At 45.7% G+C, this 126303-nt stretch overlaps 2 protein-coding genes across 4 annotated transcripts; both read left to right on the top strand.

Annotated features, from left to right (window-relative positions):
• The first annotated feature begins 4753 nt into the window (after positions 1-4753).
• LOC120053621 (probable phospholipid-transporting ATPase VA) lies at positions 4754-64411 on the top strand. Its single transcript, XM_039000763.1, has 10 exons — positions 4754-4854; positions 9891-10017; positions 28333-28517; positions 35837-36182; positions 41185-41261; positions 44791-44916; positions 47649-47849; positions 58336-58440; positions 59980-60167; positions 63331-64411. The coding sequence occupies exons 2-10, from the start codon at positions 9894-9896 to the stop codon at positions 64409-64411; spliced, it is 2433 nt and encodes an 810-aa protein (XP_038856691.1). The 5' UTR covers positions 4754-4854; positions 9891-9893.
• Positions 64412-77611: 13200 nt separating this feature from the next.
• Positions 77612-115026, top strand: LOC120053596 (ubiquitin-protein ligase E3A-like). 3 transcript variants are annotated; one of them, XM_039000734.1, is made up of 15 exons: positions 77612-77721; positions 84571-84611; positions 85740-86041; positions 90691-91358; positions 91630-91707; positions 94694-94753; positions 99997-100098; positions 101805-102131; positions 104468-104612; positions 106691-106896; positions 107824-107988; positions 110395-110550; positions 113190-113263; positions 113475-113618; positions 113934-115026. In XM_039000734.1, coding segments are annotated over exons 2-15 (2550 nt in total). In that variant the 5' UTR covers positions 77612-77721; positions 84571-84609; the 3' UTR covers positions 114055-115026. The 3 variants fall into 3 exon arrangements, with proteins under 3 accessions (XP_038856662.1, XP_038856661.1, XP_038856663.1); XM_039000733.1 differs by having other exon boundaries at positions 77612-77850; positions 113934-114054; XM_039000735.1 differs by lacking the exons at positions 113190-113263; positions 113934-115026 and having other exon boundaries at positions 113475-113614.
• The last annotated feature ends 11277 nt before the right edge of the window (positions 115027-126303 follow it).

Here is a 126303-nt window from a genome sequence, read left to right as displayed (position 1 = left end):
CGAGCAAACACGTGCAGGAACAATAGGGTAGTGGAGACGAGAGCCTCATTCTGATGAATATGTTGAATCCTCACTGCAGGAAAAATAGGGTAGTGGAGACGAGAGCCTCATTCTGATGAATATGTTGAATCCTCACTGCAGGAACAATAGGGTAGTGGAGACGAGAGCTCACTTCTGATGAATATGTTGAATCCTCACTGCAGGAACAATAGGGTAGTGGAGACGAGAGCCTCATTCTGATGAATATGTTGAATCCTCACTGCAGGAACAATAGGGTAGTGAGACGAGAGCCTCATTCTGATGAATTGTTGAATCCTCACTGCAGGAACAATAGGGTAGTGGAGACGAGAGCCTCATTCTGATGAAGATTGTTGAATCCTCACTGCAGGAACAATAGGGTAGTGGAGACGAGAGCCTCATTCTGATGAAATGTTGAATCCTCACTGCAGGAACAATAGGGTAGTGGAGACGAGAGCCCATTCTGATGAATATGTGAATCCTCACTGCAGGAACAATAGGGTAGTGGAGACGAGAGCCTCATTCTGATGAATATGTTGAATCCTCACTGCAGGAACAATAGGGTAGTGGAGACGAGAGCCTCATTCTGATGAATATGTTGAATCCTCACTGCAGGAACAATAGGGTAGTGGAGACGAGAGCCTCATTCTGATGAAATGTTGAATCCTCACTGCAGGAACAATAGGGTAGTGGAGACGAGAGCCTCATTCGATGAAATGTTGAATCCTCACTGCAGGAACAATAGGGTAGTGGAGACGAGAGCCTCATTCTGATGAATATGTTGAATCCTCACTGCAGGAACAATAGGGTAGTGGAGACGAGAGCCTCATTCTGATGAATATGTTGAATCCTCACTGCAGGAACAATAGGGTAGTGGAGACGAGAGCCTCATTCTGATGAATATGTTGAATCCTCACTGCAGGAACAATAGGGTAGTGGAGACGAGAGCCTCATTCTGATGAATATGTTGAATCCTCACTGCAGGAAAAATAGGGTGTGGAGACAGAGAGCCCATCTGATGAATATGTTGAATCCTCACTGCAGGAACAATAGGGTAGTGGAGACGAGAGCCTCATTCTGATGAATATGTGAATCCTCACTGCAGGAACAATAGGGTAGTGGAGACGAGAGCCTCATTCTGATGAATATGTTGAATCTCACTGCAGGAACAATAGGGTAGTGAGACGAGAGCCTCATTCTGGAATATGTTGAATCCTCACTGAGGAACAATAGGGTAGTGGAGACGAGAGCCTCATTTGATGAATATGTTGAATCCTCACTGCAGGAACAATAGGTAGTGGAGACGAGAGCCTCATTCTGTGAATATGTTGAATCCTCACTGCAGGAACAATAGGGTAGTGGAGACGAGAGCCTCATTCTGATGAATATGTTGAATCCTCACTGCAGGAACAATAGGGTAGTGGAGACGAGAGCCTCATTTGATGAATATGTTGAATCCTCACTGCAGGAACAATAGGGTAGTGAGACGAGAGCCTCATTCTGATGAAATGTTGAATCCACTGCAGGAACAATTGGGTAGTGGAGACGAGACCTCATTCTGATGAAATGTTGAATCCTCACTGCAGGAACAATAGGGTAGTGGAGACGAGAGCCTCATTCTGATGAAGATGTTGAATCCTCACTGCAGGAACAATAGGGTAGTGGAGACGAGAGCCTCATTCTGATGAAATGTTGAATCCTCACTGCAGGAACAATAGGGTAGTGAGACGAGAGCCTCATTCTGATGAATATGTTGAATCCTCACTGCAGGAACAATAGGGTAGTGGAGACGAGAGCCTCATTCTGATGAAATGTTGAATCCTCACTGCAGGAACAATAGGGGAGTGGAGACGAGAGCTCATTCTGATGAATATGTTGAATCCTCAATGCAGGAACAATAGGGTAGTGGGACGAGAGCCTCATTCTGATGAATATGTTGAATCTCACTGCAGGAACAATAGGGTAGTGGAGACGAGAGCCTCATTCTGATGAATATGTTGAATCCTCCTGCAGGAACAATAGGGTAGTGGAGACGAGAGCCTCATTCTGATGAATATGGTGAATCCTCACTGCAGGAACAAAGGGGTAGTGGAGACGAGAGCCTCATTCTGATGAATATGTGTGAATCCTCACTGCAGGAACAATAGGGTAGTGGAGCGAAGAGCCTCATTCTGATGAAATGTTGAATCCTCACTGCAGGAACAATAGGGTAGTGGAGACGAGAGCCTCATTCTGATGAATATGTTGGAATCCTCACTGAAGCAGGAACAATAGGGTAGTGGAGACGAGAGAGCCTCATTCTGATGAAGATGTTGAATCCTCACTGCAGGAACAATAGGGTAGTGGAGACGAGAGAGCCTCATTCTGATGAATATGTTGAATCCTCACTGCAGGAACAATAGGGTAGTGGAGACGAGAGCCTCATTCTGATGAAGATGTTGAATCCTCACTGCAGGAACAATAGGGTAGTGGAGACGAGAGCCTCATTCTGATGAAGATGTTGAATCCTCACTGCAGGAACAATAGGGTAGTGGAGACGAGAGAGCCTCATTCTGATGAATATGTTGAATCCTCACTGCAGGAACAATAGGGTAGTGGAGACGAGAGAGCCTCATTCTGATGAATATGTTGAATCCTCACTGCAGGAACAATAGGGTAGTGGAGACGAGAGCCTCATTCTGATGAATATGTTGAATCCTCACTGCAGGAACAATAGGGTAGTGGAGACGAGAGCCTCATTCTGATGAATATGTTGAATCCTCACTGCAGGAACAATAGGGTAGTGGAGACGAGAGCCTCATTCTGATGAAGATGTTGAATCCTCACTGCAGGAACAATAGGGTAGTGGAGACGAGAGCCTCATTCTGATGAATATGTTGAATCCTCACTGCAGGAACAATAGGGTAGTGGAGACGAGAGCCTCATTCTGATGAATATGTTGAATCCTCACTGCAGGAACAATAGGGTAGTGGAGACGAGAGCCTCATTCTGATGAATATGTTGAATCCTCACTGCAGGAACAATAGGGTAGTGGAGACGAGAGCCTCATTCTGATGAATATGTTGAATCCTCACTGCAGGAACAATAGGGTAGTGGAGACGAGAGCCTCATTCTGATGAATATGTTGAATCCTCACTGCAGGAACAATAGGGTAGTGGAGACGAGAGCCTCATTCTGATGAATATGTTGAATCCTCACTGCAGGAACAATAGGGTAGTGGAGACGAGAGCCTCATTCTGATGAATATGTTGAATCCTCACTGCAGGAACAATAGGGTAGTGGAGACGAGAGCCTCATTCTGATGAATATGTTGAATCCTCACTGCAGGAACAATAGGGTAGTGGAGACGAGAGCCTCATTCTGATGAATATGTTGAATCCTCACTGCAGGAACAATAGGGTAGTGGAGACGAGAGCCTCATTCTGATGAATATGTTGAATCCTCACTGCAGGAACAATAGGGTAGTGGAGACGAGAGCCTCATTCTGATGAATATGTTGAATCCTCACTGCAGGAACAATAGGGTAGTGGAGACGAGAGCCTCATTCTGATGAATATGTTGAATCCTCACTGCAGGAACAATAGGGTAGTGGAGACGAGAGCCTCATTCTGATGAATATGTTGAATCCTCACTGCAGGAACAATAGGGTAGTGGAGACGAGAGAGCCTCATTCTGATGAATATGTTGAATCCTCACTGCAGGAACAATAGGGTAGTGGAGACGAGAGCCTCATTCTGATGAAGATGTTGAATCCTCACTGCAGGAACAATAGGGTAGTGGAGACGAGAGCCTCATTCTGATGAATATGTTGAATCCTCACTGCAGGAACAATAGGGTAGTGGAGACGAGAGCCTCATTCTGATGAATATGTTGAATCCTCACTGCAGGAACAATAGGGTAGTGGAGACGAGAGCCTCATTCTGATGAATATGTTGAATCCTCACTGCAGGAACAATAGGGTAGTGGAGACGAGAGCCTCATTCTGATGAATATGTTGAATCCTCACTGCAGGAACAATAGGGTAGTGGAGACGAGAGCCTCATTCTGATGAATATGTTGAATCCTCACTGCAGGAACAATAGGGTAGTGGAGACGAGAGCCTCATTCTGATGAATATGTTGAATCCTCACTGCAGGAACAATAGGGTAGTGGAGACGAGAGCCTCATTCTGATGAATATGTTGAATCCTCACTGCAGGAACAATAGGGTAGTGGAGACGAGAGCCTCATTCTGATGAATATGTTGAATCCTCACTGCAGGAACAATAGGGTAGTGGAGACGAGAGCCTCATTCTGATGAATATGTTGAATCCTCACTGCAGGAACAATAGGGTAGTGGAGACGAGAGCCTCATTCTGATGAATATGTTGAATCCTCACTGCAGGAACAATAGGGTAGTGGAGACGAGAGAGCCTCATTCTTGTCCAAAATATTATAAACGAAAACAGATTGCATGTTATAAAAGCTAATGTCATACTTGTATTGTATTATTTAAAGATATTGATGGCAATTAATTCCTTGCAGTAACACTGTAAATATTCCTGCCAGATACATGAATGTTTTGGCGTCACCTTTGACCTTTTTAAACGTGTTGGCTGGAGTTTTACTGTTCTCTATTGCCAGGGAAGGAGAGTTGTCACCGGTCGAGTGGGACTCTGGCAAATAGTATATATTCTTGTTGATGTTGATGCAAACTTCCATTTTGGTTAATTAATTAATCTTTGACTTTTCAGATGATTCCAAAGGGAAACGCCAAAGAAAGATCCTGTACAAGACCCAGAATTACCTGAACCTCTACGCTGCTGATGGTCTCCGGACTCTCTGCATCGCAAAAAAGGTACCGCAGCTTCAGCAATACAACAATACATCTTCAACACTAATAGGACTTTTATTTTGAAACTATTTCCATCATTAAGCTCATTCACATGAGAAATCAGGCCTGGGCCAAAAGCAAGGAAAACTGACTCTGTAGTGGACTGGAAAACTTTCAGACAATTGAGAAACAGATGTACTATTTGGTCTCTGGCATCATAACGAAGAAGATGAATGGGATACGTGATGCTTTTAATCATTTTATCTCGGCTTTTCACTTGACAGAAACTTTGGTTTTAATGTACTCCACCTAACCTGATGATTATACCTGGTACTATCCCCAGGTCCATGTACTCCCCCTAACCTGATGATTATACCTGGTACTATCCCCAGGGTCTGGAAGGAGGCCCATGTACTCTCCCTAACCTGATGATTATACCTGGTACTATCCCCAGGTCCATGTACTCCCCCTAACCTGATGATTATACCTGGTACTATCCCCAGGGTCTGGAAGGAGGCCCATGTACTCTCCCTAACCTGATGATTATACCTGGTACTATCCCCAGGGTCTGGAAGGAGGCCCATGTACTCCCCCTAACCTGATGATTATACCTGGTACTATCCCCAGGGTCTGGAAGGAGGTCCATGTACTCCCCCTAACCTGATGATTATACCTGGTACTATCCCCAGGTCCATGTACTCCCCCTAACCTGATGATTATACCTGGTACTATCCCCAGGGTCTGGAAGGAGGCCCATGTACTCTCCCTAACCTGATGATTATACCTGGTACTATCCCCAGGGTCTGGAAGGAGGCCCATGTACTCCCCCTAACCTGGTGATTATACCTGGTACTATCCCCAGGGTCTGGAAGGAGGCCCATGTACTCCCCCTAACCTGGTGATTATACCTGGTACTATCCCCAGGGTCTGGAAGGAGGCCCATGTACTCCCCCTAACCTGATGATTATATCTGGTACTATCCCCAGGCCCATGTACTCCCCCTAACCTGATGATTATACCTGGTACTATCCCCAGGTCCATGTACTCCCCCTAACCTGATGATTATATCTGGTACTATCCCCAGGCCCATGTACTCCCCCTAACCTGATGATTATACCTGGTACTATCCCCAGGCCCATGTACTCCCCCTAACCTGATGATTATACCTGGTACTATCCCCAGGGTCTGGAAGGAGGCCCATGTACTCCCCCTAACCTGATGATTATACCTGGTACTATCCCCAGGCCCATGTACTCCCCCTAACCTGGTTATTATACCTGGTACTATCCCCAGGGTCTGGAAGGAGGTCCATGTACTCCCCCTAACCTGATGATTATACCTGGTCTATCCCCAGGCCCATGTACTCCCCCTAACCTGATGATTATACCTGGTACTATCCCCAGGCCCATGTACTCCCCCTAACCTGATGATTATACCTGGTACTATCCCCAGGGTCTGGAAGGAGGCCCATGTACTCCCCCTAACCTGATGATTATACCTGGTACTATCCCCAGGCCCATGTACTCCCCCTAACCTGATGATTATACCTGGTACTATCCCCAGGGTCTGGAAGGAGGCCCATGTACTCCCCCTAACCTGATGATTATACCTGGTACTATCCCCAGGCCCATGTACTCCCCCTAACCTGATGATTATACCTGGTACTATCCCCAGGGTCTGGAAGGAGGCCCATGTACTCCCCCTAACCTGATGATTATACCTGGTACTATCCCCAGGGTCTGGAAGGAGGCCCATGTACTCCCCCTAACCTGATGATTATACCTGGTACTATCCCCAGGGTCTGGAAGGAGGCCCATGTACTCCCCCTTGTGACCTAAATAATATTTCCCTATTTCTCTACTTTCTTGCCTAGCTAAAATATTAGAATCCTTGATTCATTCTCAGCTAAGATCTTATCTTTTGAAATTTATTCTAAATGTTCACTACTGTTCAAAAGTTTGGGGTCACTTAGAAATGTCCTTGTTTTTGAAAGAAAAGCACATTTTTGTCCATTAACATAACATCAAATTGATCAGAAATATAGTGGAGACATTAATGTTGTAAATGACTATTGTAGCTGGAAATAAATACATTTTATTCATGGAATATCTACATAGGCGTACAGAGGCCCATTATCAGCAACCATCACTCCTGTGTTCCAATGACACGTTGTGTTAGCTTAATAGGCTAATTGATCATTAGAAAACCATTTTGCAATAAAACTGGCCTTCTTTAGACTAGTTGAGTATCTGGAGCATCAGCATTTGTGGGTTCGATTGCAGGCTCAAAATGGCAAGAAACAGAGCTTTCTTCTGAAACTCGTCAGTCTCTTCTTGTTCTCAGAATTGAAGGCTATTCCATGCGAGAAATTGCCAAGAAACTGAAGATTTCGTACAACGCTGTGTACTACTCCCTTCACAGAATAGTGCAAATTGTCTCTAACCAGAATAGAAAGAGTGGGAGGCCCCGGTGCACAACTGAGCAAGAGGACAAGTACATTAGAGTGTCTAGTTTGAGAAACAGACGCCTCAATCCTCAACTGGCAGCTACATTTAATAGTACCTGCAAAACACCAGTCTCAACGTCAACAGCGAAGACTCCGGGACTCCGGGATGCTGGCCTTCTAGGCAGAGTTGCAAAGAAAAAGCCATATCTCTGACTGGCCAGTAAAAAGAAAAGATTAAGATGGGCAAAAGAACACAGACACTGGACAGAGGAAGATTGCAAAAAAAAATGATGGACAGACGAATCTAAGTTTGAGGTGTTCGGATCACAAAGAAGAATATTCGTGAGACGCAGAAAAAATGAAAAAATGCTGGAGGAGTGCTTGACGCCATCCGTCAAGCATGGTGGAGGCAATGTGATGGTCTGGGGGTGCTTTGGTGGTGGGAAAGTGGGAGATTTGTACAGGATCAAAGGGATCTTGAAGAAGGAAGGCTTTCACTCCATTTTGCCATGGACTGCGCTTAATTGGCGCTTAATTGGAGCCAATTTCCTCCTACAACAGGACAATGACCCAAAGCACAGCTCCAAACTATGCAAGAACTATTTATGGACCCTATTGAGTTGTTGTGGGAGCAGCTTGACCGTATGGTACTGTTGTGTCTTTGCTATCGTTAAATTGAAGACTTATAGTTTTTATCATAGATTCCTGTAATTAGGGATTACGCGATCACTTGAGTAATAACGTAATTAATTAACTATGAATTCGAGGGCACCAGGGAAAGTTATTAGATTACAAAGTTATAATTTCCCAATATAACCTTTCAGATATTTTCATATCTAATCAATAGTCTTCTAATTAATGATTTATTTACTCTACCTCACGTTAGTCTCATTCCAAACGTCGTAAATTGTTGATTATCTGCACGAACCCAGTCTTCACTATGAGTCATCCATACATCAATTGTCTTAAATCATTTATTTATTACTAACTAATTAATTCACAGAAATGCATAAACAAACAAACAAACTTAAAATAATTACATGAAATGATGGGAGAAATATGCCCTAGTGGGCTGAACCGGCATTGCTTGTTAGACAAAGGGGAAATGGCGTTCGACTAAGAATTCACTACAGAGTCCATAATTATAACAATTGACATGCTAATCCTTACACATGAACGCTCACTCATTCTGGAACAATTGCAATCAATATATATATATATAGTTACGCTCGGTGTGTGGTCTTGATCGTTGGAGAGAAGTTCGTTTTGTTGGAGCTCCTTCTGTCGTAGTTATTGTGGATTGTTCAGAGTGACATTCGTTGTAGAATGGATGTTTCGGCGGTTGTCTTTCTTCGCGTTCAATGATACCGAATTCCTAGCTGCAGACTAGTAGTCAATATCAAAACTTGTTCTTATTAGTATAAGAGTTTTAACCACGTGGTATGGTTAAAGATTCAGCAGTTATACTCAACCTTCGTTCTCCCCATTGAGGATAAACATGGTCTAAATGGTAATTTCTTAGAGTTGGCTTTTATTCAGATAGCAGAGAGGGGCGGTCCCATGGTCTCTGACCCAACTGGCTCAGGGCGGTCCTTGGATTTAGTTCAAATACAACAGGGAGTTGTATTTTCCTTCATTAAACAGTTCAAAATCATATTACACAATTATACAAACAGTATCATACTCACTCATTCATTTTATACAACAAACAGATGTAAACCTCATATCTGAGGTTATTATATAAACAGTGGTATGGTATGTAGTCCCACATGAGTTTCCCATGTGGTGACAAATGGACATGTTAATAGCTGGGATCTTCACCGATCTTTTCTACCTTTGCAGGAATATGAAATATGTTCGTACCTCAAGTTCTGTGAGGTGGAAGAGAATTCCTTTGTCCTGAAAGTTTACCCTCTGTCTATAATACTGTTGGCCATGAGGAGATTCTCAGGAATTTACGACATCTCTCTGTGATCACCGCATGGGTTGTGGTAGGAAAGGGAGAGGCAGGGAGAGGGGGATGGGGTTTGCACTACCCAAGCAGGCGACGTCATGACAGTACGTAAGAAGTGCCCATCAATCCAATTTGCGGGAGGTGCTTCAGGAAGCATGGGGTGAAATCTCTTCAGATTACCTCAACAAATTGACAACTAAGGTCTGTAAAGGCTGTAATTTCTGCAAATGGAGGATTCTTTGACGAAAGCAAAGTTTAAAGGACACAATTATTTCAATTAAAAATCATTATTTATATCCTTGTCAACGTCTTGACTATATTTCCTATTCATTTTGCAGCTCATTTCGTGTCTGTTTTCATGGAAAACAAGGACATTTCTAAGTGACCCCTCTAGGTCAGACAGCTGATCTGAGGACTTCATTACTGATTAATGTGTGTTTTTCTTTGACCGTGTTTTTCTTTCCGCTTGCATTTGGTTTTTATATTTTAATGTGTGTATTTTCTGTCATTTATGTAATTCAGGGCTCATCTGTAAAATAGACCTTGGTCTCAGTATGACTCCCTGATAAAATAAAATAAAAATAATCTGACTAGCTTTTTTGTGTCTCTGTCTGTCTGTGTCGCTGTCTGTCTGTGTCGCTGTCTGTCTGTCTGTGGCAGGTTATGACTAAGGAGGAGTATGCTGTCTGGTTGCGACATCATCTGGAGGCAGAGACGGCCATACAGGGAAGAGAAGAGCTGCTGTTTCAGTCTGCTCTGAGGCTGGAGATCAACCTGCATCTATTAGGTAAAGTTGTTACCCTTAACACTGGGACCGCTGGGCCTCAAAGGACCCCACACCCTTAACACTGGGACCGCTGGGCCTCAAAGGACCCCCCACCCTTAACACTAGGACCGCTGGGCCTCAAAGGACCCTTAACACTAGGACCGCTGGGCCTCAAAGGACCCTTAACACTAGGACCGCTGGGCCTCAAAGGACCCTTAACACTAGGACCGCTGGGCCTCAAAGGACCCTTAACTCTAGGACCGCTGGGCCTCAAAGGACCCCACACCCTTAACACTAGGACCGCTGGGCCTCAAAGGACCCCACACCCTTAACACTAGGACCGCTGGGCCTCAAAGGACCCCACACCCTTAACTCTGGGACCGCTGGGCCTCAAAGGACCCCCCACCCTTAACACTAGGACCGCTGGGCCTCAAAGGACCCCCCACCCTTAACACTAGGACCGCTGGGCCTCAAAGGACCCCCCACCCTTAACACTAGGACCGCTGGGCCTCAAAGGACCCCCCACCCTTAACACTAGGACCGCTGGGCCTCAAAGGACCCTTAACACTAGGACCGCTGGGCCTCAAAGGACCCTTAACACTAGGACCGCTGGGCCTCAAAGGACCTCCCACCCTTAACACTAGGACCGCTGGGCCTCAAAGGACCCCACACCCTTAACACTAGGACCGCTGGGCCTCAAAGGACCCTTAACACTAGGACCGCTGGGCCTCAAAGGACCCCCCACCCTTAACACTAGGACCGCTGGGCCTCAAAGGACCCCCCACCCTTAACACTAGGACCGCTGGGCCTCAAAGGACCCCCCACCCTTAACACTAGGACCGCTGGGCCTCAAAGGACCCCACACCCTTAACACTAGGACCGCTGGGCCTCAAAGGACCCCCCACCCTTAACACTAGGACCGCTGGGCCTCAAAGGACCCCCCACCCTTAACACTAGGACCGCTGGGCCTCAAAGGACCCTTAACACTAGGACCGCTGGGCCTCAAAGGACCCTTAACACTAGGACCGCTGGGCCTCAAAGGACCTCCCACCCTTAACACTAGGACCGCTGGGCCTCAAAGGACCCCACACCCTTAACACTAGGACCGCTGGGCCTCAAAGGACCCTTAACACTAGGACCGCTGGGCCTCAAAGGACCCCCCACCCTTAACACTAGGACCGCTGGGCCTCAAAGGACCCCCCACCCTTAACTCTAGGACCGCTGGGCCTCAAAGGACCTCCCACCCTTAACACTAGGACCGCTGGGCCTCAAAGGACCCCCCCACCCTTAACACTAGGACCGCTGGGCCTCAAAGGACCCTTAACACTAGGACCGCTGGGCCTCAAAGGACCCTTAACACTAGGACCGCTGGGCCTCAAAGGACCCCCCACCCTTAACACTAGGACCGCTGGGCCTCAAAGGACCTCCCACCCTTAACACTAGGACCGCTGGGCCTCAAAGGACCTCCCACCCTTAACACTAGGACCGCTGGGCCTCAAAGGACCTCCCACCCTTAACACTAGGACCGCTGGGCCTCAAAGGATCTCCCACCCTTAACACTAGGACCGCTGGGCCTCAAAGGACCCCCCACCCTTAACACTAGGACCGCTGGGCCTCAAAGGACCCCACATCCTTAACACTAGGACCGCTGGGCCTCAAAGGACCCCCCACCCTTAACTCTAGGACCGCTGGGCCTCAAAGGACCCCCCACCCTTAACTCTAGGACCGCTGGGCCTCAAAGGACCCCCCACCCTTAACACTAGGACCGCTGGGCCTCAAAGGACCTCCCACCCTTAACACTAGGACCGCTGGGCCTCAAAGGATCTCCCACCCTTAACACTAGGACCGCTGGGCCTCAAAGGACCCCCCACCCTTAACACTAGGACCGCTGGGCCTCAAAGGACCCCACATCCTTAACACTAGGACCGCTGGGCCTCAAAGGACCCCCCACCCTTAACTCTAGGACCGCTGGGCCTCAAAGGACCCCCCACCCTTAACTCTAGGACCGCTGGGCCTCAAAGGACCCCCCACCCTTAACACTAGGACCGCTGGGCCTCAAAGGACCCCCCACCCTTAACACTAGGACCGCTGGGCCTCAAAGGACCCTTAACACTAGGACCGCTGGGCCTCAAAGGACCCCCCACCCTTAACACTAGGACCGCTGGGCCTCAAAGGACCCCCCACCCTGGGACCGCTGGGCCTCAAAGGACCTCCCACCCTTAACTCTAGGACCGCTGGGCCTCAAAGGACCCCCCACCCTTAACACTAGGACCGCTGGGCCTCAAAGGACCCCCCACCCTTAACTCTAGGACCGCTGGGCCTCAAAGGACCCCACATCCTTAACACTAGAACCGCTGGGCCTCAAAGGACCCCACATCCTTAACACTAGAACCGCTGGGCCTCAAAGGACCCTTAACACTAGAACCGCTGGGCCTCAAAGGACCCTTAACACTAGGACCGCTGGGCCTCAAAGGACCCCCCACCCTTAACACTAGGACCGCTGGGCCTCAAAGGACCCCCCACCCTTAACACTAGGACCGCTGGGCCTCAAAGGACCCCCCACCCTTAACACTAGGACCGCTGGGCCTCAAAGGACCCCCCACCCTTAACACTAGGACCGCTGGGCCTCAAAGGACCCCCCACCCTTAACACTAGGACCGCTGGGCCTCAAAGGATCCCCCACCCTTAACACTAGGACCGCTGGGCCTCAAAGGACCCCCCACCCTTAACACTAGGACCGCTGGGCCTCAAAGGACCCCCCACCCTTAACACTAGGACCGCTGGGCCTCAAAGGACCCCCCACCCTTAACACTAGGACCGCTGGGCCTCAAAGGACCCCCCCACCTGGGACCGCTGGGCCTCAAAGGACCTCCCACCCTTAACACTAGGACCGCTGGGCCTCAAAGGATCCCCCCTTCAAGCTAACTAGCAGTCATTTTGACTGCAATATTCTAACAGTGCAATTAATACATTTCATATATGCTATTGCTAAAATAATAATTTGGTTGTTTTCATGAAGGGTTTATTTATTTTATTTAACCTTTATTTAACTAGGTAATTCAGTTAAGAACAAATTATTATTTACAATGAAGGCCTGCCCTGGCCAAACCCTACCCTGGCCAAACCCTAACCTACCCTAACCTACCCTGGCAAAACCCTATCCTGCCCTGGCCAAACCCTACCCTGGCCAAACCCTAACCTACCCTGGCCAAACCCTAACCTTACCTACCCTGGCCAAACCCTAACCCTAACCTACCCTGGCCAAACCCTACCCTGGCCAAACCCTAACCTACCCTAACCTACCCTGGCCAAACCCTATCCTACCCTGGCCAAACCCTACCCTGGCCAAACCCTACCCTGGCAAAATCCTACCCTGGCCAAATCCTACTCCGGCCAAACCCTAACCTACCCCGGCCAAAGTCCTCCTGTACATAAAGAGAGACCTAAGACAACAACATAGCATGGCAGGGCCCAGGTCTGTACAGGGCCCAGGTCTGGCAGAATCTGTACAGGGCCCAGGTCTGGCAGAATCTGTACAGGGCCCAGGTCTGGCAGAATCTGAAGAAAAATTATAATTTACAGAGAATTAATCTGGATGGCACTGTACGAAAGTAGTATACTGGCGTATTGCAGTTTTTCTCAAGCAGTTTTTTGTATAACGGTGCATTTCTACATATTCTAGGCCCTCCTTAGTTGGGGACAAAAGCACCAGATCATCAGCAAACAGTAGACATTTGACAAGTAGGGTGAGGCCGGGTGCTGCAGACTGTTCTAATGCCCTCGCCAATTCGTTGATATATATGTTGAAGAGGGTCGGGCTTAACCTGCATCCCTGTCTCACCCCCCGGCCCTGTGGAAAGAAAGGTGTGTTTTTTGCCAATTTTAACCACACGCTTGTTTGTGTACATCATTTTATAGTGTTGTATGTTTTTCCCCAACACCACTTTCCATCAGTTTATACAGCAGGCCCTCATCCCAAATTGGGTCGAAAGATATTTTGAACTCAACAAAGCATGAGAAGTCTTTGCCTTTGTTTTGGTTTGTTTGTCAATTAGGGTGTGCAGGGTGAATACACATGGTCTGTCGTACGGTAATTTGGTAAAAAGCCTATTTGACATTTGCTCAGTACATTGTTTACACTGAGGAAATGTACAAGTCTGCTGTTAATGATAATGCAGAGGATTTTGTAGATGTACCTACCATAGGAGTCTCCTCGAAGCCTAGCGTTGACTATGTATTGACCCAGTGTGCGACAGAGCTGCAGGAGTTGTGACTCTTTTTCATTGGTTGTTTTGCCATAGTTGTGTTTAGGGGGGCATATTTGGGAGGAAACACTGTCACCTTCAGGTAGGTGTTTGTCCCATTGTGTGCTGAGGATGTCAGGTTCTTGAGTGTCATAAACTGTCACTCAGAACCCCATCAATACACCTTCATTTTTTCCCCATATATATTTATTATTTTTTATACAAACATACACATTTCGTCAACAATTCACAAATCAATTCATCTTTGTTTTCAAATAGTCCATCATGAACATATCGAAAAACAAAACCCAACAACTCAATGAGTTTTAAGGAGTTTTTCCTAGCCACTGTGCTTCTACACCTACATTGCTTGCTGTTTGGGGTTTTAGGCTGGGTTTCTGTACAGCACTTTGAGTTATCAGCTGATTTAAGAAGGGCTTCATAAATACATTTGATTTGATTTGAATGAGTCAGCCTTTGGTCCATTAAACATCACTACTGAATATTCAGTCTTTCCTCTCACACCTGCACAGGGTCTGAGGCACTGTGTCCGAAGCTTCTGTCACACTCCCAGTAACTTCGGTCACATCCCCACTTGTTCTCGGTTCTGTTTCCTGTGTGTCCAGTGGCAGTATGACGTCTCGTGTTTTCTCAAAAGGTTTTGTCTATTGTGCCGATACACAGCTCCATCTTCTGCTCTGACTGTATATGACTGAGATGCAACCTCCTCTGATACAGTAGTCTTTCATCCCATGAATCCAGACCCTGCCACCTCCTCCGATACAGTAGCCTTTCATCCCATGAATCCAGACCCTGCAACCTCCTCCGATACAGTAGCCTTTCATCCCATGAATCCAGACCCTGCAACCTCCTCCGATGCAGTAGCCTTTCATCCCATGAATCCAGACTCTGCAACCTCCTCCGATACAGTAGTCTTTCATCCCATGAATCCAGACCCTTCAACCTCCTCCGATACAGTAGCCTTTCATCCCATGAATCCAGACCCTGCAACCTCCTCCGATACAGTAGCCTTTCTGTCCCGTGAATCCGGACCGCGAATTCGAACCACATCCTGAGCTGCCAACGGTAACAACACTCTAGCAGTTTTGTCATAGTAGAGTTTTTGTCTTGCCTTCAGCTGTAGGGCCCTGTCCTTCACAACTAATGGGCAGTCAGTCAGGCAGAAACTAGACAACCTGGAACCCAACTTTCGTCCCATTTAAGATTTCTGCAGGTGACCGGACACATTCCGAGGGTGCTGCTCTGTAAGACAATAAAGCCACGTATGGATCAGTCCCACTGTGTACTGCCTTTTTTAAGTCTCTCTTCACGATTTAAACACCCTTTTCAGCCTTTCCATTACTTTTAGGATATAGCAGACTAGAGGATATATGTCTGAACTCGTAATGCTCTGCAAACATCTTAAACTGCAAGCAAACTGAGGTGCATTATCAGAAACCACCACTAGGGGAATCCCATGCCGAGTAAAAAATGATTTCAAGTGTAAAATGACAGTCTTTGCTGTTGTACTGGACAAGAGTGCAATTTCAGGGTAAGTCGATAGTCAACAAACAGTCCTTACCATTGCAGTGAAACAAGTCGCCTCCAACCTTCTCCCAGGCTGTGGTGGGTACCTCTCCCATACCCATGGGCTCCTTGGGGATGTCTATAATGAAATGACTCCAACCTTCTCCCAGGCTGTGGTGGGTACCTCTCCCTTACCCATGGGCTCCTTGGGGATGTCTATAATGAAATGACTCCAACCTTCTCCCAGGCTGTGGTGGGTACCTCTCCCATAACCATGGGCTCCTTGGGGATGTCTATAATGAAATGTGAGACCTGTCACAATTTCCCACCCATTTGCTCAATGTCAGAATTTATATTTGGCCAATAAAGGGACTCTCTGGCCCTTCGCTTACATTTCTCAGCTCCCAGATGTCCTTCATGTACTCTCTGTAGCATCTCCTGATGCATTGAAGTAGGTATCACCATTGACCACTGACAGCTCTGCGCTTATTGGGGAAGTACTGCTTACAAGAGCCTCTGCTTACACGAGCCTTTTTGCCAGCCATTTTCCAGATTATGGATCACCTTGCAAGGATTGGGATCTGTTGTGGTCTCTTCAGCTATTCTCCGTAGTTGCTGATCAGAAACAGGAAGTAACTCCATGACCATATCCACATGCAGAGCAACCTCCTCCTCCAGAGACTCCATGACCATATCCACATGCAGAGCAACCTCCTCCTCCAGAGACTCCATGACCATATCCACATGCAGAGCAACCTCCTCCTCCAGAGACTCCATGACCATATCCACATGCAGAGCAACCTCCTCCTCCAGAGACTCCATGACCATATCCACATGCAGAGCAACCTCCTCCTCCAGAGACTCCATGACCATATCCACATGCAGAGCAACCTCCTCCTCCAGAGACTCCATGACCATATCCACATGCAGAGCAACCTCCTCCTCCAGAGACTCCATGACCATATCCACATGCAGAGCAACCTCCTCCTCCAGAGACTCCATGACCATATCCACATGCAGAGCAACCTCCTCCTCCAGAGACTCCATGACCATATCCACATGCAGAGCAACCTCCTCCTCCAGAGACTCCATGACCATATCCACATGCAGAGCAACCTCCTCCTCCAGAGACTCCTGCCTGAGGCTGATTTGAGCCACCACCGATGGAGCCCTTGAGAGGGCATCTGCTACCACTAAAGTTGACCGAGGCACATTGGTTAGAACAAAATCATAGTGTTGCGACCTCATCATCATCCTTTGAAGACGAGGAGGCATTTCATTAAGATGTATTTAAATAGTTATTGGAATAAGGGGTTTATGGTCTATTTCTAGAATCATTTTTGGTAAGCCATAAATGTAACAGTGAAACTTCTCACAAACAACGACCAACCCTAGGCGCTCCTTTTCTGTTTGAGCATAATGCTTCTCAGCATCAGTCAAATAACGGGTTCGTAAGCCACAGGCTTCCACGTCCCTTGATGCTCCGGAAGCAGCACTGCTCCTATGCCATCTTTGGAGGCGTCCGTGGACACCTTAGTACGCATGTCAGGTTGGAAAAAAGTTAGCCCTGGTTCTTCAGCCAAAATGTTCTTTACCATTGTTCCACTCTTTTTCATGTTCTCTGTTCCACGAGAACTCTGTCTTGTCCTGAAGGAGTGTCCTTAAGTTCACTGTTTTAGCTGACAGGTTTGACACAAACTTCCCCAAATAATTAACCAATACCCAAAACACACTGAATGTCTTTCCTGTGTGTGAGATTATCTCCCTCACTGCTTTGACCTTGGCATGATCAGGCTGCACATCCGCCCAGGACATCCCCAAGAAATATGATTTCCTTCACACAAAACGGACATTTACCCCGATTTTTTTTTTTGCCTCAAACCAGGCCTCTGAACCCTGTGTAGTCTTTTCCAACCGCTCATTGTGTTCCTGAATAGTGGACCCCCAGACCACAAAATCATCCACACATACACTCAAACTCCTTCTAACCCCTCAATGACCCTTTCCATGGCCTTGTGAAAGAGCTCAGGGGCAGAACTTAAGCCAAAAGGTGACTCCTCTTAAATTAATATCTCCCAAAGGGGGTATTGACTGTACAAAGCTTGGTGCTGGCTGCATCCAACCTCATCTGCCAGAATCCATTTGAAGCGTTCACCTTGGAGAAATAATATGCGCCAGCCATTTCACACACACACTATTGTCCTTCCTCTTAGGAATCTGAAAATGCTCAGTTGTAATATATTTATTAAGGTCCTTGGGGTCCATACAGACTCTCAGATCTCTGTTCCTTTTCCCGAACAAACACACAGCATGGAATTGACCCAGTCTGTTGGTTCCTCTGTTTTCACGAGCACATCGAGTTTCACCGTTCTTCCCAACTCCTTCTTTAGATCCTTCCCGTAGTGGCACCGGAACTCTGCGTGGTTCACGAATCACTGGCTTGGCTATTCTCTGTGACGGTAACACGAGTGAATGAGAAGCAACGCTCCAAATCCTGTCAACACATCAGAATATCTTTTGAGCAAATCTCCTCACCATTGTGATTTACTTTTTCACCTGTTGAAACATTGTGCAGCCAGTCTAAGTCATTAATGGTGTACACTCGCTTAACCAGTCCCAACAACTCACATGCTGTATCCCCCAAAAGAGAATAATGCCCCTCTGGTACAATCACAAACCAAAGTGTGTGGCTTCTTATTTTCCCTCTTTACAGTCAGCCGACACAAACCTTTAGTCTCAATTGCGTGGTCGTTGTACGCTTTGAGAGCCACACAGCCTTTTGCATGATGACTGGTCTGTGCTTTAACTCGTGAAAATCCCTCATATTCATTAGGTTGGCTTTAGCGCCTGTATCCAGCTTTAAGGTCAAAATGGTACCATTGACCACGAGTGGTACAACCCAGTGGTCACTAGCTACAGTATGGACCTGTGATGGTTCTTGCCCTGTCCTCCATGGATTCCACAGTGCCCACAAACAACTCACTTTGTTCATTCTTCTCCATTTCAACGGTGTGAACATTTTGTCTCCCATACTTGTCCTTTGCAAAAACACATTTTTCCAAAATGACCCCCCCCCCCCCCCCTGCACTTGAAGTAAAATGTCCCAAAGGCAGGACTCTTCCTGGTCTGGTGCCTGTTGCCACACCTGTTACAATCATATTGCTTGTGAATCCTTTGCTCATAGCGCCCCCTTGTGTCCGTATCTACAAAATCCACTGCTGCGTTTTCCACCTCCATAGCAGTGTTTGCTGGTGTGGCGCTAAAGGTTTTAATAATATCCCATATTGTGCCGGCTCATTATGTTTTACTGCGGGGTCCATATGTAACTCACTTAAATGCAGCAATCTTTCTCTAACTCTGGAGTTATTTATACCAAACACAATCTTTCTCTAACTCTGGAGTTATTTATACCAAACACAATCTTTCTCTAACTCTGGAGATATTTATACCAAACACAATCTTTCTCTAACTCTGGAGATATTTATACCAAACACAATCTTTCTCTAACTCTGGAGTTATTTATACCAAACACAATCTTTCTCTAACTCTGGAGTTATTTATACCAAACACAATCTTTCTCTAACTCTGGAGATATTTATACCAAACACAATCTTTCTCTAACTCTGGAGATATTTATACCAAACACAATCTTTCTCTAACTCTGGAGATTAATTTACTTATACCAAACACAATCTTTCTCTAACTCTGGAGATATTTATACCAAACACAATCTTTCTCTAACTCTGGAGATATTTATACCAAACACAATCTTTCTCTAACTCTGGAGATATTTATACCAAACACAATCTTTCTCTAACTCTGGAGATATTTATACCAAACACAATCTTTCTCTAACTCTGGAGATATTTATACCAAACACAATCTTTCTCTAACTCTGGAGATATTTATACCAAACACAATCTTTCTCTAACTCTGGAGTTATTTATACCAAACACAATCTTTCTCTAACTCTGGAGATATTTATACCAAACACAATCTTTCTCTAACTCTGGAGATATTTATACCAAACACAATCTTTCTCTAACTCTGGAGATATTTATACCAAACACAATCTTTCTCTAACTCTGGAGATATTTATACCAAACACAATCTTTCTCTAACTCTGGAGTTATTTATACCAAACACAATCTTTCTCTAACTCTGGAGATATTTATACCAAACACAATCTTTCTCTAACTCTGGAGATATTTATACCAAACACAATCTTTCTCTAACTCTGGAGATATTTATACCAAACACAATCTTTCTCTAACTCTGGAGTTATATATACCAAACACAATCTTTCTCTAACTCTGGAGATATTTATACCAAACACAATCTTTCTCTAACTCTGGAGATATTTATACCAAACACAATCTTTCTCTAACTCTGGAGATATTTATACCAAACACAATCTTTCTCTAACTCTGGAGTTATATATACCAAACACAATCTTTCTCTAACTCTGGAGTTATTTATACCAAACACAATCTTTCTCTAACTCTGGAGATATTTATACCAAACACAATCTTTCTCTAACTCTGGAGTTATTTATACCAAACACAATCTTTCTCTAACTCTGGAGATATTTATACCAAACACAATCTTTCTCTAACTCTGGAGATATTTATACCAAACACAATCTTTCTCTAACTCTGGAGTTATTTATACCAAACACAATCTTTCTCTAACTCTGGAGATATTTATACCAAACACAATCTTTCTCTAACTCTGGAGTTATTTATACCAAACACAATCTGACCTCGAAGCGTAGATGAGGTCTACGAAATGACACGTCTGTGCTTTTAATTTCAAATCAGTAAGAAAGACGTCAAACGTTCATATGTCTCGTTCTTCTAAGGTGAACGATATGCATCAAACTGATCCAGTACCTCCGTGAACTCTTCTTTGTCCTCCTCTGTAAACGTGAAGGTATTGAATATATCGATTGCTTTGTTCCCGCTATAGTAAGAAAAATAGCAACTTTACGTTCATCCGTCTCCTTTGTAACTCAGACATATACAGCAACAAAAAAACGCTGCTGAAATGTTTTCTAATTCGTGTCCACATTCCCATCCAGGCTCAAAGCCTCTGGTGGCTTGATAACATCCAGGCTCAAAGCCTCTGGTGGCTTGATAACATCCAGGCTCAAAGCCTCTGGTGGCTTCATAACATCCAGGCTCAAAGCCTCTGGTGGCTTGATAACATCCAGGCTCAAAGCCTCTGGTGGCTTGATAACATCCAGGCTCAAAGCCTCTGGTGGCTTGATAACATCCAGGCTCAAAGCCTCTGGTGGCTTGATAACATCCAGGCTCAAAGCCTCTGGTGGCTTGATAACATCCAGGCTCAAAGCCTCTGGTGGCTTGATAACATCATCCAGGCTCAAAGCCTCTGGTGGCTTGATAACAACATCCAGGCTCAAAGCCTCTGGTGTCTTGATAACATCATCCAGGCTCAAAGCCTCTGGTGGCTTGATAACATCCAGGCTCAAAGCCTCTGGTGGCTTGATAACATCCAGGCTCAAAGCCTCTGGTGGCTTGATAACATCCAGGCTCAAAGCCTCTGGTGGCTTGATAACATCCAGGCTCAAAGCCTCTGGTGGCTTGATAACATCCAGGCTCAAAGCCTCTGGTGGCTCGATAACATCCAGGCTCAAAGCCTCTGGTGGCTCGATAACATCCAGGCTCAAAGCCTCTGGTGGCTTGATAACATCCAGGCTCAAAGCCTCTGGTAGCTTGATAACATCATCCAGGCTCAAAGCCTCTGGTGGCTTGATAACATCCAGGCTCAAAGCCTCTGGTGGCTTGATAACATCCAGGCTCAAAGCCTCTGGTGGCTTGATAACATCATCCAGGCTCAAAGCCTCTGGTGGCTTGATAACATCATCCAGGCTCAAAGCCTCTGGTGGCTTGATAACATCCAGGCTCAAAGCCTCTGGTGGCTTGATAACATCCAGGCTCAAAGCCTCTGGTAGCTTGATAACATCATCCAGGCTCAAAGCCTCTGGTAGCTTGATAACATCATCCAGGCTCAAAGCCTCTGGTGGCTTGATAACATCCAGGCTCAAAGCCTCTGGTGGCTTGATAACATCCAGGCTCAAAGCCTCTGGTGGCTTGATAACATCCAGGCTCAAAGCCTCTGGTGGCTTGATAACATCCAGGCTCAAAGCCTCTGGTGGCTTGATAACATCATCCAGGCTCAAAGCCTCTGGTGGCTTGATAACATCCAGGCTCAAAGCCTCTGGTGGCTTGATAACATCCAGGCTCAAAGCCTCTGGTGGCTTGATAACATCCAGGCTCAAAGCCTCTGGTGGCTCGATAACATCCAGGCTCAAAGCCTCTGGTGGCTTGATAACATCCAGGCTCAAAGCCTCTGGTGGCTTGATAACATCCAGGCTCAAAGCCTCTGGTGGCTTGATAACATCCATGGCACATCAACTCCAACATTCACAGTAAAAACAGGATTTCCACTCCTGGTACCATGTATTACATTGTTAGTTACAGCGAGCAAGGACAACCATCGATCATAGTTAACGAGTTGTAATGTTGTTCCGCCATTGCCACACACATACCACAGGTGTGGTAAACCATCACTCAGAACCCCATCAATACGGTCTGGGTGTCCGTTCTGTTGCTCCTCTGTGAGTGGCTGCGGTTTAGGGGGACGTCCTACATGGTTCCTGTCAAAAGTTGGGACTGCTGCCTTGTAGAGGTGGATGTTCAAGTCTAAAGTCTAGGTCCAAGAGGCTTCTAAACAGCTTCTACCCCCAAGCCATAAGACTCCTGAACAGCTTCTACCCCCAAGCCATAAGACTCCTGAACAGCTTCTACCCCCAAGCCATAAGACTCCTGAACAGCTTCTACCCCCAAGCCATAAGACTCCTAAACAGCTTCTACCTCCAAGCCATAAGACTCCTAAGCAGCTTCTACCCCAAAGCCATAAGACTCCTGAACAGCTTCTACCCCCAAGCCATAAGACTCCTAAACAGCTTCTACCCCCAAGCCATAAGACTCCTGAACAGCTTCTACCCCAAAGCCATAAGACTCCTGAACAGCTTCTACCCCCAAGCCATAAGACTCCTAAACAGCTTCTACCCCCAAGCCATAAGACTCCTGAACAGCTTCTACCCCCCAAGCCATAAGACTCCTGAACAGCTTCTACCCCCCAAGCCATAAGACTCCTGAACAGCTTCTACCCCCCCAAGCCATAAGACTCCTGAACAGCTTCTACCCCCAAGCCATAAGACTCCTGAACAGCTTCTACCCCCCCAAGCCATAAGACTCCTGAACAGCTTCTACCCCCAAGCCATAAGACTCCTGAACAGCTTCTACCCCCAAGCCATAAGACTCCTAAACAGCTTCTACCCCCAAGCCATAAGACTCCTGAACAGCTTCTACCCCCAAGCCATAAGACTCCTGAACAGCTTCTACCCCCCCAAGCCATAAGACTCCTGAACAGCTTCTACCCCCCCAAGCCATAAGACTCCTGAACAGCTTCTACCCCCAAGCCATAAGACTCCTGAACAGCCTCTACCCCCAAACCATTAGACTCCTGAACAGCTTCTACCCCCAAGCCATAAGACTCCTAAACAGCTTCTACCCCCAAGCCATAAGACTCCTGAACAGCTTCTACCCCCAAGCCATAAGACTGCTGAACAGCTTCTACCCCCAAGCCATAAGACTCCTGAACAGCCTCTACCCCCAAGCCATAAGACTCCTGAACAGAAAATCAAAGGGCTACCCAGACTATTTGCATTGTCCCCTCCTGTAAGTAAGCATTTCACTGTATTGTCACAAATAACATTTGTATTCGATTTTTTGATTTGATCGTATCAAGAACAAGAAGCCAGGAGCTGAAATGACCTACGATGCCCCACATGGCAGCTTCTTGTCATTGTTGTTAGCTATCTGACCATTCAGAATCACAACGCACACCTTCCAGGCCGCATCACTCTGTTGCTGTCAGCCAACGTTTTAATGCTTTCATTAGGCCACTGCTCCGACTCAGGAGGTCTACGTTTTAATGCTTTCATTAGGCCACTGCTCCACTCAGGAGGCCTCAGGTCTACGTTTTAATGCTTTCATTAGGCCACTGCTCCACTCAGGAGGTCTACGTTTTAATGCTTTCATTAGGCCACTGCTCCACTCGGGAGGCCTCAGGTCTACGTTTTAATGCTTTCATTAGGCCACTGCTCCACTCAGGAGGTCTACGTTTTAATGCTTTCATTAGGCCACTGCTCCACTCAGGAGGCCTCAGGTCTACGTTTTAATGCTTTTATTAGGCCACTGCTCCACTCAGGAGGTCTACGTTTTAATGCTTTTATTAGGCCACTGCTCCACTCAGGAGGCCTCAGGTCTACGTTTTAATGCTTTCATTAGGCCACTGCTCCACTCAGGAGGTCTACGTTTTAATGCTTTCATTAGGCCACTGCTCCACTCAGGAGGTCTACGTTTTAATGCTTTCATTAGGCCACTGCTCCACTCGGGAGGCCTCAGGTCTACGTTTTAATGCTTTCATTAGGCCACTGCTCCACTCAGGAGGTCTACGTTTTAATGCTTTCATTAGGCCACTGCTCCACTCAGGAGGTCTACGTTTTAATGCTTTCATTAGGCCACTGCTCCACTCAGGAGGCCTCAGGCCTACGTTTTAATGCTTTCATTAGGCCACTGCTCCACTCAGGAGGCCTCAGGTCTACGTTTTAATGCTTTCATTAGGCCACTGCTCCACTCAGGAGGTCTACGTTTTAATGCTTTTATTAGGCCACTGCTCCACTCAGGTCTACGTTTTAATGCTTTCATTAGGCCACTGCTCCACTCAGGAGGTCTACGTTTTAATGCTTTCATTAGGCCACTGCTCCACTCAGGAGGCCTCAGGTCTACGTTTTAATGCTTTTATTAGGCCACTGCTCCACTCAGGAGGTCTACGTTTTAATGCTTTTATTAGGCCACTGCTCCACTCAGGAGGCCTCAGGTCTACGTTTTAATGCTTTTATTAGGCCACTGCTCCACTCAGGAGGTCTACGTTTTAATGCTTTCATTAGGCCACTGCTCCACTCAGGAGGTCTACGTTTTAATGCTTTCATTAGGCCACTGCTCCACTCAGGAGGTCTACGTTTTAATGCTTTTATTAGGCCACTGCTCCACTCAGGAGGCCTCAGGTCTACGTTTTAATGCTTTTATTAGGCCACTGCTCCACTCAGGAGGTCTCAGGTCTATGTTTTAATGCTTTCATTAGGCCACTGCTCCACTCAGGAGGTCTACGTTTTAATGCTTTCATTAGGCCACTGCTCCACTCAGGAGGCCTCAGGTCTACGTTTTAATGCTTTTATTAGGCCACTGCTCCACTCAGGAGGTCTACGTTTTAATGCTTTCATTAGGCCACTGCTCCACTCAGGAGGTCTACGTTTTAATGCTTTCATTAGGCCACTGCTCCACTCAGGAGGTCTACGTTTTAATGCTTTTATTAGGCCACTGCTCCACTCAGGAGGCCTCAGGTCTACGTTTTAATGCTTTTATTAGGCCACTGCTCCACTCAGGAGGTCTCAGGTCTATGTTTTAATGCTTTCATTAGGCCACTGCTCCACTCAGGAGGTCTACGTTTTAATGCTTTCATTAGGCCACTGCTCCACTCAGGAGGTCTCAGGTCTACGTTTTAATGCTTTCATTAGGCCACTGCTCCACTCAGGAGGTCTACGTTTTAATGCTTTCATTAGGCCACTGCTCCACTCAGGAGGTCTACGTTTTAATGCTTTTATTAGGCCACTGCTCCACTCAGGAGGCCTCAGGTCTACGTTTTAATGCTTTCATTAGGCCACTGCTCCACTCAGGAGGTCTCAGGTCTACGTTTTAATGCTTTCATTAGGCCACTGCTCCACTCAGGAGGTCTACGTTTTAATGCTTTCATTAGGCCACTGCTACACTCAGGAGGCCTCAGGCTTACGTTTTAATTCTTTCATTAGCCTACCATTATTATACTCCAGTGCATCAAACTCCTCTATTCCCCCAAAATAACATTGTTGTCTTGCAATACAGTTCATCAACCACTAGAAGTTGTGCGTACGCATGATTTGAGATTTGTGTGAAAATACGCACTATCCCGTCAAATTCAAAATGGGAGGTTCTTACTAGTACTGCATACCTTCAACACTGATGTCCATACTAGTACTGCATACCTTCAACACTGATGTCCATACTAGTACTGCATACCTTCAACACTGATGTCCATACTAGTACTGCATACCTTCAACACTGATGTCCATACTAGTACTGCATACCTTCAACACTGATGTCCATACTAGTACTGCATACCTTCAACACTGATGTCCATACTAGTACTGCATACCTTCAACACTGATGTCCATACTAGTACTGCATACCTTCAACACTGATGTCCATACTAGTACTGCATACCTTCAACACTGATGTCCATACTAGTACTGCATACCTTCAACACTGATGTCCATACTAGTACTGCATACCTTCAACACTGATGTCCATACTAGTACTGCATACCTTCAACACTGATGTCCATACTAGTACTGCATACCTTCAACACTGATGTCCATACTAGTACTGCATACCTTCAACACTGATGTCCATACTAGTACTGCATACCTTCAACACTGATGTCCATACTAGTACTGCATACCTTCAACACTGATGTCCATACTAGTACTGCATACCATCAACACTGATGTCCATACTAGTACTGCATACCATCAACACTGATGTCCATACTAGTACTGCATACCATCAACACTGATGTCCATACTAGTACTGCATACCATCAACACTGATGTCCATACTAGTACTGCGTACCATCAACACTGATGTCCATACTAGTACTGCGTACCATCAACACTGATGTCCATACTAGTACTGCATACCTTCAACACTGATGTCCATACTAGTACTGCATACCTTCAACCCTGATGTCCATACTAGTACTGCATATCTTCAACACTGATGTCCATACTAGTACTGCATACCTTCAACCCTGATGTCCATACTAGTACTGCATACCTTCAACACTGATGTCCATACTAGTACTGCATACCTTCAACACTGATGTCCATACTAGTACTGCATACCTTCAACACTGATGTCCATACTAGTACTGCATACCTTCAACACTGATGTCCATACTAGTACTGCATACCTTCAACACTGATGTCCATACTAGTACTGCATACCTTCAACACTGATGTCCATACTAGTACTGCATACCTTCAACACTGATGTCCATACTAGTACTGCATACCTTCAACACTGATGTCCATACTAGTACTGCATACCTTCAACACTGATGTCCATACTAGTACTGCATACCATCAACACCGATGTCCATACTAGTACTGCATACCTTCAACACCGATGTCCATACTAGTACTGCATACCTTCAACACCGATGTCCATACTAGTACTGCATACCTTCAACATCGATGTCCATACTAGTACTGCATACCTTCAACACCGATGTCCATACTAGTACTGCATACCTTCAACACCGATGTCCATACTAGTACTGCATACCTTCAACACCGATGTCCATACTAGTACTGCATACCTTCAACACCGATGTCCATACTAGTACTGCATACCTTCAACACTGATGTCCATACTAGTACTGCATACCTTCAACACTGATGTCCATACTAGTACTGCATACCTTCAACACCGATGTCCATACTAGTACTGCATACCTTCAACACCGATGTCCATACTAGTACTGCATACCTTCAACACTGATGTCCATACTAGTACTGCATACCTTCAACACTGATGTCCATACTAGTACTGCATACCTTCAACACTGATGTCCATACTAGTACTGCATACCTTCAACACTGATGTCCATACTAGTACTGCATACCTTCAACACTGATGTCCATACTAGTACTGCATACCATCAACACTGATGTCCATACTAGTACTGCATACCATCAACACTGATGTCCATACTAGTACTGCATACCATCAACACTGATGTCCATACTAGTACTGCATACCATCAACACTGATGTCCATACTAGTACTGCATACCATCAACACTGATGTCCATACTAGTACTGCGTACCTTCAACACTGATGTCCATACTAGTACTGCGTACCATCAACACTGATGTCCATACTAGTACTGCGTACCATCAACACTGATGTCCATACTAGTACTGCATACCTTCAACCCTGATGTCCATACTAGTACTGCATATCTTCAACCCTGATGTCCATACTAGTACTGCATACCTTCAACCCTGATGTCCATACTAGTACTGCATACCTTCAACACTGATGTCCATACTAGTACTGCATACCTTCAACACTGATGTCCATACTAGTACTGCATACCTTCAACACTGATGTCCATACTAGTACTGCATACCTTCAACACTGATGTCCATACTAGTACTGCATACCTTCAACACTGATGTCCATACTAGTACTGCATACCTTCAACACTGATGTCCATACTAGTACTGCATACCTTCAACACTGATGTCCACTGAAGACCTCTAGAAAGGTTCTGGTTTAATGCAACAGCTGTTGATGTTTGTATGGTTTTCTAGGAGCAACGGGTATAGAGGACCGTCTACAAGATGGTGTCCCAGAGACCATTGCGTCGCTGCGGAAGGCAGGGCTCCAGATCTGGGTTCTGACAGGGGACAAACAGGAGACAGCCATCAACATCGCCTATGCTTGCAAGCTGCTGGAACCTGACGACGAGATCATCACACTCAACGCTGACTCTCAGGTGAGATCACCACACTCAACGCTGACTCTCAGGTGAGATCATCACACTCAACGCTGACTCTCAGGTGAGATCATCACACTCAACGCTGACTCTCAGGTGAGATCATCACACTCAACGCTGACTCTCAGGTGAGATCATCACACTCAACGCTGACTCTCAGGTGAGATCACCACACTCAACGCTGACTCTCAGGTGAGATCATCACACTCAACGCTGACTCTCAGGTGAGATCATCACACTCAACGCTGACTCTCAGGTGAGATCATCACACTCAACGCTGACTCTCAGGTGAGATCATCACACTCAACGCTGACTCTCAGGTGAGATCATCACACTCAACGCCAGCGGTGGAACAAGTATCCAATTGTCATACTTGAGTAAAAGTAAAGATACCTTAATAGAAAATGAGTTAAGTGACAGTCACCCAGTCAAATTCCATTTGAGTAAAAGTCTAAAAGTATTTGGTTTTAAATATACTTAAGTATCAAAAGTAAAAATTCTAATAATAAAAAATTCCTCATATTAAGCAAACCAGACGGCACAATGTTCTTGTTTTTTAATTGACGGATAGCCAGGGGCACCCTCCAACACTCAGACATTATTACAGATAGCCAGGGGCACCCTCCAACACTCAGACATTATTACAGATAGCCAGGGGCACCCTCCAACACTCAGACATTATTACAGATAGCCAGGGGCACACTCCAACACTCAGACATCATTACAGATAGCCAGGGGAACACTCCAACACTCAGACATCATTACAGATAGCCAGGGGAACACTCCAACACTCAGACATCATTACAGATAGCCAGGGGAACACTCCAACACTCAGACATCATTTACAGATAGCCAGGGGCACCCTCCACCACTCAGACATCATTACAGATAGCCAGGGGAACACTCCAACACTCAGACATTTACAGATAGCCAGGGGAACACTCCAACACTCAGACATCATTACAGATAGCCAGGGGAACACTCCAACACTCAGACATCATTACAGATAGCCAGGGGCTCACTCCAACACTCAGACATAATTTACAGATAGCCAGGGGCTCACTCCAACACTCAGACATAATTTACAGATAGCCAGGGGCACACTCCAACACTCAGACATAATTTACAGATAGCCAGGGGCTCACTCCAACACTCAGACATCATTACAGATAGCCAGGGGCTCACTCCAACACTCAGACATCATTACAGATAGCCAGGGGAACACTCCAACACTCAGACATAATTACAGATAGCCAGGGCGTACTCCAACACTCAGACATCATTTACAGATAGCCAGGGGCTCACTCCAACACTCAGACATCATTTACAGATAGCCAGGGGCACCCTCCAACACTCAGACATCATTACAGATAGCCAGGGTGTACTCCAACACTCAGACATCATTACAGATAGCCAGGGGAACACTCCAACACTCAGACATTATTACAGATAGCCAGGGGAACACTCCAACACTCAGACATCATTACAGATAGCCAGGGGCACACTCCAACACTCAGACATCATTACAGATAGCCAGGGGTACACTCCAACACTCAGACCTCATTACAGATAGCCAGGGGAACACTCCAACACTCAGACCTCATTACAGATAGCCAGGGGAACACTCCAACACTCAGACATTATTTACAGATAGCCAGGGGAACACTCCAACACTCAGACATCATTTACAGATAGCCAGGGGCACCCTCCAACACTCAGACATCATTACAGATAGCCAGGGGAACACTCCAACACTCAGACATAATTACAGATAGCCAGGGCGTACTCCAACACTCAGACATCATTTACAGATAGCCAGGGGCTCACTCCAACACTCAGACATCATTTACAGATAGCCAGGGGCACCCTCCAACACTCAGACATCATTACAGATAGCCAGGGTGTACTCCAACACTCAGACATCATTACAGATAGCCAGGGGAACACTCCAACACTCAGACATCATTACAGATAGCCAGGGGAACACTCCAACACTCAGACATCATTACAGATAGCCAGGGGCACACTCCAACACTCAGACATCATTACAGATAGCCAGGGGTACACTCCAACACTCAGACCTCATTACAGATAGCCAGGGGAACACTCCAACACTCAGACCTCATTACAGATAGCCAGGGGAACACTCCAACACTCAGACATTATTTACAGATAGCCAGGGGAACACTCCAACACTCAGACATAATTTACAGATAGCCAGGGGCACCCTCCAACACTCAGACATCATTACAGATAGCCAGGGGAACACTCCAACACTCAGACATAATTACAGATAGCCAGGGCGTACTCCAACACTCAGACATCATTTACAGATAGCCAGGGGCTCACTCCAACACTCAGACATCATTTACAGATAGCCAGGGGCACCCTCCAACACTCAGACATCATTACAGATAGCCAGGGCGTACTCCAACACTCAGACATCATTACAGATAGCCAGGGGAACACTCCAACACTCAGACATCATTACAGATAGCCAGGGGCTCACTCCAACACTCAGACATCATTACAGATAGCCAGGGGAACACTCCAACACTCAGACATCATTACAGATAGCCAGGGGCTCACTCCAACACTCAGACATCATTACAGATAGCCAGGGGAACACTCCAACACTCAGACATCATTACAGATAGCCAGGGGAACACTCCAACACTCAGACATAATTTACAGATAGCCAGGGGCACCCTCCAACACTCAGACATCATTACAGATAGCCAGGGGCACCCTCCAACACTCAGACATCATTACAGATAGCCAGGGGCGTACTCCAACACTCAGACATCATTACAGATAGCCAGGGGCTCACTCCAACACTCAGACATCATTACAGATAGCCAGGGGAACACTCCAACACTCCAACACTCAGACATCATTACAGATAGCCAGGGGCTCACTCCAACACTTAGACATCATTTACAAATGCGTGCGTGTGTGTTTAGTGAGTCCTCCAGATCAGAGGCAGTAGGGATGACCAGGGATGTTCTTTGTTTAGTGAGTCCGCCAGATCAGAGGCAGTAGGGATGACCAGGGATGTTCTCTGTTTAGTGAGTCCGCCAGATCAGAGGCAGTAGGGATGACCAGGGATGTTCTCTGTTTAGTGAGTCCTCCAGATCAGAGGCAGTAGGGATGACCAGGGATGTTCTCTGTTTAGTGAGTCCTCCAGATCAGAGGCAGTAGGGATGACCAGGGATGTTCTCTGTTTAGTGAGTCCTCCAGATCAGAGACAGTAGGGATGACCAGGGATGTTCTCTGTTTAGTGAGTCCTCCAGATCAGAGACAGTAGGGATGACCAGGGATGTTCTCTGTTTAGTGAGTCCTCCAGATCAGATGCAGTAGGAACGACCAGGGATGTTCTCTTGATAAGTGCGTGAATTGGACCATTTTCCTGTCAAACGAGTACTTTTGGGTGTCATGGAAAATGTTAGGAGTAGAAAGTACCTTATTTCCTTTAGGAATGTAGGGAAGTAAAAGTTGTCAAAAATATTAATAGTCCTAGTACAGATACCCCCCAAAAAACTAGTTAAGCAGTACTTTAAAGTATTTCTACTTAAGTACTTTATACCACTGCTCAATGCTGACTCTCAGGTGAGATGACACACACACACACACACACACACACCTCAACACTGACTCTCAGGTAACTGACCAGACCACGGTTGTGTCCAAAATGGCACCCTATTCACTATATAGTACACTACACTCTCTGTGTCACTCTCTCTTTCTCGCTCTCTCTCTCTGTGTCTCTGTCTCACTCTGTCTCTCTCTGCACCCGGAGGCGATTGCAAATCAAATCGGCAAATGAAATTGTATTTGTCACATGCTTCTTAAACAACAGCTGTAGACCTAACAGTGAAATGCTTACTTACGGGCCCTTCCCAACAATGCAGAGAGAAATAATAACAAACACAAGAGTCAATGCAGAGATAGCCCAGGTAGCTTTTTGGTTGACTATTTAGCAGTCTTATAGCTTGGGGGGTCAATGCAGATAGCCCAGGTAGCTTTTTGGTTGACTATTTAGCAGTCTTATAGCTTGGGGGGTCAATGCAGATAGCCCAGGTAGCTTTTTGGTTGACTATTTAGCAGTCTTATAGCTTGGGGGGGTCAATGCAGATAGCCCAGGTAGCTTTTTGGTTGACTATTTAGCAGTCTTATAGCTTGGGGGGTCAATGCAGATAGCCCAGGTAGCTTTTTGGTTGACTATTTAGCAGTCTTATAGCTTGGGGGGGTCAATGCAGATAGCCCAGGTAGCTTTTTGGTTGACTATTTAGCAGTCTTATAGCTTGGGGGGTCAAAGGTGCATCAGTACTGCTTGCCATGCGGTCTGACTTGGTTGGCAGTTCAAGCTGGCTGGAGTCTGACAATGTTTAGGGCCTTCCTCTGACACCGCCTGGTATAGAGGTCTTGGATGGCAGGGAGCTTGGTACCCAGTGATGTACTGGGCCATACGCACTACGCTCTGTCGTGCCTTGAGGTCGAATGCCAAGCAATTGTAATACCAAGCTGTGATGCAGCCAGTCAATATGCTCTCGATGGTGCAGCTGTAGAAAGTTTTGTGGATCTGGGGACCCATGACAAATCTTTTCAGTCTCTTGAGTGGGAAGAGGTGTTGTCGTGCCCTCTTCACGACTGTGTTGGTGTGTTTGGACCATGATAGTTTGTTGGTGATGTGGACACAGAGGAACTAGAAGCACTCCACCTGCTCCACTACAGCCCCGTCGATGTGGATGGCAGCCTGCTCGGCCTTCCGTTTCCTGTAGTCCACGATCAGCTCCTCTGTCTTACTGACGTTGAGGGAGAGGTTGTTGTCCTGGCACCACACTGCCTGGTCACTGACCAAATGTTTACGTATGACGTTTTTTGTAATTTAGCAGACGCTCTTATCCAGAGCAACTTACAGTAGTGAGAGCATATTTTAGTCAAACATGATATTTTATTTGGGCTTCTTGCGGTCAATTTGCAGGCTATAAATGATTTGTTATGATGTTCTGGCCCCCTCGCCATCAGCTCAAGAAAAAAATCGTCCCGTGGCTGAATGTCGTTCATGATGTAGTGAATCTGTTATAAGTGATGTAGTGAATCTGTTATAAGTGATGTAGTGAATCTGTTATTCGTGATGTAGTGAATCTGTTATTCACGATGTAGTGAATCTGTTATTCGTGATGTAGTGAATCTGTTATTCGTGATGTAGTGAATCTGTTATTCGTGATGTAGTGAATCTGTTATTCGCGATGTAGTGAATCTGTTATTCGCGATGTAGTGAATCTGTTATTCGTGATGTAGTGAATCTGTTATTCGTGATGTAGTGAATCTGTTATTCGCGATGTAGTGAATCTGTTATTCGCGATGTAGTGAATCTGTTATTCGCGATGTAGTGAATCTGTTATTCGCGATGTAGTGAATCTGTTATTCGCGATGTAGTGAATCTGTTATTCGCGATGTAGTGAATCTGTTATTCGCGATGTTGTGAATCTGTTATTCGCGATGTAGTGAATCTGTTATTCGCGATGTAGTGAATCTGTTATTCGCGATGTAGTGAATCTGTTATTCGCGATGTAGTGAATCTGTTATTCGCGATGTAGTGAATCTGTTATTCGCGATGTAGTGAATCTGTTATTCGCGATGTTGTGAATCTGTTATTCGCGATGTAGTGAATCTGTTATTCGTGATGTAGTGAATCTGTTATTCGTGATGTAGTGAATCTGTTATTCGTGATGTAGTGAATCTGTTATTCGCGATGTAGTGAATCTGTTATTCGCGATGTAGTGAATCTGTTATTCGCGATGTAGTGAATCTGTTATTCGCGATGTAGTGAATCTGTTATTCGTGATGTAGTGAATCTGTTATTCGTGATGTAGTGAATCTGTTATTCGTGATGTTTATTAGTAGCAGTAAGGCCATATACACATTTTCATCAAAGAGTTGTTATATCTTATATCTATACTTCAAGAGGTCTTAATATTCAAAATCAAATAGCAAAATGATCCTTGGTATGACCTTCTTAAAACAATTCCATATAGCTTAGTAGAACCCCATAGAACCACATGCAGCCGGTGACTGATGTGGTAAACTCCTCCATGTTATCTGATGAATCCTGGAGCATATTCCAGTCTGTGCCAGTGAAACTGTCCTGTAGCTTAGCCTCCCGCTTCATTGGACCACTTACAGTACGTATTGAGCACCGAACTGATAATTGAGTTGGAGGTGTGCGTGGCCACGCAGTCGTGGGTGAACAGGGAGTACAGGAGGGGGCTGAGAACGCACCCTTGTGGGGCCCCAGTGTTGAGGATCAGCGGAGTGGAGATGTTGTTTCCTACATTCACCACCTGAGGCCGGCCCGTCAAGAAGTCTAGGACCCAATTGCACAGGGCGGTTGTTGAGACCCAGGGCCTCCAGCTTAATGATGAGCTTGGAGGGTACTATGGTGTTGAATGCTGAGCTGTAGTCAATGAACATGCTGTACCCACATGCTTCAAGATGGCCACCATTGTTCCTGTACCCAAGAAGGCAAAGATAACTGAACTAAATGACTATCGCCCCCCCGTAGCACTCACTTCTGTCAACATGAAAGTGCTTACAGAGAGGTGCTTATAGGGTGCTGTCCTTGTTAGCGGGCAGTGTATTATCCTCAAAGCAGGCAAAGAAGGTGTTTAGTTTGTCTAGTAGTGGTTTCTTTGCAGCAATTTGACCATGAAGGCCTGAATCGGGTAGAGGCAGTTTATTTACTCGCCAACGTAGTGTCTTCAGGATGCTCATTTCCCCTCTCTTGCGTTGTCACTTCCTCTTTCGGTTCCCTGGTATTTGGGACTGTTTCGGGGTTGGCAGAATGTCCTGCTTACTTCCGGTAAAGTAGACATTTACATCCAAATTGAGGTTAGTGATCGCTGTTCTCATGTCCAGAAGTTGTTTTCATGGATAGGAGACATTATGTACGAAAACAATTTTGAGATCAGTCTAAAATATACTGCATTGATCAGGAGCCTGTATAACGGCTTGTATCCACTGCAGCGCCATCTAACTGGAGGAGAGGTTCTACTACTGCTATGTCTGTCTCTCTCCCTCTGTCTGTCTCTCTGACCCTATGCCTGTCTCTCTCTCTCCCTCTGTCTGTCTCTCTGACCCTATGCCTGTCTCTCTCTCCCTCTCTGCCTGTCTCTCTCTCCCTCTCTGCCTCTCTCTCTCTCTCTCTCTCTGCCTCTCTGTGCCTCTCTGCCTGTCTCTCTCTCTCTCTCTCTCTGTCTGTCTCTCTCTGACCCTATGCCTGTCTCTCTCTCCCTCTCTGCCTGTCTCTGCAACAGGAGGCGATGGCAGTCCTTCTAGAAGAGAGTCTACACTACATCCAGGCTAAGTTCCTGTCCTCGGATCCTTCCAGATCCTTTCAGAAAGACTACGCTCCCGCCTACTCCTTCCCCCCTCCTCCTCCCTCCTCCTCCTCCCAGACCCAGTCCTTCCTGGTGCACCGGCTGGGTCTGGTGATTGACGGGCGGACGCTGGCCTACGCGCTGGACAGCAGCCTAGATGAGAAGTTCCTGGCGTTGGCGAGGAGCTGTCGGTCAGTCCTCTGCTGTCGCTCCACACCGCTGCAGAAGAGTATGGTGGTTAAACTGGTCCGGAACAAACTGAAGGTCATGACGCTGGCCATAGGTATGTACCAGTCTAGCTCCTCAACGCTGGCCATAGGTATGTACCAGTCTAGCTCCTCAACGCTGGCCATAGGTATGAGCCAGTCTAGTTCCTCAACGCTGGCCATAGGTATGTACCAGTCTAGCTCCTCAACGCTGGCCATAGGTATGAGCCAGTCTAGTTCCTCAACGCTGGCCATAGGTATGTACCAGTCTAGCTCCTCAACGCTGGCCATAGGTATGTACCAGTCTAGCTCCTCAACGCTGGCCATAGGTATGTCCCAGTCTAGTTCCTCAACGCTGGCCATAGGTATGAGCCAGTCTAGTTCCTCAACGCTGGCCATAGTTATGTCCCAGTCTAGTTCCTCAACGCTGGCCATAGGTATGTACCAGTCAAGTTCCTCAACGCTGGCCATAGGTATGAGCCAGTCTAGTTCCTCAACGCTGGCCATAGGTATGTACCAGTCTAGCTCCTCAACGCTGGCCATAGGTATGTACCAGTCTAGCTCCTCAACGCTGGCCATAGGTATGAGCCAGTCTAGTTCCTCAACGCTGGCCATAGTTATGTCCCAGTCTAGTTCCTCAACGCTGGCCATAGGTATGTACCAGTCAAGTTCCTCAACGCTGGCCATAGGTATGAGCCAGTCTAGTTCCTCAACGCTGGCCATAGGTATGTACCAGTCAAGTTCCTCAACGCTGGCCATAGGTATGAGCCAGTCTAGTTCCTCAACGCTGGCCATAGGTATGTACCAGTCTAGCTCCTCAACGCAGGCCATAGGTATGTCCCAGTCTAGCTCCTCAACGCTGGCCATAGGTATGTACCAGTCTAGCTCCTCAACGCTGGCCATAGGTATGAGCCAGTCTAGCTCCTCAACGCTGGCCATAGGTATGTCCCAGTCTAGCTCCTCAACGCTGGCCATAGGTATGTACCAGTCTAGTTCCTCAACGCTGGCCATAGGTATGTACCAGTCTAGCTCCTCAACGCTGGCCATAGGTATGAGCCAGTCTAGTTCCTCAACGCTGGCCATAGTTATGTCCCAGTCTAGTTCCTCAACGCTGGCCATAGGTATGTACCAGTCAAGTTCCTCAACGCTGGCCATAGGTATGAGCCAGTCTAGTTCCTCAACGCTGGCCATAGGTATGTACCAGTCAAGTTCCTCAACGCTGGCCATAGGTATGTCCCAGTCTAGTTCCTCAACGCTGGCCATAGGTATGTCCCAGTCTAGTTCCTCAACGCTGGCCATAGGTATGTACCAGTCTAGTTCCTCAACGCTGGCCATAGGTATGTCCCAGTCTAGTTCCTCAACGCTGGCCATAGGTATGTCCCAGTCTAGTTCCTCAACGCTGGCCATAGGTATGTACCAGTCTAGCTCCTCAACGCTGGCCATAGGTATGTCCCAGTCTAGTTCCTCAACGCTGGCCATAGGTATGTCCCAGTCTAGTTCCTCAACGCTGGCCATAGGTATGTACCAGTCTAGCTCCTCAACGCTGGCCATAGGTATGTCCCAGTCTAGTTCCTCAACGCTGGCCATAGGTATGTCCCAGTCTAGTTCCTCAACGCTGGCCATAGGTATGTCCCAGTCTAGTTCCTCAACGCTGGCCATAGGTATGTCCCAGTCTAGTTCCTCAACGCTGGCCATAGGTATGAGCCAGTCTAGTTCCTCAACGCTGGCCATAGGTATGTCCCAGTCTAGTTCCTCAACGCTGGCCATAGGTATGTCCCAGTCTAGTTCCTCAACGCTGGCCATAGGTATGTCCCAGTCTAGTTCCTCAACGCTGGCCATAGGTATGTCCCAGTCTAGTTCCTCAACGCTGGCCATAGGTATGTCCCAGTCTAGTTCCTTAACGCTGGCCATAGGTATGTACCAGTCAAGTTCCTTAACGCTGGCCATAGGTATGTACCAGTCTAGCTCCTCAACGCTGGCCATAGGTATGTACCAGTCTAGTTCCTTAACGCTGGCCATAGGTATGTACCAGTCAAGTTCCTTAACGCTGGCCATAGGTATGTACCAGTCTAGCTCCTCAACGCTGGCCATAGGTATGTACCAGTCTAGCTCCTCAACGCTGGCCATAGGTATGAGCCAGTCTAGTTCCTCAACGCTGGCCATAGGTATGTGCCAGTCTAGCTCCTCAATGCTGGCCATAGGTATGTACCAGTCTAGCTCCTCAACGCTGGCCATAGGTATGTACCAGTCTAGCTCCTCAACGCTGGCCATAGGTATGTACCAGTCTAGCTCCTCAACGCTGGCCATAGGTATGTACCAGTCTAGCTCCTCAACGCTGGCCATAGGTATGTACCAGTCTAGCTCCTCAACGCTGGCAATAGGTATGTACCAGTCTAGCTCCTCAACGCTGGCCATAGGTATGTACCAGTCTAGCTCCTCAATGCTGGCCATAGGTATGTACCAGTCTAGCTCCTCAATGCTGGCCATAGGTATGTACCAGTCTAGCTCCTCAATGCTGGCCATAAGTATGTACCAGTCTAGTTCCTCAACGCTGGCCATAGGTATGTGCCAGTCTAGGTCCTCAACGCTGGCCATAGGTATGTGCCAGTCTAGGTCCTCAACGCTGGCCATAGGTATGAGCCAGTCTAGTTCCTCAACGCTGGCCATAGGTATGTGCCAGTCTAGCTCCTCAATGCTGGCCATAGGTATGTACCAGTCTAGCTCCTCAATGCTGGCCATAGGTATGTACCAGTCTAGTTCCTCAACGCTGGCCATAGGTATGTGCCAGTCTAGCTCCTCAATGCTGGCCATAGGTATGTGCCAGTCTAGTTCCTCAACTATTTTTTTATTTTTTTTTATTGAATGTTTAACGGTTACAGTGACACCTAATCATTCAAGGGTTTTTCTTTATTTTTACTATTTTCTACCTTGTAGAATAATAGTGAAGACATCAAAACTATGAAATAACACATATGGAATCATGTAGTAACCAAAAAAGTGTTAAACAAATCAACATATATTTCATATTTGAGATTCTTCAAATAGCGACCCTTTGCCTTGATGACAGCTTTGCACACTCTTGGCATTCTCTCATCAATGCATTTCCAACAGTCTTGAAGGAGTTCCCACATATGCTGAGCACTTGTTGGCTTCTTTTCCTTCACTCTGTGATCCAACTCATCCCAAACCATCTCAACTGGGTTGAGGTCGGGTGATTGTGGAGGGCAGGTCATCTGATCAGCACTACATCACTCTCCTTCTTGGTCAAATAGCCATTACACAGCCTGGAGGTGTGTTGGGTCATTGTCCTGTTGAAAACAAATGATGGGATGGCGTATCGCTGCTTCCTCTATGAAGCTGTAGTGTATTAGAGCTGACCGTGGAAACTGACTTACTGAGGTCTTCCCCTGTTTACTGACTGTTGTTACTGCTGCTGGTGGTCTTCCCCTGTTTACTGACTGTTGTTACTGGTGCTGCTGGTCTTCCCCTGTTTACTGACTGTTGTTGCTGGTGCTGGTGGTCTTCCCCTGTTTACTGACTGTTGTTGCTGCTGCTGGTGGTCTTCCCCTGTTTACTGACTGTTGTTACTGGTGCTGGTGGTCTTCCCCTGTTTACTGACTGTTGTTGCTGCTGCTGGTGGTCTTCCCCTGTTTACTGACTGTTGTTACTGGTGCTGGTGGTCTTCCCCTGTTTACTGACTGTTGTTACTGGTGCTGGTGGTCTTCCCCTGTTTACTGACTGTTGTTACTGGTGCTGGTGGTCTTCCCCTGTTTACTGACTGTTGTTGCTGGTGCTGGTGGTCTTCCCCTGTTTACTGACTGTTGTTACTGGTGCTGGTGGTATTAGTGGTGCTGGTGCTGGTGGTATTAGTGGTGGTGGTGCTGGTGGTATTAGTGCTGGTGGTGCTGGTGGTATTAGTGCTGGTGGTGCTGGTGGTATTAGTGGTGGTGGTGCTGGTGGTATTAGTGGTGGTGGTGCTGGTGGTATTAGTGGTGGTGGTGCTGGTGGTATTAGTGGTGGTGGTGCTGGTGGTATTAGTGGTGGTGGTGCTGGTGGTATTAGTGGTGGTGGTGCTGGTGGTATTAGTGGTGGTGCTGGTGCTGGTGGTATTAGTGGTGGTGGTGCTGGTGGTATTAGTGGTGGTGGTGCTGGTGGTATTAGTGGTGGTGCTGGTGCTGGTGGTATTAGTGGTGGTGGTGCTGGTGGTATTAGTGGTGGTGGTGCTGGTGGTATTAGTGGTGGTGGTGCTGGTGGTATTAGTGGTGGTGGTGGTATTAGTGGTGCTGGTGGTATTAGTGGTGCTGGTGGTATTAGTGGTGCTGGTGGTATTAGTGGTGCTGGTGGTATTAGTGGTGGTGGTGGTATTAGTGGTGGTGGTGGTATTAGTGGTGGTGGTGCTGGTGGTATTAGTGGTGGTGGTGCTGGTGGTATTAGTGGTGGTGGTGCTGGTGGTATTAGTGGTGGTGGTGCTGGTGGTATTAGTGGTGGTGGTGCTGGTGGTATTAGTGGTGGTGGTGCTGGTGGTATTAGTGGTGGTGGTGCTGGTGGTATTAGTGGTGGTGGTGCTGGTGGTATTAGTGGTGGTGGTGGTATTGGTGCTGGTGGTGCTGGTGGTATTGGTGCTGGTGGTATTGGTGCTGGTGGTATTGGTGCTGGTGGTATTGGTGCTGGTGGTATTGGTGCTGGTGGTATTGGTGCTGGTGGTATTAGTGGTGGTGGTGCTGGTGGTATTAGTGGTGGTGGTATTAGTGGTGGTGGTGCTGGTGGTATTAGTGGTGCTGGTGGTATTAGTGGTGGTGGTGGTATTAGTGGTGCTGGTGCTGGTGGTGCACTTGGGAAGCTCAGTTGTTTTTCTGTCATTGCTGTTTTAGCATTAAGGTGGAGTACAGAGGACAAAGGGTTTTGAGCTACTAGCACCTCTTACTGAATGTCTCTCTCCCTCCCTCATCTCCCCCCTCCTCTCTCCCCCTCCTCCCTCTCCCCCCTCCTCCCCCTCCCCCCCTCCCTCTCCCCATCCCTCTCCCTCTCCCCCCCTCCCCCTCACTCCCTCTCCCCCCCCCTCTATCTCATTAATCTCAGGTGATGGGGCTAATGATGTCAGCATGATTCAGGTGGCTGATGTGGGCGTCGGCATCTCAGGACAGGAGGGCATGCAGGTAAGGAGCAACATGAGCCGGGCCGTGATGCGGGGAGAGGATGGAGGGGGGATGGAGAGGGGGAGGTGGAGACAGAAGGGAGAGACTGATAGACAGTGAGAGCACGAGGAGTGGTAAAAGAGGGGGAGAGAAGGGAGGAGGAGAGATGGAGGAGATCCACAGAGGAAGAGAGGACAGAGGAGGAGAACCACAGAGGAGGAGAACCACAGAGGAAGAGAACCACAGAGGAGGAGAACCACAGAGGAGGAGAGGAGTGGATAAGGAGAGAGGACGGAGGAGGATATCCACAGAGGAGGATATAAAGGAATGAGGGACTGGATGAGGAAAGACAGGAGGAAGGGAGGGAACATGGTGGAACGGTTTTGACTTGAGGTTATTGTTTGTTAGGGGTGACAGGTAGGTTGTGACTACCAGAGAAAATATGGATTTCTCCTTTTGGTTTGAGAGGGAATGAGTGCAGTCTGGTCCATCAAGTCTACACCAATATAAAGGAATCATGTAAAAGTCAGTATGGATACACACTTTTCATAAACCCTTAAAACATTGGAAATAACTTCAAAACAAATGTGTTCTTTAGCGTGGGTTGTATTAGCACCATAAATGATCACAAACACATAATAATATAACAAATAATGAGCTCTGGTTCCTCCAGAAATGTCCTGTACCTCGGGCCTAAAAGATTCCGGCCCGGTAATGGAGTTCAGGGAACTCAAGTGACCTTAGTCACGCAACGTTTGTCCGTTCATACAAGTGTAGCGTAAACCCAGTCTCAAATCGTACAATCTAAATATCAAACTGTTTTACCACACAACCATAAAGAGTATCACATCTCAATACGTCTTCAACTACTACTGACCTCATAAATCATCACGGTATACATCACACTCAAGACAAATTAAATATCGTAGTCAGTCAGACAATCCGCCAACAGAGGAGAAAAGGCCATGAAGAACCAGCAGAGACCAACCGAGAGGTGTAATCCGAAGGAAGCAATGAGTGGATCCGATCCTGGTTAAACTTGAGACGAGGCTACAAAGTACACTTTTTTAAATACAACAAAACAAACGGAGTGAAGAGGAACGGAGGGTTGAACACTTCCTCTCTCGCACAACCACCATCACAAACCCCACTTTTGCACAGCTGATGCTATTTAATTGGGAATTAAAGGGGAAGCGTCCCATTGGAAGGAGAAGCACTATTTAATTGGGAATTAAAGGGGTAGCGTCCCATTGGAAGGAGAAGCACTATTTAATAGGGAATTAAAGGGGTAGCGTCCCATTGGAAGGAGAAGCACTATTTAATAGGGAATTAAAGGGGTAGCGTCCCATTGGAAGGAGAGGCACTATTTAATAGGGAATTAAAGGGGAAGCGTTCCATTGGAAGGAGAAGCACTATTTAATAGGGAATTAAAGGGGAAGCGTCCCATTGGAAGGAGAAGCACTATTTAATAGGGAATTAAAGGGGAAGCGTCCCATTGGAAGGAGAGGCACTATTTAATAGGGAATTAAAGGGGAAGCGTCCCATTGGAAGGAGAAGCACTATTTAATAGGGAATTAAAGGGGTAGCGTCCCATTGGAAGGAGAAGCACTATTTAATAGGGAATTAAAGGGGTAGCGTCCCATTGGAAGGAGAAGCACTATTTAATAGGGAATTAAAGGGGAAGCGTCCCATTGGAAGGAGAAGCACTATTTAATAGGGAATTAAAGGGGAAGCGTCCCATTGGAAGGAGAAGCACTATTTAATAGGGAATTAAAGGGGAAGCGTCCCATTGGAAGGAGAAGCACTATTTAATAGGGAATTAAAGGGGAAGCGTCCCATTGGAAGGAGAAGCACTATTTAATAGGGAATTAAAGGGGAAGCGTCCCATTGGAAGGAGAAGCACTATTTAATAGGGAATTAAAGGGGAAGCGTTCCATTGGAAGGAGAAGCACTATTTAATAGGGAATTAAAGGGGAAGCGTCCCATTGGAAGGAGAAGCACTATTTAATAGGGAATTAAAGGGGAAGCGTCCCATTGGAAGGAGAAGCACTATTTAATAGGGAATTAAAGGGGAAGCGTCCCATTGGAAGGAGAGGCACTATTTAATAGGGAATTAAAGGGGAAGCGTCCCATTGGAAGGAGAAGCACTATTTAATAGGGAATTAAAGGGGTAGCGTCCCATTGGAAGGAGAAGCACTATTTAATAGGGAATTAAAGGGGTAGCGTCCCATTGGAAGGAGAGGCACTATTTAATAGGGAATTAAAGGGGAAGCGTCCCATTGGAAGGAGAAGCACTATTTAATAGGGAATTAAAGGGGTAGCGTCCCATTGGAAGGAGAAGCACTATTTAATAGGGAATTAAAGGGGAAGCGTCCCATTGGAAGGAGAAGCACTATTTAATAGGGAATTAAAGGGGTAGCGTCCCATTGGAAGGAGAAGCACTATTTAATAGGGAATTAAAGGGGTAGCGTCCCATTGGAAGGAGAAGCACTATTTAATAGGGAATTAAAGGGGTAGCGTCCCATTGGAAGGAGAAGCACTATTTAATAGGGAATTAAAGGGGTAGCGTCCCATTGGAAGGAGAAGCACTATTTAATAGGGAATTAAAGGGGAAGCGTCCCATTGGAAGGAGAAGCACTGAGACGGTTCAGACATATTCAGGCCCGTCACAATGGATAGAAGGTAATGGAGACAGAAAAGGTGGTTTCTGTAGGAACAGAATAATAATTCTCTCTACTATTATTCTGACATTTCACATTTGTAAAATAACGTGGTGATCCTAACTGACCTAAGACAGAGAATTTTTACTAGTATTAAATGTCAGGAATTGTGAAAAACTGAGTTTAAATGTATTTGGCGATGGTGTGTGTAAACTTCCGACTTCAACTGTATGGGAGGTTATCAAAATTGGATTTGTTTTCGAATTCTTTGGGGGGGGGGGGGGTCTGTGTAATCTGAGGGAAATATGTGTCTCTAATATGGTCATACATTTGGCAGGAGGTTGAAACTAGATCCTAAAATCAGCAATGTGTTCGCCACCCCCAAAAAGCAGTGGTTCAAAGCTCGCGACCCCCCCACACACTAAAACATCCCAAAACAGCAGTTATCTATGGATATGTCCTTACATCCACATCTGTCGGCTCTGTCTCTCTCTCTCTCTCTCTCTCTCTCTCTCTCTCTCTCTCTCTCTCTCTCTGAGTATTGTGTGTCTCTCTCTCTCTCTCTCTCTCTCTCTCTCTCTCTCTCTCTCTCTCTCTCTCTCTCTCTGAGTATTGTCTCTCTCTCTCTCTCTCTGAGTATTGTGTGTGTGTCTCTCTCTCTCTCTGAGTATCGTCTCTCTCTCTCTCTCTCTCTCTCTCTGAGTATCGTCTCTCTCTCTCTCTCTCTCTCTCTCTGAGTATCGTGTCTCTCTCTCTCTCTCTCTCTCTCTGAGTATTGTGTGTGTGTCTCTCTCTCTCTCTCTCTGAGTATTGTGTGTCTCTCTCTCTCTCTGAGTATTGTGTGTCTCTCTCTCTCTCTCTCTCTCTGAGTATTGTGTCTCTCTCTACAGGCTGTGATGGCTAGCGACTTTGCCCTACCGCGGTTCCGGAACCTTCAGAAGCTCCTGCTGGTTCATGGTCACTGGTGTTACTCCAGACTGGCCAACATGATACTCTACTTCTTCTACAAGAATGCTGTGAGTCTCTCACACACACACACACCAACAGCTAAAAGTAATGGTTGGCCTTGCGATCGTCTGCTGGGGGTCAAACAGTGGGGATTCAACATGTAGAACAGTCAGGAAATGAACAGAAAATGACTGCTGATGTTTGGTGGTCAAAGAAATGTATCACAATTCCAGTGAGTCAGAAGTTTACATACACAAAGTTGACTGTGTCTTTAAACAGCTTGGAAAATTCCAGAAAAAGATGTCATGGCTTTAGAAGCTTCTGATATGCTAATTGACATCATTTGAGTCAATTGGAGGTGTACCTGTGGATGTATTTCAAGGCCTACCTTCAAACTCAGTGCCTCTTTGCTTGACATCATGGGAAAATCAAAAGAAATCAGCCAAGACCTCAGAAAAGAAATTGTAGACCTCCAAAAGTCTGGTTCATCCTTGGGAGCAATTTCCAAACACCTGAAGGTACCACGTTTATCTGTACAAACAATAGTACGCAAGTATAAACACCATGGGACCACGCAGCCGTCATGCAGCTCAGGAAGGAGACGCATTCTGTCTCCTAGAGATGAACGTACTTTGGTGCGTGTGGGCAGAACTGAAAAAGCGTGTGCGAGCAAGGAGGCCTACAAACATGACTCAGTTACACCAGTTCTGTCAGGAAGAATGGCCAAAATTCACCCAATTTATTGTGGGAAGCTTGTGGAAGGCTACCCAAAACGTTTGACCCAAGTTAAACAATTTAAAGTCAATGCTACCAAATACTAATTGAGTGTATGTAAACTTCTAACCCACTGGGAATGTGATGAAAGAAATAAAAATGACATTTCACATTCTTAAAATAAAGTGGTGATCCTAACTGACCTAAGAAAGGGAATCATTACTAGAATTAAATGTCAGGAATTGTGAAAAACTGAGTTTAAATCTATTTGGCGAAGGTGTATGTAAACTTCTGACTTCAACTGTATGTGTATTTTTGGCCCTGTTTTTAACAACCTACACTAAATCAACTTGGCTTGGTATGGCGATCAGGTATTGAATGTTCAACTGTACATAGTTATACAGGTTCACATACAGAACAGATCCTCGTCATAAAGAACATTGAATAAACAGACATCGAAACAGCCAACATCATCAGGCTTGATAAATGAGCTGCAGTTCTGGAATTTTCTCTAAAGATACACATATTTCTACACATGTGCAGGATCCGCTGGGCTCTTCCCCCTCTCTGAGTCCAGGATCCGCTGGGCTCTTCCCCCTCTCTGAGTCCAGGATCCGCTGGGCTCTTCCCCCTCTCTGAGTCCAGGATCCGCTGGGCTCTTCCCCCTCTCTGAGTCCAGGATCCGCTGGGCTCTTCCCCCTCTCTGAGTCCAGGATCCGCTGGGCTCTTCCCCCTCTCTGAGTCCAGGATCCGCTGGGCTCTTCCCCCTCTCTGAGTCCAGGATCCGCTGGGCTCTTCCCCCTCTCTGAGTCCAGGATCCGCTAGTATATCAACAAGCAAGATACAGACAGCCAGTCAGTAGCGATTTAATGGGCAAACATTGGCTTATTGGGAGGCAGTTGTTTTTTCAGCAAACCTGGCTATGGCAGCGGTGATGACATCGCCCTGTTAGTTTTGCTCCAATGTGTAGACTGCGTCTTGCTTGTACTACAGCAATATCCGTTAAAACAGCCTTCATACAGTGTGTATATATATATTTTTTTATTTTTTTGGGGGGGGGGGGATTTTGGTTTAAATCTCCCAAGTTTTTATTTGATTTCAGCTGTTCATCATGTTGATCAAACTGGTTTCAGGTTCAGAAGAGAAGTAAATAAAAAATAATAATTAATAATTATTATTTAATAATAATAACGTTCAGAAATATAAGGCAGACGTATACAGTACCAGTCAACCGTTTGGACACACCTACTCATTCCAGGGTTTTTCTTTATTTTTACTATTTTCTACATTGTAGAATAATAGTGAAGACATCAACACTATGAAATAACACATATGGAATCATGTAGTAACCAAAAAAGTGTTAAACAAATCTAAATATAGTTTATATTTGAAATTCTTCAAATAGCCACCCTTTTTGCCTTGATGACAGCTTTGCACACGCTTGGCATTCTCTCAACCAGCTTCATGGGGTAGTCACCTGGAATGCATTTCAATTAACAGGTGTGCCTTGTTAAATTGTGGAATTTCTTTCCTCCTTAATGGGTTTGAGCCAATCAGTTGTGTTGTGGCCCTATACAGCTCGTTGAGAGCCAGCATTTGTTTTTCGTTTCCTTGCATACAGAATATTACAAAACGGTTCATTCTGGTCTTTGTTTTTCTCTGATATTTTGTTGTATTATTATTTTGAGTGTCAGCCCGATACAGGTACAGGAATGTATGAAATATGAATATATCTGAATGTTGTACCTGTAACACGCTTCTGTAAAATGACAAACTAAATCAAAAGTTGGTCACACAAAAAAAAGGCTCAAATTAGAAATATACTTCTGAATTTGTGACTGGGCCGAGACTGCAGTGGTACCATGAAAGAGCTGTACATTTATTTCTAGCCCACAGACTGAACAGCTGTAGAACCAATGTCAGTCGACTCATCTCCCTGCCTCTCTCCTTCCCTCTCTCTCTCCTTCCCTCTATTCCTCTCCTTCTCTAACCCCTCTCCCTCCCTACCTCTCTCCCTCCCTACCTCTCTCCCTCCCTACCTCTCTCCCTCCCTCTCTCTCTCCATCTCCCTCTCTGTCCTCCCCAGATGTTCGTAGCTCTGATCTTCTGGTACCAGTTCTACTGTGGTTTCTCTGGGTCAGCCATGATAGACCAGTGGTATCTGATCTTCTTCAACCTCATGTTCTCTGCCTTCCCTCAACTCATCACCGGAACCCTGGATAAAGATGTGTCCTCAGAGACCCTCCAAGAACTGCCTCAGCTCTACATGAACGGACAGAACTCAGAGGTGTTAATGACGAGTGATAGATGATATCAACAACTATTGGATATGGTGTTAATGACTAGTGATAGAGGATATGGTGTTAATGACTAGTGATAGAGGATATGGTGTTAATGACTAGTGATAGAGGATATGGTGTTAATGACTAGTGATAGATGATAGGGTGTTAATGACTAGTGACAGAGGATATGGTGTTAATGACTAGTGATAGAGGATATGGTGTTAATGACTAGTGATAGAGGATATGGTGTTAATGACTAGTGATAGAGGATATGGTGTTAATGACTAGTGACAGAGGATATGGTGTTAATGACTAGTGACAGAGGATATGGTGTTAATGACTAGTGATAGATGATATGGTGTTAATGACTAGTGATAGATGATATGGTGTTAATGACTAGTGATAGAGGATATGGTGTTAATGACTAGTGATAGAGGATATGGTGTTAATGACGAGTGACAGGTGATATGGTGTTAATGACTAGTGACAGAGGATATGGTGTTAATGACTAGTGATAGAGGATATGGTGTTAATGACTAGTGATAGAGGATATGGTGTTAATGACTAGTGATAGAGGATATGGTGTTAACGACTAGTGATAGAGGATATGGTGTTAATGACTAGTGATCGAGGATATGGTGTTAATGACTAGTGATAGATGATATGGTGTTAATGACCAGTGATAGATGATATGGTGTTAATGACTAGTGATAGAGGATATGGTGTTAATGACTAGTGATAGAGGATATGGTGTTAATGACTAGTGACAGAGGATATGGTGTTAATGACTAGTGATAGAGGATATGGTGTTAATGACTAGTGATAGAGGATATGGTGTTAATGACTAGTGATAGAGGATATGGGGTTAATGACTAGTGATCGAGGATATGGTGTTAATGACTAGTGATAGAGGATATGGTGTTAATGCCCAGTGATAGATGATATGGTGTTAATGACTAGTGATAGAGGATATGGTGTTAATGACTAGTGATAGAGGATATGGTGTTAATGACTAGTGATAGAGGATATGGTGTTAATGACTAGTGATAGATGATATGGTGTTAATGACCAGTGATAGATGATATGGTGTTAATGACTAGTGATAGAGGATATGGTGTTAATGACTAGTGATAGAGGATATGGTGTTAATGACTAGTGACAGAGGATATGGTGTTAATGACTAGTGATAGAGGATATGGTGTTAATGACTAGTGATAGAGGATATGGTGTTAATGACTAGTGATAGAGGATATGGGGTTAATGACTAGTGATCGAGGATATGGTGTTAATGACTAGTGATAGAGGATATGGTGTTAATGCCCAGTGATAGATGATATGGTGTTAATGACTAGTGATAGAGGATATGGTGTTAATGACTAGTGATAGAGGATATGGTGTTAATGACTAGTGATAGAGGATATGGTGTTAATGACTAGTGACAGAGGATATGGTGTTAATGACTAGTGACAGAGGATATGGTGTTAATGACTAGTGACAGATGATATGGTGTTAATGACTAGTGATAGAGGATATGGTGTTAATGACTAGTGATAGAGGATATGGTGTTAATGACTAGTGATAGAGGATATGGTGTTAATGACTAGTGATAGAGGATATGGTGTTAATGACTAGTGATAGAGGATATGGTGTTAATGACTAGTGACAGAGGATATGGTGTTAATGACTAGTGACAGAGGATATGGTGTTAATGACTAGTGATAGAGGATATGGTGTTAATGACTAGTGATAGAGGATATGGTGTTAATGACTAGTGACAGAGGATATGGTGTTAATGACTAGTGACAGAGGATATGGTTTTAATGACTAGTGACAGAGGATATGGTGTTAATGACTAGTGATAGAGGATATGGTGTTAATGACCAGTGATAGAGGATATGGTGTTAATGACTAGTGATAGAGGATATGGTGTTAATGACCAGTGACAGAGGATATGGTGTTAATGACCAGTGACAGAGGATATGGTGTTAATGACTAGTGATAGAGGATATGGTGTTAATGACTAGTGACAGAGGATATGGTGTTAATGACTAGTGATAGAGGATATGGTGTTAATGACTAGTGATAGAGGATATGGTGTTAATGACTAGTGACAGAGGATATGGTGTTAATGACTAGTGACAGAGGATATGGTGTTAATGACTAGTGATAGAGGATATGGTGTTAATGACCAGTGACAGAGGATATGGTGTTAATGACCAGTGATAGATGATATGGTGTTAATGACCAGTGATAGATGATATGGTGTTAATGACTAGTGATAGAGGATATGGTGTTAATGACTAGTGATAGAGGATATGGTGTTAATGACTAGTGACAGAGGATATGGTGTTAATGACTAGTGACAGAGGATATGGTGTTAATGACCAGTGATAGAGGATATGGTGTTAATGACTAGTGATAGAGGATATGGTGTTAATGACTAGTGACAGAGGATATGGTGTTAATGACTAGTGATAGAGGATATGGTGTTAATGACTAGTGATAGAGGATATGGTGTTAATGACTAGTGACAGATGATATGGTGTTAATGACTAGTGATAGAGGATATGGTGTTAATGACTAGTGATAGAGGATATGGTGTTAATGACTAGTGATAGAGGATATGGTGTTAATGACTAGTGATAGAGGATATGGTGTTAATGACTAGTGATAGAGGATATGGTGTTAATGACTAGTGATAGAGGATATGGTGTTAATGACTAGTGATAGAGGATATGGTGTTAATGACTAGTGATAGAGGATATGGTGTTAATGACTAGTGATAGAGGATATGGTGTTAATGACTAGTGATAGAGGATATGGTGTTAATGACTACTGATAGAGGATATGGTGTTAATGACTAGTGACAGATTAGAACTACGTCAGCTCTACATGAACGGACAGAACTCAGAGGTTCCGAACAGCCGTGTTAATGTGTAAAGTAAATAGATAATAATAATAATTATCTAATAATAGATAATGTCAATATATTTGTTTATAACTAGTGACTAGATAACATGGATATATAATTAAGATATTTTATGATATTGTTATTATCTTGTCTGGTATCTATTAACATATGTTAACTTATGGACGAGTCTATGATAGAACTCATAGAGCTGACTGTGGTCCGTCAGGGACACCATTACCCAGCTGGCTGTGGTCCAATAGGGACACCATTACCCAGCTGGCTGTGGTCCAACAGGGACACCATTACCCAGCTGCCTGTGGTCCGTCAGGGACACCATTACCCAGCTGGCTGTGGTCCGTCAGGGACACCATTACCCAGCTGGCTGTGGTCCAACAGGGACACCATACCCAGCTGCCTGTGGTCAAACAGGGACACCATTACCCAGCTGGCTGTGGTCCAACAGGGACACCATTACCCAGCTGGCTGTGGTCCAACAGGGACACCATTACCCAGCTGGCTGTGGTCCGTCAGGGACACCATTACCCAGCTGGCTGTGGTCCAACAGGGACACCATTACCCAGCTGGCTGTGGTCCAACAGGGACACCATTACCCAGCTGGCTGTGGTCCAACAGGGACACCATTACCCAGCTGCCTGTGGTCCAACAGGGACACCATTACCCAGCTGGCTGTGGTCCAACAGGGACACCATTACCCAGCTGGCTGTGGTCCAACAGGGACACCATTACCCAGCTGGCTGTGGTCCAACAGGGACACCATTACCCAGCTGCCTGTGGTCCAACAGGGACACCATTACCCAGCTGCCTGTGGTCCAACAGGGACACCATTACCCAGCTGGCTGTGGTCCAACAGGGACACCATTACCCAGCTGGCTGTGGTCCAACAGGGACACCATTACCCAGCTGGCTGTGGTCCAACAGGGACACCATTACCCAGCTGGCTGTGGTCCAACAGGGACACCATTACCCAGCTGGCTGTGGTCCAACAGGGACACCATTACCCAGCTGGCTGTGGTCCAACAGGGACACCATTACCCAGCTGGCTGTGGTCCAACAGGGACACCATTACCCAGCTGCCTGTGGTCCAACAGGGACACCATTACCCAGCTGGCTGTGGTCCAACAGGGACACCATTACCCAGCTGCCTGTGGTCCAACAGGGACACCATTACCCAGCTGCCTGTGGTCCAACAGGGACACCATTACCCAGCTGGCTGTGGTCCAACAGGGACACCATTACCCAGCTGGCTGTGGTCCAACAGGGACACCATTACCCAGCTGGCTGTGGTCCAACAGGGACACCATTACCCAGCTGGCTGTGGTCCAACAGGGACACCATTACCCAGCTGGCTGTGGTCCAACAGGGACACCATTACCCAGCTGCCTGTGGTCCAACAGGGACACCATTACCCAGCTGCCTGTGGTCCAACAGGGACACCATTACCCAGCTGCCTGTGGTCCAACAGGGACACCATTACCCCGCTGGCTGGGGTCCAACAGGGACACCATTACCCAGCTGGCTGGGGTCCAACAGGGACACCATTACCCAGCTGGCTGTGGTCCAACAGGGACACCATTACCCAGCTGGCTGTGGTCCAACAGGGACACCATTACCCAGCTGCCTGTGGTCCAACAGGGACACCATTACCCAGCTGCCTGTGGTCCAACAGGGACACCATTACCCAGCTGCCTGTGGTCCAACAGGGACACCATTACCCAGCTGCCTGTGGTCCAACAGGGACACCATTACCCAGCTGCCTGTGGTCCAACAGGGACACCATTACCCAGCTGGCTGTGGTCCAACAGGGACACCATTACCCAGCTGGCTGTGGTCCAACAGGGACACCATTACCCAGCTGGCTGTGGTCCAACAGGGACACCATTACCCAGCTGCCTGTGGTCCAACAGGGACACCATTACCCAGCTGCCTGTGGTCCAACAGGGACACCATTACCCAGCTGCCTGTGGTCCAACAGGGACACCATTACCCAGCTGGCTGTGGTCCAACAGGGACACCATTACCCAGCTGGCTGTGGTCCAACAGGGACTCCATTACCCATAATGCTCATGTGTTTGTGTTTCAGGAATACAAGCCATATATGTTCTGGATGACCATGATAGATGCCTTCTACCAAAGCCTGGTCTGCTTCTTTATACCCTACTTTGTGAGTTGGGATTGGTTACTTTATACCTTACTGTGTGAGTTAGGATTGGTTTCTTTATACCCTACTGTGTGAGTTAGGATTGGTTTCTTTATACCCTACTGTGTGAGTTAGGATTGGTTACTTTATACCCTACTGTGTGAGTTAGGATTGGTTACTTTATACCTTACTGTGTGAGTTAGGATTGGTTACTTTATACCCTACTGTGTGAGTTAGGATTGGTTTCTTTATACCTTACTGTGTGAGTTAGGATTGGTTTCTTTATACCCTACTGTGTGAGTTAGGATTGGTTACTTTATACCTTACTGTGTGTTAGGATTGGTTACTTTATACCTTACTGTGTGAGTTAGGATTGGTTTCTTTATACCTTACTGTGTGAGTTAGGATTGGTTTCTTTATACCCTACTGTGTGAGTTAGGATTGGTTACTTTATACCCTACTGTGTGAGTTAGGATTGGTTACTTTATACCTTACTGTGTGAGTTAGGATTGGTTTCTTTATACCTTACTGTGTGAGTTAGGATTGGTTTCTTTATACCTTACTGTGTGAGTTAGGATTGGTTTCTTTATACCTTACTGTGTGAGTTAGGATTGGTTTCTTTATACCTTACTGTGTGAGTTAGGATTGGTTACTTTATACCGTACTGTGTGTTAGGATTGGTTACTTTATACCTTACTGTGTGAGTTAGGATTGGTTTCTTTATACCTTACTGTGTGAGTTAGGATTGGTTTCTTTATACCCTACTGTGTGAGTTAGGATTGGTTTCTTTATACCTTACTGTGTGAGTTAGGATTGGTTTCTTTATACCCTACTGTGTGAGGATTGGTTACTGTATACCTTACTGTGTGAGTTAGGATTGGTTTCTTTATACCCTACTGTGTGAGTTAGGATTGGTTTCTTTATACCTTACTGTGTGAGGATTGGTTACTGTATACCTTACTGTGTGAGTTAGGATTGGTTTCTTTATACCCTACTGTGTGAGTTAGGATTGGTTACTTTATACCCTACTGTGTGAGTTAGGATTGGTTTCTTTATACCCTACTGTGTGAGTTAGGATTGGTTTCTTTATACCCTACTGTGTGAGTTAGGATTGGTTTCTTTATACCTTACTGTGTGAGTTAGGATTGGTTACTTTATACCTTACTGTGTGAGTTAGGATTGGTTACTTTATACCTTACTGTGTAAGTTAGGATTGGTTTCTTTATACCCTACTGTGTGAGTTAGGATTGGTTTCTTTATACCTTACTGTGTGAGTTAGGATTGGTTTCTTTATACCTTACTGTGTGAGTTAGGATTGGTTTCTTTATACCCTACTGTGTGAGTTAGGATTGGTTACTGTATACCTTACTGTGTGAGTTAGGATTGGTTTCTTTATACCCTACTGTGTGAGTTAGGATTGGTTTCTTTATACCTTACTGTGTGAGTTAGGATTGGTTACTTTATACCCTACTGTGTGAGTTAGGATTGGTTTCTTTATACCTTACTGTGTGAGTTAGGATTGGTTTCTTTATACCCTACTGTGTGAGTTAGGATTGGTTACTTTATACCTTACTGTGTGTTAGGATTGGTTACTTTATACCTTACTGTGTGAGTTAGGATTGGTTTCTTTATACCTTACTGTGTGAGTTAGGATTGGTTTCTTTATACCCTACTGTGTGAGTTAGGATTGGTTACTTTATACCCTACTGTGTGAGTTAGGATTGGTTTCTTTATACCTTACTGTGTGAGTTAGGATTGGTTTCTTTATACCTTACTGTGTGAGTTAGGATTGGTTTCTTTATACCTTACTGTGTGAGTTAGGATTGGTTTCTTTATACCTTACTGTGTGAGTTAGGATTGGTTACTTTATACCTTACTGTGTGTTAGGATTGGTTACTTTATACCTTACTGTGTGAGTTAGGATTGGTTTCTTTATACCTTACTGTGTGAGTTAGGATTGGTTTCTTTATACCCTACTGTGTGAGTTAGGATTGGTTTCTTTATACCTTACTGTGTGAGTTAGGATTGGTTTCTTTATACCTTACTGTGTGAGTTAGGATTGGTTTCTTTATACCTTACTGTGTGAGTTAGGATTGGTTTCTTTATACCCTACTGTGTGAGTTAGGATTGGTTTCTTTATACCTTACTGTGTGAGTTAGGATTGGTTTCTTTATACCCTACTGTGTGAGTTAGGATTGGTTACTTTATACCTTACTGTGTGAGTTAGGATTGGTTACTTTATACCCTACTGTGTGAGTTAGGATTGGTTTCTTTATACCTTACTGTGTGAGTTAGGATTGGTTTCTTTATACCCTACTGTGTGAGTTAGGATTGGTTTCTTTATACCCTACTGTGTGAGTTAGGATTGGTTACTTTATACCTTACTGTGTGAGTTAGGATTGGTTTCTTTATACCTTACTGTGTGAGTTAGGATTGGTTTCTTTATACCCTACTGTGTGAGTTAGGATTGGTTACTTTATACCCTACTGTGTGAGTTAGGATTGGTTACTTTATACCTTACTGTGTGAGTTAGGATTGGTTTCTTTATACCTTACTGTGTGAGTTAGGATTGGTTTCTTTATACCTTACTGTGTGAGTTAGGATTGGTTTCTTTATACCTTACTGTGTGAGTTAGGATTGGTTTCTTTATACCTTACTGTGTGAGTTAGGATTGGTTACTTTATACCGTACTGTGTGTTAGGATTGGTTACTTTATACCTTACTGTGTGAGTTAGGATTGGTTTCTTTATACCTTACTGTGTGAGTTAGGATTGGTTTCTTTATACCCTACTGTGTGAGTTAGGATTGGTTTCTTTATACCTTACTGTGTGAGTTAGGATTGGTTTCTTTATACCCTACTGTGTGAGGATTGGTTACTGTATACCTTACTGTGTGAGTTAGGATTGGTTTCTTTATACCCTACTGTGTGAGTTAGGATTGGTTTCTTTATACCTTACTGTGTGAGGATTGGTTACTGTATACCTTACTGTGTGAGTTAGGATTGGTTTCTTTATACCCTACTGTGTGAGTTAGGATTGGTTACTTTATACCCTACTGTGTGAGTTAGGATTGGTTTCTTTATACCCTACTGTGTGAGTTAGGATTGGTTTCTTTATACCCTACTGTGTGAGTTAGGATTGGTTTCTTTATACCTTACTGTGTGAGTTAGGATTGGTTACTTTATACCTTACTGTGTGAGTTAGGATTGGTTTCTTTATACCCTACTGTGTGAGTTAGGATTGGTTTCTTTATACCTTACTGTGTGAGTTAGGATTGGTTTCTTTATACCTTACTGTGTGAGTTAGGATTGGTTTCTTTATACCCTACTGTGTGAGTTAGGATTGGTTACTGTATACCTTACTGTGTGAGTTAGGATTGGTTTCTTTATACCCTACTGTGTGAGTTAGGATTGGTTTCTTTATACCTTACTGTGTGAGTTAGGATTGGTTACTTTATACCCTACTGTGTGAGTTAGGATTGGTTTCTTTATACCTTACTGTGTGAGTTAGGATTGGTTTCTTTATACCCTACTGTGTGAGTTAGGATTGGTTACTTTATACCTTACTGTGTGTTAGGATTGGTTACTTTATACCTTACTGTGTGAGTTAGGATTGGTTTCTTTATACCTTACTGTGTGAGTTAGGATTGGTTTCTTTATACCCTACTGTGTGAGTTAGGATTGGTTACTTTATACCCTACTGTGTGAGTTAGGATTGGTTTCTTTATACCTTACTGTGTGAGTTAGGATTGGTTTCTTTATACCTTACTGTGTGAGTTAGGATTGGTTTCTTTATACCTTACTGTGTGAGTTAGGATTGGTTTCTTTATACCTTACTGTGTGAGTTAGGATTGGTTACTTTATACCTTACTGTGTGTTAGGATTGGTTACTTTATACCTTACTGTGTGAGTTAGGATTGGTTTCTTTATACCTTACTGTGTGAGTTAGGATTGGTTTCTTTATACCCTACTGTGTGAGTTAGGATTGGTTTCTTTATACCTTACTGTGTGAGTTAGGATTGGTTTCTTTATACCTTACTGTGTGAGTTAGGATTGGTTTCTTTATACCTTACTGTGTGAGTTAGGATTGGTTTCTTTATACCTTACTGTGTGAGTTAGGATTGGTTTCTTTATACCCTACTGTGTGAGTTAGGATTGGTTTCTTTATACCTTACTGTGTGAGTTAGGATTGGTTTCTTTATACCCTACTGTGTGAGTTAGGATTGGTTTCTTTTATACCTTACTGTGTGAGTTAGGATTGGTTTCTTTATACCCTACTGTGTGAGTTAGGATTGGTTTCTTTATACCCTACTGTGTGAGTTAGGATTGGTTACTTTATACCTTACTGTGTGAGTTAGGATTGGTTTCTTTATACCTTACTGTGTGAGTTAGGATTGGTTACTTTATACCCTACTGTGTGAGTTAGGATTGGTTTCTTTATACCTTACTGTGTGAGTTAGGATTGGTTTCTTTATACCTTACTGTGTGAGTTAGGATTGGTTTCTTTATACCCTACTGTGTGAGGATTGGTTACTGTATACCTTACTGTGTGAGTTAGGATTGGTTTCTTTATACCCTACTGTGTGAGTTAGGATTGGTTTCTTTATACCTTACTGTGTGAGGATTGGTTACTGTATACCTTACTGTGTGAGTTAGGATTGGTTTCTTTATACCCTACTGTGTGAGTTAGGATTGGTTTCTTTATACCCTACTGTGTGAGTTAGGATTGGTTTCTTTATACCCTACTGTGTGAGTTAGGATTGGTTTCTTTATACCTTACTGTGTGAGTTAGGATTGGTTACTTTATACCTTACTGTGTGAGTTAGGATTGGTTACTTTATACCTTACTGTGTGAGTTAGGATTGGTTTCTTTATACCCTACTGTGTGAGTTAGGATTGGTTTCTTTATACCCTACTGTGTGAGTTAGGATTGGTTTCTTTATACCCTACTGTGTGAGTTAGGATTGGTTTCTTTATACCCTACTGTGTGAGTTAGGATTGGTTTCTTTATACCCTACTGTGTGAGTTAGGATTGGTTTCTTTATACCCTACTGTGTGAGTTAGGATTGGTTTCTTTATACCTTACTGTGTGAGTTAGGATTGGTTACTTTATACCTTACTGTGTGAGTTAGGATTGGTTTCTTTATACCTTACTGTGTGAGTTAGGATTGGTTTCTTTATACCTTACTGTGTGAGTTAGGATTGGTTTCTTTATACCTTACTGTGTGAGTTAGGATTGGTTTCTTTTGGAACACTTGATGGATGAACTTAAAATATATGTAATAACCCTGTCATCTTATACTATCACACACACACACACACACACACACACACACACACACACACACACACACACACACACACACACACACACACACACACACACACACCACTGATCCCTGTGTCTGTCTCCATGTCCTCCAGGCCTATGCTGACTCTGATGTGGACTTGTTGACCTGGGGAACCCCCATCACCACCTTGGCTCTGTTTACTATACTGATACACCTGGGCTTGGAGACCAAGACCTGGGTAAGAACACACTCCTACGTATTTACTGATTGTCTAATTCAACTTATTTTTCAAGTACTTTCAAAGCCTCAATTACAAAATATTGAGTATGGGCTACTTTATAAATCAATTCATTTGAAATCTAATGAAGAGTTTTGGACATATTTCTTTTTTTTTGGCTGAATAAAAGCCTTTTGAATTTCCAGTGAATCAAGTAATTTGAAGTTAATTCATAGATGGCCCTCGTTGGTTAGATTGAACCAGAAGACTGCAGCGTCAGTGACTCTGTTTCAGGCTGACAGTTAGTGCTCCCTCCTTCACTCCCACTGTCCAGCTGGTGCCTTCTGTAAACTGTCTACACCGGGTCACTCTGCACCGGGTCACTCTGCACCGGGTCACACCCTCCTTCACTCCCACTGTCCAGCTGGTGCCTTCTGTAAACTGTCTGCACCGGGTCACACCCTCCTTCACTCCCACTGTCCAGCTGGTGCCTTCTGTAAACTGTCTGCACCGGGTCACACTGCACCGGGTCACACCGCACCGGGTCGCACCCTCCTTCACTCCCACTGTCCAGCTGGTGCCTTCTGTAAACTGTCTACACTGCGTCACACTGCACCGGGTCACTCTGCACCGGGTCACACTGCACCGGGTCACTCTGCACCGGGTCACTCTGCACCGGGTCACACCGCACCGGGTCACACCGCACCGGGTCACACTGCACCGGGTCACACTGCACCGGGTCACTCTGCACCGGGTCACACTGCACCGGGTCACACTGCACCGGGTCGCACCGCACCGGGTCACACCGCACCGGGTCACACCGCACCGGGTCACACCGCACCGGGTCGCACCGCACCGGGTCACACCCTCCTTCACTCCCACTGTCCAGCTGGTGCCTTCTGTAAACTGTCTACACCGCGTCACACTGCACCGGGTCACACCGCACCGGGTCGCACCCTCCTTCACTCCCACTGTCCAGCTGGTGCCTTCTGTAAACTGTCTACACTGCGTCACACTGCACCGGGTCGCACCGCACCGGGTCACACTGCACCGGGTCACACTGCAACGGGTCACACCGCACCGGGTCGCACCGCACCGGGTCACACCCTCCTTCACTCCCACTGTCCAGCTGGTGCCTTCTGTAAACTGTCTACACTGCGTCACACTGCGTGCCACTTTGAACCGATCCTAGGTGGTTAGTCAGTCAGTGGTTTGGCGTCCTCTGTACTCATCTGGCTTTGAGTCTCTAATCCCATTTGTTCCTCTCCCCTCTTCCTCCTCTTTCTCTCCCCTGTTCCTCCTCTCCTCTGTTCCTCCGCTTCCGCCGCTCCCATCATCTACCCCCTCTCCCCTCGTCTTCCCTCTCCTCTCCCCGCTTCTCCCTCCTCGCATGTCTTCTTCATCTCCCTCTTCTCCATCTTCCTCTCCCTCTTCCTCCTCTCCCCTCATCATCTTCCTCTCCCTCTTCCTCCTCTCCCCTCATCTCCCTCCTCTTCTGTCCTCTCCCTCCTCTTCCCTCCCCTCCCTGTTCTTCCTCCTCTCCCCTCTTTTTCCCTCCAGACGTGGATGAACTGGGTGTCCATCACCTTCAGTGTGGGTCTGTTCTTTATTGTGGCTCTGTGTTACAACGCCTCATGTCCAACATGCTACTCCCCCTCCAACCCTTACTGGACCATGCAGAGACTGCTGGGGGAACCACTCTTCTACCTGCTCTGTATCATCACTCCTGTAGCCGCACTGCTGCCCAGGTTAGTAAGGGGGAGGAGTGTGTTCTGTGTGAGTGTAGGGAGGTAAAGGCAATAAATAGGCCCTAGAGGTGAAAATGATTACAATTTAGCATTAATACTGGAGTGATAGTTTTGCAGATGATGATGTGCAAGTAGAGATACTGGGGTGCAAAAGAGCAAGAGGGTAAGTAATCATATGGGGATGAGGTAGTTGGGTGTGCTATTTACAGATGGGCTGTGTACAGGTACAGTGATCGGTAAGCTGCTCTGACAGCTGATGCTTAAAGTTAGAGAGGGAGATATAAGACTCCAGCTTCAGTGATTTTTGCAGTTTGTTCCAGTCATTGGCAGCAGAGAACTGGAAGGAAAGGCAGCCAAAGGAGGTGTTGGCTTTGGGGATGACCAGCGAGATATACCTGCTGGAGCGCGTGCTACGGGTGGGTGTTGCTATGGTGACCAGTGAGCTGAGATAAGGCGGGGCTTTACCTAGCAGAGACTTGTAGATGACCTGGAGCCAGTGGGTTTGGCGACGGGTATGAAGCGAGGACCAGCCAACGAGAGCATACAAGTCGCAGTGGTGGGTAGTATATGGGGCTTTGGTGACAAAACGGATGGCACTGGGATAGACTGCATCCAGTTTGCTGAGTAGAGTATTGGAGGCTATTTTGTAAATTATATCACCGAAGTCAAGGATCGGTAGGATATTCAGTTTTACGAGGGTATGTTTGGCAGCATGAGTGAAGGATGCTTTGTTGGGAAATAGGAAGCCGATTCTAGATTTAATTTTGGATTGGAGATGCTTAAATGTGAGTCTGGAAGGAGAGTTTACAGTCTAACCAGACACCTAGGTATTTGTAGTTGTCCACATATTCTAAGTCAGAACCGTCCAGAGTAGTGATGCTAGTCGGGCGGGAGGCTGCGGGCAGCGATCGGTTGAAGAGCATGCATTTAGTTTTACTTGCAATTTCAGAGAATCACCAGCAGCAAGAGCGACATCATTGATATATATAGAGAAAAGAGTCGGCCCGAGAATTGAACCCTGTGGCACCCCCATAGAGACTGCCAGAGGTCCAGACAACAGGCCCTCCGATTTGACACACTGAACTCTATCAGAGAAGTAGTTGGTGAACTCGATGACTAGCGTTTAACTTTTACCGAACCTCAACCCCGGATCCGGGATCACCCCCCACCCCCCCCACACTGATTAGCATCGCTAGCATAGCGTCACAATTAAATAGTAGCATCTAAATATCATTAAATCACAAGTCCAAGACACCAAATGAAAGATACAGATCTTGTGAATAAAGCCACCATTTCAGATTTTTAAAATGTTTTACAGGGAAGACAAAATATGTAAATCTATTAGCTAACCCCGTTAGCAAAAGACACCACTTTTCTAACTCCATCAGTTTCTTACTCCATCAGGTGCTATCACCAATTCGGCCAAATAAAGATATTGATAGCCACTAACCAAGAAAAAACCTCATCAGATGACAGTCTGATAACATATTTATTGTATAGGATAGGTTTTGTTAGAAAAATGTGCATATTTCAGGTAGAAATCATAGTTTACAATTGCACCCACCATCACAACTCGACTAGAATAAATACAGAGAGCAACGTGTATTACCTAATTACTAATCATAAAACATTTCTTAAAAATACACAGCTCACAGCAATGGAAAGACACAGATCTTGTGAATTCAGACAATATTTCAGATTTTCTAAGTGTTTTACAGCGAAAACACAATAAATCGTTATATTAGCATACCACATATGCAAACGTTACCCGAGCATTGATTCAAGCCAAAGAGAGCGATATCGTTATCATCGCCAAAATATATTAATTTTTTCACTAACCTTCTCAGAATTCTTCCGATGACACTCCTGTAACATCATATTACAACATACATATAGAGTTTGTTCGAAAATGTGCATATTTAGCCACAAAAAAACGTGGTTATACAATGACAATACTAGCAAAACTAGCCTGAAAATGTCGGGCGCCATCTTTCACAGTGATCTTGTCTCATGGATAACTATTCATAAACTTGACTAAAAAAATATAAGTTGGACAGCTATCGAAAGACAAATTAGTTCTTAATGCAATCGCTGAATTACATTTCTAAAATTATCCTTACTGTGCAATACAGGGTTCGCCAAGCGAAGCTATACCAAACAAAATGGCGGAATATGCGTTTAACATTTTTCGACAGAACAACGATTTATCATCTTAAATATTTCTTACTATGAGGTGATCTTCCATCAGAATCTTGGGCAATGTATCCTTTCTTGGGTCTAATCTTCTTTTGGTCGAAAGATGTCCTCTTGTCCGTCGAAATGCCCACTAACGTTCGACCGGGACCCCGAAACGTGCCCGGCGCTTCAAAGTGCATCACATAGAAATGCCTCAAAATCGCACTAAACGGATATAAATTGCTATAAAACGGTTTAAATTAACTACCTTATGATGTTTTTAACACCTATAACGAGTAAAAACATGACCGGCGATATATTACTGGCTAAACAACAGCTTGGAAAGAAGCAGGTCCGACGTCCATCGTGCGTCAGGCGCAGGGAGCAAAAGAACGGTACATCCGGTCTTTGGTGTTTTATACAGGCCCTGATTGCGCAATCGACTCCATTCAAATTGTCACCACTTACTGACATCTAGAGGAAGGCGTGGGCAGTGTTTGTATCCTCATAGGATTTACAGGGACTTTAAAACTGACCTGGGACCAGAGGCCAACATTTCTGAAATCTCACTCCCAAACAGGAAAAGTGCTGTAGAATGAGTTCTGTTCCACTCAGAGACATAATTCAAACGGCTATAGAAACTAGAGAGTGTTTTCTATCCAATAATAACAATAATATGCATATTGTACGAGCAAGAATTGAGTACTAGGCAGTTTAATCTGGAGAGCAAATTATGCTAATGCAAAACAGCACCCCCTATAGTGGCAAGAAGTTTTAAGATTGACTCGTGAACACGCATATGGAGTGATGGAGTGTTCAGTTTGAGATTCAGACGTTGAATGTCCGAGGGCCCGACAATGGGGCAATCTGGTCCAAAGTAGCCAGCCCGTAGGGCTCTATTGAGTAGTGCACTATATAGAGAGTATGGTTTCATTTAGGTCTCACCCTGACTCATTTCTCCTCTCCCTTTCTCTCGCTCTCCATTCAGATACTTCTACAGGGCGTGTCAGAGCTCTCTGTTCCCCACTCCAGTCCAGGTCGGCAGGCATCTGGACAAACTGCCCAGTGACACCCGTAGAAACATCCTCAGTCTCAGCCGGGTCCAGGCCGGGTCACTTCTGCATCTCAGACCATCCTTCCTGTCTTCACTTTCCTTCACTGGACCCTTGACTAAAGACTGCAGCCACAGGGCCACCTCCACCCAGAACCAGTACAGCTTCACCAGGGGCCCGGCCAAGAATCCTGAGGGCCGCCTGGACCTGTCCTTACGGGGGGATGAGGCTGGGAAGGATCAGGGGAAGAGCTGGGGCTCTGGCAGTCCTGGAGACAGTCAGAGGAGGCTTGAAGATGATGATCAGTACACACTGGCCTCCACAGAGACTGATACTCTGCCTTATACCAAAGCCAAAGAAGCTCCTCGGCCTGATGCAGGGGCTGGGAGTATGGCTGGGGCTGGGAGTATTGCTGGGAGTATGGCTGGGGCTGGGAGTATGGCTGGAGCAGGGGCTGGGAGTATGGCTGGAGCAGGGGCTGGAGCAGGGGCTGGGAGTATGGCTGGAGCAGGGGCTGGGAGTATGGCTGGAGCAGGGGCTGGAGCAGGGGCTGGGAGTATGGCTGGAGCAGGGGCTGGAGCAGGGGCTGGGAGTATGGCTGGAGCAGGGGCTGGAGCAGGGGCTGGGAGTATGGCTGGAGCAGGGGCTGGAGCAGGGGCTGGGAGTATGGCTGGTAGTATGGCTGGAGCCGGGCCTGATGACCTCCAGACTCCTCTCACCCAGGACAATGACAGTCAGGACATTACTCTTCTTGATCCCTCGGACCTGAGTCTGTCCAGCTTGATCACCTCCACACCCCTTCTGACCACAACCCGGTCAGAAACCATCCAACTGACTCTGCCCCCTGCTGGTGGTTCCCAGTCTGCAGCCTACAGACGGAACTATGAGAACCATGACACTACTCCACACAGACCACCTGACCACAGGCTCCTCCCTCCTACAGACAGACCGGACCGCCCCCAGGCCACGCCCACCTGTCCTAAAGAAAACTTGTGGCTCCAAACCACCTCTCTATAATGTATTATAGTCTTAATATCTATGTATTATTCTTCTCAGATTTACATGATAGCTCTATTTGAATTCTATTTTTCAAGAGGATTATTTTATCAAAAGTTATTATCATCATTATCGTGTACATTTTAGATGTTTTATGTTATAGGTCCAATAGCAGCCGCTTTTATCTCCGTATCAAATCATTTCTGGGTAACAATTAACTACCTTAACTGTGATTTGTTTTCAGTTAAAATGGTCAAAAAGAAAACAAATATAGCTTCCTTGAAAATATCAATTTCTCAAGCAAGAATGTAGCTAGGACTGCCTGGGAGTGGTTTGAGTGGGGGGGGGGGGGGGGGGGGAACTGAAAATTAGAACTCTTTCTTATTGGTCTGCATGGTGATGTCACCAGGAAGGTCAAAAACTACATCCCACCAAAACAGGCTGAGATTTGAGGAGGTCTTTTCAAACAGCTTTTTACACTAAAAGGGCATTATTATAATGTTCTCAATTTCACAGTATTATTCCAATATCATAGTGTGGAAATATACACTCACCGGACAGTTTATTAGGTACACCCATTTAGTATCGAGTCGGACCCCCCCCCCTTTGCCTCCAGAACAGCCGTAATTCTTCGTGGGCCTGGATTCTAAAAGGTGTTGGAAACATTCCACAGGGATGTTGGTCCATGCTGAGATGATGTCATCGCACAGTTGCTGCTGATTGGACGGCGGTACGTTCATGCTGTCAGCAAACAGTCTGTTCCATCTCATCCCAAAGATACTCTTATTGGCTTTGGACAGCAACAATGTATCAATTGGTATCAAGGGACCTAAACGTGTGCAAGCAAAACATTCCCCACAGCACCATCCTGTACCGTTGAGACCAGGCAGGATGCTGACTCTGACATGAGCATGACGCAACAGGAACTGGGATTTGTCGGACCAGGTGATATTTCCACTCCTCAGTTGTCCAGTGTTGGTGATCGCTTGCCCACTGGAACCGCTTCTTGTTTTTAGCTGATAGGAGTAGAACCCGGTGTGGTCGTCTGCTGCAATAGCCAATCCGTGACAAGGACCGACGAGTTGCGCGTTCCCGAGATTCCGTTCTGCACACCACTGTTGTACTGTTAGCTTGCACGGTTCTTCTTCGACCTCTCTCATCAACGAGCTGTTTTCACCCACAGGACTGTCGCTGCGGGGATGTTTTTGTTTGTCGCACCATTCTTGGTAAACCCTTGACACGGTCGTGCGTGAAAAGCCCAGGAGGCCGTTTCTGAGATAGTGTATCCGGCGTGTCTGGCACTGACGATCATACCACGCTCATAGACGCTTAGGTCACTCGTTTTGCTCATTCTAACGTTAAAGTGAACAGTAACTGAATGTCTTGCTGCCGGTGTGCTTGCTGCCGGTGTGCCTGCTGCCGGTGTGATCCACTTTTGTGAACATGGTGTTGTACCTATTAAACTGGCTGGTAAAACACAGGAAAATCACGTTTTTGATTGCACTGGGCCTTTTATATAAAAATACAAAAAAATCAGAGTAGAGTTTATGCAACTGGACTTCCTGTGTTTATTTGAATTTGGTAAGAAAGATGTCCTTTAATACTGGAGGGGTTTGTTTGAAACCAGAGAGCAAGACCACAGGCTTTCTGTTATCAGTGTGTTTGGAATTATTTCTTCTCTCTGATGGGGGGAGCACAGAGCTACAGTTCTGCTTCGTATCCATCCCCTCAACCTATTCACCCTGTACCAAAATGGCGTTGCTCTTCAATGTTATTAATAATAATTAGGTGGGTGGTTTATTTCTCCTATTTCACACATGTACAAGAGTGTATTATTACACAAGGGAATTGGAAATGTATTTTTTTGCACATCCCAACTTCCCCCTGAGACACGGTCTCGGAGAGTGGGGTCAAGGCCTGGGATATCAGCCATTATTGATGGTGACCCTGGACAACTCCCCCTGAGACACGGCCTCGGAGAGTGGGGTCAAGGCCTGGGATATCAGCCATTATTGATGGTGACCCTGGACAACTCCCCCTGAGACACGGCCTCGGAGAGTGGGGTCAAGGCCTGGGATCAGCCATTAGGAGAGTGGGGTCAAGGCCTGGGATATCAGCCATTAGGAGAGTGGGGTCAAGGCCTGGGATATCAGCCATTAGGAGAGTGGGGTCAAGGCCTGGGATATCAGCCATTAGGAGAGTGGGGTCAAGGCCTGGGATATCAGCCATTAGGAGAGTGGGGTCAAGGCCTGGGATATCAGCCATTAGGAGAGTGGGGTCAAGGCCTGGGATATCAGCCATTAGGAGAGTGGGGTCAAGGCCTGGGATATCAGCCATTAGGAGAGTGGGGTCAAGGCCTGGGATATCAGCCATTAGGAGAGTGGGGTCAAGGCCTGGGATATCAGCCATTAGGAGAGTGGGGTCAAGGCCTGGGATATCAGCCATTAGGAGAGTGGGGTCAAGGCCTGGGATATCAGCCATTAGGAGAGTGGGGTCAAGGCCTGGGATATCAGCCATTAGGAGAGTGGGGTCAAGGCCTGGGATATCAGCCATTAGGAGAGTGGGGTCAAGGCCTGGGATATCAGCCATTAGGAGAGTGGGGTCAAGGCCTGGGATATCAGCCATTAGGAGAGTGGGGTCAAGGCCTGGGATATCAGCCATTAGGAGAGTGGGGTCAAGGCCTGGGATATCAGCCATTAGGAGAGTGGGGTCAAGGCCTGGGATATCAGCCATTAGGAGAGTGGGGTCAAGGCCTGGGATATCAGCCATTAGGAGAGTGGGGTCAAGGCCTGGGATATCAACCATTATTGATGGTGACCCTGGAGCAATTAGGGTTAAGTTCCTTGCTCAAGGGAACGTCAACAGATTTTTTTTTTTCCCTCACCCAGTCATTTCGGGGATTCGAGCCAGCGACCTTTCGGTTACTGGCCCAACACTCTTAGCCGCTAGGCTTCCTGCCTTTCAGTGTTCCTCCTTAATGTACTGTAAGCAGGGCTTGATGTAGGGCTTGATGCAGGGCTTGATGCAGGGCTTGATGCAGGGCTTGATGCAGGGCTTGTTGCAGGGCTTGTTGCAGGGCTTGATGCAGGGCTTGATGCAGGGCTTGATGCAGGGCTTGTTGCAGGGCTTGATGCAGGGCTTGTTGCAGGGCTTGATGCAGGGCTTGATGCAGGGCTAGATGCAGGGCTTGATGCAGCCAATGCTACCTGTTTGTTTAGAAGTCTGCTTCTCAGAAGCCATGTGCCTTTAACAGTGTGCTATAGTTTAGAAAATAAATACATGTGACTCTGGATGACAACATAATGATGTTTGTTTCCGACATTAGGGCTGTTTTCCTAAACAAGTTAGATTTAGTTTCGTGTTTTGCTTCCTTGCTTGTGTCTTCCCGGCCCTATGAGTTACCCCCAAATGGCACCCTATTCTCTGTATAGTGCCCTATATTTGACCAGGACTCATTGTGGAATAGGGTACCATTTGAGAACTAAAAGTTACTTTAGTTAGAGCTATTGAGATTATCGCTGCAAAGTGGATGCTAGTTTCCTACTAACCTCAACGTAATCAACTGTCACATTCCAATATGCCGAGAACTCTGTAATAAGCCAAATAATACTCCAAGAAGGGGATTTTGTAAGCTATTTTTGAATGATGGTTTCTTTTTCACAGTTTGATGTAAAATGGGTCATTCCTTATGACATTCTCACAACAACAACAAATGTTCCTATGCTGTTTGTCTTGTTGCTGAATATTGAAATGGAAGAGTTTAATTGCAACCAAAGCCAAATATTTTGTTACTCAACGTTATTATATTCAGTTAAACCATGTCAAAGTGTTGTCAGGTCAGTGTCCATATTGTGATGCTCTCTTTAAGCCAAATACACATAAAGTGAGTGCTTGTTCCTGAGTTGCAGGGACGTTTTAAGCAGGCGATGGTTTTCTTGGATGTTTTTAAAATGACTCTTTTTTGCCTTTTGTCTTTTCATAAATCATACCAGCCTTTATCAAATGTTCCTTTATGTGCCAGGAAGTGTGCCATGTGCCTTAACACTGGATGAATTAAATATATTTCTTCATACATTTTCATCATATTGTTCAGTTAATTGAGGATAACAAATAAATGAATCATTTTTATTAATGTTTTTTTAAACGGACACGATGCAGTAGTACGTTTATTTTCATTTTAAAGCGTTTTGGTTGACTGTGTTTGTTTGGATAGGAGTGTAAAGTCTGTCTCTGTTCCCAGGTTCCCTCCATCTCTCATCTCTCTGTTCCCTCCGTCTCTGTTCCCTCCGTCTCTCTTCCCAGGTTCCCTCCGTCTCTCTTCCCAGGTTCCCTCCATCTCTCTTCCCAGGTTCCCTCCGTCTCTCTTCCCAGGTTCCCTCCATCTCTCTTCCCAGGTTCCCTCCGTCTCTGTTCCCTCCGTCTCTGTTCCCTCCGTCTCTGTTCCCTCCGTCTCTGTTCCCTCCGTCTCTCTTCCCAGGTTCCCTCCGTCTCTCTTCCCAGGTTCCCTCCGTCTCTCTTCCCAGGTTCCCTCCGTCTCTCTTCCCAGGTTCCCTCCGTCTCGGTTCCCTCCGTCTCTGTTCCCAGGTTCCCTCCGTCTCTCTTCCCAGGTTCCCTCCATCTCTGTTCCCAGGTTCCCTCCGTCTCTGTTCCCTCCATCTCTGTTCCCTCCGTCTCTGTTCCCTCCGTCTCTGTTCCCTCCGTCTCTGTTCCCTCCGTCTCTCTTCCCAGGTTCCCTCCGTCTCTCTTCCCAGGTTCCCTCCGTCTCGGTTCCCTCCGTCTCTGTTCCCAGGTTCCCTCCGTCTCTCTTCCCAGGTTCCCTCCATCTCTGTTCCCAGGTTCCCTCCGTCTCTGTTCCCTCCATCTCTGTTCCCTCCGTCTCTGTTCCCTCCGTCTCTGTTCCCTCCGTCTCTGTTCCCTCCGTCTCTGTTCCCAGGTTCCCTCCGTCTCTGTTGCCTCCGTCTCTGTTCCCTCCGTCTCTGTTGCCTCCGTCTCTGTTGCCTCCGTCTCTGTTGCCTCCGTCTCTGTTCCCTCCGTCTCTGTTCCCTCCGTCTCTGTTCCCTCCGTCTCTGTTCCCTCCGTCTCTGTTCCCTCCGTCTCTGTTGCCTCCGTCTCTGTTCCCTCCGTCTCTGTTGCCTCCGTCTCTGTTCCCTCCGTCTCTGTTGCCTCCGTCTCTGTTGCCTCCGTCTCTGTTGCCTCCGTCTCTGTTCCCTCCGTCTCTGTTGCCTCCGTCTCTGTTCCCTCCGTCTCTGTTGCCTCCGTCTCTGTTGCCTCCGTCTCTGTTCCCTCCGTCTCTGTTGCCTCCGTCTCTGTTGCCTCCGTCTCTGTTGCCTCCGTCTCTGTTCCCTCCGTCTCTGTTGCCAACCCTGTTCCTGGACCCTATACACCAGGGGTAGACAACCCTGTTCCTGGACCCTATACACCAGGGGTAGACAACCCTGTTCCTGGACCCTACACACCAGGGGTAGACAACCCTGTTCCTGGACCCTATACACCAGGACAACCCTGTTCCTGGACCCTATACACCAGGACAACCCTGTTCCTGGACCCTATACACCAGGGGTAGACAACCCTGTTCCTGGACCCTATACACCAGGGGTAGACAACCCTGTTCCTGGACCCTATACACCAGGGGTAGACAACCCTGTTCCTGGACCCTACACACCAGGGGTAGACAACCCTGTTCCTGGACCCTACACACCAGGGGTAGACAACCCTGTTCCTGGACCCTATACACCAGGGGTAGACAACCCTGTTCCTGGACCCTATACACCAGGGGTAGACAACCCTGTTCCTGGACCCTACACACCAGGGGTAGACAACCCTGTTCCTGGACCCTATACACCAGGGGTAGACAACCCTGTTCCTGGACCCTACACACCAGGGGTAGACAACCCTGTTCCTGGACCCTACACACCAGGGGTAGACAACCCTGTTCCTGGACCCTACACACCAGGGGTAGACAACCCTGTTCCTGGACCCTATACACCAGGACAACCCTGTTCCTGGACCCTACACACCAGGGGTAGACAACCCTGTTCCTGGACCCTACACACCAGGGGTAGACAACCCTGTTCCTGGACCCTACACACCAGGGGTAGACAACCCTGTTCCCTGGTTTCTCTGGTGCTCCAGTGGCAGAGAAGTTGTATCCCTTTTAAACACAATTTCACACTCAATTCATGCAAATATGTACAAAAATGATTTAGGCAGATTTTTTGTGTTACTAAATTCGTAGGAAATTACTTTTTTGGGGGAGGGGGGGGGCAAACTTCAGTACAATCTTTTGAAAGTTATTTGATGAATGCATGATGGGTAACGGTGTTCTACCCTGCCTTTTTTTTGTTTCCCACATTTATTTATAAACTCAGCAAAAAACGAAACGTCCTCTCACTGTCAACTGCGTTAAATTTCAGCAAACTTAACAGGTGTAAATATTTGTATGAACATAAGCTTCAACAACTGAGACATAAACTGAACAAGTTCCACAGACATGTGACTAACAGAAATGGAATAATGTGTCCCTGAACAAAGGGATGGTCAAAATCAAAAGTAACAGTCAGTATCTGGTGTGGCCACCAGCTGCATTAATATTACGATTCTGTCATTTGAATTTGGCGCTCTCCAGCTTCACCGGATGTTGTCGATTTTGATCCCGGTAACGGGATCCGTGCGCTAAGAGTTTTTAAGTACTGCAGTGCATCTCCTCATGGACTGCACCAGATTTGTCAGTTCTTGCTGTGAGATGTTACCCCACTCTTCCACCAAGGGACCTGCAAGTTCTCGGACATTTCTGGGGGGAATGGCCCTAGGCCTCACCCTCCGATACAACAGGTCCCAGGCGTGCTCAATGGGATTGAGATCCGGGCTCTTCGCTGGCCATGACAGGACACTGACATTCACACACAGAACAAGCAGTATGGCTGGTGGCATTATCATGCTGGAGGGTCATGTCAGGATGAGCCTGCAGGAAGGGTACCGCATGAGGGAGGAGGATGTCTTCCCTGTAACACACAGCGTTGAGATTGCCTGCAATGACAACAAGCTCAGTCCGATGATGCTGTGACACACCGCCCCAGACCATGACGGACCCTCCTCCTCCAAATCGATCCCGCTCCAGAGTACAGGCCTCAGTTTAATGCTCATTCCTTCAACGATAAACGCGAATCTAACCATCACCCCTGGTGAGACAAAACCGCGACTCGTCAGTGAAGAGCACTTTTTGCCCGTCCTGTCTGGTCCAGCGACGGTGGGTTTGTGGCCATAGGTGACATTGTTGCCGGTGATGTCTGGTGAGGACCTGCCTTACAACAGGCCTACAAGCCCTCAATCCAGCCTCTCTCAGCCTATTGCGGACAGTCTGAGCACTGATGGAGGGATTGTGCGTTCCTGGTGTAACTCGGGCAGTTGTTGTTGCCATCTTGTACCTGTCCCGCAGGTGTGATATTCGGATGTACCGATCCTGTGCAGGTGTTGTTACACGTGGTCTGCCACTGTGAGGACGATCAGCTGTCCGTCCTGTCTCCCTGTAGCGCTGTCTTAGGCGTCTCACAGTACGGACATTGCAATTTATTGCCCTGTCCACATCTGCAGTCCTCATGCCTCCTTGCAGCATGCCTAAGGCACATACCACTGTTTTCAATGGCTGTCACTTTTATTATAAGGCAAAATCCTCCCAGATTGCAGTTCCTAGGGCTTCCACTAGATGTCAACCGTCTTTAGAAATAGTTTCATGCTGTTTTTTGGAAAAAAGTAGCCAGAAATTGTCGTTTTTCTAGGTGGCTCCCATTTTGGCTGTAGTCTTTCCAAGCGCGTGGAAGAGACCGCGTTCTTTGGTATTTTTCTCCGGTAAAGACAATAACGATTTTCCGTCTTAAATTGTATCGTTTATTTGCATATTAGGGTACCTAAGGTTTGATTATAAACGTTGTTTGACTTGTTTGGAAAAGTTTATTAGTAACGTTTGGGATTCATTTTATATGCATTTTGATGGAGGGAAACTGGGTGGATTATTGACTGAAGCGCGCCAGCTAAACTGAGTTTTTATGGATATAAAGAAGGACATTATCGAACAAAAGGACCATTTGTGATGTATCTGGGACCTTTTGGAGTGCCAACAGAAGAAGATCATCAAAGGTAAGGCATTTATTATATCACTATTTCTGACTTTCGTGGCGCACCTGCCTGGTTGAAATATGTTTTTCATGCTTTTGTAGGCGGGGCGCTGTCCTCAGATAATCGCTTGGTGTGCTTTCGCCGTAAAGCCTTTTTGAAATCTGACACAGCGGTGGATTAACAAGAAGTTAAGCTTTATTTTGATGTATGACACTTGTGATTTTATGAAAGTTAAATATTTATAATTCTGTAGTTTGAATTTCGCTACCGTCCCACCTGCCCATAAGAAGTTAACGACCGTTCCACAGGTGCATGTTCATTGAACAAGCATGGGAAACAGTGTTTAAACCCTTTACAATGAAGATCTGTGAAGTTATTTGGATTTTTACGAATTATCTTTGAAAGACAGGGTCCTGAAAAAGGGACGTCCCTTTTTTTGCTGAGTTTATAAAAAAACAAACGTCACCTAAGTAATTATTAGCCTTACATTGATTCGTTTTTTTTTATTAACCCCAGTACTGTTTTCTGCATCTTTTCCCTTGGTACTTTGGGATTCTGGTGCACTTGTAGTCAGAAAGGTCCTTTTCCTGTCGGCCTACACGATTTTCTTCACATGTTTCGTGGAGCCTACATTACACAATTTTCTACCTGATCCATTTAATACAAGGCTCAACTTGTTAGTTCGTGTACATTACACCATTTCTTTTCATAATGCATTTTATACAATGCTATGTCAAATGTTCTGAGGGTGGTCAGATTGGAGAGAAAAAAAATACAGATTTTTCTGTTATATATTTTTGTGGTTTTGATGATGGTATTTTAAACCAACACTTACACACATATATACACACACACACTTTGCACACACACACACACACACACACACACACACACACACACACACACACACACACTTTGCACACACACATATACACACACACACACACACATATACACACACACACACTTTGGGAAATTATAATACACACCATAATACATACATACACTTACATACACATACATACATACATAATACATACATACACATACATACACATACACACATATATACACACACACACACACACTTTGCACACACACATATACACACACACACTTTGCACACACACATATACACACACACACACTTTGTTTGTACTCATGTTATAGCTAACTCTTGTCTTTTTGTATGAATCATTTTTTATGAAATAGTTGTATCTAGTTGTCATGTATTCATTATGTTTAACTGGTTAAATGTTTGTCGTTTGCATGTTTCAGTAATGATTAACGTGGTTAAATCGTCTTTTAGCTTTTGGTATATTTGGCATTTGTATACATATTCTGTATTTCCACTAAAAGAAAGCAATAATGAATCAACACACTACTGTAAATAAATGAACACTACCTGTTATAAAATGGAAATTGCTCTCCGTAATTAAATAGTGAGAATTGCTCAGTCTGAAAGCCATTTGGCTTTGGGTTTCACAGCCCTATAATAATGATACAAGTTGTATCAGCTTAAATATAGTTTATTTACAACATCTGAGGTACAACATGTTGTGCAAAGTGGTATAGGAGAGTGTGACATATCACCCTTAACTTGAGTTCAGTCTTCACCAATGAGAGCTAAGAGGGACCTAGCTTCGTCCTTCATGACTGGTAAAGGCCTTGATTTTAGGCCGTAGAAAACCCTCCATCCATCTCATTAGATCAGAACAAGATGGATCAACAGTGACTCATATTACTGGTTTGCATCTAAAAAAGGATAGTTGTTATTTGTCTACCCATAAGAAGGGGATCATTGTCAGGTTCAGTGGCGACCTGTCATTCAGGTGGGGCAGAGTTCTCAGGGCAGGTGGGGCAGAGTTCTCAGGGCAGAGTTCTCAGGGCAGAGTTCTCAGGGCAGAGTTCTCAGGGCAGAGTTCTCAGGGCAGAGTTCTCAGGGCAGAGTTCTCAGGGCAGAGTTCTCAGGGCAGAGTTCTCAGGGCAGAGTTCTCAGGGCAGGTGGGGCAGAGTTCTCAGGGCAGGTGGGGCAGAGTTCTCAGGGCAGGTGGGGCAGAGTTCTCTCTCTGTTTTTTTGCAGGTCTTGTTCTTCTCCACGTTTATTGATTCGTGAATTTCCCATAATGAAAATGTATCCCCATTCCCCAATCAAATACCTTCATCGATACCACAAAATAAAGGACAAATTCAACTTTTTTGCTCCAATCTGGCAACCCTCATCAAATCCGACATAGCACCAATATCCCAAAGTATGTAGAGAAAACAACCATAGAAAACAGAATTGCCATTAATAAAACATAAAGCTACTATTATATAATAAGTATTTCAGTGACAACCTGGTTGATTAACAATATTGTGTAAACACATTTGTTTTTTTATATAAATAAATGTGACCAACAAAAAAAAGCAGGGTAGAACATCATTGCACAAAATGCATTGCTCCACTAACTTTCAAAAGATTGTTGCAGGAGAGTATATTCAGTCCGTAGATGGAAAGTGAAATTAAAATATATTTGAATAAAACGATGTATACATGGGACAGGACGGGACAAGACAAAGACACACGTCCGACTGCTACGCCATCTTGAAGAGAGTAGTTCAGCTCCATCCTCTCCCATCCTCACACCCTCTGTTGTTCAGCTCATCTGAGAATGAGGTGGGCTCCCGAGTGGCGCACGGTCTAATGCGGTCTCAGTGCAAGAGGTGTCACTACAGTCCCTGGTTTGTTTCCAGGTTGTATCACATACGGCCGTGATTGGGAGTCCCATAGCGTGGTGCACAATAGGCCCGGCGTCGTCCGGGGTAGGCCGTCATTGTAAATAAGAATTTGTTCTTAATTGACTTGCCTAGTAAAATAAACAATACACAGTCAGATATACACAGACCAATAGCTACCGTCTCAGATGATCTATTACAACAGTATCCAGACTGAAACATGTGGATACTGAGGTCAGTGAGGTCTGCACAACGCATCACATGGGGGAAAACTACCTGCCCTCCAGGACACCTACACCACCCGATGTCACAGGAAGGCCATAAAGATCATCAAGGACAACAACCACCCGAGCCACTGCCTGTTCACCCCGCTATCATCCAGAAGGCGAGGTCAGTACAGGTGCATCAAAGCAGGGACCGAGAGACTGAAAAACAGCTTCTATCTCAAGGCCATCAGACAGCCACAACTAACATTGAGTGGCTGCTGCCAACATACTAACTCAAATCTCCAGCCACTTTAATAATTAAAAATTGGATGTAATAAATGTATCACTTTGGCTCCACAAAAGCCACGGCCCTTGCAGAGCAAGGGGAACCACTACTTCATGGGCTCAAAGCGAGTGACGTCACCGATTGAAACGCTATTAGCGCGCACCACCACTAACTAGCTAGCCATTTCACATCCGTTGCACAAGTGTTTGTGACCATTAACATCTGCTAACCATTTGTATGTGACCATTAACATCTGCTAACCATGTGTATGTGACCATTAACATCTGCTAATCATGTGTATGTGACCATTAACATCTGCTAACCATGTGTATGTGACCATTAACATCTGCTAACCACGTGTATGTGACAAATAACATCTGCTAACCATGTGTATGTGACCAATAACATCTGCTAACCATGTGTATGTGACCAATAACATCTGCTAACCATGTGACCATTAACATCTGCTAACCATGTGTATGTGACCATTAACATCTGCTAACCATGTGACCAATAACATCTGATAACCATGTGTATGTGACCATTAACATCTGCTAACCGTGTGTATGTGACCAATAACATCTGCTAACCATGTGTATGTGACCAATAACATCTGCTAACCATGTGTATGTGACCATTAACATCTGCTAACCATGTGTATGTGACCATTAACATCTGCTAACCATGTGTATGTGACCAATAACATCTGCTAACCATGTGTATGTGACCATTAACATCTGCTAACCATGTGTATGTGACCAATAACATCTGCTAACCATGTGTATGTGACCAATAACATCTGCTAACCATGTGTATGTGATCATTAACACCTGCTAACCATGTGTATGTGACCAATAACATCTGCTAACCATGTGTATGTGACCAATAACATCTGCTAACCATGTGTATGTGACCAATAACATCTGCTAACCATGTGTATGTGACCAATAACATCTGTTAACCATGTGTATGTGACCAATAACATCTGCTAACCACGTGTATGTGACCATTAACATCTGCTAACCACGTGTATGTGACCAATAACATCTGCTAACCATGTGACCAATAACATCTGCTTCTCACGACTCTAATAACCACTGACATCTACTGAATAAATGCAATATTATCATCAGATAGAATTTTGAATATTAAATCAGAAGGACGTCGTTTTGATTTGGAGATCTATTCTGTCTCTATTGCATTTTTTTTAGGATTTGATTTATGTTTTTATTTTAGATTTCTCACATATTTTCTTACGAAGATAAGGTGCACAATTTTTTTTATTTTTTCCCGTTTATTTATTCCAAATTAAATATTTTAAAACGTTTCCGTTAAATATATTCAAAATACAATTTACTGTGTCATCGTGACGTGACATCTGCAATACGGGATCCTCGGGACGTCCATACCCTAAACCCTAACCCAAAGATACTTTGGAGGAGATGGGAAACTCCATGGAAATTGTGTTAATGGCCATTGTGTACGTTGCCCATGCGTCGTCGTGCATTGTTTAAATTGCCCATGCATTCTGGGTGTGTAGGGGACAAGGAAAGCACTACTTCAAGTAGTGAATGGGAGTTAATTGGGCGTCGATTAAAAAAAAAAACATTAGCAAGAATTTCGTGAACAAGGAAGTACAATATTACAAATATTTTCCACGATATCATATAGCTTTGGAATAGTGTATTTTAGAGGAAAATAGCCAGGTTTCTCGATTCATAGCCTGACTTTTATTTTAGCAACCGCGTGACGTGAACGCGATTGGTCGACAGTCTGCCATTCCTCAAGTCACTGCCCAATGGGATTCCTTTTCCTCCTCTCTCTAATATCTCTAACTGTACTGTCTTTGGTTGGGTTGTTTTGGGATCACCATGCGCTGCATGCCGGGATACACCTCCGTGTTGACACAAAATGGTCGAGTATGTTTTGTGACCCGGGAGTTTAGCAGGCCTAAAAGTTGTACCTTATCATTCGGCACGCAGAACAGCTATTTGAATAGTACATAGTAGGTAAGTGCTAAAGATAGTTTTATAGAAAGGACATTTATACAGCATGAGAGCAAGACTTGTCGAAGGAAAGCTGATTCTGCCACAGACAGACACACAGTCCGCCCTGCATGACTCGGATAGCACTCACAGGTCGGTAGCATACAATATCTATCTAACACCGGGGATATTATTGGACTGCAATCTTGTCACAAAAGTGACGAGGACGCGATTGCATGAACAGAATGTCTAAAGATCGCCAAAATACCCGTTCACATTTGCAGCGATGTTTACTTGTCCACTTTGGCATATCAAGCGCTTGGGACTATACGGTTCTATCTTTACATAGCAGAAGAATCTGGACACCCCTTCAAGTTAGGGGATTCAGCTATTTCAGGTTCACCCGTTGCTGACTGGTGTATAAAGTTGAGCACACAGCCATGCAATCTGTAGGAAAACATTGGCAGTATAATGGCCTTATACTGAAGGCCACACAAGCTCACAGAAAGTGACCACCGAATGCTGTAACACTTAAAAATAGTCTGTCCTCGGTTGCAACACTCACTCCCGAGTTGCAAACTGCCTCTGGAAGCAACGTCAGCACAATAACTGTTCGTCGGGAGCTTCATGAAATGGGTTTCCATGGCCGAGCAGCCGCACGCTAGCCTAAGATCACCATCCGCACAATGCCAAGCGTCGGCTGGATTGGTGTAAAGCTCGTCGCCATTGGACTCTCACGCTTCACCATCTGGCAGTCCGACAGATGAATCTGGGTTTGGTGGATGCCAGGAGAACATACCTGCATAGTGCCAACTGTAAAGTTTGGTGGAGGAGGAATAATGGTCTCGGGCTGTTTTTCATGGTTCGGGCCCCTTAGTTACAGTGATGGGAAATCTTAACGATACAGAATAAAATGACATTCTAGATGATTCTGTGCTTCCAACTTTGTGACAACAGTTTGGGGAAGGCCCTTTCCTGCTTCAGCATGACAATGCCCCCGTGCACAAAGTGAGGTCCATACAGAAATGGTTTGTCAAGATAGGTGTGGAAGAACTTGACTCCCTCAACCCCATCGAACACCTTTGGGATGAATTGGAACGCCGACTGCGAGCCAGGCCTTATCGGCCAACATCAGTGCCCGACATCACTAATGCTCGTGGCTGAATGGAAGCAAGTCCCCCACAGTAATGTTCCAACATCTAGTTGAAAGCCTTCCCAGAAGAGTGGAGGCTGTTATAGCAGCAAAGGGGGGACCAACTCCATATTAATGCCCATGATTTTGGAATGAAATGTTTGACAGGCAGGTGTCCACATACTTTTGGTCATGTAGTGTATTTACATATAACTAGGAATAAAATGACATACTGTAAACAGTAGCGGTAGCATATGTGATGAGTCAAAATATTTCATGCAAAAAAGGGTCAACTATTTAACTATTTATCAGTCATCGGTTGAGGTAGAAAGCCTTGTTCAGCGTTATGTCAACAACTCCATAAAACAATTTGAATGCAGATAGAACCGCAGCTATAGTCCCAAAGCTCTCGATATCCTGGGTTTCCCTTTGCAAGAAATAGCTGACCCTACTGTTACGCTTGTTGACACAAAGCCCGTTTATGCTTGATCTGGGCGATGTGGCCTGGTGGTTCCGTACGGAGGGTGTGACGCAATTGCGGAGCCCCCGTAGGCTTGCAGAGGCCAAATCCAGCTCCGGTCCGCATCGCCATGCGCCTCCCAATATGTTGGAACAATGCAGAGAGCTCCGTATAGCTCTGCATTGACATGATTGGTTGACGGTAAGTGGGGGCAGTCCGTGTAAACACAAACTCACTTCCTTCACAAGATCTCTGCGACCGCAAGAAATATAGTACGTCCTGACTTCTGCAGAGGCCACATCTCAGTAACTGATCCGGATTAACCATGAATCTGCTTTCTGAGCTGCGCTGGGGGCAGAACGCAATCATGGTCACATTGACACCGTGGAGCCGGCGTTAGATATGGGTCGGAAAACATACCTCGATATAGGGATGGGATATGCCACTGTACTCCACATTTTGACCTTTATCCACACTGATACATCTACAAGATTGAAATAGTGTTTAGGGAACACTATTTGACTAAAGAGACCCAGAAAAAACTACCGGCTAATATTTTTTTTTTTTTAAATGAATATTTCAGTTAACTAAGACAAAACATAGTCTCAATGTGACTAAAGTCTGACTTCTAAGTGCAATGGACAATAGTTTTTGGAGAGATTGTGAGCTTTTCAGTGACGAGCACAATTAAAGCTGCAATATGTCACTTTTTGGACGACCTGACCAAATTCACATAGCAATGTGAGTTATAGATCTGTCATTCTCATTGAAATCAAGTCTAAGACGCGGTAGATCTGTTCTATCTGCACTATTTCTATGCTGCCCGATCTTAAGTTTAGTTTTTGCGTCTTTTACTCTCGATTTTGTACACCAGCTTCAAACAGCTGAAAATACAATATTATTCGTTATTGAAAATATATTTCACAGTGGTTTAGATGGTTCACATAATTTCAGTTTGTGTGATAAAACAAGTAATATATAGGTAAGAGAATTATTGTACTATTAGAATTTTGCAACCAGGAAAGGGCAGAGAGATTTCTGCATATTTCACCTTTTATTATTACCAGCACAGATGTCCAGTACTGTTCAGCAGTGGGAAGTATGCATCACAAAGCCTACATCAGCTGGTGAGCTGCGGGGGAGCAAGCCGATGACTGTGGGCAGACTGGCTCCGCCTCCGATTATAGCCTACGCATCGCACAGGTGACTCTTGCTTCACCATCAGAAAGCAGGCTGTCTTTGAATTTGTAGTCTCGCTCAACCCTCACACTTTTCCCACTGCATTTCATATGAGTCATTCCACATCAAAAAGTATTTCAACACCCACCATCTCAGATTGTTCTGAAATAGTTTCTGTAGTTAGAAACAGATAAGATTAGCATTCCTGAAATCTAATTTTGTTTAAATGTATTCGATTTTTTTGAAATTCACCTAATTGATTGCACCCAAATTGGCTTTTTTTTAAAAAATATTTATAAAATTCATATAATCTTCAATAAAAATAGTACTTAACATCCGATTTGGACCATAATTATTCCTACCAATGTCTTAAAATGTGAGGAATCCAATAAAATGGTCAAAAGCAACCCACGGACCGCCCACACCCCACGCCAATCCCACCCCAACGACCAGTATACAGTATCAATTCTCTGTCTGACAAGTAGTGTTAAACTGCTGCTTGGAGTATTGCTTCTTCTTCCTTTAAAATATTCTCCTTTTAATATCTGACTGGGTAAATAATCCCTCTTTCCACTACACTATATCTGACTGGGTAAATAATCCCTCTTTCCACTACACTGTATCTGACTGGGTAAATAATCCCTCTTTCCACTACACTGTATCTGACTGGGTAAATAATCCCTCTTTCCACTACACTGTATCTGACTGGGTAAATAACTTTATTTTGAGTTAATGGGCACCCAGTGACTGACTTGAGCACTGGGACTCGCACTTCAGCCTTAGGGACTCGTGACTGGACTCGTAACTCAAGCCATTGATGACTCGGACTCGAGCACAAGGGGACTTGGGGACTCGATTCGGACTCGACTACATCACAGGGTGAAACAGTCATTAGCCCAGTGTGGCTGTGGAGCGTTGATATCAATGACCTGACCGAGTGACGGGGGTGCAACAGGTACTACTTTACAGCACCATCTGTTGATTGTGTTTATCTCTCCTCACTCTGCTAGTGTGTGTCTGTTCTATAATATCTGTTTAGGCTGTATTAGGAATTTACATGGACAGATAATTCTTTCTATAATATTCTTCTATATGTTTGTCATATTTCTACTCTTGGGAAGAGAATAGGATGTTTTGCAGAGCAAAACATATAGGTAGGACAAGGCTATATATGTTTATGTTTACTATAGGTTCACGAGGCACTACGAATGTGATGAAACAAATGAAAGGGCATTTAGTTGACTAAACTGTTTTTGTAGTTTTGACAATAATTAGACTAAATCATTATTCAAATTACATGATTTGCGTCACGTTGAACAATAAAGGAGCTGATTGGCTGACACTGCCATTCCTAATTGGCTGCGGTGGCTACTGCTAGTTAGCATGAAGACGAAAAGGGCAGTTTTCCAGGAACACTAGCAGTATTTCTTCTCGATGGAGCAGTGTGAAAAAAGGTACAAATTGAGTACATTATCCCATCCCTGCATTGAGGTACATTTTCCGACCCACATCTCACACCGTCTCAACAGTGTCTTAATGTAACCATGATTGCGTTCCCAGCTCAATTTAAACAAGCGTAATGGCAGGGTTGGTATCTTCTGGGTAGGTTTCACTTTGCTCACCTCGAACTAGCATCATGTATTTATTCTTCTCCTCTAGCTGCCCTCTAGCTGCCCTCTAGATGCCCTCTAGATGCCCTCTAGCTGCCCTCTAGCTGTCCTCTAGCTGCCCTCTAGCTGTCCTCTAGCTGCCCTCTAGCTGTCCTCTAGCTGTCCTCTAGCTGCCCTCTAGCTGCCCTCTAGTTGTCTTCTAGCTGCCCTCTAGCTGCCCTCTAGCTGCCCTCTAGTTGCCCTCTAGCTGCCCTCTAGCTGCCATCTAGCTGTCCTCTAGCTGCCCTCTAGCTGCCCTCTAGTTGTCTTCTAGCTGCCCTCTAGCTGCCCTCTAGCTGCCCTCTAGCTGCCCTCTAGCTGTCCTCTAGCTGTCCTCTAGCTGTCCTCTAGCTGTCCTCTAGTTGCCCTCTAGCTGCCCTCTAGCTGCCCTCTAGCTGCCCTCTAGTTGCCCTCTAGTTGCCCTCTAGCTGCCCTCTAGCTGTCCTCTAGCTGCCCTCTAGTTGTCTTCTAGCTGCCCTCTAGCTGCCCTCTAGTTGTCTTCTAGCTGCCCTCTAGCTGTCCTCTAGCTGTCCTCTAGCTGTCCTCTAGCTGTCCTCTAGCTGCCCTCTAGTTGCCCTCTAGCTGCCCTCTAGCTGCCCTCTAGCTGCCCTCTAGCTGCCCTCTAGCTGTCCTCTAGCTGCCCTCTAGCTGCCCTCTAGTTGTCTTCTAGCTGCCCTCTAGCTGCCCTCTAGCTGCCCTCTAGTTGCCCTCTAGCTGCCCTCTAGCTGCCCTCTAGCTGCCCTCTAGCTGCCCTCTAGCTGCCCTCTAGCTGCCCTCTAGTTGTCTTCTAGCTGCCCTCTAGCTGCCCTCTAGTTGTCTTCTAGCTGCCCTCTAGCTGCCCTCTAGCTGTCCTCTAGCTGTCCTCTAGCTGTCCTCTAGCTGCCCTCTAGTTGCCCTCTAGCTGCCCTCTAGCTGCCCTCTAGCTGCCCTCCAGTTGCCCTCTAGCTGCCCTCTAGTTGCCATCTAGTTGCCCTCTAGTTGCCCTCTAGCTGCTGCTGTGGTGACAGACACGTGAGAGGTAAAGAAGTGTCTGTCCTCTAGCTGTCCTCTAGCTGCCCTCCAGTTGCCCTCTAGCTGCACTCTAGCTGCCCTCTAGCTGCCATCTAGCTGTCCTCTAGCTGCCCTCTAGCTGCCCTCTAGCTGCCCTCTAGCTGCCCTCTAGCTGCCCTCTAGCTGCCCTCTAGTTGCCCTCTAGCTGCCCTCTAGTTGCCCTCTAGCTGCCCTCTAGCTGCCATCTAGCTGTCCTCTAGCTGCCCTCTAGTTGTCTTCTAGCTGCCCTCTAGCTGTCCTCTAGCTGCCCTCTAGCTGCCCTCTAGCTGCCCTCTAGCTGCCCTCTAGCTGCCCTCTAGCTGTCCTCTAGCTGTCCTCTAGCTGCCCTCTAGCTGCCCTCTAGCTGCCCTCTAGCTGCCCTCTAGTTGCCCTCTAGCTGCCCTCTAGCTGCCCTCTAGCTGCCCTCTAGCTGCCCTCTAGCTGCCCTCTAGTTGTCTTCTAGTTGCCCTCTAGTTGCCCTCTAGCTGCCCTCTAGCTGCCCTCTAGCTGCCCTCTAGTTGCCCTCTAGCTGCCCTCTAGCTGCCCTCTAGTTGCCCTCTAGCTGCTGCTGTGGTGACAGACACGTGAGAGGTAAAGAAGTGTCTGCCCTCTAGCTGCCCTCTAGCTGCCCTCTAGCTGCCCTCTAGTTGCCTTCTAGCTGCCCTCTAGCTGCCCTCTAGTTGCCCTCTAGTTGCCCTCTAGCTGCCCTCTAGCTGCCTTCTAGCTGCCCTCTAGCTGCCCTCTAGCTGCCCTCTAGTTGTCTTCTAGCTGCCCTCTAGCTGCCCTCTAGCTGCCCTCTAGCTGCCCTCTAGTTGTCTTCTAGCTGCCCTCTAGCTGCCCTCTAGCTGCCCTCTAGCTGTCCTCTAGCTGCCCTCTAGTTGCCCTCTAGCTGCTGCTGTGGTGACAGACACGTGAGAGGTAAAGAAGTGTCTGTCCTCTAGCTGCCCTCTAGCTGCCCTCTAGCTGCCCTCTAGTTGCCCTCTAGCTGCCCTCCAGTTGCCCTCTAGCTGCCCTCTAGTTGCCCTCTAGTTGCCCTCTAGCTGCCCTCTAGCTGCCCTCTAGCTGCCCTCTAGTTGCTGCTGTGGAGACAGACACGTGAGAGGTAAAGAAGTGTCTGTCTGACTAGCCGATGTTTCAACATGACATCAATGTAACCAGCTGATTCTGAAATGTGTTACAATGTAACAACAAATGGAAGGAGCTTGTTGCCATGTGTCCTGTAGCCTCTCAGCAGTAGCCATATCCCGAGTGACTGACCATGTCGAAGACGGCAAGTCAAATATGAAGTAGTTGTCTTCCTATAGCTGCTTATTCGTTGGCCTAGTTACGCACTTTCATTTAGACAGTCCTTCAGAAGCCTCATATATATATAAACCCTTTTAAATCAAAGGTTAGTTTGTTAACATCCTCCCGTCTTGTTTCAGACCATTGCCTACATCATAGAGGACGCTAAAACAAGCCGAATGTAAGTGTGAGGTACAAGAATGTTACTACTGCTAATAACCATGTCCCATATTAACCACGGAGCCACAATGATTCTCTTAATCCTATGTGGACTGAGGCGGGATATCTCCATGCTGATTTGATTTGTCACCATGGTGATTCACACAGTTACAACATTTTTTTAAATTAAAATTTAAAAAAATGAGTCATCGCTTTTGGCATGGACCATTTGGCAACATTGTCGCTCAACTGTAGACGTCTAAATTTTTGTCCAAATGCATGCAATACTCTGATTTTTAAACTTATGATTAGTACATATTCATAGTTGTTGCACTGCACGTTTATTCTTAATGTTATTGGGTTTTTTTTTTGTGCTTTTTTAAAACAAAATTGTAAATATAATGTATCCTCTCTGTTATGGGGGTCGTTCCGAGGTCGTTCCACCTCAAAAAAGCACAAAGAGGAGTTTGACACCCACCGTCTGACTGTTCTGAAATTGTAAGAAACAGATCAGATTAGAAACAGATCAGATTAGAAACAGATCAGATTAGAAACAGATCAGATTAGAAACAGATCAGATTAGAAACAGATCAGATTAGAAACAGATCAGATTAGAAACAGATCAGATTAGAAACAGATCAGATTAGAAACAGATCAGATTAGAAACAGATCAGATTAGAAACAGATCAGATTAGCGTTCCTGCTGCATTGTTTTGTTGAAATATAATTTGATCTGAGAAATTAAGCTAATTGATTGCACCCAAATTGTCCATTTTAATTTATAGGATTCATATAAATTAACGTTTGACCATTTATTTCGATTCTTCGTGTCTAATTCATTGTTCGAAAAAAGTTTGGTCCAAATCTGATGTTGGGCACTATATTTATTGAAGATTATATGAATCCTATAAATGTAGGTGCAGTCAATTAGCTTAATTTCTCAGAGATTAAATTATATTTCAACCAAATAATGTTGCAGGAATGCTAATCATATCCATTTCTAACTACAGAAACATTTTCAGAACCATCGGAGGTGGCGGGTGTCACGGCTTGCTGAAATGACAATGTTAGTTCTGTGGTGAGCAAGCTTCCTTTTTCGGTGGTTGTCATACTAAAACCTTGTCACTTCCTGTTTGAATGTCCTGTACAGGAAGAGAGCGGCTGCAAAGCATCTAATTGAGCGCTACTTTCGCCAGTTAACAGAGGGCTGTGGAAATGGGGCCTGCACGAATGAGTTGTGTGCTTCGTGTCTTGGTTTTCAACCGCTGGATCACAACACGGCGGCCATCAGAGCCCTGGAGCTCTATAAAATTAACACCAAACTGTGTGACCTTCACCCCTCCGCTGCCTTCCCTGACAACAACAGTGCCGAGGACACACAACCTGCCTTATTGGGCGACCGCCACGGGAAGATGACAGACAACCTGTTTCCCCCTAGGGAAGACTTCAGAGGTAAACACTCACATAAATACACACTGGCTGTATCCCAGATGGCACCCGCTTCCCTATATAATGCACTACTTTTGACCAGGGCCCTATATAATGCACTACTTTTGACCAGGGCCCTATATCATGCACTACTTTTGACCAGGGCCCTATATAATGCACTACTTTTGACCAGGGCCCTATATAATGCACTACTTTTGACCAGGACCCTATATAATGCATTACTTTTGACCAGGGCCCTATATAATGCACTACTTTTGACCAGGGCACTATATAATGCACTACTTTTGACCAGGGCCCTATATAATGCACTACTTTTGACCAGGGCCCTATATAATGCACTACTTTTGACCAGGGCCCTATATAATGCACTACTTTTGACCAGGGCCCTATATAATGCACTACTTTTGACCAGGGACCGGTTTCCCGATAGCGATAGAATTTAGGCTTACGAGTGTCTTCAACGATGCGTATTTCCTACATCGGCCGAAGGTGTAACATGCGTTTCCCAAAACGGTACACGGAGAGGAAGGTTCACATTGAGGCGTCGTGTTGATACTGATCGGATGGGAAGAAAGGAGGCGCTGCTCTCGGATCAGAGTTCTCCCTTTCCAGTCTTACCTTAACATTATAATTATTCCACAATACTGACGATGGATCAGCTCCTAGAGAGATATTACCACTAGAGGTCGACCGATTATGATTTTTCGACGCCGATACCAATTTATTGGAGGACCAAAAAAAGCCGATACCGATTAATCGGCCGATTTAAAAAAATATATATATAAATAAATAAATAAAAAATAATAATAATAATATATATATATATTTTTATTTTTTTTGTTGTAATAATGACAATTACACCAATACTGAATGAACACTTATTTTAACTTAATATAATACATCAATAAAATCAATTTAGCCTCAAATAAATAATGAAACATGTTCAATTTGGTTTAAATAATGCAAAAACAAAGTGTTGGAGAAGAACGTAAAAGTGCAATATGTGCTATGTAAGAAAGCTAACGTTTAAGTTCCTTGCTCAGAACATGAGAACATATGAAAGCTGGTGGTTCCTTTTAACATGAGTCTTCAATATTCTCAGGTAAGAAGTTTTAGGTTGTAGTTATTATAGGAATTATAGGACTATTTCTCTCTACCATTTGTATTTCATATACCTTAGACTATTGGATGTTCTTATAGGCACTTTAGTATTGCCAGTGTAACAGTATAGCTTCCATCCCTCTCCTCGCCGCTACCTGGGCTCGAACCAAGAACACATCGACAACAGCCACCCTCGAAGCAGCGTTACCCATGCAGAGCAAGGGGAACAACTACTCCAAGTCTCAGAGCGAGTGACGTTTGAAACGCTATTAGCGCGCACCCCGCTAACTAGCTAGCCATTTCACATTGGTTACGCCAGCCTAATCTCGGGAGTTGATAGGCTTGAAGTCATAAACAGTTCAATAGCTGCTGTCAAACGCACGAAAGTGCTGTTTGAATGAATGCTTACGAGCCTGCTGCTGCCTACCATCGCTCAGTCAGACTGCTCTATCAAATCATAGACTTAAACTATCATTTCGAAAACAAAACGTTTATTCTTTCAGTGAAATACGGAACCGTTACGTATTTTATCTAACGGGTGGCATCCCTAAGTCTAAATATTGCTGTTACATTGCACAACCTTCAATGTTATGTCATAATTATGTACAATTCTGGCAAATTAATTACGGCCTTTGTTAGGAATAAATGGACTTCAAACAGTTCGCAACGAGCCAGGCGGCCCAAACTGCTGCATATACCCTGACTGCTTACACGGAACGCAAGAGAAGTGACACAATTTCCCTAATTATAAGAAATTCATGTTAGCAGGCAATATTAACTTAAACAGGTTTAAAAAATATATAATTGTGTATTGATTTTAAGGAAAGGCGTTGATGTTTATGGTTAGGTACATTGGTGCAACGACAGTGCTTTTTATTGCAAATGCGCCAAACGGTTAAATCATCACCTGTTTGTCGAAGTAGGCGCATCGATTATATGCAACGCAGGACACGCTAGATAAACTAGTAATATCGTTAACTAGTGATTTATGTTAAGATTTAATGATTTTTATAAGATAAGTTTAATGCTAGCTAGCAACTTACCTTGGCTTCTTGCTGCCCTCACGTAACAGGTAGTCAGCCACGCAGGCTCCTCGTGTACTGCAATGTAAGGCAGGTGGTTAGAGCGTTGGTCTTGTATCCGGAAGGTTGCAAAAACGAATCCCCGAGCCGACAAATCTGTTGTTCTGCCCCTGAACAAGTCAGTTAACCCACTGTTCCTAGGCCGTCATTGAAAATAACTGACTTGCCCAGTTAAATAAAGGTGTAAAAAAAAAAAAGAATCGGCAAATCAGTGTCCAAACATACTGATTACCGATTGGTATGAAAACTTGAATTCCGATTAATGGGTCGACCTCTAATTACCACCTATGGCTGAAAAGATTGAGATGGCTTAATCTAATACATAATAATAACGTGAGTTTACGTTACCTAATAATAATGCACTGAATCAAGACTTAGCACATCATTGCTCACATGTTACGCACCATGAAGAATATTGAGACACAAATTACAGACAGTAGTAGGCCTAGCCTACAATTTGCAAAATAGAACTCCGTTCAATACACATGAAACTGATTTCAATATGATTGAAATACATACGGTGCATTCGGAAAGTATTCAGACCCCTTCACTTTTTAGACATTTATTTACGTTACAGCCTTATTCTAAAATGGATTCAATAAATTGTTTTCCTCATCAATCTACGCTCAATATTCCATAATGACAAAGCGAAAACAGGTTTTTAGAAATGTTGGCAAATTTATTACAAAGAAATAAACAGATACCTTATTTAACTATTCAGAACCTTTGTTATGAGACTTTAAATTGAACTTTGGTTTATCCTGTTTACATTGATCATGCTTGAGATGTTTCTACAACTTGAATGGAGTCCACCTGTGGTATATTCAATTGATTGGACATGATTTGGAAAGGCACACACCTGTCTATGTAAGGTCCCACAGTTGACAGTGCAAAAACCAAGCCATGAGGTCGAAGGAATTGTCCGTGGAGCTCAGAGACAGGATTGTGTCGAGGCACAGATCTGGGGAAGGGTACCAAAACATTTCTGCAGCGTTGAGGCCACTGTGTTATTGGGGACCTTCAATCATTCTTAAATGGAAGACGTTTGGAACCACCAAGACTCTTCCTAGAGCTGGCCGCCCGGCCAAACTGCGCAATCGGGAGAGAAAGGCCTTGGTCAGGGAGGTGACCAAGAACCCGATGGTCACTCTGACAGAGCTCCAGAGTTCCTCTGTGGAGATGGGAGAACCTTCCAGGACAACCATCTCTGCAGCACTCCACCAATCAGGCCTTTATTGTAGAGTGGCTAGATGGAAGCCACTCCTCAGTAAAAGGTAAATGACAGCCCGCTTGGAATTTGTCAAAAGGCACCTAAAAGACACTCAGACCATGAGGAACCAGATTCTCTGGTCTGATGAAACCAAGATTGAATTCTTTGGCCTGAATGCCAAACGTCACATCTGGAGGAAACCAGGTACCGCTCATCACCTGGCCAATACCATCCCTACAGTGAAGCATGGTGGTGGCAGCATCATGCAGTGGGGATGTTTTTCAGCAGCAGGATCGAGGGAAAGATGAACGGAGCAAAGTACAGACGGATCCTTGAGGAAAACCTGCTCCAGACTCCGACTGAGGCGAAGGTTCACCTAACAGGACAACGATCCCAAGCACACAGCCAAGACAACACAGGAGTGGCTTCGGCACAAGTCTCTGAATGTCCTCGACTGGCCCAGCCAGAGCCCGGACTTGAACCCGATTGAACATCTCTGGAGAGACCTGAAAATATCTGTGCAGCGATGCTCCCCATCCAACCTGACAGAGCTTGAGAAGATCTGCAGAGAAGAATGTGAGAAACTCCCCAAATACAGGTGTGCCAAGCTTGTAGCGTCATACCCAATAAGACTGGAGGCTGTAATCGCTGCCAAAGGTCCTTCAACAAAGTACTGAGTAAAGAGTCTGAAAACTTATGTATGTCATATTTCTGTTTATTTTTAATACATTTGCAAACATTTCTAAAAACCTGTGTTTGCTTTGTCGTTATGGGGTGTTGTGTGTTGATTGATGAGGTAGAAAAAACAAACAATTTAATCAGTTTTAGAATACGGCTGTAACGTAACAATGTGGATAAAGTCAAGGGGTCTGAATACTTTCCGAAAGCACTGTATAGGGCTCTGGTCAATAGTAGTGCACTAAATACGGAATATGGTAATATGGGACGTGGTATGTAGGGAATATGGTGCTGCTGAATGTGGTGACACGGTATGTAGGGAATGTGGTGACACGGTATGTAGGGAATGTGGTGACACGGTATGTAGGGAATGTGGTGACACGGTATGTAGGGAATGTGGTGACACGGTATGTAGGGAATGTGGTGACACGGTATGTAGGGAATGTGGTGACACGGTATGTGGTGACACGTGGGAAGCAGACACAAACTTATTTTTTTCTCTTCATTCATGCTATTCAATATTCATTATTTTTAGAGAGATTAAAATGGTTGCTCACTATTTTTCTCTTATCTGTTTCCAGATGTGCATTACCTGACCGAGGAGAAGGTGTATGAGATCCTGAGTATCTGTGAGGGTAAGAAGGACTACTCTCCTCTGATCCGAGTCATCGGGAGGATCTTCTCCAGCGCTGACGGTCTGGTGCGGAGCTTCAGGAAAGACAAGGAGCAACACCCCAACACCAAGGAGCAGCGTAAGACCCACCAGGCCAAAGACGAGGACAAGGACGAGGACGACAAGGAGAGAACCACCGCCATGGAGCAGGAATCAGAGGCCTCAGCGTCCATGGAAGGAGCGACGGGATCGACGGAGAACAGACTGGGTCCTGTGGAGGTCTCAGTGGACATAGAAGCTGTGAGGAGAGTGTACGACAGACTCCTCTCCAACGAGACGATGGAATCAGCCTTCCTCAACGCCCTGGTCTACCTAACTCCCAACGTAGAGCTGGATCTAACCTATCTGGACGTGTACGACACCAACCCAGACTACCTGAACATCTTCGTCATCGTGATGGAGAACAGCAGCCTCCACAGCCCAGAGTACCTGGAGATGGCCATGCCTCTGTTCTGTAAGTGTATGAGTAAACTCCCTCTGCCTGCCCTGGCCAAGCTGACGCGCCTGTGGTCTCGGTACAGTGTAGAGCACATCAGGCGTATGATGGAGACCTTCCAGCAGCTCATCACCTACACGGTAACCTTACATTCTTTATCTGATTTTGAGGTTTTTATTTCATTCGTGCTCGCAGTCGACAAGACTGAATTATACGGAATACGCAGTTACATGCATTCAATGTTTTATGTACATTATTTTGTCTTTTTGTCATTTTCTGCCTACCTAAAACGTTGATTACCTCTGTAATGATTAGTTCTCTATCAAAATTAACAGCACAGGATACAGCAGGTGGGAAAAGTACAGTGAAATGCTGTTATACTAATGTGTTATTATTATTATCGTCATTAAGGTGATCAGCAACGACTACGACAGCGACAGTCTGGTAAACGATGACGAGGGCGTTGTGGCGGCCACCAAGTGTCTGAAGGTATGTTAGTCGTTTATCAGACGCTTATCAGACGCTTATCAGACGCTTATCAGACGCTTATCAGACGCTTATCAGACGCTTATCAGACGCTTATCAGGCGCTTATCAGACGCTTATCAGACGCTTATCAGACGCTTATCAGACGCTTATCAGACGCTTATCAGACGTTTATCAGACGTTTATCAGACGCTTATCAGTCGTTTATCAGACGCTTATCAGACGCTTATCAGACGCTTATCAGACGCTTATCAGACGCTTATCAGACGCTTATCAGACGCTTATCAGACGCTTATCAGTCGTTTATCAGACGCGCTTATCCAGAGCAACATCGCATTCATCATCTTAAGGTAGCTAGGTGAGACAACCACATTTTACTTCACTTTTAAAAGCACTGAAGTTCACAGCCTTGCTCCCCTCTTATCGGACAGACGTGCTCGTTCCATACAACCAAGGAGCTGATCACAACCAAGGATCTGGTCTATAACAATACCTGGTGTTACAACCAAGGAGCTGGTCTATAACAATACCTGGTGTTACAACCAAGGAGCTGGTCTATAACAATACCTGGTGTTACAACCAAGGAGCTGGTCTATAACAATACCTGGTGTTACAACCAAGGAGCTGGTCTATAACAATACCTGGTGTTACAACCAAGGAACTGGTCTATAACAATACCTGGTGTTACAACCAAGGAGCTGGTCTATAACAATACCTGGTGTTACAACCAAGGAGCTGGTCTATAGGAATACCTGGTGTTACAACCAAGGAGCTGGTCCATAACAATACCTGGTGTTACAACCAAGGAGCTGGTCCATAACAATACCTGGTGTTACAACCAAGGAGCTGGTCTATAACAATACCTGGTGTTACAACCAAGGAGCTGGTCTATAACAATACCTGGTGTTACAACCAAGGAGCTGGTCTATAGGAATACCTGGTGTTACAACCAAGGAGCTGGTCTATAGGAATACCTGGTGTTACAACCAAGGAGCTGGTCTATAGGAATACCTGGTGTTACAACCAAGGAGCTGGTCCATAACAATACCTCTAGTTACAACCAAGGAGCTGGTCTATAACAATACCTCTAGTTACAACCAAGGAGCTGGTCTATAACGATACCTGGTGTTACAACCAAGGAGCTGGTCTATAACAATACCTGGTGTTACAACCAAGGAGCTGGTCTATAACAATACCTCTAGTTACAACCAAGGAGCTGGGCTATAACGATACCTGGTGTTACAACCAAGGAGCTGGTCTATAACAATACCTCTAGTTACAACCAAGGAGCTGGTCTATAGGAATACCTGGTGTTACAACCAAGGAGCTGGTCTATAACAATACCTGGTGTTACAACCAAGGAGCTGGTCTATAACAATACCTCTAGTTACAACCAAGGAGCTGGGCTATAACGATACCTGGTGTTACAACCAAGGAGCTGGTCCATAACAATACCTCTAGTTACAACCAAGGAGCTGGTCTATAGGAATACCTGGTGTTACAACCAAGGAGCTGGTCTATAACAATACCTGGTGTTACAACCAAGGAGCTGGTCTATAACAATACCTGGTGTTACAACCAAGGAGCTGGTCTATAACAATACCTGGTGTTACAACCAAGGAGCTGGTCTATAACAATACCTGGTGTTACAACCAAAAATAAAAAGCTGATATGTTTTGAGTCCTTTTCCCCTGATTCGGACTCTCCAGTTCGACAGAAATCGTGGTGAATCCTGCCGACAACGCCAACTGTAGCAACAGCTCAAACCAAGTTTATTCACCCAATGGGTCAGACAGCTGAAAAGACAAAGACATATTTACACAAGCACTTGCATTTATACCTTCCTCCTATGCTGAGTCTCCGCCTTACACATCTGGACAGCCAATACATCTCTGTTGCTGGACAGGACTTTAGTGATGCCTGTTCTATCTCACTTCATTTGACCTGACCTCGGACCAAATTCTTCACTCCTCCCCAACTCACGGCCGTCCTGCTGCCTTGTACCCAGACTGTGGCCCTTCTCCTTTCCATAGGATACCTGATGTCTAACAATAACATGTTCTGACTGAACGTAAACGCTCTGCATTCCCCCTCTCTCCCTCAGTGACATGAATGAGGATATTTCAAGTTTAGAAGTCCGAACCCGTCACAGTTAACCGGGGCTGCCTAGTGGGGCAGAAATGTGACTGACTTGTTAGGAAGGTGGCATCCTATGACGGTGCCACGTTGAAAGTCACTGAGCTCTTCATTAAGGCCATTCTACTGTCAATGTTTGTCTATGGAGATTGCATGACTGTGTGCTAGATTTTATACACCAGTCAGCTATGATAGCCGACTCCAGTCATTTGAACGTGTGTCGACATAGTTTTGTATATATATATATAGTGTACACTGGATTTGCTCACCAAGATGACGTTGAATGTTCCTGAGTTGTCTAGTTACAGTTTTGACTTAAATCGGCTTGAAAATCAATGGCCAGACTTGAAAATGGTTTTCTAGCAATGATCAACAACCAACTTGACAGATCTTGAAGAATTTTTTTAAAGAATAATGTGCAAATATTGTTCAATCCAGGTGTTGAAAGCTCTTAGAGACCCAGAAAGACTCACAGCTATAATCGCTGCCAAAGGTGATTCTAACATGTATTGACTCAGAGGTGTGAATATTTATGTCAATTAGATATTTCTGTATTTCATTTGTCAATAAATTAGCACATTTCTAAAAACATGTTTTTCACTTTGTCATTTTTGGGGTGTAGATTGGTGAGAAGAAGAAAAAAAAAATGTAATCCATTTTAAATGAAGGTTGTAACACAAAGTGGAAAAAGTCGAGGGGTTTGAATACTTCCTGAAGGTGTAGAACCAAGGAGAATCCTTGATCAGATCCCCACAGCTATGGAAAGAAGATATTTTTATACATGTTATAGTTGTAATTGATTGTTTTCCTGTAAAGTGTGTTGTGATTTTAATCGTGTCTGATTCTGTTTGAAGCTGGTGTTCTACGCCAACGTGCTGGGAGGTGACCTCGATACGGGCCACAACGAAGAGGAGGTAAGAGATATCGTCCGGCTGGAGCAGCCTAATGATTATCTAATAAACTCATAATCAACTAGAAAGGAATTTGTCCATGGAGAGAAGTTGTGTGACTTGCTTTAACTGTTTAGGTAGCCCTATCCAATCACAGCCTAGCATCCCATATACCTATCCCATCACAGCCTAGCATCCCATATACAGGGGGTGTAGCCCTATCCAATCACAGCCTAGCCTCCCATATACAGGGGGTGTAGCCCTATCCAATCACAGCCTAGCATCCCATATACAGGGGGTGTAGCCCTATCCAATCACAGCCTAGCATCCCATATACAGGGGGTGTAGCCCTATCCAATCACAGCCTAGCATCCCATACAGGGGGTGTTGCCCTATCCAATCACAGCCTAGCATCCCATACAGGGGGTGTTGCCCTATCCAATCACAGCCTAGCATCCCATACAGGGGGTGTAGCCCTATCCAATCACAGCCCAGCATCCCATACAGGGGGTGTTGCCCTATCCAATCACAGCCTAGCATCCCATACAGGGGGTGTAGCCCTATCCAATCACAGCCCAGCATCCCATACAGGGGGTGTTGCCCTATCCAATCACAGCCCAGCATCCCATACAGGGGGTGTAGCCCTATCCAATCACAGCCCAGCATCCCATACAGGGGGTGTAGCCCTATCCAATCACAGCCCAGCATCCCATACAGGGGGTGTTGCCCTATCCAATCACAGCCTAGCATCCCATACAGGGGGTGTAGCCCTATCCAATCACATCCCAGCATCCCATACAGGGGGTGTAGCCCTATCCAATCACAGTAACTTATCTAATAAACTCAAACTGTTTAGGTAGCCTTTGCCACTTCAATATGGATTGAAAATGACATATTTTGTCTTGACTGATAACCATTATAAATTTGAGCACAATACGCAACAAGAAGTTGTGTTCTGACAGATGAGACGTTGAGGATTATAATAAATACCACTGAGGTCATATAGTCTCACAGGGCCTTACCTCTGGACAGGACACTGGTCTATCACAGGGCCTTACCCCTGGACAGGACACTGGTCTATCACAGGGCCTTACCCCTGGACAGGACACTAGTCTATCTCAGGGCCTTACCCCTGGACAGGACACTGGTCTATCACAGGGCCTTACCCCTGGACAGGACACTGGTCTATCACAGGGCCTTACCCCTGGACAGGACACTGGTCTATCACAGGGCCTTACCTCTGGACAGGACACTGGTCTATCACAGGGCCTTACCTCTGGACAGGACACTGGTCTATCACAGGGCCTTACCCCTGGACAGGACACTGGTCTATCACAGGGCCTTACCCCTGGACAGGACACTAGTCTATCTCAGGGCCTTACCCCTGGACAGGACACTAGTCTATCACAGGGCCTTACCCCTGGACAGGACGCTAGTCTATCTCAGGGCCTTACCCCCAATCTTATCTCCTTAATGTTGAATGCCAAGCAGAGACACATCAGGTCCCATTTTTAGAGTTCTTTGGTATGACTTGGCAAGGGATTGAACTCGCAACCGTCCAATCTCAGGGCAGACACTCTAACCACAAGGACACTGAGTTGGTAATAGAAGGTGGGTTATGTAGTCATTACCCCAGCATGTCTTCCAGTGGAAGATTCGGACGGGACTACTTTTACCGAACTGCCCATGTAATTGTTTTTTTCCTCTCATTCAAAATTGACCGTTATGAGGGAAGGCTGTTCTGGGCGTGAATATATTTCACATGTCGAGGGACAGTCTAATAGTGACCTAAAGACCTTCAGTTCACATGTCAAGGGACAGTCTAATAGTGACCTAATGACCTTCAGTTCACATGTCGAGGGACAGTCTAATAGTGACCTAATGACCTTCAGTTCACATGTCGAGGGACAGTCTAATAGTGACCTAATGACCTTCAGTTCACATGTCGAGGGACAGTCTAATAGTGACCTAATGACCTTCAGTTCACATGTCGAGGGACAGTCTAATAGTGACCTAATGACCTTCAGTTCACATGTCGGGGGACAGTCTAATAGTGACCTAATGACCTTCAGTTCACATGTCGAGGGACAGTCTAATAGTGACCTAATGACCTTCAGTTCACATGTCGAGGGACAGTCTAATAGTGACCTAATGACCTTCAGTTCACATGTCGGGGGACAGTCTAATAGTGACCTAATGACCTTCAGTTCACATGTCGAGGGACAGTCTAATAGTGACATAATGACCTTCAGTTCACATGTCGAGGGACAGTCTAATAGTGACATAATGACCTTCAGTTCACATGTCAAGGGACAGTCTAATAGTGACCTAATGACCTTCAGTTCACATGTCGAGGGACAGTCTAATAGTGACCTAATGACCTTCAGTTCACATGTCGGGGGACAGTCTAATAGTGACCTAATGACCTTCAGTTCACATGTCGGGGGACAGTCTAATAGTGACCTAATGACCTTCAGTTCACATGTCGAGGGACAGTCCAGTAGTGACCTAATGACCTTCAGTTCACATGTCGAGGGACAGTCTAATAGTGACCTAATGACCTTCAGTTCACATGTCGAGGGACAGTCTAATAGTGACCTAATGACCTTCAGTTCACATGTCGAGGGACAGTCTAATAGTGACCTAATGACCTTCAGTTCACATGTCGGGGGACAGTCTAATAGTGACCTAATGACCTTCAGTTCACATGTCGAGGGACAGTCTAATAGTGACCTAATGACCTTCAGTTCACATGTCGGGGGACAGTCTAATAGTGACCTAATGACCTTCAGTTCACATGTCGAGGGACAGTCTAATAGTGACCTAATGACCTTCAGTTCACATGTCGAGGGACAGTCTAATAGTGACCTAATGACCTTCAGTTCACATGTCGAGGGACAGTCTAATAGTGACCTAATGACCTTCAGTTCACATGTCGGGGGACAGTCTAATAGTGACCTAATGACCTTCAGTTCACATGTCGGGGGACAGTCTAATAGTGACCTAATGACCTTCAGTTCACATGTCGAGGGACAGTCCAGTAGTGACCTAATGACCTTCAGTTCACATGTCGAGGGACAGTCTAATAGTGACCTAATGACCTTCAGTTCACATGTCGAGGGACAGTCTAATAGTGACCTAATGACCTTCAGTTCACATGTCGGGGGACAGTCTAATAGTGACCTAATGACCTTCAGTTCACATGTCGGGGGACAGTCTAATAGTGACCTAATGACCTTCAGTTCACATGTCGAGGGACAGTCTAATAGTGACCTAATGACCTTCAGTTCACATGTCGAGGGACAGTCTAATAGTGACCTAATGACCTTCAGTTCACATGTCGAGGGACAGTCTAATAGTGACCTAATGACCTTCAGTTCACATGTCGGGGGACAGTCTAATAGTGACCTAATGACCTTCAGTTCACATGTCGAGGGACAGTCTAATAGTGACCTAATGACCTTCAGTTCACATGTCGGGGGACAGTCTAATATTGACCTAATGACCTTCAGTTCACATGTCTAGGGACAGTCTAATAGTGACCTAATGACCTTCAGTTCACATGTCGAGGGACAGTCTAATAGTGACCTAATGACCTTCAGTTCACATGTCGAGGGACAGTCCAGTAGTGACCTAATGACCTTCAGTTCACATGTCTAGGGACAGTCTAATATTGACCTAATGACCTTCAGTTCACATGTCGAGGGACAGTCTAATATTGACCTAATGACCTTCAGTTCACATGTCGAGGGACAGTCTAATATTGACCTAATGACCTTCAGTTCACATGTCGAGGGACAGTCTAATAGTGACCTAATGACCTTCAGTTCACATGTCGAGGGACAGTCTAATAGTGACCTAATGACCTTCAGTTCAGAAAGGCTAAATAACAGTAAGCACCATGAACACCATGAACCTGCAGACATTTAATTACCTGACGGATTTGGCAATTTATAAATTCTTGGGTCAATATCGTCTACTTCCGTCTTTAAAAAGAGAAGTATGGCACTATGAAAGATGTGACGAAACAGATCATTCATCTGTACGCTACGTGCAAACCACTTTGTTTAAAGCATCAATTTAGTCCCATGTTCTGCCCCAAACTGGGTGCAGAACCTGTTAAACTCCCTGAAAACACAGGGATGATGCTTCACACAGGTTAGTAATGTCAGAGGACCTGGCAGTTTCCTGGAAAACAGGAGGGTTTTTAATAACCTTCTTGACAAGTAAAAATGACTGACATGGCAGATTCGGACGGGACAAAAATGACAGACATGGCAGATTCGGACGGGACTAAAATGACAGACATGGCAGATTCGGACGGGACTAAAATGACAGACATGGCAGATTCGGACGGGACTAAAATGACAGATGTGGGGATTTTTGCTTGTGCACATGATTTACATTACCGGAGCTCCCCCAGTAAAACGTATCCTGTCCGAAAAGGGCTTAAGATAGTATTTTATAACTTAGCTAGCCATGTTGGCAGTAGAATAAGCTTCCAAATGATGCCCGCCTGACCCAGATTGTGATTTATAATGGAATGTTTTCGGGTTGCGTAAACAACAGCAGTAATTGTGTGATGGTGGGGATGTGTTCCTAACAAGAAACTACAAGTTTGCTGGATTCAGTTCCTCAATGGCAAAGCTGTGAGGTCAAAAAAGCACCTTGTGTCATAATGCATTGAAATTACTTACGATCTGCACAGTTTGGAGAGGTGTGGGTCCACTTGGAGACACCAGTTAGTCCTCTCACTGAAACCCACAGTTTGGAGAGGTGTGTGTCCACTTGGAGACACCAGTTAGTCCCCTCACTGAAACCCACAGTTTGGAGAGGTGTGGGGCCACTTGGAGACACCAGTTAGTCCTCTCACTGAAACCTACAGTTTGGAGAGGTGTGGGGCCACTTGGAGACACCAGTTAGTCCTCTCACTGAAACCATTGTAATTGTTTTTTCTTATCTTGTACCTACTCCAAAAGTCGAATTAATATTCTTATCATGTTACTGTAAGTATCATGAGTATTTTCAGATTTCGCTATCAACAAATAGTGAAAGTACATCAAATCAACAATGTGTAATGTTTGGATTCATTCTTGTCAGATGTACAGTTGTGTCCTCACCTTTTGGTCGAATAATAATTTACCCATAATCCTCAGTGTTCTCTTTCATGGTTCTGTAAGGAACGTTTCAATTTGGCCCTATCCATGTAGGTGAAGTGTTTTTATGGTAGTGGGAGAAGTTTTAAAATAAAATGCAAATTTGATCAGGAGGAGGAGCCCCCGTCTGAGTCCAGCGAGCTCACCCTGCAGGAGCTCTTAGGGGAGGAGAGGAGGAACAAGAAGGGTCTCCGGGTCGATCCTCTGGAGAAGGTGAGGAGAGACGACCACAATGGGAAATTAAACTTTATTTTAAAGAATGTACTTTTTCTTTGTTATCCTCAATAATTTACAGTGGGGTCAAAGTATTCAGATCGCTTGACTTTTTCCACGTTATGTTATGTTACAGCCTTATTCTAAAATGTATTAAATAGTTTTTCCCCTTCATCAATCTACACACAATATACCCCATAATGACAAAGCAAAAACTGGTTTAGAAATTATTGCTATTTTATTCAACAACCCCAAAAACTTAATCACGTTTACATAAGTATTCAGACCCTTTACTCAGTACTTTGTTGAAGCACCTTTGGCAGCGATTACAGCCTCGAGTCTTCTTGGGTATGACGCTACAAGCTTGGCACATCTGTATTTGGGGAGTTTCTCCCATTCTTCTCTGCAGTTCCTCTCAAGCTCTGTCAGGTTGGATGGGGAGCGTTGCTGCACAGCTATTTTCAGGTCTCTCCAGAGATGTTCGATCAAATTCAAGTTCGGCCTCTGGCTGGGCCACTCAAGGATATTCAGAGACTTGTCCTGAAGCCACTCCTGTTGTCCTGTTGGAAGGTGAACCTTCACCCCAGTCTGAGGTTCTGAGCGCTCTGTAGCAGGTTTTCATCAAGGATCTCTCTGTTCTTTGCTCTGTTCACCCATCCCTGCTGCTGAAAAACATCCCCACAACATGATCCTGCCACAACCATGCTTCACCGTAGGGATGGTGCCAGGTTTCCTCTAGACGTGACGCTTGGCATTCAGGCCAAAGAGATCAGTCTTGGTTTCATCAGACCAGAGTATCTTGTTTCTCATGGTCTGAGAGTCTTTAGGTGCCTTTTGGCAAACTCCAAGCGGGCTGTCATGTGCCTTTTACTGAGGAGTGGCTTCCGTCTTGCCACTCTACCATAAAGGCCTGATTGGTGGAGTGCTGCAGAGATGGTTGTCCTTCTGGAAGGTTCTCCCATCTCCACAGAGGAATTCTGGAGCTCTGTCAGAGTGACCATCGGGCTCTTGGTCACCTCCCTGACCAAGGCCCTTCTCCCCTGATTGCTCAGTTTGGCCGGGCGGCCAGTTCTAGGAAGAGTCTTTGTGGTTCCAAACTTCTTCCATTTAAGAATGATGGAGGCCACTGTGTTCTTGGGGACCTTCAATGCTGCAGAATTGTTTTGATACCCTTCCCCAGATCTGTGCCTCAACACAATCCTGTCTCGGAGCTCTACGGACAATTCCTTCGACGTCACGGCTTGGTTTTTACTCTGACATGAACTGTCAACTGTGGGACCTTATATTGACAGGTGTGTGCTTTTCCAAATCATGTCCAATCAATTGAATTTACCACAGGTGGACTCCAATCAAGTTGTAGAAACATCAAGGATGATCAATGGAAACAGTATGTACCTGAGCTCAATTTCGAGTTTAATAGCAAAGGGTCTGAATACTTATCTGTTTTTGTATTTTTAGTAAATTGCCAACATTTCCAAAAACCTTTTTGATTTGTCATTATGGGGTATGGTGTGTATATTGATGAGGGATTTTTTTTATTTTTTTTAATCAGTTTTAAAATAAAGCTGTAACAAAATATGGAAAAAGTCAAGGGGTCTGAATACTTTTTCTGTTTTATCCTCAATGATTTAAATACTTTGTTATCCACAGTGATTTGGAATGGATTGTGTCCACGTGTGGTTGAATTGTTTTTAAATTGTCAAAAGGAGCTGGGCGTCAGGACCCTGGACTGCAGACGACCCCTCATCCCCTTCGAGGAGTTTGTCAACGAGCCGTTGAACGATGTTCTAGAGATGGACAAGGACTTTACCTTCTTCAAGGTGGACTCGGAGAGTAAGTTCTCCTTCCAGAGCTGTCCCTTCATCCTCAACGCCTGCACCAAGAGCCTGGGTCTGTACTACGACAACCGCATCAGCATGTACAGCGAGAGGAGGATCACGGCGCTCTACAGCCTGGTACAAGGGCAGCAGCTCAACCCGTACCTCAGGCTCAAAGTACGACGAGACCACATCATCGACGACGCCCTCGTCAGGGTGAGTCACAGACACACACACACATATAGTACCCAGTCCAAAGTTTGGACACAGCTACTCATTCAAGAGTTTTTCTTAATTTTTTACTATTTTCTACATTGTAGAATAATAGTGACGACATCAAAACTGTGAAATAACACATATGGAATCATGTAGTAACCAAAAAAAAGTGTTAAACAAATCAACATATACAGTATCAAGAAAAAAGAATGTGAATCTTTTGGAAATACCTGGATTTCTGCATAAATTGGTCATAAAATCTAGATCACAACAATAGACAAACACAGTCTGCTTAAAGTAATAACACACAAACAATTATATGTTTTCATGTCTTTATTGAACAAACTGTGTAAATATTCACAGTGCAGGGTGGGAAAAGTATGTGAACCCTTGGATGTAATAACTGATTGACCCTCCTTTTGGAAGCAATAACCTCAACCAAACGTTTTCTGTAGTTGTGGATCAGACCTGCACAGCGGTCAGGAGGAATTCTGAATTTGGGCTACAAAACTGTTTCAGTTCAGCAATATTATTGCGATGTCTGGTGTGAACTGCTCTCTGAGATGCTGTGGCATGACCTCCAATCGGGTTTAGGTCAGGACTGACTGGGCCACTCCAGAAGGCAGTGCTTCTTCTGATCGTAGGTCTTCTGAGATCTTTGTTCGAGACATCACATCAGGCCGTGCTTCTTGTGAATAGCCAACTCAAATTTTTAGTGTTACGGCAGCTCTAACCAACATCTCCAATCTCATCTCATTGATTGGGACTCCAGGTCAGCTGACTCCTGACTCCAATTAGCTTTTGGATAAGTCATTAGCGTACAGGTTCAGATACTTTTTCCAACCTACACTGTGAATTTAATGATGTATTCAATATAGCAAGAAAAATACAGTAATTTGTGTTAGTTTAAGCACACTAGGTTTGTCTATTGTTGTGACTTAGAGTCCAGATCAAATTCTATGACCAATTTATGCAGAAATCCAGATAATTCCAAAGGGTTCACATACTTTTTCTTGCCACTGTATTTTATATTTGAGATTCTTCAAAGTAGCCACCCTTTGCCTTGATTGACAGCTTGATTGCACACTCTTGGCATTCTCTCAACCAGCTTCACCTGGAATGCTTTTCCAACCGTCTTGAAGGAGTTCCCACATATGCTGAGCACTTGTTGGCTGCTTTTCCTTCACTCTGCGATCCAACTCATCCCAAGCCATCTCAATTGGCAGTTCATAGCACGGATAATTCCTGCCTATAGGAAGGGAGTAGCAGAATGGAGTCGTCATCTGATTTGCCGAAAGTAAGGCGGGGGAGGGCCTTGTAGCAACGGTAGAGTTTTTGAAGCTCAACTATTATAGTCAATGTGTTTGTAGGACTTCGGTAGCGTTTTCCTCAGAATTGCTTTGTTAAAGTCCGCAGCTACAATAAATGTTGCCTCAGGATATATGGTTTCCAGTTTGCACAAAGTCCAGTGTAGTTTCTTTGAGGGCCGTCGTGGTATCGGCTTGAGGGGGAATATACTGCGATATGGCTGCGACATTAGCCGAAGAGAATTCTCTTGGGAGGTAATATGGTCAGCATTTGAGGTATTCGAGGTCGGGTGAACTAAAGGACTTGAGTTCCTGTACGTTACCACGATCACACCATGAGTAGTTAATCATGAAACATACACCTCCGCATTTCTTCTTCCCGGAGAGTTCTTTATTCTGCATGATGTACTGAGAACCCAACTGGCTGTATGGACAGGGATGTATATCCGGAGAGAGCCATGATTCCATGAAACAGAGTATGTTACAGTCTCTCTGGAAGGAGGTCCTCGCCCTGTGCTCGTCTACGCTATTGTCCAGGGATATACTCAGAAGCGGTGGATGGTGTGTAGGCCTCCTGACTCGGACTAGAAGTCCACTTCGAATACCTCGTCTCCGTGGCATCTTGGAGTAGCCTCTGGGATAAGTTCATGCACCTTGTGGGGTACGAACAAAGGATCCAATTCAGATAAGTAATATTTATGTTCGAAATGCAGGTTCCTGTACGCTATAATACTGCAGAGTTGCTTCGGAGCAGAGTGGCCATGTCGATCGGTCGGTCGGACTCCCTCTAGTTATCTGTGTTTTAATTATTTTTGTCAGACAAGCTCGGTGTCTATCGTTGATTTGATTAAAACACATTGGTTGTGTCTATATATGGAAAAAATACACGTTTTAACAATTCTACCAATCGATTGGTGGAAAAGAACAGACGACTCTAGGTCGACCAAGACCAAGCTAGTGCTAAGGTGAATGGGAAGGGTTCCTCTGTGTGTCTGTCCCTCTCCTAACCTAATGGTCTGCGTCCTACAGTTAGAGATGATCTCCATGGAGAACCCAGCGGACCTGAGGAAGCAGCTGTTTGTGGAGTTTGAAGGCGAGCAGGGCGTCGACGAGGGAGGAGTCTCTAAAGAGTTCTTCCAGCTAGTCCTGGAGGAGATGTTCAACCCTGATATTGGTGAGATGTTCTGCTTGGAATTGAATGCTGTATCTGGGGTTGATAAAATACAATGTAGTCTCTCAGGCTTTGCGTTATACATGTTATATGTAATCCGAAGACACTTTCCTAATGCACTGTATATAGAAATGTTTCCCCCTTCTGTTTTTCCACATTTTGTTACGTTACAGCCTTATTCTAAAATTGATAAGTAAAATCCTCAATCTACATTTTAATGACAAAGCGAAAACAAGTTTTGATGGAGAATAGCTGCTGCCTTGGCAGGAACTAATGGGGAACCATAATAAACCCCAGGAAGAGTAGCTGCTGCCTTGGCAGGAACTAATGGGGATCCGTAATAAACCCCAGGAAGAGTAGCTGTTGCCTTGGCAGGAACTAATGGGGATCCATAATAAACCCCAAGAAGAGTAGCTGCTGCCTTGACAGGAACTAATGGGGATCCATAATAAACCCCAGGAAGAGTAGCTGCTGCCTTGGCAGGAACTAATGGGGATCCATAATAAACCCCAGGAAGAGTAGCTGCTGCCTTGGCAGGAACTAATGGGGATCCGTAATAAACCCCAGGAAGAGTAGCTGCTGCCTTGACAGGAATTAATGGGGATCCATAATAAACCCCAGGAAGAGTAGCTGCTGCCTTGGCAGAAACTAATGGGGATCCATAATAAACCCCCAGGAAGAGTAGCTGCTGCCTTGGCAGGAACTAATGGGGATCCATAATAAACCCCAGGAAGAGTAGCTGCTGCTTTGACAGGAACTAATGGGGATCCATAATAAACCCCAGGAAGAGTAGCTGCTGCCTTGGCAGGAACTAATGGGGATCCATAATAAACCCCAGGAAGAGAAGCTGCTGCCTTGACAGGAATTAATGGGGATCCATAATAAACCCCAGGAAGAGAAGCTGCTGCCTTGACAGGAACTAATGGGGATCCATAATAAACCCCAGGAAGAGTAGCTGCTGCCTTGGCAGGAACTAATGGGGATCCATAATAAACCCCAGGAAGAGTAGCTGCTGCCTTGACAGGAACTAATGGGGATCCATAATAAACCCCAGGAAGAGTAGCTGCTGCCTTGGCAGGAACTAATGGGGATCCATAATAAACCCCAGGAAGAGTAGCTGCTGCCTTGGCAGGAACTAATGGGGATCCATAATAAACCCCAGGAAGAGTAGCTGCTGCCTTGGCAGGAACTAATGGGGATCCATAATAAACCCCAGGAAGAGTAGCTGCTGCCTTGGCAGGAACTAATGGGGATCCATAATAAACCCCAGGAAGAGTAGCTGCTGCCTTGGCAGGAACTAATGGGGATCCATAATAAACCCCAGGAAGAGAAGCTGCTGCCTTGGCAGGAACTAATGGGGATCCATAATAAACCCCAGGAAGAGTAGCTGCTGCCTTGGCAGGAACTAATGGGGATCCATAATAAACCCCAGGAAGAGTAGCTGCTGCCTTGGCAGGAACTAATGGGGATCCATAATAAACCCCAGGAAGAGTAGCTGCTGCCTTGGCAGGAACTAATGGGGATCCATAATAAACCCCAGGAAGAGTAGCTGCTGCCTTGGCAGGAACTAATGGGGATCCGTAATAAACCCCAGGAAGAGTAGCTGCTGCCTTGGCAGGAACTAATGGGGATCCATAATAAACCCCAGGAAGAGTAGCTGCTGCCTTGGCAGGAACTAATGGGGATCCATAATAAACCCCCAGGAAGAGAAGCTGCTGCCTTGGCAGGAACCAATGGGGGTCCCTAATAAATACAAAAGTAAAGGGTCTGAATACTTATGTAAATGTGATATTTCAGGCTTTTTAATTTCCCAAAACCCGTTTTTGCTTTGTCATTATGGGGTATTGTGTGTCGATTGATGACGTAAAACATTTTTGTTGTCCATTTTAGAACAAGGCTGTAACGTAACAAAATGTGGAAAAGGTCAAGGGATCTGAATACTTTTGCGAATGCACTGCACGTTAGCCATAGACACTTTTCTATTAAAAAAATATATATTTTTGACAAAGTTTTAAACTTGAACTTAATATTCACAAACAAATTGTTCATCTGTTTTCTTGGTATTAATGTCCCTCCTCCAGGCATGTTTACGTATGATGAGTCCACCAAGCTGTTCTGGTTCAACCCGTCCTCTCTGGAGAATGAGGCCCAGTTCACCCTGATCGGCATCGTCCTGGGCCTGGCCATCTACAACAACTGCATCTTGGATGTTCACTTCCCCATGGTGGTCTACAGGAAACTGATGGGGAAGAAAGGGACCTATCTTGACCTGGCAGACTCTCACCCGGTACTGGAACATATTTCAGCCTGTTTCAATGTCATTAATGTAACATGTTTAAACCCGGTACTGGAACACATGCTGAAATACGTTTAAATGTCATTTTTAAATCGGTCTATGTAATTAAAAAGTGTTTCAGGTTAGACAACTACTACAAGAGCTGTGTATAAATGTTTTATTAAAAACCTTGTAATTTCATATTATAGCGCGCTTATCCCTCTGTTAGCTACGTATTATTATAGCGCGCTTATCCCTCTGTTAGCTACGTATTAATATAGCGAGCTTATCCCTCTGTTAGCTACGTATTAATATTGCGCGCGTATCCCTCTGTTAGCTACATATTAATATAGCGCGCTTATCCCTCTGTTAGCTACGTATTATTATAGCGCGCTTATCCCTCTGTTAGCTACGTATTATTATAGTGCGCTTATCCCTCTGTTAGCTACGTATTAATATAGAGCGCTTATCCCTCTGTTAGCTACGTATTATTATAGCGCGCTTATCCCTCTGTTAGCTACGTATTAATATAGCGCGCTTATCCCTCTGTTAGCTACGTATTAATATAGAGCGCTTATCCCTCTGTTAGCTACGTATTAATATAGCGCGCTTATCCCTCTGTTAGCTACGTATTAATATAGCGCGCTTATCCCTCTGTTAGCTACGTATTATTATAGCGCGCTTATCCCTCTGTTAGCTACGTATTATTATAGCGCGCTTATCCCTCTGTTAGCAACGTATTAATATAGCGCGCTTATCCCTCTGTTAGCTACGTATTATTATAGAGCGCTTATCACTCTGTTAGCTACGTATTATTATAGAGCGCTTATCCCTCTGTTAGCTACGTATTATTATAGAGCGCTTATCCCTGTGTTAAATACGTATTGGTGGTCTCTCCCATTTATACTGACTGACAGCCTGGGGTCTCTCCCATGCCAGGTTCAGTACCAGAGTCTGAAGGAGCTGCTGGACTATGAGGGCGACGTGGAGGAGGACATGATGATCACCTTCCAGATCTCACAGACTGACCTGTTTGGAGACCCCATCACTTACGACCTGAAGGAAAACGGGGACAAGATACCTGTTAATGTGGACAATAGAAAGGTGAGATACCTGTCAGTGAGGACAGTAGAAAGGTGAGATACCTGTCAGCGAGGACAGTAGAAAGGTGAGATACCTGTCAGCGAGGACAGTAGAAAGGTGAGATACCTGTCAGCGAGGACAGTAGAAAGGTGAGATACCTGTCAGCGAGGACAGTAGAAAGGTGAGATACCTGTCAGCGAGGACAGTAGAAAGGTGAGATACCTGTCAGCGAGGACAGTAGAAAGGTGAGATACCTGTCAGCGAGGACAGTAGAAAGGTGAGATACCTGTCAGCGAGGACAGTAGAAAGGTGAGATACCTGTCAGCGAGGACAGTAGAAAGGTGAGATACCTGTCAGCGAGGACAGTAGAAAGGTGAGAGACCTGTCAGCGAGGACAGTAGAAAGGTGAGAGACCTGTCAGCGAGGACAGTAGAAAGGTGAGAGACCTGTCAGCGAGGACAGTAGAAAGGTGAGAGACCTGTCAGCGAGGACAGTAGAAAGGTGAGAGACCTGTCAGCGAGGACAGTAGAAAGGTGAGAGACCTGTCAGCGAGGACAGTAGAAAGGTGAATATTTTGTTGTAGCACTGGCAAGAACGTATCTAGTCTTTCCCAGGACCGCGGTCATCCCCCTCTTCAAAGGGGGTGACACTCTAGACCGAAACTGTTACAGACCGATATCCATCCCCTGCCTTTCTAAAATCGTCGAACGCCAAGTTAATAAACAGATCACCGACCATTTCGAATCCCACCGTACCTTCTCTACTATGCAATCTGGTTTCCGAGCTGGTCATGGGTGCACCTCAGCCAAGCTCAAGGTGCTAAGCGATATCATAACCGCCATCGATAAGAGACAATACTGTGCAGCTGTATTCAACCTGGCCAAGGCTTTCGACTCTGTCAATCACCACATCCTCATCGGCAGACTCGACAGCCTTGGTTTCTCAAATGATTGCCTCACCTGGTTCACCAACTACTTCTCAGATAGAGTTCAGTGTGTCAAATCAGAGGGCCTGTTGTCTGGACAGGTACCACAGGGTTCAATGGGGGTACCACAGGGTTCTATGGGGGTACCACAGGGTTCAATGGGGGTACCACAGGGTTCTATGGGGGTACCACAGGGTTCAATGGGGGTACCACAGGGTTCAATGGGGGTACCACAGGGTTCAATGGGGGTACCACAGGGTTCAATGGGGGTACCACAGGGTTCAATGGGGGTACCACAGGGTTCTATGGGGGTACCACAGGGTTCTATGGGGGTACCACAGGGTTCAATGGGGGTACCACAGGGTTCAATGGGGGTACCACAGGGTTCAATGGGGGTACCACAGGGTTCTATGGGGGTACCACAGGGTTCTATGGGGGTACCACAGGGTTCTATGGGGGTACCACAGGGTTCTATGGGGGTACCACAGGGTTCTATGGGGGTACCACAGGGTTCAATGGGGGTGCCACAGGGTTCAATGGGGGTGCCACAGGGTTCAATGGGGGTGCCACAGGGTTCAATGGGGGTGCCACAGGGTTCAATGGGGGTGCCACAGGGTTCAATGGGGGTACCACAGGGTTCAATGGGGGTACCACAGGGTTCAATGGGGGTACCACAGGGTTCTATGGGGGTACCACAGGGTTCAATGGGGGTACCACAGGGTTCAATGGGGGTACCACAGGGTTCAATGGGGGTACCACAGGGTTCAATGGGGGTACCACAGGGTTCAATGGGGGTACCACAGGGTTCAATGGGGGTACCACAGGGTTCAATGGGGGTACCACAGGGTTCAATGGGGGTACCACAGGGTTCAATGGGGGTACCACAGGGTTCAATGGGGGTACCACAGGGTTCAATTCTCTGGCTGACTATTTTCTCTGCATAAATCAATGATGTCGCTCTTGCTGCTGGTGATTCTCTGATCCACCTCTACGCAGACGACACAATTCTGTATACATCTGGTCCTTCCTTGGACACTGTGTTAACTAACCTCCAGACGAGCTTCAATGCCATACAACTCTCCTTCCATGGCCTCCAACTGTTAAATGCCAGTAAAACTAAATGCATGCTCTTCAACCGATCGCTGCCCGCAGCCTCCCGCCCAACTAGCATCACTACTCTGGACGGTTCTGACTTAGAATATGTGGACAACTACAAATACCTACAGTGAGGGGAAAAAAGTATTTGATCCCCTGCTGATTTTGTACGTTTGCCCACTGACAAAGAAATGATCAGTCTATAATTTTAATGGTAGGTTTATTTGAACAGTGAGAGACAGAATAACAACCAAAAAAATCCAGAAAAACGCATGTCAAAAATTATTTTGCATTTTAATGAGGGAAATAAGTATTTGACCCCTTCTCAATCAGAAAGATTTCTGCAGTGGAAGTGAATGATGTCATTTAGTTTTGACTGTTTTTCTATGTGTGTTTCTGATCTCCAGGAGTTTGTGTCTCTGTATGGCGATTACATCCTTAATAAGAGTGTGGAGCGCCAGTTCAAAGCCTTCAGGAGGGGCTTCCAGATGGTCACCAACGAGTCTCCTCTCAACTGTTTGTTTAGACCTGAAGAGGTGGAGCTACTCATCTGTGGAAGCAGGGTAAGGGAACTCATCTGTGGAAGCAGGGTAAGGGAACTCATCTGTGGAAGCAGGGTAAGGGAACTCATCTGTGGAAGCAGGGTAAGGGAACTCATCTGTGGAAGCAGGGTAAGGGAACTCATCTGTGGAAGCAGGGTAAGGAAACTCATCTGTGGAAGCAGGGTAAGGGAACTCATCTGTGGAAGCAGGGTAAGGGAACTCATCTGTGGAAGCAGGGTAAGGGAACTCATCTGTGGAAGCAGGGTAAAGGGAACTCATCTGTGGAAGCAGGGTAAGGGAACTCATCTGTGGAAGCAGGGTAAGGGAACTCATCTGTGGAAGCAGGGTAAAGGGAACTCATCTGTGGAAGCAGGGTAAAGGGAACTCATCTGTGGAAGCAGGGTAAGGGAACTCATCTGTGGAAGCAGGGTAAGGGAACTCATCTGTGGAAGCAGGGTAAGGGAACTCATCTGTGGAAGCAGGGTAAGGGAACTCATCTGTGGAAGCAGGGTAAGGGAACTCATCTGTGGAAGCAGGGTAAGGGAACTCATCTGTGGAAGCAGGGTAAGGGAACTCATCTGTGGAAGCAGGGTAAGGGAACTCATCTGTGGAAGCAGGGTAAGGGAACTCATCTGTGGAAGCAGGGTAAGGAAACTCATCTGTGGAAGCAGGGTAAGGAAACTCATCCTTGGAAGCAGGGTAAAGGGAACTCATCTGTGGAAGCAGGGTAAGGGAACTCATCTGTGGAAGCAGGGTAAAGGGAACTCATCTGTGGAAGCAGGGTAAGGGAACTCATCTGTGGAAGCAGGGTAAAGGGAACTCATCTGTGGAAGCAGGGTAAGGGAACTCATCTGTGGAAGCAGGGTAAGGGAACTCATCTGTGGAAGCAGGGTAAGGGAACTCATCTGTGGAAGCAGGGTAAGGGAACTCATCTGTGGAAGCAGGGTAAGGGAACTCATCTGTGGAAGCAGGGTAAGGGAACTCATCTGTGGAAGCAGGGTAAGGGAACTCATCTGTGGAAGCAGGGTAAGGGAACTCATCTGTGGAAGCAGGGTAAGGAAACTCATCCTTGGAAGCAGGATAAGGAAACTCATCCTTGGAAGCAGGGTAAGGAAACTCATCTGTGGAAGCAGGGTAAGGAAACTCATCTGAGGCCCTTTCTCAATCATTCTTTGTTTACTCGCTTCCTCTCTTCTCGTTTCCTTCTCTAAATGATTTGGGGGGAGGAGGTCACCGGGATTGTGAGACTTTCTGGAGGCAGTGATGCAAGGTATCACGGAAAGACCAATTGAGCTTGAGCTATAGAAAAGACATTTGGTGTCAGTGTTGGGGTCACTGCTTCATGTTTTCTACACCACCTGATCTAATGCAGCCTGGTGTGTGTGTGTATATATGTATGTGTATATATGTGTGTGTATATATGTATATGAACTGAGCAAAAAAAGAACCGTCTTCACTGTGAACTGCGTTTATTTTCAGCAAACTTAACATGTGTAGATATTTGTATATGTATTCTAACTCCTTCTACACCCCCTGATGTACCCGTCTCTTGTATTCTAACTCCTTCTACACCCCCTGATGTACCCGTCTCTTGTATTCTAACTCCTTCTACACCCCCTGATGTACCCGTCTCTTGTATTCTAACTCCTTCTACACCCCCTGATGTACCCGTCTCTTGTATTCTAACTCCTTCTACACCCCCTGATGTACCCGTCTCTTGTATTCTAACTCCTTCTACACCCCCTGATGTACCCGTCTCTTGTATTCTAACTCCTTCTACACCCCCTGATGTACCCGTCTCTTGTATTCTAACTCCTTCTACACCCCCTGATGTACCCGTCTCTTGTATTCTAACTCCTTCTACACCCCCTGATGTACCCGTCTCTTGTATTCTAACTCCTTCTACACCCCCTGATGTACCCGTCTCTTGTATTCTAACTCCTTCTACACCCCCTGATGTACCCGTCTCTTGTATTCTAACTCCTTCTACACCCCCTGATGTACCCGTCTCTTGTATTCTAACTCCTTCTACACCCCCTGATGTACCCGTCTCTTGTATTCTAACTCCTTCTACACCCCCTGATGTATCTGTCTCTTGTATTCTAACTCCTTCTACACCCCCTGATGTACCCGTCTCTTGTATTCTAACTCCTTCTACACCCCCTGATGTACCCGTCTCTTGTATTCTAACTCCTTCTACACCCCCTGATGTACCCGTCTCTTGTATTCTAACTCCTTCTACACCCCCTGATGTACCCGTCTCTTGTATTCTAACTCCTTCTACACCCCCTGATGTACCCGTCTCTTGTATTCTAACTCCTTCTACACCCCCTGATGTACCCGTCTCTTGTATTCTAACTCCTTCTACACCCCCTGATGTACCCGTCTCTTGTATTCTAACTCCTTCTACACCACCTGATGTACCCGTCTCTTGTATTCTAACTCCTTCTACACCCCCTGATGTACCCGTCTCTTGTATTCTAACTCCTTCTACACCACCTGATGTACCCGTCTCTTGTATTCTAACTCCTTCTACACCCCCTGATGTACCCGTCTCTTGTATTCTAACTCCTTCTACACCCCCTGATGTACCCGTCTCTTGTATTCTAACTCCTTCTACACCCCCTGATGTATCTGTCTCTTGTATTCTAACTCCTCAGAATTTAGACTTTCACGCACTTGAAGAAACAACCGAGTATGACGGAGGCTACAACAAAGACTGTCGCATTATCAAGTAAAAACATGTAATTTCTCTCCAGAATGACATAGAATGTTAAAATGTTGACAGATGTTTTAGTCCAAAATGTCTCTCTTAAAAATAACTTGACTTTTGAACATGTATTATAAAAGACAACCATTACACTCCTGCTCATTCTGATGCTGCTGTTGTAATGTTATTAAATATCATGTTTTATGAAATGATATTCTTTATTTCCCACTCGTAGAGACTTCTGGGAGACGGTGCATTCGTTTGGTGAGGAGGATAAGAGACTTTTCCTCCAGTTTACGACGGGGACTGACAGAGCACCCGTAGGAGGCCTGGGCAAGTTAAAGATGATCATCGCCAAGAACGGCCCCGACACAGACAGGTGAGACCAGGCCTCGGGTCCCAAATGGCATCATGTTCCCTACGTAGTGCGCTACTGGTCAAAGTAGTGCGCTACTGGTCAAAAGTAGTGCGCTACTGGTCAAAAGTAGTGCGCTACTGGTCAAAAGTAGTGCGCTACTGGTCAAAAGTAGTGCGCTACTGGTCAAAAGTAGTGCGCTACTGGTCAAAAGTAGTGCGCTACTGGTCAAAAGTAGTGCGCTACTGGTCAAAAGTAGTGCGCTACTGGTCAAAAGTAGTGCGGCCTCCCAGATGACTTGGACAGATCTATAATCTCTCCTCTCTCCCCTCTCTCCAGGTTACCTACTTCTCACACGTGTTTTAATGCCTTGCTGCTCCCAGAATACGACACAAAGGAGAAGCTGAAGGAGAGACTTCTCAAAGCCGTCACTTACGCCAAAGGATTTGGAATGTTGTGAAACAAAAACTACTCTGATAAAAAAATAAATACATTTCAATGGTTTAAATGTTTTAATGGATACGGAAGGAGTTTTACAATACAATGAGACATGAGTTCAAATTTTTTAAAGTGGCATTATGACAAGGAAGTGTTCCAGTGGTGTGTGCCAAGATATCAATTAGACAAGACACTTTGATCTACCCCCCCCCCCCCCCCCCTCAGATCTCTCTAGTGTACAACCTCTCCTTATTTTCTAGCTTTTTCAAATAGTTTAAATCAGTCAGAATGCTTCACTGGAGCTCGATTCTTCTACGTGTGTTTATTATAGATGGTTGACGTGTAAAGACATCTGAAGCAGGTTATCATCGTGTCTGATTTGTTGTGAAAGTGCACTTAACTTAACGCTCTGAATGTCAGTGAATGGTATATATATACAGGACTGTATACTTCCGTCCGGTGACATTTTTGTTTGTTTATGGGATCGTAAAAGTCTTCGCAGTCAATATATTCTGTCATCGCCAGCAGTGTTGTCGGTTAAACTTCCTAAAATGAAATCCCTCTTCATAATGCATTATAAGTGCATTCTTAATACCTTGTGAGTTATGCATTTTAATACCTGACATAGGTGCTTATAGCTGTTCATAAGCATCTATAATGCATTATTAAGAGGGTGTTCATATGAAGTGTTAGCAAGTTGTCTAAGGCAGGGTTTCCCATACTCGGTCCTGCCCCCCCCCCGCCCCCCCCCCCCAAAAGCTTAATGAGTTTGGTTATTTGAATCGGCTGTGTGCCGCTAGGTCAAAAACCAAAATGTGCACCCATGGTGGATCCCAGCACCGGACTGTTCTCACCATGTACACCAATAGTGTTCCTGCTCTGCAGCCTCTGTGCAAATGGCACACTATTCCCTGCACAATGTTACTACTTTTGACCAGGGTCCATAGGAGTACACACTGTGTATGGCAGGGGTCTCCAACCCTGTTCCTGAAGAGATACCCTCCTGTAGGTTTTAACTCCAACCCTGTTCCTGGAGAGAGACCCTCCTGTAGGTTTTAACTCCAACCCTGTTCCTGGAGAGAGACCCTCCTGTAGGTTTTAACTCCAACCCTGTTCCTGGAGAGAGACCCTCCTGTAGGTTTTAACTCCAACCCTGTTCCTGGAGAGATACCCTCCTTTAGGTTTTAACTCCAACCCTGTTCCTGGAGAGAGACCCTCCTGTAGGTTTTAACTCCAACCCTGTTCCTGGAGGGAAACCCTCCTTTAGGTTTTAACTCCAACCCTGTTCCTGGAGAGACCCTCCTGTAGGTTTTAACTCCAACCCTGTTCCTGGAGAGATACCCTCCTGTAGGTTTTAACTCCAACCCTGTTCCTGGAGAGAGACCCTCCTGTAGGTTTTAACTCCAACCCTGTTCCTGGAGAGAGACCCTCCTGTAGGTTTTAACTCCAACCCTGTTCCTGGAGAGAGACCCTCCTGTTGGTCCAACCCTGTTCCTGGAGAGAGACCCTCCTGTTGGTCCAACCCTGTTCCTGGAGAGAGACCCTCCTGTTGGTTTTAACTCCAACCCTGTTCCTGGAGAGAGACCCTCCTGTAGGTTTTAACTCCAACCCTGTTCCTGGAGAGATACCCTCCTGTAGGTTTTAACTCCAACCCTGTTCCTGGAGAGAGACCCTCCTGTAGGTTTTAACTCCAACCCTGTTCCTGGAGAGAGACCCTCCTGTAGGTTTTAACTCCAACCCTGTTCCTGGAGAGAGACCCTCCTGTAGGTTTTAACTCCAACCCTGTTCCTGGAGAGATACCCTCCTGTAGGTTTTAACTCCAACCCTGTTCCTGGAGAGAAACCCTCCTGTAGGTTTTTACTCCAACCCTCCTGTAGGTTTTAACTCCGACCCTGTTCCTGGAGAGAGACCCTCCTGTAGGTTTTAACTCCAACCCTGTTCCTGGAGAGATGTCCTCCTGTAGGTTTTAACTCCAACCCTGTTCCTGGAGAGAGACCCTCCTGTAGGTTTTAACTCCAACCCTGTTCCTGGAGAGAGACCCTCCTGTAGGTTTTAACTCCAACCCTGTTCCTGGAGAGATGTCCTCCTGTAGGTTTGAACTCCAACCCTGTTCCTGGAGAGAGACCCTCCTGTAGGTTTTAACTCCAACCCTGTTCCTGGAGAGAGACCCTCCTGTAGGTTTTAACTCCAACCCTGTTCCTGGAGAGATGTCCTCCTGTAGGTTTGAACTCCAACCCTGTTCCTGGAGAGAGACCCTCCTGTAGGTTTTAACTCCAACCCTGTTCCTAGAGAGAAACCCTCCTGTAGGTTTTAACTCCAACCCTGTTCCTGGAGAGAAACCCTCCTGTAGGTTTTAACTCCAACCCTCCTGTAGGTTTTCACTCCAACCCTGTTCCTGGAGAGAGACCCTCCTGTAGGTTTTAACTCCAACCCTGTTCCTGGAGAGAGACCCTCCTGTAGGTTTTAACTCCAACCCTGTTCCTGGAGAGATACCCTCCTGTAGGGTTTAACTCCAACCCTGTTCCTGGAGAGAGACCCTCCTGTAGGTTTTATCTCCAACCCTGTTCCTGGAGAGAGACCCTCCTGTAGGTTTTAACTCCAACCCTGTTCCTGGAGAGAGACCCTCCTGTAGGTTGTAACTCCAACCCTGTTCCTGGAGAGATACCCTCCTGTAGGTTTTAACTCCAACCCTGTTCCTGGAGAGAGACCCTCCTGTAGGTTTTAACTCCAACCCTGTTCCTGGAGAGATACCCTCCTGTAGGTTTTAACTCCAACCCTGTTCCTGGAGAGAGACCCTCCTGTAGGTTTTAACTCCAACCCTGTTCCTGGAGAGAGACCCTCCTGTAGGTTTTAACTCCAACCCTGTTCCTGGAGAGATACCCTCCTGTAGGTTTTAACTCCAACCCTGTTCCTGGAGAGAAACCCTCCTGTAGGTTTTAACTCCAACCCTGTTCCTGGAGAGAAACCCTCCTGTAGGTTTTTACTCCAACGCTCCTGTAGGTTTTAACTCCAACCCTGTTCCTGGAGAGAGACCCTCCTGTAGGTTTTAACTCCAACCCTGTTCCTGGAGAGAAACCCTCCTGTAGGTTTTAACTCCAACCCTCCTGTAGGTTTTCACTCCAACCCTGTTCCTGGAGAGAGACCCTCCTGTAGGTTTTAACTCCAACCCTGTTCCTGGAGAGATACCCTCCTGGAGGTTTTAACTCCAACCCTGTTCCTGGAGAGATACCCTCCTGTAGGTTTTAACTCCAACCCTGTTCCTGGAGAGACACCCTCCTGTAGGTTTTCACTCCAACCCTGTTCCCGGAGATACCCTCCTGTAGGTTTTATCTCCAACCCTGTTCCTGGAGAGAGACCCTCCTGGAGGTTTTAACTCCAACCCTGTTCCTGGAGAGATACCCTCCTGTAGGTTTTAACTCCAACCCTGTTCCTGGAGAGATGTCCTCCTGTAGGTTTTAACTCCAACCCTGTTCCTGGAGATGTCCTCCTGTAGGTTTGAACTCCAACCCTGTTCCTGGAGAGAGACCCTCCTGTAGGTTTTAACTCCAACCCTGTTCCTGGAGAGAGACCCTCCTGTAGGTTTTAACTCCAACCCTGTTCCTGGAGAGATACCCTCCTGTAGGTTTGAACTCCAACCCTGTTCCTGGAGAGAGACCCTCCTGTAGGTTTTAACTCCAACCCTGTTCCTGGAGAGAGACCCTCCTGTAGGTTTTAACTCCAACCCTGTTCCTGGAGAGAGACCCTCCTGTAGGTTTGAACTCCAACCCTGTTCCTGGAGAGAGACCCTCCTGTAGGTTTTCACTCCAACCCTGTTCCTGGAGAGAAACCCTCCTGTAGGTTTTAACTCCAACCCTGTTCCTGGAGAGAGACCCTCCTGTAGGTTTTAACTCCAACCCTGTTCCTGGAGAGAAACCCTCCTGTAGGTTTTCACTCCAACCCTGTTCCTGGAGAGAAACCCTCCTGTAGGTTTTAACTCCAACCCTGTTCCTGGAGAGATACCCTCCTGTAGGGTTTAACTCCAACCCTGTTCCTGGAGAGAGACCCTCCTGTAGGTTTTAACTCCAACCCTGTTCCTGGAGAGATACCCTCCTGTAGGTTTTCACTCCAACCCTGTTCCTGGAGAGAAACCCTCCTGTAGGTTTTAACTCCAACCCTGTTCCTGGAGAGACCCTCCTGTAGGGTTTAACTCCAACCCTGTTCCTGGAGAGATACCCTCCTGTAGGTTTTAACTCCAACCCTGTTCCTGGAGAGATACCCTCCTGTAGGGTTTAACTCCAACCCCAGTTGTAATTAACCTGATTCATCTTAACTACCAGCTAATTATTAGGATAGGTACGCTAGATTAGGGTTGGAGCTCTCCAGGACCAGGGTATCTCTCCAGGAACAGGGTTGGAGTTAAACCCTACAGGAGGGTATCTCTCCAGGAACAGGGTTGGAAAGCCCTGATGTAGGGTATCTCTCCAGGAACAGGGTTGGAAAGCCCTGATGTAGGGTATCTCCAGGAACAGGGTTAGAAAGCCCTGATGTAGGGTATCTCTCCAGGAACAGGGTTGGAAAGCCCTGATGTAGGGTATCTCTCCAGGAACAGGGTTGGAAAGCCCTGATGTAGGGTATCTCTCCAGGAACAGGGTTGGAAAGCCCTGATGTAGGGTATCTCTCCAGGAACAGGGTTAGAAAGCCCTGATGTAGGGTATCTCTCCAGGAACAGGGTTACGAAAGCCCTGATGTACGGTATCTCTCCGGGAACAGGGTTGGAAAGCCCTGATGTAGGGTATCTCTCCGGGAACAGGGTTGGAAAGCCCTGATGTAGGGTATCTCTCCAGGAACAGGGTTGGAAAGCCCTGATGTAGGGTATCTCTCCAGGAACAGGGTTAGAAAGCCCTGATGTAGGGTATCTCTCCAGGAACAGGGTTGGAAAGCCCTGATGTAGGGTATCTCTCCGGGAACAGGGTTAGAAAGCCCTGATGTAGGGTATCTCTCCGGGAACAGGGTTAGAAAGCCCTGATGTAGGGTATCTCTCCAGGAACAGGGTTGGAAAGCCCTGATGTAGGGTATCTCTCTGGGAACAGGGTTAGAAAGCCCTGATGTAGGGTATCTCTCCAGGAACAGGGTTGGAAAGCCCTGATGTAGGGTCTCTCTCCGGGAACAGGGTTGGAAAGCCCTGATGTAGGGTCTCTCTCCGGGAACAGGGTTAGAAAGCCCTGATGTAGGGTATCTCTCCAGGAACAGGGTTGGAAAGCCCTGATGTAGGGTCTCTCTCCGGGAACAGGGTTAGAAAGCCCTGATGTAGGGTATCTCTCCAGGAACAGGGTTGGAAAGCCCTGATGTAGGGTATCTCTCCAGGAACAGGGTTGGAAAGACCTGATGTAGGGTATAGGATGCCATTTGGGAAGCAGCCTATATATATAATGGATTTGCATGATTGACTGTATGTCTACCACTTTGACAAACCACGCTGCTACTTTTGGCTGTAGTTCTGCACACAAACTTTTTCTGATGTGTTGGAATAGCTTGCTGTTTAAACATATATATTTTTTTGCAATGTTGATTTTGTATGCCACAGCCCAGACAGAACCGGACACACTGCCCTTTATGGAGTGTTTAAGTTTAAATCTTTTATTTTAATGCATAATTCGACATTAAAATGTCTAGTTTGCAGTGTATTGTGCCGGGGCAATGTTAATATTTTGTAGCTAAATCTGGGTAATGTTACCAGAATTTTGGAACCCTTTGCTCACTTTACAGTTAATCGGACCCAGATATTGTGAAATATTGGCGTGGAGAAATGTTTCTTGCGTAATACTATAATAATAGCACTGAATTAACGTGCCACAGCCGTGCTCAGAACAGTGTGTGTTTGGTTCATGTTGTTTTTGATTGATTTGGTGTGACTTGGGAATTGTTTATTATGCTCTACAGCACAGGAGGTTGATGGCACCTTCATTTGGGAGGATGGGCTCGTGGTAATGGTATTAAACACATGGTGGTTTGATGCCATTCCGTTCGATCCGTTTCAGCCATTATTATGAGCCGTCCTCCCCTCACCAGCCTCCACTGCTGTACACCTGAAAGCCCTCCCAAGCCCTACAGAAGGTTTTTTGGTTTAATATCCGATGTGTGCAACAGGAAGGAAGTATTTAGTTGTTTGCTGCCTGGTTTATTTGATCAAAATGATATCTCATGAGATGAAGGAATGTGCAAACATAACGAAACACTTGATGTGTCAACATAATGCAAAATAAAAGTTAATTTTTTTACCTCGTCTCCATGTGAAAGTACATGGGATCGACTATTATCTATTCTCATATCATATTAACATTGAATTCACTCAAGCGATCTAAAAACTGTATGTTCTTATCATGACATCTCTCCTGAATTCCCCCTCTAGGAGTTCTATTTTTACCCGGACAGTTAGCGAAAAGTAGCGACTACAAACGACACGAAATGTGCATGTCTGCTCTCAGCTACGGCGCCTGGTCACCTGAATGATTATTCAGTGATCACTGGACTGCATCAGGTCAGAGCAGGTAAAGAGGAACCTATTTAACCTGGTTGCTACAAAGTTACCTCCTTGAAAACAACATCAGTGTCTTGCTTTTTTAAATTTTACTTTTATTTAACTGGGCAAGTCAGTTAAGAACAAATTCTTATTTTCCAATGACGGTCTAGGAACAGTGGGTTAACTGCCTTGTTCAGGGGCAGAACGACAGATTTTTACCTTGTCAGCTCGGGGATTCAATCTTGCAACCTTTCGGGTTACTAGTCCAACGCTCTAACCACTAGGCTACGCTGACGCCCCTGACGCCCCACTAGGCTACGCTGACGCCCCTGACGCCCCACTAGGCTACGCTGACGCCCCACTAGGCTACGCTGACGCCCCACTAGGCTACGCTGACGCCCCTGACGCCCCACTAGGCTACGCTGACGCCCCACTAGGCTACGCTGACGCCCCACTAGGCTAAGCTGACGCCCCACTAGGCTACGCTGACGCCCCACTAGGCTACGCTGACGCCCCTGACGCCCCACTAGGCTACGCTGACGCCCCTGACGCCCCACTAGGCTACGCTGACGCCCCTGACGCCCCACTAGGCTACGCTGACGCCCCTGACGCCCCACTAGGCTACGCTGACGCCCCACTAGGCTACGCTGACGCCCCACTAGGCTACGCTGACGCCCCACTAGGCTACGCTGACGCCCCTGACGCCCCACTAGGCTACGCTGACGCCCCACTAGGCTACGCTGACGCCCCACTAGGCTACGCTGACGCCCCACTAGGCTACGCTGACGCCCCACTAGGCTACGCTGACGCCCCACTAGGCTACGCTGACGCCCCACTAGGCTACGCTGACGCCCCTGACGCCCCACTAGGCTACGCTGACGCCCCTGACGCCCCACTAGGCTACGCTGACGCCCCTGACGCCCCACTAGGCTACGCTGACGCCCCTTTCAAGACCAGGGTGTCAACATACAGAGACTGACCTGGGCGGACGGCCGGGTCGTCTGGGGGACGGGCTCACTGTGACGACCCGTGGTAGGAGGCCCTCCATCTGAGGTATGGAGAACCTTGCTGGTGGTGTCGAGGGCGGTGGAGAACGCGGAGGACTTCCTTCATGGTCGTACCCAGTAGAGCCAGCTGGTCGTGGAGTAGATGACCCTGTTCCTCGACCATCTGGAAGATGCTGTAATCTACTGCTGCTTCCATTTCTGAGGCAGTTTTCTGGAACGAAGACGCAGGGAGGCAGGAAGCAGATGGTGAGTTTAAAATAACGGCCCATGGAGAGTTACAAAACAAGAGAAGACTTGAAAACAGAACCAATACTGCCTGATGACTGAGGTTGGTGAGGGCTATATGAAGGGAGAGTTATCAGGGTGGTGATGAAGTTCAGGTGTGTTTAACGATGGGGAGCAGGTGTGCACAATGATGGTTGCCAGCTGTTTCGCAAATGTGGGTTGCCAGTACCGATGGTTAGTAGACCACCGACGTTTGGAGGTTGCAAGAATAGGCACGACAGAGTCCCCCCTCTCTCCACTACCCTATTGTTCCTGCAGTGAGGATTCAACATATTCATCAGAATGAGGCTCTCGTCTCCACTACCCTATGTTTCCTGCAGTGAGGATTCAACATATTCATCAGAATGAGGCTCTCGTCTCCACTACCCTATTGTTCCTGCAGTGAGGATTCAACATATTCATCAGAATGAGGCTCTCGTCTCCACTACCCTATTGTTCCTGCAGTGAGGATTCAACTATTCATCAGAATGAGGCTCTCGTCTCCACTACCCTATTGTTCCTGCAGTGAGGATTCAACATATTCATCAGAATGAGGCTCTCGTCTCCACTACCCTATTGTTCCTGCAGTGAGGATTCAACATATTCATCAGAATGAGGCTCTCGTCTCCACTACCCTATTGTTCCTGCAGTGAGGATTCAACATATTCATCAGAATGAGGCTCTCGTCTCCACTACCCTATTGTTCCTGCAGTGAGGATTCAACATATTCATCAGAATGAGGCTCTCGTCTCCACTACCCTATTGTTCCTGCAGTGAGGATTCAACATATTCATCAGAATGAGGCTCTCGTCTCCACTACCCTATTGTTCCTGCAGTGAGGATTCAACATATTCATCAGAATGAGGCTCTCGTCTCCACTACCCTATTGTTCCTGCAGTGAGGATTCAACTATTCATCAGAATGAGGCTCTCGTCTCCACTACCTATTGTTCCTGCAGTGAGGATTCACATATTCATCAGAATGAGCTCTCGTCTCCACTACCCTATTTTCCTGCAGTGAGGATTCAACATATTCATCAGAATGAGGCTCTCGTCTCCACTACCCTATTGTTCCTGCAGTGAGGATTCAACATATTCATCAGAATGAGGCTCTCGTCTCCACTACCCTATTGTTCCTGCAGTGAGGATTCAACATATTCATCAGAATGAGGCTCTCGTCTCCACTACCCTATTTTCCTGCAGTGAGGATTCAACATATTCATCAGAATGAGGCTCTCGTCTCCACTACCCTATTGTTCCTGCAGTAGGATTCAACATATTCATCAGAATGAGGCTCTCGTCTCCACTACCCTATTGTTCCTGCAGTGAGGATTCAACATATTCATCGAATGAGGCTCTCGTCTCACTACCCTATTGTTCCTGCAGTGAGGATTCAACATATTCATCAGAATGAGGCTCTCGTCTCCACTACCCTATTGTTCCTGCAGTGAGGATTCAACATATTCATCAGAATGAGGCTCTCGTCTCCACTACCCTATTGTTCCTGCAGTGAGGATTCATATTCATCAGAATGAGGCTCTCGTCTCCACTACCCTATTGTTCCTGCAGTGAGGATTCAACATATTCATCAGAATGAGGCTCTCGTCTCCACTACCCTATTGTTCCTGCAGTGAGGATTCAACATATTCATCGAATGAGGCTCTCGTCTCCACTACCCTATTGTTCCTGCAGTGAGGATTCAACATATTCATCAGAATGAGGCTCTCGTCTCCACTACCCTATTGTTCCTGCAGTGAGGATTCAACATATTCATAGAATGAGGCTCTCGTCTCCACTACCCATTGTTCCTGCAGTGAGGATTCAACATATTCATCAGAATGAGGCTCTCGTCTCCACTACCCTATTGTTCCTGCAGTGAGGATTCAACATATTCATCAGAATGAGGCTCTCGTCTCCACTACCCTATTGTTCCTGCAGTGAGGATTCAACATATTCATCAGAATGAGGCTCTCGTCTCCACTACCCTATTGTTCCTGCAGTGAGGATTCAATATTTCATCAGAATGAGGCTCTCGTCTCCACTACCCTATTGTTCCTGCAGTGAGGATTCAACATATTCATCAGAATGAGGCTCTCGTCTCCACTACCTATTGTTCCTGCAGTGAGGATTCACATATTCATCAGAATGAGGCTCTCGTCTCCACTACCCTATTGTTCCTGCAGTGAGGATTCAACATATTCATCAGAATGAGGCTCTCGTCTCCACTACCCTATTGTTCCTGCAGTGAGGATTCAACATATTCATCAGAATGAGGCTCTCGTTCTCCACTACCCTATTGTTCCTGCAGTGAGGATTCAACATATTCATCAGAATGAGGCTCTCGTCTCCACTACCCTATTGTTCCTGCAGTGAGGATTCAACATATTCATCAGAATGAGGCTCTCGTCTCCACTACCCTATTGTTCCTGCAGTGAGGATTCAACATATTCATCAGAATGAGGCTCTCGTCTCCACTACCCTATTGTTCCTGCAGTGAGGATTCACATATTCATCAGAATGAGGCTCTCGTCTCCACTACCCTATTGTTCCTGCAGTGAGGATTCAACATATTCATCAGAATGAGGCTCTCGTCTCCACTACCCTATTGTTCCTGCAGTGAGGATTCAACATTCATCAGAATGAGGCTCTCGTCTCCACTACCCTATTGTTCCTGCAGTGAGGATTCAACATATTCATCAGAATGAGGCTCTCGTCTCCACTACCCTATTGTTCCTGCAGTGAGGATTCAACATATTCATCAGAATGAGGCTCTCGTCTCCACTACCCTATTGTTCCTGCAGTGAGGATTCACATATTCATCAGAATGAGGCTCTCGTCTCCACTACCCTATTGTTCCTGCAGTGAGGATTCAACATATTCATCAGAATGAGGCTCTCGTCTCCACTACCCTATTGTTCCTGCAGTGAGGATTCAACATATTCATCAGAATGAGGCTCTCGTCTCCACTACCCTATTGTTCCTGCAGTGAGGATTCAACATATTCATCAGAATGAGGCTCTCGTCTCCACTACCCTATTGTTCCTGCAGTGAGGATTCAACATTTCATCAGAATGAGGCTCTCGTCTCCACTACCCTATTGTTCCTGCAGTGAGGATTCAACATATTCATCAGAATGAGGCTCTCGTCTCCACTACCCTATTGTTCCTGCAGTGAGGATTCAACATATTCATCAGAATGAGGCTCTCGTCTCCACTACCCTATTGTTCCTGCAGTGAGGATTCAACATATTCATCAGAATGAGGCTCTCGTCTCCACTACCCTATTGTTCCTGCAGTGAGGATTCAACATATTCATCAGAATGAGGCTCTCGTCTCCACTACCCTATTGTTCCTGCAGTGAGGATTCAACATATTCATCAGAATGAGGCTCTCGTCTCCACTACCCTATTGTTCCTGCAGTGAGGATTCAACATATTCATCAGAATGAGGCTCTCGTCTCCACTACCCTATTGTTCCTGCAGTGAGGATTCAACATATTCATCAGAATGAGGCTCTCGTCTCCACTACCCTATTGTTCCTGCAGTGAGGATTCAACATATTCATCAGAATGAGGCTCTCGTCTCCACTACCCTATTGTTCCTGCAGTGAGGATTCAACATATTCATCAGAATGAGGCTCTCGTCTCCACTACCCTATTGTTCCTGCAGTGAGGATTCACATATTCATCAGAATGAGGCTCTCGTCTCCACTACCCTATTGTTCCTGCAGTGAGGATTCAACATATTCATCAGAATGAGGCTCTCGTCTCCACTACCCTATTGTTCCTGCAGTGAGGATTCAACATATTCATCAGAATGAGGCTCTCGTCTCCACTACCCTATTGTTCCTGCAGTGAGGATTCAACATATTCATCAGAATGAGGCTCTCGTCTCCACTACCCTATTGTTCCTGCAGTGAGGATTCAACATATTCATCAGAATGAGGCTCTCGTCTCCACTACCCTATTGTTCCTGCAGTGAGGATTCACATATTCATCAGAATGAGGCTCTCGTCTCCACTACCCTATTGTTCCTGCAGTGAGGATTCAAACTATTCATCAGAATGAGGCTCTCGTCTCCACTACCCTATTGTTCCTGCAGTGAGGATTCAACATATTCATCAGAATGAGGCTCTCGTCTCCACTACCCTATTGTTCCTGCAGTGAGGATTCAACATATTCATCAGAATGAGGCTCTCGTCTCCACTACCCTATTGTTCCTGCAGTGAGGATTCAATATTCATCAGAATGAGGCTCTCGTCTCCACTACCCTATTGTTCCTGCAGTGAGGATTCAACATATTCATCAGAATGAGGCTCTCGTCTCCACTACCCTATTGTTCCTGCAGTGAGGATTCAACATATTCATCAGAATGAGGCTCTCGTCTCCACACCCTATTGTTCCTGCAGTGAGGATTCAACATATTCATCAGAATGAGGCTCTCGTCTCCACTACCCTATTGTTCCTGCAGTGAGGATTCAACATATTCATCAGAATGAGGCTCT

The sequence above is a fragment of the Salvelinus namaycush genome, chromosome 9 (genome assembly GCF_016432855.1).
Source record: "Salvelinus namaycush isolate Seneca chromosome 9, SaNama_1.0, whole genome shotgun sequence".
NCBI lineage: Eukaryota > Metazoa > Chordata > Actinopteri > Salmoniformes > Salmonidae > Salvelinus > Salvelinus namaycush.
Note: the sequence above shows the minus strand (reverse complement) of the source record. Positions and strands in the feature narration are given on the sequence as shown.

Coding starts and splice junctions, on each gene's coding strand:
- LOC120053621 (XM_039000763.1), top strand. CDS start 9,894: ATGACTAAGGAGGAGTATGCTGTCTGGTTGCGACATCATCTGGAGGCA. Junction 58,441..59,979: donor GCTTGGAGACCAAGACCTGG/GTAAGAACACAC, acceptor TTTTCCCTCCAG/ACGTGGATGAACTGGGTGTC. Junction 60,168..63,330: donor GTAGCCGCACTGCTGCCCAG/GTTAGTAAGGGG, acceptor CTCTCCATTCAG/ATACTTCTACAGGGCGTGTC.
- LOC120053596 (XM_039000734.1), top strand. Junction 102,132..104,467: donor TCGACGACGCCCTCGTCAGG/GTGAGTCACAGA, acceptor TGCGTCCTACAG/TTAGAGATGATCTCCATGGA. Junction 113,264..113,474: donor AAAGACTGTCGCATTATCAA/GTAAAAACATGT, acceptor TCCCACTCGTAG/AGACTTCTGGGAGACGGTGC.